At 39.1% G+C, this 121,896-nt stretch overlaps 3 protein-coding genes across 3 annotated transcripts; all 3 read right to left on the reverse strand.

Annotated features, from left to right (window-relative positions):
- Positions 1-10,656: 10,656 nt before the first annotated feature.
- On the reverse strand, positions 10,657-15,422 carry LOC134527462 (zinc finger BED domain-containing protein 4-like). Its single transcript, XM_063360157.1, has 2 exons — positions 13,428-15,422; positions 10,657-13,334 (listed from the first exon to the last, which is right to left on the reverse strand). Exon 1 carries the CDS (start codon positions 14,434-14,436, stop codon positions 13,486-13,488), a length of 951 nt encoding a protein of 316 aa, XP_063216227.1. The 5' UTR covers positions 14,437-15,422; the 3' UTR covers positions 10,657-13,334; positions 13,428-13,485.
- A 6,187-nt stretch (positions 15,423-21,609) lies between these two features.
- Positions 21,610-110,668, reverse strand: LOC134527461 (folylpolyglutamate synthase, mitochondrial). Its single transcript, XM_063360156.1, has 7 exons — positions 110,489-110,668; positions 61,756-61,883; positions 58,095-58,341; positions 50,962-51,098; positions 50,708-50,891; positions 50,482-50,626; positions 21,610-25,775 (listed from the first exon to the last, which is right to left on the reverse strand). Exons 1-7 carry the CDS (start codon positions 110,612-110,614, stop codon positions 25,180-25,182), a joined length of 1,563 nt encoding a protein of 520 aa, XP_063216226.1. The 5' UTR covers positions 110,615-110,668; the 3' UTR covers positions 21,610-25,179.
- LOC134527460 (uncharacterized) lies at positions 25,967-32,676 on the reverse strand. Its single transcript, XM_063360155.1, has 2 exons — positions 29,403-32,676; positions 25,967-29,075 (listed from the first exon to the last, which is right to left on the reverse strand). Exons 1-2 carry the CDS (start codon positions 29,761-29,763, stop codon positions 27,664-27,666), a joined length of 1,773 nt encoding a protein of 590 aa, XP_063216225.1. The 5' UTR covers positions 29,764-32,676; the 3' UTR covers positions 25,967-27,663.
- Positions 110,669-121,896: the final 11,228 nt, after the last annotated feature.

The following is a 121,896-nucleotide window of genomic DNA, read 5'->3' on the forward strand; positions in this document are numbered from 1 at the left end:
GAGTAAATTAAAAGTATTATTGCCTTTTTTGACTGAATATATTCTAAATGTTTGCCTTTAAGCATTACACTGAGTTAACATATAAGATACATGGTTGCAGACATTTAGTTGTAGGCAAGACAGCAATTCCTTCTTATTTATGTACTAATGGCTGCGGAAACGTACATGAAAAGTTTTCCAAGTGGAAAAAAAATATGTTAATAAAAAAACATTAAATGTTATTCAATGAGTTATTAGTTAGCCTACCCCTATGTAGATTGTTTACAACACTTTTTAACATTGTTTGTTAACAGCATATTTTTTGTAATTGCCTAGCATATTTCGACACAAATATTAATCTAGGTGTATGTAGGCTACCTATAGTCAACCTACGTATTATATATTGTATATAGATACCTCGAGTATACAGGGCATTTTATGACATTCCAGATAAATATAACGAATGATTCGTGCACTGTACATTGTACTTTGTTGAATTATTTTATAAGAGCCTATGTGACATGATGTAATCTTTAAACACTTCGCGAATGTAAAGTGAACGTCGGGTTGCTCTGTTATTTCTTCTGTTTCTTCTCTCTCTTCCGTTATCTTCTTCCTGGATTGAAAATTGACTAACTTCCTTGAAAGTAGGATCATTTTCGCCGTCTCTTTCTCTCACAACATTGTGAAGTACACAAATACACTTAATAATGTCAATAGCTGTTTCTACGTTCGTTTCGATTGCCTTACTTAACACTCTCCATTTGGCATACAATAAGCCAAACGCACACTCAACACATCTTCTCGCTCGAGACAGACGATAATTAAACATATTTTCAGCAGGGCCAAGATGAGTTCGGGGAAATGGGCGTAAAAGGTAGGGTTTTAGAGGGTACGCTTCATCTCCAATCAAAACCACAGGCAGTTTCACATTTGAGTTTGGAAGTTCTTCATCGGGAGGCATGTTGAATGTATTGCTTTCCAGGCGCTGGTACAATGCTGATCCTGAAAATGTACCCCCGTCGCTTTGATTTCCTCTTCCTCCTACTTCAATAGATATGAATCTGTAGTCTGCATCAGCTAATCCTTGCAGTACAATTGAAAAAAAATGTTTGTAGTTGTAATAAAGTGAACCACTATGTGGTGGACATTTCACCATACAATGCTTACCGTCAATTGCAGCTACACAATTAGGAAAATTCCAGCGGTTCCAAAAAGCTCTTTTGCTGGCATTCAATCGTTCTTGTGTGGGTACAGGCATGTGAATCGGAAACAACTGAAGCCAGATAGCTTTGCATGTGTCTATAACTATACATCTTACTGTTGAGGCTCCCATTCGAAATGAAAATCCGAGTGATCTGAAAGAAGCGCCGGTTGCTAAGAACCTGTAAGAAATCAACCATTTTAGACAATTTTGACATTTTACATTGTTACAGATTATGCTTATCATATGCACTGCCATTGAAAAATAAATTATCTCAACTATATGTTTTGGCTGCATGTAATGTAAATGTGAAAATTATTGCAACAGAAATATATTTATTCGTCTCATACTTTCTTTTTTTTTGGTTACAGCAGAAGAATTGCGTAAGAAATGGAAGAATTTGAAAGACCGATTCAGGAAGGAGCTGAGAAAAATAAGAGATAAGAAGTCAGGTGCTGATGGGGCTACCCAACAGGAAAGTGACTGGCCATTTTTTCCATTGTTGCACTTCTTACGGGATCAGATGACTCCAGCACAGATGAGCGGTAATTTGCAAGAAATGACAGCTTCTGAAATCCATGATACAGCAGGAAACAGTGATGATGAGGGAGGACAGGAGACACAAGTACGGTTTGCAAGTGAAAGAACAGTAGATCGACCGCAAACACCTCCAAACACGTTAGTTCGGACACCAGATACTCATGAGCTTGTTCGAAAAAGGAAAAGAGACAATTCACAGGACGTGGCCACGCAGAAGCTCTTACAAATAGAGGAGAAAAAACTGGAATTCCTACGAAAGGAAAACGAGCAAGAGAAAAATGATGACTACCATTTTTGTATGAGCATTATTCCACATATGAATAACTTCACCTCGCGACAAAAATTGCGTGTGCGTAACAGAATTCAAAGTGTGATTATTGAAGAGTTAGATAAAATAGAAGGCACACAGACTAATCAAGGTGGGCTAACAGGATACGTGTACGGGGAGGACGGTCACTATACACAATTACCAATTCACAACAACCAGTCATACCTCCCAGGACCTTCTCATATTTAAGTTGTTGAAGTTTTTAGCATGGTTGCAGTGTACAACAATTTTTTATTTGTTTTAAATATCAAGCAGTGTTTTTATATTTATAACTAATGACTATATTTAATATTTCTTTGTGAATTCCTGGTTATAATATGACAACGCAATTGTGGTATGTAGGTATCTATGTAATGGTATTTCACGTTTGATTTTCTTTTAAACGTAAGTAGTAAAACTTGATTTACTTTGTTAAGGCATATAATTTTTTTTTTGTCGTTCTGTCCCTACATAATGATTCATTTCTTGTCACTCCACATGAGTAACAACGTTAATTGTTTCAAATAACATTTATTTAACAAAGAAAAGCAAGAACTGTGCCATACGAATAATTTGAACCTATTGAAAATTTGTGAGATAACACTTAATAGTTAAAGTAAAAATAACGTCTTAATCACCTTATAGTTACCACCAATCTTTCTTCAGCACATATAGGTCTCCTCCAGTTTGTTTCTTGTTTCGTAATAGTGGAACCGACTTGATCAAGTATGTACATAAAAGTTTCCAGCGACATTCTCATGTACTGGAAAAATCTGTCCGGATGTCTTTTCACTACCGCGAAAAGGTGATGATATTCACCATTATAACATCTACTTTCACATATTTCATGTATCCACAATCGTCTCCTTTTTTGTGTTAATACATTGTACTTCAAAACAGTATTTTCAACGAGAAACATACGGCGACGCACCTTCGACAGCGACATTATGATACCAATGAATAGGTGTGTGATTGCACTCCGCTGTGGTCTGTTCTGTCTGGAACACTAGCGCTGCTTGCCGCTTCGCTGCGGAACGCTGTCTGTGTGTAGCGCCGTCGCTGCGCCCCGCCCCGCCCCGCGTCTTGCCGCGCCGCGCCGCTGTATGTGTGTTTCTACCCTAAGAAGCAGAAATCAAGCAACAGCTCTTGGGGCAAGATGTAGTCATACTAGCAGATGAAACTACTGACAAAAGTAACAATTGTGTTTTCAACAACTTATTTAAAATTTTGGACTCAGGTGCTGAACAAGATGTTATCCTAGGGACTTTGAGTGTCCTTGATGCAGTAAATGCTGTTTGTTCTCGGTTAGTGATTGACGTGTGCTCTAAGTATGAAGTTAAGGAGGAAAACATAATTTCATGTGTTACAGACAGTGCCAGGTACATGACAAAATCTGCTGGCACCCTTACAGGTGTACTTGGTTATCACATGTACCTCGTACAATGTTAGGCCCATAAAGTAAACATAGTCGGGCAGATCTGGCAAAACAACTTGGAGGAGCAGAACTTCTTTGTTTGCAAAGTAAAAATGGCTTTCCTTAACACCAGAAAGAGGAGGCATGCATACTTTGCATTTCAGACCTGCCAACTTGTAAAGTTGCTTATCAGTAAGATTTTAAAAATTTCCGAAAAGTGCGTAAATAAGTCGCGGAATTTCATGTCAGTTATACACACCAGTTGTTCACCATAAATAAGCGGGAAACATGTGTTATACACATATTTACACACAAACATCACATATCATGCAAATAAATTCTATTCTCCATAATTTAAACAAACAAGATGAAAAACAATTTTCAAAACTTAATTTTCTTATGCTGAACATAAAATTCACTTTTTCTTTTAAAAATTCTTGAAAACCAACGTACTTACCAATCTTTTGGATTATGTTTGTTATTTTTTCCCCTGAATTTTGCCACACTCAAGTTAAAATTATGCCACTGCAAACACTTGTACAACCTTAACAAAATATGTCACCATGAGGGGATAAAGTTTGGAACAAGAATCTGTGCTACCATCTGTAGAAAGGCAAAAAGGCCCATATTGCAAACAATCAACATTATTATAAACTGCATCTAAAGCCATTTCATTAACAATGGTAGTTGTCTTAGTTCTACCACAGCTATAGTGCTTAGCCACATAACACTTAGGAAACATTTTTTTAAGCAGTGGGCCAACATGATCTGCAACACTGAAGGATATGTTGTGTTCCACTAAAAAACCAGTGAACAAACAGCCTGAATAACCTCATTTTCAACACTATTTGTGCCAAAGTAAGTGTTATATCTTTTTATTTTCCTGTTGGTATTTGAAATTACTTACATGTTTCGCACACTTGATATGGATAGTGATATAATTTTTGCCCCCATGAGAAATATTAATATCACAGCGACAGACGGAACAAAACGCATGCTTCTCACCTTTCTCATACTTCAGGATACATGAAAATTGTGTAGAGTATGCCGATCTAAGCACTTGAACGTATTGTTTATTTTTATCACACATTTTATACATTTTGTAGGCACATTAGTACTATATTTATGCAACGAAAAAGAAAAATAATTGACGTCTTGACTAAAACAACATTATTTCTTTCTTGCTTCACTACGCAACAAAATGTATGTGAAACTCAAATACACTCCCAAACATAACTGTATCGTAAATATTTTGCTTTCACTGAACCACTATTTGTTATCAAACACAACACTACACGCGTGGAGCATAACCTGCAATCTCGTACACGACGGGCCCATCTACAACAGTCTGAACCTGTGGCCTCTGGGCGGTCCATGTCATTATCCCATAGATAAAGGTTACTTTCTTAATGAAATGAATGACGTCACATTGTCGTACATACGACTGTCCAGTCTACAATTACGATGTCTGATGTCTGAATCTAACGTTTTCTAAAGTATTCACCACAGCGCAGTACTGTGGAAGCGCGGCAAAAATTGTCGCCGGGTCAGTGCAAATATATAGTATTCTGTATTGTAAACTACAGTACAGAATATATAGTATTCTGTATTGTAAACTACAGTACATGTACCACAAAATGCGGTTAAAACAATCTTGCAGCACGTTAAAATCGGTACTTCCTTTCTTCTTGCCATAAAAACCATTACAAAACTGTGGTATTGTACGTGACATTTACGGCACTGTTCTAACAAAAATACGGTACAAAAACTGTACATATGGTATTTACCGATGCAAGTACACTATTTTATGGCACGAGATTGAAAATGCTAGCCCGTGAGTCAATGTAGAATTTCAGGCCAGCAGAAACGTAATACGTAAAATTAATGCCGCTCCCCGTAAAAACGTAAGAATTGCAATTACCCGTACAAATTACGGCAGAATCGTACAAGTTGGCAGGTCTGGCATTTATTCTCCAGAAACGTGGAGAAAACAAGGCTCTGAATACGTTGTTCCCAATGCCAGTGGTTACACAATGGAACATGTGGTTTGAGTCTGTTTCATACCTCGCACTCCATCTGGATGACATTGTGGAATTCTTTGAGTAGCTGAGTTAAGATAACGCAGGTGTTAAACATATCAAGGGACTCCAGAAGGAAGAATTACAATGTTTTCAGAACACTCTGACATTTGCAGCTCAGCACTATAACATATTTGTAGAGCTCATTAATTTTCTTGAAGGAACAAAGTATCCTACTGCTCATCAGCTGTGCACCAAACTGAGTAAACTGCAAACAGCTCTTGACTTCTTGGCTAAGGGAATATTTCCTGAAAATGTTGAAGCCATTTTCGCAGATGTGAAAACTGTTCAACTCTGCAGCCCTTTTCTTCCTTCCACTGGTTTGCTGCCTCTGTGTCTGCATCTTTATCCTCCCACACACAATCTTCCATGATATACCATGTCGTTCCCTGAAGCGGTGCAACCACTTTGAACTGGCTTTGAAGTATTGATGTCCATAAGCAGTGCAAACTGTTTTGCTTTTGCTTTAATTGGGCCAGTTACTGGAAAACTTTTTTTATCGTACTTCTTTCAACCATTTGTTCAAAGCATCTTCCAGACCTTGGTGATCTCCAAGTACGAAGCTTTTTGCAGTCACAACAAAATACGTACGTAGATTCTTCATAGATTTTTTCAATTTTTGCCCGGTCTTTAACAATTGTACTTATGGTTGTAGCCGCAATGCCATATGTCTTCGCAATTGCGACCTGCTTTTTACCTTTGTCCAGTTCTCTGAACATTTTCACTTTTTCTTTAAGCGTGAAATGCTTTCGTTTATTTTTAACTCCAGAATCATTCATTTTTGTAGCACAAATACAATGAGGTGTCTAAAAAACATAACGTGAAAATAAATTCAAAACAATAAACGATCACGGCACGGGCTTCAAACAATACATTCATGTCGCATATTAAGTACGTTAACCTTTGGTAGTGCACACAAATCTTTGTTTTGAGGTTTTTCAGGTTAGAAAATACGTTGCTGTGGTATGATTGATTTCTATTTGTTTGTTCTATAAATTTATCATTTAGTTGGAAATTTATTTACTAGTTTAAGTAAATTTTGGAGTAGCAATGTCATGCTAGTATTGGAATTTATTCGTTATAGTGAATGTTATGATATTTTAAACTGAAACAATTTTGCATTGAAAATATATGATTTTCAATGGGGATTAAAAAAGATATATATGTTAAATTGAAAAAAATACGCTATAGTGAGGTATGTTGTACCGATATTCTACTGTATGTGACATGCTTTTTGCACTCTAAGCATAATGTAAGGTTATTTTATAGTGAATATTATTAAAAATGAGAAAATGAATACCAATATTTGCGAATAGTTGTATTTATTTAGTTGTAAATAAAAATATAAAAAACAGTTTTGATATATATAGTTTATTAGTGATGTCAAAGTCAATTCTGTAAGTGTTGACTATCAAGAATTGAAGGAGAGCCATTTTTTATATAAAAAAAGATGAGGAATTATTAAACTCTTGATTTTTAGAAACTATAGAGTTCTATACCTCACAACCTTAAATTGTAACATAAAAAAGTGTAGCTGTGAATTATAATTCTTGATTTTAAAAAACCAGCTGATACTGCATTGGAATGCAAAATATTTTTTTATCAACTAACACTGAATAATGTTTGTACATTAAATAAAATGTGTTCATAAATATACTATTCATTCATGCTGACCAAATTTAATAAATATTTATCACTATAATTGTAAAAACTCTTTTCAATACAAATTGTTTAAAGTCCTCAATGACCATGACAGTTTGTACTGTGTATCCAACATAAACATAGCAAAGCTGTCAATTAAATCACAAATTTATAACAAAGTATACTTTTTACACATAATCAACATTATTTGTGGTACAAATAATGTACAAAGCTTACACACATTCTGCAAAAAACATACACCCCCACACACAGATGTTCCTGCACTCAAACTTGACAAAAGGCATGACTGCAGTTAAAATACTCCAATACAAAATACCCTGTTCTATTGCATAATTGTCGCACCAATATTTTAGGGCATAAAAATTTGGATAAAAAAAACTCTCGCGTAAACGTTGCATGATGTTTTTGGTCCCGCTATTAGAATCCGAGTACTTTGTGCAGGTATTTTTTTCGTATAAAAACGAAGTATTTTAAAATAGAAATCCAATTTTTATTTTGATATTAGCACTTACTTAAATAATTAACGGAAATACGAGGTTGTCTGATGTGTAAATTTTATTTTAAAGATGTTTTTAAATGTTATAACCAGTGATGCACCGATAAGGCTTTACCGATTACCGAAACGATACCGATAACCAACATAAACATCGGCCGATACCGATACAAACCGATTATTTTATCACATTTTCATTTTCCAACAGCCAAATTAAACAAATAATAATATATCAAGCAATACTAAGAATTAAAATATCTTCACAGGCTTATATTATTTATTTTTATTCTTAAAAGTAAATATATCATGTGAAACACGCAGTTGACATTTAGTAGTCATAATTCAACACTGGCAAATTTGAATTTAAAAAAACAAGCTTTCTTAAGGCGATTGGTGCATGGAAAATATTACGACAAAACTAATTTAACTGTACATATTTATTTTTTATGCTTCTTTTTAAGACATAATATACCTAGGATATTTTTAATAAACTTTTTTTTACTGAGTTATGTCATTTTAAATGCATTTATTTTTATTCCAAGCCAGAATTATTTAGAAAACACATAATTATGTTAAACTTAAGTATAGTTCAAGAAACGAGTGTACGAATAGGTTTCTGCACATATAAAAGTAAGAAGAAAAAATTTTCATCATCAAAATTACAGTTTAATATTGACAATTTCCATTGATCACTGCTGGACTACTTCAGGAGCGATTTAAAGAATAAATTTAAATGAAAATGAAAACATAATTGGCAGAACACTATTGAGTTATGTATATATTTTCATATCCTTTTGTTTTTGATACGATCCGACTCAAAACATGCCCTCTGGAGTGACAGTTCTAGTGCTGCGTGTAAACTCTCGCCGCCGGGAAGAATGTCCCCGCGACATGGCGCTGAGGGCGGCGCTTGTCGCAACCAGGTAGTCCGGCGGAGCTCCGGCCGGCGGGCTGCAGCCTGCGGGTGGGGAGGGGGAAGAATGGGGTGTAGAGGGATGACGAGAGGAGACCGAAGAAACGGTCTGTCAAGGTCGCGCTCATGGAGCTAATATACAGTAATACATCTGGAGAGGGCAAGGGAAGACCAGCAGAGGATGCGAGGTGAAGCCGGGTATCGGCTTCTTACGCTGGAAGAAAATGAAAAAGAACCAAACTCGCCTCGCGCGGCCGAAGAATCCTCCAAACTAAACTCGCAACAGCTCCGAAACTATCAAAACAATCAAACTGAAAATTTTACTGGAGTATCTATAAACATTTTTCCCCACATCGCTTTAATATTTTTTTTGAAACATGAATGCTTTCATTTTTAAAAATTAAATACTTATTTACTGCCAACATTTTTTGTGATTACACAGAGTAAATTACAATATCGAGGAAAAATTTTTGTTTGCAATTGTAAGTGGGGGACACTAGCGTATGAAATAAGGAAGAAGCCTCAAATTTTATTTATATACCCCTTTTGACGCATTCAACCCCATACTTTTATTTTTACAGAGAGTTGAAGTGGGAATAATGTTTCAGTGGGTAACACTACCGACATGTCTTCGGAACGCACTTCTTTTTGTTATTATACATCTCAAAATTTATAATTTCATACACAACGTTTATAAAAACGAATTCTTACTTACCTCATTTAATCTATTACAAACCTCTTGTAATATACGTGTATTAGTAGAAGAACCAACGTAACATGCAAACCTTAGGTAAACACTGGTAGAGAATTGTTTGGAATAACTGTAATGCAATGCATATACTGACAATGTAAGAAACTTCCAATTTTATTAATTGTTTGCATAAGAATTAATAATTTGAAAAAAATCATAGAATAGGCCTTTATAGACTGAAAACCTTTCCCGTAGTTTCAAGTCGCGTACATAAAAGTTTTTTAATATATATAATAAATTACCAAATATTGTTGAATATATTTAACATTTTTATACATGTTACAACACACATATAATAACAAACCTATATAGTATATAAAAAGACAAACGCCAAATTTTAGCATTTTGTATTTCTTTTCTCTGTGTGAATAAAATAACAGTTCTTAACGTAGTTGCTAATACTGTACTATATTTCTAAAAAAAAATTACGAAAACCCCTGACATCGTCACCATAACAATGATAAATTTGCAAAATAATTAAGGCACATTTTTTAATGCTACGAAGCACACTCTTAAGAGAAATGTTTTAAACTTATGTTGGGATGTAACTAATATCTTAAAAGCATTCTGAAACCGTTACTTTGAGGGAAACCTTAATATACTGAACATCATACCATCCTTTAATCGAGTACGATTTTCGCTTCTTAAGACCCATTTGTCTTCAAAATGCACTGTACTGTGTAAGTAATAAATCAGTCTTAAAATCAGTTAATTATTTTGTCTTCCTATTTCGTATTCTAATTGAGATAAATATCAGATAAGCATGTGTTACTTGTATCACGACATCAAGGTATTATTTATCAGTAATTAATATTTCATTTTATTTTTTTGTTAACTAATGTGCATAGGGCAGTGCACTAGACATCACTACCTGTGTGTAGTGTTGCGTTACACTTTTTAACGCATTAGAGTTTACATAAAATGATAAATTCAAAATTTTGTTTAAAAGTATAAATATCAGCGATCAATTTAATTAATGTCCAGTATAACTCAGTCAGTAAAACATTCGGAAATATGTATAGGACCTGTTAACCTAAATATTTGTTAACAGTTAAACTGAACTAAGATGTGTTAGAGTGGTTTTTTCTCTGTCCGTATATTAGAGGTATGGAACATCAATAAATATAGTTTAAAAACTAAAGAAACATGCTTTTAAAGATTATCAAACTAAAAAGTTAAAAATAATTTTAAAATTTAATTTATGACAATAGTATATAAGCAATACTAGTATAAATGAGAAAAAAAGCTTGAGGCGCTTTGTGCCATATTTTTTGTATATTAAGCGCCCCATGCTTTTTTCTCATTTATACTAGTATTGCTTATATACTATTGTCATAAATTAAATTTTAAAATTATTTTTAACTTTTTAGTTTGATAATCTTTAAAAGCATGTTTCTTTAGTTTTTTAAACTATATTTATTTTTAACTTTTTAGTTTGATATTCTTTAAAAGCATGTTTTTTTTAGTTTTTTAAACTATATTTATGTATAATTATCATAGGGAAATGAGTTACAGACACTACCTATTACCATCTGAAATAACTATTTGGAGTTGCAACGTCACAAAGAAATGGTAAAGTCTCTCCGAATCATTTACAGTTAGATGTATGGATATAATCTTAGAATTTACCAGAAAAAAACAAAACATTTTTTTTTCCGGCGTGGCCGGGAGTAGAACTCACGATCGCTGAATCTGAAAGCTGGAAGTCCCGCGCCTTAGACCACTCGGCTAACGAACGTGATGAAATTGGTGGGACATTTTACAGTGATGAGCCACTCACTCTTAGTCGAAAGAGTTACAGACGGACAGACAAACAAACATACAGGTGAAGCTAATATAAAGCATGTAATAAAATACACATCTGTCGCCCATTTACTTTAAATACAGAATTATAAACTACATATTGTGAAAACATTCTGCAGCAGTTTTTGCTGAACGGAAAAACACGGATGAGAAGACAGACGAAATGTGTTTGGTAAGTGATTTTTCGTCAAATGAAATGGAACAGGACAGTGCTTATCAGAATGAAATTACAGAACTACTTTTGTGCAAGGAAATGTATTTTACAAAGACATTTCAAGAGAAATCACCTTTAAATGAAATAGATCTTGTTGACATGGAAGAAATAGACTTAGATTTAGAGGCCAGGCCCCTTTCAAGTGACGAAATTTCTCTTGAAGGGCTGAAATATGTTTCTGGCTATATAGCTCACCGTTTCAGAAATAAATATCCTGACCTTGGCACTACGGATTTCAATTCGGAGGACGATAGCTGGATACATGTACAATCAAAGGGTAACTTAAAATGTCCCACTAATGAATTTTTTGAATTAATAAAGATCGCTGAAATGTGTTTTGATAATATTCATGGCAAAAATTTGTGCAAAAAAGAGCGGATTTTTGAATCACTGACTAAAATTATTTGCGGAACTACTGAAAATAAATATCCAGAAGAAGTTATATGGTACTGTTTTGTCAGGACAAGAACGTATATGCGTATCAAGTATTTGAACATGAAATATTCTAACGAACAAGACCAAAAACGCAAAGAAAGAAATAAGATGAGGAAAACTACCCTCTAAGATTTTTCAGTGTGATAGTGTCCACTTTCCTTCACCATAATATGTATGTTCATAATTTATTTACGATGTTTTTTAATTACTATATTTAAGAAAAGCATTTATTGTGAATATCGCAGCAATCATGTAGGGCTTAAGGTATTTATTGTATTCCAAATATTGAGTATGTCATTTTTATTGCCTTTATTAAAAATAATATATATATTAACAATGTAACAAAATTGCGATATTTTTGTATTGCTATTGCAATTTCGTTTCTTGTAAACATTATTGTAGACTTTTTCATATTGAAATTAAATTTGCTATAGGGTTGTTTGTATTTTAATTTTACAGTTATAAGATTTTTTATATGTTGTTTACTGTTTACAAACATTTGAAAAATATTTCCTTAACCATATTTCATTTCCATGGCAATAGTCTTGTTAGCTTTTCGGGTAACTCTTCTACATGGATGATAAGATGGTGCAACATCTAAAACATATCACACCACCTTTACATAACTATAAAACTAAGAGGTGTTTTCTTTACATAATATTAAAGCACAATGTTTCCTTGTGGCGTAGGTGATTTAGAATTTCCATTTATCTAGAAAAATGGGCTTTCAGAATGTTTTTTAACACACAGTGTTTGGGAAGGTTTTTGAAGAAAAAAATTGACTACACGTTTTATTTTTTTGCAGCTGAATTCGGGCACTTGCATGAAATATAATTAATCCGTAGGAAGCGCAATGGTTTAAAGTATTGATGTTGAAGATTTGAAAAGATTTATTGAAATAGTGTGAGAGAATGAACGAGTTGAGTGAGAAGAGTGCGGGAGTGGCCACATGACGTCTGCGCAGTTGCGGACAAAAAATAATCCATTCCGCCTCCCCATGGCGAAGGATGAGTGAAAGAGAAAACCTTCCCCTCCTCCGGGCACGATAGAACCTTATTGGCTGTGTGTTAGAGGAAGAGCGAGATACAACCTTCGAGGTTTTGTTAGTTCCCGCTAGATGGCAGGCCGCAGAGCGACCACCAGCGACACCCTTCCCGTATGAAGGCCATCTCGCCACTGACGAGCTGGAACTAAGCTCCTGACCTCCCTACATAGTAACGGTCACCCACATAGGCATCTAGACACTTTAGTGGTCATATGATACAAAATTCATTGTTTTTGGGCCTGTGAGCGTTTTTTACCGTGCACCAATCACCTTAAGTTCTCAGGCAACATCATGTTGCGCTTCTCTTGGAGAATGTTTCCTGCTGATGAAAACAATCTCTCTGAGCACACAGATCCAAGGGGTATTATAAGATTTTTCAGTGCTGCCTTCTTCAGATGTGGGTAATTTACATCTTTTAACCAGAATTCAATCGGGTCTGTCCCTAGGTCGAATGTTGGCTGCTTCATGTAACTGTCCAGTTCTTAAATTACATTACCTGTAAATAATAAAATTACAAAATGACAAATATTTGGTTTAGCAATTAAATAATAAGATTTGTTGACTGTAGCACAGTGTATGTGGTACTTACCCCTAGTTGAAGCTGTTGTAGCAGCTATAGACTTATCAACCATTTTCTGGAACATCTGCTACACAGAAGGACCAGGTGAAGCAATGGCACATCTAGAAGTGCCAGTTGACTCAGAAGTCTGATCACATTTTTGCAGTGTCATGCTATCATTCAAACTATTTTTCACTGTTTCAATGCTGTCAGGATTTTGGAATGGATGGTGTTTATAACGAGGATCAAGCATCGTAGCTACTAGGAAAATCTCAGTCTTTTCCAATTCACCAAGACGTGAGCCGAGTGAATGTTTCAAATCGGTTGCAAAAGATTTAGTGGCACCTTTAACGGCTTTAACCTCCATTATCTTCATTTCCAGCATGTGATTTAGGCTGTTGACTAGTGGTATAGCATCTGCTACAGATGCTTTTTCACTGCTGACTGTCTTGGTCACATCTTCAAAGTATGTAAGAAGATCTACTAATTGCTCGGCAAGCAACCAATTTTCAGCTGTAATCTGACACCTAAACTTCGAGCAATTTTGGAGAGCAACCGTGATGGAAAGACGCTGTTCTACAAGACGTCGTAACATATGAAGAGTAGAGTCCCATCGTGTCGCAATATCTTGAATAAGTACGTGCTGAGGTTCGTTTACCTTTTTCTGTGCATCGACAAGAATTTTTTTGGCCGCTGTTGAATGACTGAAATGCCCTACAATGCTCCTGAATGCCGCAAGCAGTTCACGAACTGGACGTTGATTCAGCAGCCCATCTTTGAGTACAAGCTGAACACTGTGAGCTAAGCATGGAATATTAGGCAGTTTGAGGTGATCTCTTATGGCACATTTCATATTAGATGCATTATCAGTAACAACTGCACATACTTTATTGCCTATCTCCCAGTCTTCAAATATGTGCAAGAGATTGTCTGCAATGTTTACTGCAGTGTACAAATCACCATCAAAAGGTAAAACTTCAAGGCAGAAATGTACCTTCTGAGACAGCTCTGCTCCATGGGCTGACACTAATGAAATCATTCATCTGAGACGAAGCCTCACTTGTTCACAAATCTGTTGTGACAGCAACATTGTCAAGATTAGAAAGTCTCTCTCTAACTTTATTTTTCACTTTCTCATACATTTTTGGAATTACTGTATCTGCCATGTGTTTCCTTGAAGGAATGTTGTATCTCGGAACTGCTTTAGACATGAGACGCCTAAAACCATCATTATTCACAATGTCATATGGTTGTATGTCTACACATATCATTTCAGCAATCAATGTGGTAAATTCCTGAGCTCGTGGATCATTGGAATTGTACAGTAATTTCTTTTCGACTACATCTTGCAGTGTTGGTTGAAGTAGACTTACTTTAACTTTCTTCTGAGAAGGGCCAGCAACCGAATGTTCCCTCTCAGTAGAACACGCCTGTGGCTTGTACTTTCTGCAAATGCAAATTGCTGGGGATGCCGTGTCTTAACATGATGCAACATGTTGGTGGTTGTGTAGCTTGATCGGCAAGAACCACCACGTGATATTACAGCACCACAATATAAACATATTGCTTTACTATCGTCTTCTTGGCTTGTAGTAAAATGTTTCCACACTTCACTTCTCTTTTCCCGCGTCGCCATTGTTTAAAACAGTCTCGTTTTCAGAAATACGCTTTCGCAATAATAAACATTTACGTTTAAAAACACAACACCTTCGGAATACTTCCATAGATTATATGATGTCAACAAAGACGCCAATAACAGGAAAGTTAGCCAACACTGAAGTTCGCAAAAATTTGGTGCTAAAGCAATCGCTCTCTCCTTTCGGACGTTTTCATTATTTCTCACTATGATCGCTAGCGCTGCTAAACCTGATCGTAATCGTAACCACTTTAATGCTGTCTTATTCTAAAGTTGGCAGTACAACTTTTATCTGTATGCTGGTATCTATGGTTATTAGTTGCGTGTTTACAAAATAAATAGCGGCGGGAATGAATACTAAATTAAAATAGTGAGTGTGCGCCTAATTTTTTTATTTAAAATCTGGCGTAAGATATGCGGCGAAATATGTCTACAAAATTTGACGAGAAAATAAAGGATGCGTAAAATACAACTTACATCGGTATCGGTATTTAAATAATAGGTGATAACGATTAATCGGTAAAATGTAATTATCGGCGATTATCGTTAATCAGTATCGGAATCGGTGCATCACTAGTTATAACCTTTACCTGTTTGTCTGCATCGCCACAGTGTACCGCTTATAAAAATGTAGCCAGAGCTAGTTGGCATCATTCACGATTGGTTATGTTGCTTACCATAAAGAGCGTGCACACGTAGTCGAATATCGATATCTACTGCACACGCCGAGAAAACCTTGCTCCAGAGCACATTGAACAGCTGGTGTTTCTCCATGAAAGACTTTTACAAAAACGTTGATTATGATCATTCCTATAGTAAAATGTTGCTGTCTTTTTTTTCCTTTTTTTTAAATATTGAGTTATGTTCAGGCCTTATATATACAGTATAACTATTCTTAAAAAAAAGTTGATATTTATTGTACGGCTACAAAAATTTCCTGGAACAGTGGAAATCCTTAATATACCCTGCAGCTAGGTGACTGGTAAGAATGTTGACAAATACTTTTGCACTTATGATATGGTATTGAATAAAATTTTGCTTGGTGTCGGTGATAGATTAAACGTGCCTTTATACTTTTTTTTTGTCAACAAGTAAATTTTAATGATACTCTGCATTTTCAAAAGAAACAAAATTATTAAAGACCATGAAAATATTTGCAGCAATGAGAATCCTCACACCTGAGATTTGTATAGGGCCTTGATATTTGCTGGTCTTTAAACATGACAGTTATATATAAATAATGGATATTTATGGATTTTACTACTCGACTCGAATTTAACTCGAACTCGAAACATTTCTTGAATACTCGCTCGAACTCGACTCGACCTAAAAATTCTATACTCGCATGACTCTAGCCACTCAAACCTCAATACAAAAATAATACAAACCTGAAGGGACCATAGTTTTGTCACTTTGTAATAACAAGGTTTCTATTAACCAAACTATTACACAATTTTATTATAAATTTTATACTATAACATCTAAATGAAATTAATATAATGTTAAACATATTTTTCTTATTTATTACATGCATAAAAAACCTAAAACAACATAATATTTTCCAAGAAAACTTGAATAAAATTTCATACAACACCAAATGTACTTTTCTTTAGGGATTGAAAAAAATAAAATATAAAAATATATATATAGCCTATTTTTTTTACTAAACTATACTATACTTACTAAAATAGTTTAAGACAAAGTAATAAAGCAATTTTTAGAAACAGTTAACCAACATTTTGAAAGAAAATGTAATTTCCAAGCCTTTCCTTTTTCCCCTTCCCCAACTAACACGGAACCAAAAAAAATGGCATCAGTATTACTTTGGTTGATAATTCACATTTATTTTTTTCCCTCTATGGGATTTTTGTATTAACTATTCTTTACTACGTGTAATTATTTACCTTGGAACAAAAACACTTTGTATTACATAATAACATTATCTTTGTATTAAACAAACTACTTAGCACTATAAATGATATTAATCTGTAGGGATAACTTTTTATTAATGAAATTGTACTGCATAGTTAAATTTTCTGACCTGCAAAGCTTGGGCAGTGATTAATTAAATCTTAGAATGAGTAAACCAACGACCTAGAGACCATTTTTGATTCCAATTGAACCATCGCTGGCAGCCATGTTGTTGATGCAGTTTGACAGTTTGGTGGGCAAAACAATGTTTTAATAGCCATTGTTGCCAGCATAAAAGAGGCTGCCCTAAGCAGATTACACTTGTATTAATGTCACTTGTAGAAAGTTGATGAAAAATGAAGAGATGATGTTTTGAAGTGATTGATGATTTGGGTCATGTAACACTTTTGTCCAGGGTCAGTTAAAAACTTCAAGAAAAGGCCAATTTCTTATGTGGCATATACTTACACAAACAGAGGATCACGAAGCAACTGACTTCTTGAATAATTTTGCAATTAGAGCTGTATGCACAGAATTATACAGTTCAACTGCAAATTATCGAAATAAAGTGTAACTTTTTAGGAGATCTTGTTAAATTATTTTTCAGATGTTTGTTTACGTTAAGAATCTACTGACGTATTGCAGCTCTTTACGAAAGACAAAATCGGTATGCCAACAGTAATCAAAACAACAATGGTCAATGATTGATTTCAGATTTATATTCGTAGTTTAGCTTTATTTCGATACTTGTATGTGTGTTGAAAATTAGGGATCCGTATTATGAATGATGTGACAAGTGCTAATGTTGGATGGTCATGAGGTTTTTACTCATGTAAATGTGCATTAAACTTTATTTTGCTATCTATAACTGTAAGTTGTAACTCTCCACCACTTTGCCTGGTATCTATTTATTGTGATGAACTTTGTTTGAACTTAATTTTATAAATTTTGGTTTTTGTGTTTTTAACGAACACAACAGAGGTTACGCCTACTCAGCATCCAAGAACAATGGCTATCTACATGCATAGATACAGATTACGTCTGAATCCATGTACCATGACAGTTTTCCATTAATTTTTTTTCTGTAATCAACAAAACTTCTAAAAAAACTGTGGTTCAGTTAATGGCCTTCTTTATGCATTAGCAAACTACATATAAATTTTCATCACAAAGACAACATGAAAGATTGAACACTTTATTATTGTTATTGTTCCATTCGGTAGACATCTGCGAATTGTGATTTTTCAGTTCGAATCAAATTTCAAAACAATTCATGAGTTTTGAATTTTTTTCAAATCAAATTTGAGAATTTTTATTAAAATAACATAGATCATTAAAATTTTTTAACATACCACCTTTGAAAAACTTGTCACAAAATTCAGTTTAAATCAAGTAACTAAAATTAAAGTGAGACTATATTGAAGAAGCACAACCAAATTCTCAAAAATTAAAAAAAAATTAAAAAAAATTATATGTCTGTAGCACTAAAATAAAATCATACTAATTGCTGTATTTTGTAAATTTACAGACTGGCAATCATTAGTGAGTTTGAACATTTGACAGTTTTAGTTGGTTATTTTATAAAGTGAAACATGGCTACGCACATTATTTACAGTAAAACTTATCTCCACTTTTCATGGGGTCAAAGTAAAAAAGTTTAAAAAGCAGGAAAGTGTAAATAAAGGGAAGACCATAAAAAGTATCACAGCTTACCATATTTAGCATGTTGACTTTCAAGAATAAAAATATTAATAAAAATATCACAGCATAAGGAAGTTGTTCAAAAGAAAAATAACAAATTTACAGTTTTTATCGCTTAAGCATTGCACATTTTATTCTAAAATCAAGTTTGAAAATTAGGGGTGAGACCGTGGGTGCTACTATAATGGAAAAAAAAAAAAAAAAAACTATTCATGGAAAGTACGTTTATTTAAAAAGTAGACTTTGCGAAAGCACGCCAAATTATTTAAATTAATGAGTGATGCAATAAAACCATTTTTTTCAACGTAAAAAAAAAAAAAGAAACCCATAACAAGAACGTGATTTGTAACTACAGTAGAACCTCGTTAATTTGTGATGGTCGGGACCGAGATAATCACGGATTGCCGAATTTCCGAATTTTACAGACTAGCGATTAAAAGGCCGGAAGGTCTTGTCAAGCTTCTCAGACACGGGCGTGCAGCTGGGTTAAGGCAAAGGTTATGTGACGTAACATCTCCCGAGGCTTACTGCGCCTTGGCAGCAGATGGATAAAATATAGTAATCTCCCCATTATTCGTGTTAATTGGGACCCGCCGACGCCCGGATAATTGAAATCATGTAATAATAAAAAATAAACCCGGATAATCCGTTCACGGTAAGGGCCGTCTTCGAATTAGTGTCTCTGCTTAAAAAAATACGGCACTGCCTAGCTATTAGTTCACTGTCATTTACAACAGCCGAAGAGTGAAAGATAAGATCGTGCTGACCTTGCACACATAAATTTTGGGTATGCCCCCCCCACCGCGTCAGCCGAATGCCAGCCAGACACGTCACTCGCTAGGCGCATGCCGTGCATTGGCGGGTGAAAAGTAAACAACATTCAAACAAAGGGAGACGGGAAGCAGAAGTCAGGACACCCCTCTCAAGTTTAAAGAGTGACAAATGTGGCAGCTGAAAGGGGGGCGACACAAAGGGTCGGTACAAACAGCATTGCAGTGTTTGGCGGCTGCGATGGCTTGCAGTGTTTGCCGGCCGCCGGCCCGCGTGACGTTATTTTTTAAGCGCTGACAATTTTTACTTCTCTTTTTTTTCCTGCACTTTTAAATCGTCCCAGATTATCCGATTCCCGAATTAGCGCGTCACGGATTAACGAGGTTCTACTGTATACGCATAACGATTGTGTGGGTAAACTCGGTTCCTGACAGAGCACGCGTGTGCATGCAATTTGCGAGCTATCGAAATAAATCTTTGACTACGTGCGCGCCCTCTATATGGGAATACAGGAATCAACACAACCAAACTGGCGCTGCTATTGTTTTTATAAGCGGTATAAAGCGACTCCCGAGACATTAAAGATGAAGTTTTTAACTTTTAAAAACATCTTTAAAACACGATTTAAAGTTAGTAAGCAGTTTTATCAGAACGAACTGCGTAAACTGCGTAAAGCAATAGGCGCGTTGTGAACAACGGGAATTTATTGCATTACATCACCTGAGGTTAAAACGGGACAGAAATAAAATGGTTCAATTAACGGGAAAACGTAAATAACAGTAACGTAAATAAGGGGTTTCGCTGTATAATTTTTGTAAGTGGAAGATGTAATCATTCATTTACATTTATTTAAACATGGGGGAGGGGGGGGGATGTCTTATATTAGTGTATCCGGGCCAGATTTTTCAAGTCGAATTATTGTAAAATGAATATTTGATTCGAATTGACAAATCGAATATCAAAAAGTTCGAACTCGAATTCGGAAATTTCGAATATTCGCAGAACCCCACCATTCTGTTACCAACATCAAATGATCAAACAAAAAAATATGCAAAAACAGGAAATTAATTTAATTGTAACTTCAAACAGCGGTGACAGTTAAAACTCCATGATTAACTATGAGAGTCAAAACAAATACAGAAAAAGTTATATTCAAATGTTTTGAATACTTATTTTAAAATTTTACAAATGACAGGAACGTTCATAAAAAAATATGGTAGGTATAGGCATTCCTCCTAATGTACTGTTTCATTTTGAAATGGTGATGTGTTTATTTCCTAAACTTTTTAAACATGCATGGCGGTAACATTAATATGAATAAAATGATAGATTAGAAACAACAACATTAAAAATCTGGTGAAAAAATGAATCAATTTTTACCACTAGAAACTAAACAGATGTGCTGGTAAATATTCACAATTTTTAGTTTTGATATTCCACCTACGAATGCAAATAGTATATTAATTACTATTTGCAACTATTCATGTTTACAAATATTCTCCTACCTATTACCCAACCAGAAATTAAAAAAAGAAACTAACAAGAATCTCAGTGTTTCCTATTGTATGACAGATATAATATAAGTGTATTTTATTGGATCCTCTTAGTTTTTGTTGTAAACACAAGGGCTTTATTGAATTTCAATGGTTTCTGTTGGGAGAAATTGGCCAACAAAAAAACCTCAGTTTCTGTTGTCAAAAGCATACTGTTTTCATTGATTTTATTAGATTCTATTGGGTTTTGATGTTTTCTGTTGAGAAACAGTATATTAGTTTGTTGTGTTTTTGTGTTTTTCATTGTTTGTGATGGGTATGGTTTATTTTTGTTGTAAAAACATCTGTTGGTTGAGTGTAAAGAATTCAATAGAAAACCACAGAAACAAAAAAAATTGCCCTATTACAGAAGCGGCCAATTCCTGGATTAAGTACAACAGAAAATCTTGTTTATTACCATCATGTTGTTTTATGTTGTATTTTCAATTTTTTAGTAGGGTAGCTATCGAGAAGTTTTACTTAAAAAAGTATCTTTAAAGATTCTCAAAATAATTTTTCAGGAAATTACTTACTGCATACATATCAAGCTTGCTATCAAAATCAGTATAAAATCCTGTTCGTGTCCTTTAAAATTCCTGTAATATGTGGAATCTAAATTGCATTAGGTTTCACAATAATTCCAAATTAAAATGATCCCTAATTAACTAAGAATTTTTTTTATTTTAATAGTGTAAAAATGAAATACATCAGCACCAAAGAAATGCCCCGAATCGTTTGGGGGAAACAGAATACTAATTAATGTTTTTTAATTATTTGTTTTCTAACCATGAGTGTAGGTTTGTTCACAACTATTTTAATTAAAATATTGCACCCATACAAATATTTTTACTATATTAATTATACCTCTAAATCATTTAAAAACAGGTATATAAAAGTTTTAAATAGTAACATTATGAGATAAAACATCCTAACATCAAATACAAAGATGTAAAAAATTAACAAACCACATTGTTTACATCATAGGCCCAAGAGCTACTATTCCTAACTAAGAAGGTACTAACATTTTGAGTTACAAAATAATTATGTTATTAATAAAAAAATATACATTTTATGTTGTCTGATAAGTAGGCCTGTGCGAATATATATATATATATATATATATATATATATATATATATATATATATATATATATATATATATATATGTGTATGTATAAAGTTTAAATCAAATTATTCTCTCATTCGAATAGTAATAATAAGAATTAGAATCCCACAAAATTTTTTTTCACATCATGTAACAAATATATAGACACAGAAAAAGTAAATGTGTAGTGTAGTGCCTTCTGGGAAATTAAGACAAATGTACTTAAGTGAAAGGTTTGGTTAGGTTAAGTCAGCTACAATAATTATATGCTAAATATTTGTTAAAATATTTAAATCATTATTATAATATTTTAATTTTGCAGCTGACTTAACCTAATCTAACCTAATAAACCAACCAACTATTCATTTCAGTTCAGTTCCTATTCGCCTTATTTTCCAGAACTTGCTAAACTTAAAACTGCATGTTGATTCAGAAAATTTACACGAACCTCATAATGAAAAGAGAATCTTTTAATTTAAATTCTGTATTCCCAAATCTGTGATTAAATCAGTTCATATTTACATATTTAAACCCTAGTTATTCACTTTTTGTTGTTAACGACAGGTAGGCAAACTGTATTTTAGTTCAGCAACATTATAGATGCAATTTCTGTTAATTTCACCTGGAATTTTAAACAATTATTTATATTTTTTATTTTGTTTTTAAGCTGCAACCTCTATTTCATCATAGATACATACAGCATGTAAGATGCTACTGTGTCACATGGTGTTAGATCAATTGTGACTATCGATTTATACACCATTGAAACTATGGCATTCACTTCTTTTAATGACCGCAGCAATGAAGACTCTGTGTTTTGTGTTGTCGTCATAGTTTTTGATGTTTATTTATTTATTATTTCCCACTGCTGGTATGTGTGATGAAACAAATACAAATAATAGTTTGTTTTCAAGTTTGAAATGTCACAAATACAGTGAAACCTCTTTAATACAAACCTGAAGGGACCTAAAATTTTGCAGTTTGTATTAACGAGGTTTGTATTAACAGGTGCATATGCTCACATTAATAATAATCGACAAAATCAAGTATTGATTTTTTCTCGAAAATTAGTCAAATAGAGAATTAAAGAGGCTTGAAAAATTCATTGATTTTTTTCTGTATTTTTTTAGTTGCATAAATGTCCTTTACTGCATTGCAAAGTTTGTCGAAGGATGACAAGACATCAGTGTCTACATCACTAGCAGCCAGAACATTTTCCAAGACAATTAATGCTGAAGTGGACTTCACTCTAAGAATTTTTAAAAAATATTTCAACCTCAAAATTAGCGTCAGAAATATATCAGTTACTTGTCATTAAAGTTAAATCAGTTGAAAAATAAATAAAAATGGAAGTATTTTACTTAATTCAATTTACACTTGCAGAAAAAAACATACGCACAATAAATCTACATGGAAATTAAAGTCTTTTTCAATATCCTGAAGTCTGAAATATGTTTACTCATGTCATCAAATGTTGAGCTGTACTGAAGAAGCCGATTTTGCCAATATTTAGTTGAATCGGCATTTCTGCCGACTTCCGATACGCTTGTTAATTTTCGGCCGATATTACTGAAAAACGAGAGAGACTGCCATAACCTAAAAATCCACGATTACCCTTTTCGCTTTTCGTAGTAGTACTGCATTCTTTCAGATCGCATTATTTCTTCGCAACATGTGCCAACCGTACATATCAAAGTTTAACATCCTTTTATTTTTTTCAACAATGTTCTTTATTTTTAATATGTCATAAATAAATACATTACCGTCACGGTAAATATACATCTCGGTTGTTACGGTAACTGTAGTGCAAATGTGGTAGCTATCGTGCTTCTGTAGTAATTATGGTATCGACAAAGAATCTTTAGTTCTTTTTATGGTAATTATCTTAGGATAACAATTGGGTTTGTACTGTAGTTATGGTACATCATCCAATTTCTTCGTAAGTTGTTGTTCATTTGTCTTTTCTTCATATTTACGTGCTCCATTACTTGGCTGCAGATTCAAGTTGATTTTTACTACTGTATACTATCGTTACTGTTTTTATGACGGTTTCTTTCTAAGAAATGGTTATTTCTGCAAAATCTTTATGGTTAAACGATCATCTATTATAATTTATAGTGACGGGACCACATATTTTGTACGATCAATGCGGACAAAACGATAATTCGAACATCGGTACAAGCGGACTTTTTTAACCTTAGTTGTATGGCAATTTTGCCGGGACCGTAGAAAGTATATGATAAACACGGACAATCGATACATGCGAGTTCGATAGATAGAGGTTTGACTGTAGACCATTTACCGTACAAATTATTTGCCGTTAACAGAATTATAGTGAAGCTGCGTGCACGTGATTAAAGTGTGCGATTCTTGTTCTAAAATTTCATTCGGTTTATCCGATAATAAAACAATAGTACACTACGTGAGCGGACGTGAGGTTACTTCGTAATACATAATAACGAATATTTCGTATTAACCGTATTGATTGACATTAAATATGCTATCCCAGTCTGAAGGGGAATTAAAAGTGTTCGAATAAACGCGAACTTTGAAATAACCGGTATTTTATTAACGAGGTTTCACTGTATATAGTGTTTTGAATCGTTCACTCAATTTTTCCGCTATGGTTTAGCAAAACAGTAGTGAAAAATATTTTGATTACTTGTTGCATGATTGAAACGTTTAATATTCATATTTTTTATTATAAATTCACGTTAAAACATAAAAAAAGGGTATAAAGCGACTTAACCTCAACAGCGAACATTGGTATGAGGTATGTCAAATATGTGTATGCAAACAAATATTCTTTATTTCAAAGTGTTAGTATTTGAGGTATACAAATAATAAGTTATTCCGTATTTTAAAATTTTAATATACCCACAGGCCTAACTAATCAGATAACCCTGCTGATTATTAAATGCACGCCTGTCATCTGGCATCAGCACTGCACTACACCCTTACTTTCCTGACTGAACGTAGCTTACACAGTGAGACAGTGGTTGTGGTTATAGCTCTGCACCCTGACGTTTCTGGATGCAACTTCTCAGGCATTATCAACAACATACACTGTAACTTCATCACTCATCATTTGAACTTGTCAGTGTTCCAGGGATGGGTGCGAGAAATCAGCTAGAGGCCAGCTCGGGGTCGACCACGCTCAGCACGGCTCCCACCAGGCGCAGGGAGCCGGTGACCAGCACCTGTGTCGTCTCCTGCTCACGCCGGATCTCCGACAGTGCCGCCAGCACGCAGCCATACTGACGCACCTCCCCTCCCCCGCACAGTCGTCGCCACGCCTCCTGGTGCAGCCGGCAGCGCGCCAGCATCTGCTCCCGGGACACCAAGCAGTCCGCCTGGTCGGAGCTCAGGTCCACCTGCTCCGTCACGCAGTTGGGACACAGGAGGACGCACGAGAATGCACAAGGCAGCAGGGGAGCCAGCAGGTCCGCCACGCTCCGGTCGCCGGTCGAGTTGAAGAGCAGGACCCTGCGCGCGGAGGGGGAGGCCGAGCGCAGGAACCAGGCGGCGCACAGCGCCATGCTCTCGGCCGTGTGGGCCCCGTCCAGGAAGTAGCGCACCCGCCCCCGGTCCAGCACCTGGGTGCGGCCGGGCCAGCGACAGTCTCTCAAGCCCCGCGCCGTGGCCTGCGCGACGGGGAAGCCTGCAGCCGCAGCCACCGGCCACTCGCCCGACCAGCTCCCGGACTGCCGCGCCCCGCCTCCTGAGCACACACCACCTTCATTGCAACAAAATAAACTAATTATAATAATGCATTTCCTTTTTAATACGCTTTCATTAGCTTCACTTGTGACTATGTAACCAAATTTCGGAAATCGTATCGATTTTAAACTTTCCAAGTGTATGTAATCCGACAATACAATACAATACAATAATTTCATGACTATGACCTGAAGAAAGGAATGGGAGGGGAAAGGGGGGGGGTTAGGTCATATGGGCAAAAAACCACTACTTTCGAGCTATGGGCAATAACCATGCTTTTTGTGTATCATTGAGGCCGGAGAATGGTGGAAAATTTGCTCGGGGGTAGACGCGCCCCCTCCCCCCCCCCCCTCCTTCCGAAGGTCAACACCCAAGAATTTGGAAATTTCAAAAATTGTTTCTCTTTTGATTTAAAGTGTTTCCAATCTAAGAGGCCAGGGCATGGTGTAAAACTTGTCTAAGGCTTGACTGAGCTCCCCCCCCCTCCCCAATCCCTAGTATTTGCCCCTGAATTTTTTTTAAAGGGAGGAAAATTGAAGTAGGTTTTATTTTGACGTGCTCCTGATGTCTTTGGGCATTTTCAGACCCTTCAGGTGAGGCTCGGGGGGAAAGGAGGGGGGTCAATTGCCCCTGAAATTTTCAGTACACTGAAAATTGTTTTTGTGGTGCATTTTGAGGAGTATTACAAAGTCAGACGTCAGTGGGGCACCCCCCTCCCTCGCCCAGTGAGATGGGTCCTGGCCCTTTTCAACTAAATATTCATTTTCTCAAAAATAGTGTTTACTGGATCACTCTTTATGTTAACATATGCTTTCATTTGCTGGACCACACCACAAGGTTTTGCGCTACTGTGTTGTGTTAACCAATGCTATGTCCACCATGTGCATGTGGAGCAGGGCCGCATCTAAGGGTGGGGGTGGGGGGGGGGGGGGCAAAAGGGGCATTTGCCCCGGGCCTCACATTCTAGGGGGCCTCAAATGTTATTAAAAAAATATATCATTATTTAAAGTGAATTCCCATTTTATATCTGGCTTCATAATAACTTGTCTTTAAATTTAGATACCTATTTATTTAGTTCTGTAAAGCATGATTCCACAATAAAACCACACCATGCTGTAACTTGTATGGTTTTATTTATAACTACTGAGTAAGTCACCGACATCTGACGCCGGTCGCCGATAACTACTGTGGTGCGGACAAAGCGAGCGAATTCATTACATATCACAACAGCGATTGTGGCGCTACGGGTGCTATTGTTCGATTCGAGAGGTTGATTAATGTGATGTGTGATTCGTTTTAGTTCCAACAGATGTCATGTAATTAATTTACACATAAAACTTCTTAATGTAAGATTGACGAACAACAATCAATGTCCCTGTTTTAATCTATTTGTGCAACTAAATATGTTTTTATTGAGATTTTAAGGCTATTAATATTGTTTTTGCAGTAATGATTTTATTTCTTTTAATGATTTTGTTGGTTTATGAATAGGGACTGGAAAATGTCGTCGTTTTGAAAGTGCAAAAAGCGGTGGTTTGAATTCTTAAAAGCGGTGTTTTCATTTCGGTGTTTTCACCAATGTGATTATTTTGTGGATTCCCAAAATTAACAGTCAAAATTAATATGAACATTATATATTGATACTGAGATACTTGTAAAAACATTCTTAAAGCCTTTACAATGAGGAAATTATTATTTACTTATCGTAATATCTGTACATAATTTTAGCTTCTATATTTGTTAGTAATGCTCTTATCAAAAAAATTCACAGTTTCCTGCTTGTTACAGATCATAAAACACAATACATAATATTTACAGCTGCAAAGTTGAATACATATGTAACACTAAACACATAGACATGGCATACAACTAACACACTAAAACAGTGTTCAACCTTCAAAATAGATTTCACTGAGAATAGCTACATTTTCAGCATTAAGGCGCTGTCGTTGGTCACTTAGAACAGAACTGTACTTAGAAAAAAATCGTTCGCAGTCTGCATTTGCACATGGCAACCATACACTTTTCAAAGCACCCTTAGAAAATTCTGGATGATTTACAGAAAGAGACAATAATATTGCAATCAAATCCAGTGATGCATCACTTTTGTCTCCTAACTGTTTCTTCACCAAGAACTGAAGCTCTTTATAGCCTTGAAGCAATTGACTTTCATCGCAGTCCTTGAACAATGCCATTTTCTTCAATTTTTTACCAAGATCTTTTGTTACTTCCGTAATTAAAATCTGTGCAGGGTCAAAAACACTCAGTTCAGAATAAAGATGACTTGCAGGATCACTTGAAATTAAAGCTAGCAGCTTAGTGTATCCATGTGATGCAGCTTTTACTAAGGCAGATTTAACCTGAGCTTTTGAAACATCTCTTCCACACGACTGCAGTGCTAAACTTGTTTCTTCGCCAAAATTTCCTGCTTCAGCAAGCTGCAAAACTTGCTCAACTTTGCGTAGGTTACCACACAAAATGTTGCTACAAGGATATGACGACCCTTCCAACAACTTCGTCAAGTCAACAATTCCCTTTGCTGTTTCTTTGATGAAGGCAGCCTGCACCTTAACATTAAGGACCTGTTCCTGTGACAAACTTGCCAAATACTGAACTCCAACATTGCTAACTGATGCTATGTCGTCACTCTTCATGAACTCAACAATAGCTTCTATGTAGTCGGATACATAGGCTACAGACTCGTACCACGAAGACCATCTCGTGAGGACTGGCATTGGGAACAGTGGAACCCTTCCAGCTTCATATTTATCATCCAGAAATTGCCGGAACAGATGCTTTCTCTTTCGAGTGTTCAGGAACGCACTCTTGATTTTGGAAGTGGCATTTTGAAGTTCAGGAAGGTGCTTTCCCAGAACATTCAAAATCAGATTGAGTTTGTGCGCCCAACACTGAATCACTACAACATTGTCCGACATCAAGTTGGTAAGTGTGTCAAAACACTTCCCCATGTATCGGGCTGAGTCTGATACTAAGGCCAGGACACTGTCATAGCTAATGTTATATTTGTTCAAAGAATCAAGAATGGCTCTTGAACAACTTTTTGCATCAGCTGTTTCAAGAATGTGGACATCACCTACTACGATTTCAACTTGGTGACTGGCTTCTATAATCTTGAAGATTATAACGAAAACACACCGACCTTGTTTGTCTGTTGTTTCATCGCAGCATACCGCAAGGTGCTTTCCTTTGACCTTCTCCTTGATGTTTTCTTCCCTTTCCATATTTAATCTGGGAAGGTGCTTTTCTCGCAGTGTCTTTACACAAGGCAATGCGCCAGATCCTGAAAAAAAAAATTTCCACAAAATTAAGACCACCATTTAGCATATTTACTGGCATAACGATGTACTTCAAGTTAACTGTTGTTGTATATTGGGTCAATTGCAATTTACAATACTGGACATTTGTAGTTCAGGAAAACGTTTTATTTCCTAGGTTAGTACTACACTCGTTCAGGTATTGAAAACAAAATCAAAAGTTTGTTAGGTTAGGTCAGCTACTTTTAAAAAAAAGTTAATTGTAGTGGGGATGATTGGTTAGTTCAAGTACATTAAAAACGGTCCGGTATTGCAAACTACAATAGACCTGTTATATCTGAATTTTTACTTACCTTCAATAAATTCATTCATGAAGTTCACCATGTGTTCATTGTTAAGTTTCTCAAGTGGTATGTTAGCCTTTACAAATGTTTCTGTGACACGTTTCCCAAGATAATCTGCCGATTTTTTGTCTTTGACAACTTTATTAAAGCATGATGCAACTGATGTTTGTAGTTTTGTAGTCTCTTCTTTTGTTGCTGCTAATGACGCCACGTGTTTTGCCGACTTTAAATGTTTTTCAATCGTGTCTTTTCGATCCCACGAAACTTTCGTGTTGCAAAACTTACACATAACCGTGCTATTATCTGTACAGTAAAACCCCTCCTTCTTATACTGAAATGCTCGATCCCTTGCACTTAATTTATTCCGCATTTTTACTCACTCACTAGTCACTATCCAATTAATAATCTTGTTAACTTGCCGATTTGCCCGTCGGAGTAGAAGCCAAAGTGAACATGACGACAGCAGCAGTTGCACACCAGTGAAAACTATTCTCTTTCAAGTTAATTTTTTTCTTCTTCCGTGGATCCCAAGGAATTAAAAATAAAAGTGTTTATATCTCCCGCAGTCTCCATGTAAATAATTTTATCTTTTTTTACCGTCACTTTTTGCCCGATGTATTAAGTAATTTTATTATGTTCTCCGTAATTACGTCCCGAAGTCCCACTCAATGGCGTGTTAATTTTAATCATGAATTTAAGTTACTGGCTAGGAGCGTTATCCGTAGGCCATAGCAACAAAAAAAAATGGCTGCGATGACTGGCGAAAGGAATGGTTTACACCGGCGGACTTTTATTTAATTAAAATGAATCAACGTCACGTTAAGTGTTTCATATTAAAGCGGATGTTAGTTAATAAATAGAAAATCGTAAATTACTTAGCAATGATTAACATCGCAAATTATTATAATACATAATAATAATTAATTATAAGTTTTACCCTTCGTGTTTTTTTTTTGGTTAGGACATTTATTTCCTTACATTTTTTTATTCAAACGAACATATTGTTTGTGAATTGCGTCGATGCGTGTGACTGCGACTTATTTTTATGATTATGATACTAAATTTATAATAAATAAACCTTTTCGCGCATAGTTTGTTAAAATTCGTAGAAATTTCGTTTTTTCGCAACAAATGGTATTTTTCGCGTTTTGCACTTAATTTCGCGCGAATTCGTGAAAATTTCGCGATCGCGAAATTTTCTAGTCCCTATTTATGAATCATACGAACTTGTTTATGATGTTCATGTTGGTAGTTGTGTTCAACAATAGAGAAGTCCATCAGGCGGGAATAATGTACACAGACCTTGATACTACACCAGAGTTTTAGTTTGATAATAATTGCTAATTGGTTGTGTTTTATAATAATGTCACAAAATGAGTGTACGTAAATTTGATAGTGGTGCTTCCAAACGTAAAGCAAAAAGAAGAGAACAAGAAGAAATAAACAAACTTCCAAAACTTACAACCTTCTTCACAAAGAACCATGAACCTCCTCAAACACTAGAACCATGTGATTGTGATGGTAAGTTGCCTTGGACTTTACCACTTTCAAGCTCTGATAAAGTTAAAGAAAACACAGAAGTAACTAAAATAGATAATTGTAAACACATAACACACCTCCAGAAATTCCCATAACTTCTAGAAACTGTGCTAGGACTGAAAGAAGTGTAGAGTTTGATAGTGCAGTGTTAATAGAAGAAATCCAGCAAGATCCTGCGGCATGGCCTGGCAATATCACTGACGAAATGATTACTGTATTTACTCGCATATAGGTCGCGGCAATTGTACCAGATTTGATGGGGAAAAAATGAAGTGCGACCTATATGTGAAGAAAAAAAATTTAAAAATTTTTGAGAATTTTTTTTTGCAATATTTTGCTTTAAAATGCGAAAAAGAAGTTTATATAGGTATAGGCAAATTTATTTACAATGTACACATACAGCGAAACCCCTTATTTACGTTACCGTTATTTACGTTTTCCCGTTATTTGCACTATATTCTTCAGGTCCCGTTTAGTTCCCATTTAGTCCAATACAATACTTTCACGCAAATTACGACTCAAAAATCGATTCCATCCCGCTATTTACGTCACGTAACAACCATAAACAACCAGAAAATACCGTAAGAGTAGATAAGATTAGCTAGTAGGTCTAAAAACATCGTGAAAAACGTAACGTTTATAGTCGGCAATGAACATTTTAAATCGCAAAATATACATATTTTATAACATGAAAAGTTGCTTTTATTTCTTAACATATAATAATTTAAGCCTAGGCGTGTAAAATTCCGAGTAATTATAGCAGGAGACAATCTAGGCACGAGGGAAAAACGTAAACTCACGAATGTATAAACAAACGTGGCTGCTTGTAAGTTCTGATACTGTATTTATGTCACAACTTAGCCGAAATACTGGTACGAGACAAACTTCACAAGATAAAATGAGCGGATTCTTGGTAACTGTTTTATACGTATTTTATAATTTCGGAAGTATTGTACAGTTGACACATATTTTTTAAAATAACAATTTATTTCTGGGGATCGTAATTAATTAATTATTGGTATCAAGACATCAAGATGGACGTAAACTTGAACGTGTCACTGCAGCGAGAAAACTGGTGCGTATACCAATAAACTGGTATTAGAACTGGTCAAAACTGGTACACGGGAGGTGGAGCTTATATTTTTTTCCGCTAAGCTCGCATCTATTGGCTGGCTGCTGATGCAAGGTCACGAGTCTGGGCGGAGCGTTGAGTGAGTTATACTGCGCATGCGCAGCTCAGTGAACAAAGAGAGCCAGCAGGCGCGCCATAACAGCAGCTGATCGAGTACAATGACCTTTCTCCACGCACGGCGCGGTAATGAATTACCGGTGCGACCTATATGGGGGGAATCTTAAATACCAAATTCAAGACCTCAAATTATGGGTGCGACCTATCTGCGATGGCGACCTATATGCGAGTAAATACGGTAGTTATTGTGTTGATAAGGGGCCGGACTTTTTTTAGTAATAATAATGGAGACTACACAGCTTCTGCTAGGCAAAATCCAAAATGCACTCGTAAACTAACAACATCTGCATTTGTGGGAGTTCTTGAAAATTGAGAGCGACAGGAGAGAAAATGGTTATTGTACTCTAAATGTACGGGAAATGTGTTTTGCTTTGCGTGCAAACTTTTCAGTAATTTTAAACTATCAAAATTTGTAAATGGTTTTCTCTTTTCTCTAATTGGATGAAAACAGAAGAAAAATTGAGGGAGCATGAAAACAGTATTGAACATAAAGCATGTTCTTTAAAATGGGTTTCCAGAAAAAATAAGAAAATGTAAATTTCATCACATTTAGATGCACAAGTGACTACTGAGACAAATTACTGGAAGAATGTTCTTGTTAGAGTAGTGGCAGTTGTAAAATTTTTGTGCAGTCGTGGTCTTCCTTTTTGTGGTGATAATCAGATACTTCGACCACCTCGTAATGGTAATTCCCTAGGAATTTTGCAACTCCTTGCTCAGTTTGATCCTTTTTTACAGGACCATTTAAGGATACATGGGAACAAAGGAAAAGGTCATGTATCGTATCTTTTTTCTGATATATGTGAAGAATTCATTGAGCTAATGGGCAACGAAGTTCGGAAACACATGCTAAATGAGATTAGACAGGCAAAATATTATTCACTGATAGTTGATTCTACACCTGATGTTTCCCATACAGATCAGTTATCTTTTGTATTTAGATACTGCCTTAACGGTAACATTTTGGAAAGGTTTTTGTGTTTCATTCCAATTTACAGCCACACAGGAAGAAATTTAAGTGAAGTTGTAACCTGTACTCTAAAAGCGCTGTGCTGTATGTTCCATGTGCAGCACATTCAGTAAACTTAGTAGGAAAAAACAGTGTTGGTGAATGTATTCATGCAACAAAACTGTTTCTGTTTTTAGAAAAGCTGTACCTACTCATTTTTCACTGCTTCCACTCACAGGTGGTCAGTTCTTGAAGGAGTTATTTCGGAAAGCACAGGAAATAGCGGAAAGCCAAAAATCACTGTCAAGAGCTTGTCGGAAACAAGGCAGTCATGCCGAGAAGATGCATTGAAAACTCTCGTCATTCATTGTGATGAGATTTTCTGTGCATTTAATGATATGTTCAACGACAAAAATGAAACGCAAGTCACAAGGAAGGAAGCAACTCCCTCATGAAGAAAATGCAATATTTAGAATTTGCTTTTATGGCCATATTTTGGTACGACATTATGGAAATATTCGGTGCAGTAACCAAGCATCTACAGAAGCCTGGACTCGATGTCTTAACTGGTCATCAACTAATGAATTCTTTGAAAGATTTTGTTTCCGATATGCGAAATAATTTTTATAAAATTGAAGTTAAAGCAACAAAACTAAGCAACCATGTGTTACAAACTTTTGTAGATACTAGATCTTCTAAAAATAAAAAGTTTTTGGATGGAAAAGACGAACTTTCAACTGTTGTAACATCCCGCGATAATTTCAGAATTTCCACATTTCTATGCATTTCTGATAAGCTCCGCATGGAACTGGAGAAGAGAGCTGCTTCCTACAAAGATATTGCCTCAACATTTGGGTTTCTTTGTAACTTAACTACAGCAAGTGAAGATGAACTCAAATCTAATGCTACTGAGTTGGTCAGAAAATACAGAAAGGATCTGCAGCCTGTTATTACAAATGAATTATTACACTTATCATCATTTCTCAGAGAGCAACAAGTTAAAGACAGTATTACATCATTCACTCCACAAAAGGTTTTGCAGCACTTATATAACAGTGATATAATTAATGTATTTCCAAATGTAGCAATAGCACTGCGCTTGTATTTGACACTACCAATCACAAACTGTGAAAGTGAAAGATCATTTTCAAAACTGTCAGTTCTGAAGAATCAATTCCGATCTACCATGTCACAAGAGAGATTAAACTCGTTAGCGGTGATTTCTACAGAATATGATCTTGTGAACCGCATTTCATTTGATGGACTCATTAACTTGTTTGCTGCTAAAAAGGCAAGGAAGAAGTTTATTGCAAAGTGAGTTAATAAATATGTAATTTTGATTGGTTGGGATCTGCAACTCATAAGATTGTGTAAATATTTGAGAACGATTTAAGACTTTCGTAAATGAAGCAGAGAAATATTGGGGGTGGGTGTTGGCTATGAAATATTACCCCATTTCAAATAGAAAATTTGTTGTTATACATTATTTTGTTTTCCCTGCATAAATATGTTTCATATACAGGCGTATACAGGCTGCATTTCATTATGGTACTTCTTGTCCTTTTTTATGTTAGTTATTACATACATACATGTCAATGCAAATATGAGTTTTTCATATCTGAAAATTATTACTACAATAAAAAAGGGGGGGGGGGGGGGGGGGCCTCCGAATATCGTTGCCCCAGGCCTCGGATTCTCATAAAACGGCCCTGATGTGGAGTACTGTGAGCATCAAAGATAATGTGTGCCGACCCTCGACAGAGCTCTCATCCTTTTGTTGTACAACCAATGACAATACAATAATTCCATGAGCACGAGCAATAACCATGCTTTTTGTGTAACCATGAGGCCAGAGCAAGTCAACCGCTCCTCTCGGGGGGAGGGGTCAGTGCCACAACAATTTAAAAAATTTAAAAAAATCGATTTTCTTTGGTTTGTAGTGTTTCCGAGCCATTGGAGGACCTCAAACTTCCACCCCCCCCCCCCCCCCCCCCCCCCCAACAAGGGGAAAGTCATTTGCCTCCGAATTTTTTTTAAATTTGGGAAAATTGAAGTACGTTCATTTTGACATACTTCCATGGCCTTCGGGCACCATTCGAATCTCAGGGGAAGGGGAGGTTAATTGCCCCCAAAAATTACAGGTCTTTATAAATTGCTTTTGTGGTGCATTTTGAGGAATTTATAAAAACATTGAATTCAATATGAACTAAAATGTAAAAAATGATAAAAATAATATTTCATTCAACAACGATAGAATGAAAGAGATGTCTATACAACATAAATTTTTTAATAAGCTAAAATGAAGAATCAAGTAATAAAACAATTAATTTTAATGAAAACAAAGTCATTTTCATAATGACTCTATCCTAACCAATAGTCATTAGTGATAGATGATAACTGATATCAAGCACCTTACACTTTTTAATTTTACTAAAATAGCTATTTTATTTATTAATTTTTTGGTATTATAAGCTTATTAAAAACATTATGTTCATTATGTTCTACAGACTTGTTCATTCTATTGCTGTTGAACATAGTACAATTATTTATTTATATTACAATGTCCTCCAAGTGAGCATTCGGCACCAACCCTCGTGAGAAAGGCCAGTAGCTTTCAGGGCAAGTTAACCTCGCGCCTACATGCTGCACTAGTGGCTAGTCGTGTGGGTAGTGGTTTAAGTGCCAATGTGCATTTAGTAAACAACGGGGTCTGGGATAAATATTGATAGATTAAATAATTGTTCTTGTTAAAAAAACTTAGGAAAGTTTATTCTTCTTTAATCTTAATAGACATTGAAACAGAGACTTTTTTTTTAAATATAAATAATTTTTTACCTAACAAATGATGCCAGTATCAACTTAAAAAGCCCAGGGTATTATGTCCACAATGTGGACCATGTTTTGACACTATCTTTATTTTAAGATGTTTATTCTCAAAATGAAATTCGAACACGAGCTGTGTGTGTGTATAAATGTTTGTATATGTCTATACAGTCAACTCCTGTCTATCCGTGTAAATTAAGAAGGCAGAGGGTTCAGCTAATTCAAAACATTGGTTAACACAAAATGTTAAAGGAAAATATATACTACCGTATTTACCCACTGAATGGTCACCCCTGAGTATAGGTCGGACAATTCATCTGTCCAAAGTTACGAGTTCTTTGTGTACCGGGTCTCAGCTTATTGACCCTGTCCTCCCCAACTTTTATAAGTATTTTTTAGAGGAATAAATATTGTGTTTTTAGTTTTCCAGATCGATCAGCTGATTAGGTTAAGTTCTAGGTCAGGGTGCCCTTTTATTTTACTGTTATTAATATATAATAATAATGATGGGAAAATCGGCAGGTGTTAGCTCCCTTGTTGGGAGGCTGTAACATTACTAGGGTTTTCATGCCAGCCAATGAGAAAAGACTTTATAATTGTGTGTATGCTTTATAGAAACACCTAGATATAAGTGCAATGTATTTTATCTGATACTGTGTCATTGTACAAGGAAGCTGTGTTGTGATTGGCTGATGGAGCCAGGTAGCTGTTTCCCCCTTCTATCCCCTTCAGCCCTTACATGGTTGGGCGTAGTTGTATTGCATCTTTAGTCTCAGGTTGAATATTGACCAGTTAAGGTGCATTGTTCAGTGTCTTAGAGCCATAATTCAAATGTCATGAAGTGACAATTTAGCATCTAGAGGTCTGCGGTGTGCCATATTTTTTTCAACCTTTTTTTCACACTTGGCAATTAGAATATTTTGACCGGAGATGTTGGCGTAGGCCCACGATGCTGTTACAATGTTTTGTGTACAGTCGTCCCAAGGACTGTTTTTCTTGGCAGTACTACGGACACGAAGTGTGCCCGGGGCTTAAACACAAAATATGATATTTCTGTAAGAACTTTTAAAGTTTGTTTTGAACTCCTAACCTTAACTTTGCATTACCAGTAGGAAAATGATAATGCTGTTACTTGTGGAACTATGTGTAAATTATGTAATGGAATTATTTTGGAAAAAATCACCTGTTTCAAATGATTAATATGAAGATTTTGAGCCGTTAATTTCTACTGAGTACAGTATAAGCTTTATGTATAGCCTTTACAAACCTCTATAATGTGTCAAAAATTGGCATCGTTACTAAACAAACAGCGTTATTTTGAAGGCAGGTGTAAATAGATTTTTATATAAAAAAAATTGAATTTTTTTTTCAATATGGCATACCTTTTCAATTAAGTTATGGATTTGAGAGGTTATTCTAAATAGAAAGAGACATAAAAAAATTATTTTCAAAACTGTACAAAAATGTTATCATAAAAAAAAAAAGAAAATACAGTACACTCCCTATTTAACGCGGTTGTCGGGGGACATAACTTTTACCCGCGTTGTTGCATAACCGCGATGTTTCGATGTGACCAAGGTCAAAAGGCATAAAACACCGCCTGTGTTCTAATAGGTCGGCAAGCACGCACAGTATAGACGGCCCGCCTTTGTGCGGACTTTGCATCCGCAGTTTTCACTAAACGCGGGTGAAAAAATAAAAATAATAAATTGTAAATATAAATATTAAATGTTGAATTTTATTTTTTATTTTTCCGCATGCCGCGCACAGTTTGTCGCACGGCCTACGAGCGCGCCACACGCCGCCATACACACGTGCGGCACACAAGCTGCTGCCAGTCTCGTGGTGTCAGCCACAGTATCTGCTTCGTCTGAGCGTCCGTAACAAAGTAAGTGCAGTGTGTGCGGTTACACACGATTTTGTGGTCAAAGTCTTCTAAATAGAAAGGCCATAGTAATACTTCAAACCGAATATGAATCGCAAAGTACCGAGTTTGATTGACAAAATAAAAATTCTAGATTTACGTACTTACAAATAGCGTGTCTTTTGCAGAAGTATGCAGCAGATACGTGAAAAACTATTCTAGCATTCGTACAATATAAAATAAAGAATCGTCTATCGTGTAAAGTGGTTAAACTTTGTTATCCATGCTTACAGTAAATTATAAATGGTCACATGTGGGATACAAAAATTGCGCCAAAATAATTTTAGCGCAATCAGTGGCGCCGTATTAAAAAGTCTGTTAAACGTTGTCTTTACTTATTCCATCAAACGCTTTGTCGAGTTGCTGAGTGTGTGTGGCTCGGATCGGCAAGTGTTATATTCCCCAGCCTCTGGTTAAAGGTCGGGAGGCCGCTACACATAAACATATCCGGGGCTTGTTTACTACCTCACGGCAAAAGTGGTACAGTATGGTTCACGTAAGTATTGGACCACTGGGAATTCCTCGGCAAAGATTAAAATTACGCTAGCTGATTTACTTTATTATTTAATGTTAAAACATTATACCAAAGTAAAAAGATGAACGTGTATAATACAACGAATAATATTACGTCTGTAGGTTCAAGTTGTAACAAAACATTTATATGTCTCCGCTTGTCAACACACGTGACCACGAGAAGTGTGCAGACGGAAATGAGTGAACTACTCAAGGTCACCAGACTTCCCCCCTTTCGGCTTAATCGCCCCTCTCATCACTGGCGCTTATATTCCACTCCTCCCGTCTACCGCTCTACCCGGGTGTCTTGGTCGCATATTCTCGGCTCGCCTCTCCCCTCCCAGCGCTTGCCGTCAACCAAACCTATCCAAAATCAATCCCCAGCCGAGTCACGCTGGATAATGTCGCTGGACGGTAGGCTTTATCGGGTCCCCTGTCCGATGCTTTATTTGTGGGTTAAAAAAAATGTTAAGAACTAATGTTTCAGAAAATAACACTGGTCTGGATTGGATCATAATTTGAAAACACTACAAGATAGAGGAATAATGTACGGAGATATCTTGTTTAGAATTTCACTGCGGACATTTTCTACGCCTAGGCTTTTTTCTGCCCGATGCTTAGTTTGTGAGTTACAACGCAAAATTATCCTAATCGGCTGTCAATCATTTATTCCATTATTATTACAGTAGAAACTCGTTAATCCGTGACGCGCTAATTCGGGAATCGGATAATCCGGGACGATTTAAAAGTGCAGAAAAAAAAGAGAAGTAAAAATTGTCAGCGCTTAAAATTAACGTCACGCGGGCCGGCGGCCGGCAAACACTGCAAGCCTTCGCATGGGCCGCCAAACTCTGCAACGCTGTTTGTACCGACCCTTTGTGTCGTCCCCCTTTCAGCTGTCACATTTGTCACTCTTTAAACTTGAGGGGGATGTCTTGACTTCTGCTTCCCGTCTCCCTTTGTTTGTTTCCACCCGCCAACGCACGGCAGGCGCCTGGCGAGTGACGTGTCTGGCTGGCATTCGGCTGGACGAAGTGGGAAGATTGAGAGGGAGGGGGGGGGGGGGGGGGGGCTACCCAAAATTAATGTGTGCAAGTTCAGCACGATCTTATCTTTCTCTCTTCGGCTGTTGTAAATGACCGTGAACTAATGGCTAGGCAGTGCCGTATTTTTTTAAGCCGAGACTAATTCGAAGACGGTCTTTACCGTGAACGGATTATCCGGGTTTATTACTTTTTTTTTTTACAGGATTTTAATTAGCCGGGCATCGGCGGGTCCCAATTAACACGAATAATGAGAGTTTACTATTTTTTATCCATCTGCTGCCATGGCGCAGTAAGCCTCGGTAGATGTTACGTCATATGACCTTGGCCTTAACCCAGCTGCACGCCGGTATCTGAGAAGCTTGACAAGACCTTCCGGGCTTTAATCGCTAGTCCGTGAAATTCAGTAATCCGTGATTATCTCGGTCCCGACCATCACGAATTAACGAGGTTCTACTGTGTTATTATTATTATTAATTTCTGATTGGGGGACATGGTTTGACCCGCGATATACCCGATTCCGCGATCTATCGGGGCGCGGTATACCGGGAGTTTACTGTAATTAAGGAAAAAAATGGCCTGTTTCAAAGGGTCAATATGAAGATTATGACCTGTTATTTTCTTCTGAATGTAACCTTTATATACCTCTATAATTTATCCAAATTTAATTCAAATCAGTTAAGCGTTTTTGAGAAAAAAATTATTTTCTGATTTTTTTTTTATTTATTCAAAAACCAAAATAGATTGTGATCTAAAACTAGCAAAATCAACAAATCTTATTAGTACCAACATACCCTGAAAAGATGACACAATATCTTTCTGGGGCCTATTCACTATACTTATCATCCTATGTCCTTTACATAAAATGATTCTTGCCTCAATTGCGTATTTTCCAGCCAGTAAGCCATTCGCTTAGTACAGTAAAACCTTTTTGTTGCGACCCCATTTATTGCGACCACCTCTCTATTGCAACCCGATTTCGAGGAACCGTGAAAAAATTGCAGAAAATCCGAAGAAAATCGGACAGAAAATAAGTTTCTTGTGGTGAGTAGCGTGTTACTGCGTTTCTCTTGCCGAGTACTGTACTGCCGTAGGCAGCGCATATCTAAAAATAGATACCACTTCCTGTCGACCGCTGTCAGCGCTTGACAACCCCCATTCCACATCCCTTTGCCGGCAGGGTGCAAATAAAGGTAGTTGTGGCAACGTGTTTACGTTTAGCTTTTTGCGAGTGTCTAGTGTGGTAAGCAGTTAAGGCAAAGCTACCTGCTGGATTTCTCTTGATTTTGATTACTATCAGTTGACAATGTTTGCTTAGTTTTTAAGTCCAATTTGGTATATTTTCTGGCTTGAATTTGTGAACTATTGTTGATGACTTATGCAGGTTTTTAAATTTTTTTCCCCAATTTTGTGCATTATGACTTAATAAATAAAATACCATTAAAATATTAATTACTATTAATAGAATGCAGGAAAAACACTCCGGCCGCAGCGTGTGAACATGGTAGTCGGCCGCTCGCTCTCCCTTGCTCACCCTCTCCCCATACCATCGCTGCGGCCGATCTCAGATGCTGCTTATACTTGTTAACAATCATGTTATCTGCTTCATTTTAACAAGAGTAAAAAATTATTAAAACTGTCAGCAAATTGATAAAAGCTTTGTGTGTCCGCAAACCAGGGCACAACACCGGCCCGCCAGTTGTTTTCATTCAAAACGTGGCTAAAGAACTTGCATGGATCAGGCTGAAAACATCTGGCAATACGTGTAGGTTATAAGGAATCTTGTTATGAATTGAGATGTTATGTTTTTCGAGTAGATATACACAGCGACCGACTGGATGCACGCCCGCCTCGACTTGTTTTAACTACCGCAGCGATGTTTATTTTGACAGCTCAAGCAATTATCTTTTCCCGCGGGTTGATAGAAAAAGGTCGCTTCACCCAGCATAAAAAAAAGGCTACGCCACTTATTCCCCACACAGGAAACACACTGGCTGCCGTCTGTCTCCCCCGCATTTATCTTTCTTCTAACATTCCACGTCTCGCCTCTCGCGCGAGCAATAACGAAGCGACCACGCTTTGGGCCGTTTTATGCTTTGTTTGGTGACAGCAGCTTGATTTTATTCGGTATATTCTTTTTTGTTGGACCCTTGGTATTAAAATATATTTATATTTAAGTTTGAAAGCTTGTAAATTCCTTGCCAGAGATGACTGAACTCGAACTTGGTGTGAAAAGTGACATATTTTGACATACTTTTTTTGGGCATGTTTGGTGGGGAGGGAGGGGTTCCGAAAATATTTACAACAATCTTACCCCTCCCTCACCGCTTTAGTACCCCATTCATAATAGCCCAATTTTACGGGAGAAAAGAGGGTGAAATGAGCATTTTCTCACTGAAGGTTTTTCAAAGGAGAGGGAAGTTGGGGTGTTATAAGGGAGGACACTATATGGTTTGTGTGAGCTAGCCTTGAAGAATGTTACAGAGGGGAGGGCGTCATAAAGCCGCTGCCGTCAGCCAGCCGGGCGAGCTTCGTGTGCGCCCACTCACGTTGCAGAACTTACCGCTGCCATATTTTTAAAGGAAATGTCCAATCATTTTTTTGTTATTCTTACATGAACATTATTGGAAGTATTAAAGCCGACACAAAAATACGCAGTGTGTTAAAATTAACAGATTTTAATAATCTTTCATTTAGTTTTTTTTTTAATTTTTTTCTGATTTTCACATTTTGGTCAAAAGGTCCAATTTTTTGACGGTTCCTGAGAATGTTTTCGTAAAATCACTGCTTCGTTAAATCCGGGGTTCGTGACATCCGGGTTCTAGTGTATTTAACTACGGCAAGCAGAAAATGTACATGTAAACTAACCAGTAAAAATAAACTGTCTTATGATATATTTTCTTTAGAGGTGGTCTGTAGGGCGACGGACTTCTTGTCATGAAGGTTGAAGTGGGTTTAAAGCAAAGCCGTCTAGCATTGTGAGTGACAGCATCCTGACATCATACGGCTGGTTTCTTAGCGAGTAGCGGTTTGGAAAGGGGGGGGGGGGGGGGGGGGGGGGGTTGAAATCAACTGAAAAATTCTGAAAACATCTATTACGACCATATTCCTGGGAACCGTGAGGGGTCGTTTCAGAGAGGTTTGACTGTAGTAATACCCTGAAAACGCAGTCAAATATTTTAAGGTTTGATCACAACCGCAATCACCTACATTATATATCCGTAACGCTTAACTAACCAAAGATTGTATTTGCGGGAAAAACAGTAAACTCATTATAATATAACAACTTTATTTCATAAATACAACATTCATGACTTTTCTCTTCACTTGTTAAAATAATATCTTTCACTTCCAACACTGACTTTAACATGATGCCATGTTAAAAGGCTGGCCAACCATGTTATTCACAATTTTTTTTTATATACTACTGCTAATTTCACATTACATACTTTTACATTTATGTAAATTTTTTTGCTTAAAGAAGTTAGTTAAAAAATTGGATTTACGAGAATATAAAGTAGGCCTGTACGAATATTCTAATTTTCAAATATGTGTACGAATAATAAACTATTTGTATTTGATTCGACCTCAAATATTAACACTTTACAATAGCGAATATTTGTTTCCTTACGAATATTGGACATAGCATACCTCGTGAGTTTATCTTATACCAATGTTCACTGTTGAAGTTAAGACTTTTCTGCAATATAAATACCCTTTTTTGATGTTTTAATGGAGCTTTATAATCCGAAACATGAACAATAAGCGACTTTATAAACACGCAACAAGTATTCAAAGTTTTCATACTGTCTCTGGAAAAATCACGGGAACTATTCAAAACATGGCACATTTGTCATTTCGAACTTGAAAACCAAATATTATTTGTATTAATTTTGTCACATGCACCAGAAGTGGGGAAAAATAAAAATGTCAACAACTATACACTACAACACCAAAAACACAGACACACTTTTGAGATGGGCATAAAAAGAAGTAGTCATCATAGGTTCAATGCCATATAAATCAATAGTCACAATTGATCCAACACCATGTGATAGAGTAGCAGCATACTTGCTGTATACATCTATTACAAAATAGACATTGCAACTCAAAAATATATTTAACAAAAGTAAATAATGGTTTAAGATTTCAGATAAAATTAATTAGTAAATTAGTTAATAATATTGCTGAACTAATATACACTTTACCTGGCAGCCGTTAACAACGTAAAAATTGTGAATACCTAGGGTTTTAATATGTAAATATGAGCTTTTCAATCACTGATTTGGGAATACACCATAAAAAAAATTAATGTTTTTCATAAAATAGATAGCAATTTAGCAATGGATTTCAAGGTGTTTTGTAGTTTGCAAAAATTTTCTGGATCAATATGCGGAGTAGCAGGTTGTGGAAAATAAGGCGAATAGGAACTCAAATGAAAGGTTGGTTGGTTAAGTTAGGTAAGTCAGGTTAGCTGCATATTTAAAAAAAAATGTATTATTTAATCATTTTAATATCTTAACAAACAATTTTCCTTATAATTATTGAAGCTGACTTACCAAACAATTCACTTAATTATTATTTGTCTAATTTTACAGAAGTTGTTACAAGACATAAAAAAAAATTTTTTTAGTATAATTTTAATTCTCACTCTTAGTGTTCTAATTCCATATTCATATTCGCAAATAATATGGTATTCATATTCAATTCGAACTAAAAAACTGATATTCATACAGGCCTAATATAGTCAAATGAATGCCAAAAATTTTTTTTTTTGCATAACATGTTTATTTCTGTGTGTAAACACATTTTTGTACAATATGCATTTTCTATAACAACAATAGCTTGCGTTATTATTATGAAATCTATTGTGAATTTAAATCAGGATAAACAGATTCATGATCAGTTAGTGTTTAAATCTCAATGTAAGCGTTCACAGATGTAAATCAATTGAAACACAACAATCAGGACTGTTAAAAATCATGGCAGAAGAGAGGAATTTCACAAGAAAACATAATCATAGATTTTGAGTTTTAATTATGCATTTTGCAATACTTGCAAGTTTCAAATGTAAATTTTCAGAAAATGTACGTATACATATTTAGATTTCTTAAGAGTTATTCTTTAGGTTAAACTTCTGGTTGAATTTCCATAATTTCATTTAGAAAGAAAGTAAGATAAGGAATCAGAACCGGAACTGAACCTACTCAGACCTTAGAGAGGAGGGATGAAAGAGAAGAAGGGCTGTGAGGACCTTCACGGATGGCGTGCACAGCAGGAACAGGTACAGATCCTACATCGTCAGGACAGACACTATGAGAGGGACAAGGACACCCAGGTGATGAGAGAGGCTGAATCGGCAGTTGAATGTTGTTTCTACACCAGAACCACCACACTAAAAAATCACTTTATAAAAATTGGACAGACAAGGGCTGCAGCATTAATAGCTGCTGATGTGGCATGCGGTGTTGCCAAGTCATGCGTGCACGGCTTTGAAATGCAGAAGATAGTAATATGGTGCTTCTCCTTTATCTATCGTAAATACCGTGTTTTATCGCATGATCGTCGCAAATTTGATACTAAAATCGAGTTTGAAAAGTAAGGGTGCGACTATTATGCGAAAAAAGAATTTTTTATAAGGTAAAATTATTTGAAAAAACAAAACCTATGCATGGAAAGTACTTTTATTTATAAAGTAGAGTATACAAATGCAAGCCAAACAATTTAAATTAATAAGTCATGCAATAAAACATTTTGTTCAACTTTAAATAGAAAAACCAAAACTGTAACGCGAACGTGAGTTGGAACACGTAACTATCGTCGTAGTACACATGAAGAGAAAGCACAGGCTATCCATTGTAGTTAACTCGGCACTCGACAGAGAGCACACGTTGCATGCAATCAGCAAGATATCAATATTTGACATGTGCGCTCTATACAGGAATCAACATAACCAAACATGAATGATGGCAACTAGCGCTGGCTACATTTTTATACGCGGTACACAGCGGCGACGAAGATGAAAAGATAAAATTTATAATGTTTGAAAACATCTTTAAAAGAAAATTTACGTATCAGACAACTTTGTATTTCTGTTAATTATGTAAATGAGTAAGAGGTAACATCGAAATGAATATTAAATTTCAACTTAAAAGGAGAATCCCGTTATAGCGAGCACGGTAATAGCGAGAACACGGCTATAACGAGGTCTTTTTGAGGAATTTACGGCGTGATCGCGTGAAGCGCGCCTTGGTTATTTGTTTGCTTTATCTCCACCCCTCTCGCTCGCCACTAGACATCTTGCCGTTGACATCTGTCACATTCTTCAGCCTTGCAGTCGCCACCTAAGTGCTTGGCTTTAAAAATAGAATCCCATCCTTTCTTTCTTTTATCAAACTTCCGTTAGCTATCTGTGCCTGCGACTTCACCACAGCATCACTGGCTGGCTTCAAGGCCAAGGTATGCTCGAGTCGAATAAACCAAGCCTTTGAATATACATATACTTGTACACATTTCTTATTATTTAGAAAATAGACAAAATCTATTTTTTCCGCTATTAAACATAACATTGTGCACTTTTTTTTGAATATAAATGCTTTTAATTAATTTGTTGGGACATTTTCATTAAAGAATAATAACATTGTTTATAACTATGTTAGGCCAAAAAAGTCAGAGCCGTCTTTATACTAGGCATGTGCGAGAAAGACTTTTTTGAATTCGAGACGAGATTGAGAAAAAATTTAAAAATTCTCGAGAATCGAGTCGAGATCGAGAAATCTGTACTTTAGTTAACAGGATAATATGATCCAAACAAGTAAAACTCAATAATCTGACAAACATACATAATTATTCAATAATTTTATCAAGTATCCACAATTGCAATTGCAATTACAACTTTACCTTTACACTCAAGTTTATTTGCCTACTGTCGTATGTAAACATACGTTATTGACTCCATAGTCTATACAGTTTCCTTGAGCCATGGACGGTACTTGATCATGAAAGTCTGAACATTCGCCACTATCGATATGTCACTATCGATACGGACCGCAATTTAAACATCATGTTGCTTGTTATATAATGCTGGCCGTGTGTATAACCTAAGGCCATAAAACAAAATGCAATCGCGGAAGAATTCTGCAGTCATGTATATATTTTTATTTTTTACCGTACCGTTTTACGTTGATACTTGATATTGATACCGAAAATGATTTATTTTTAACTTTAATGTTGGTTTTATTAACGGAAAATAATCATTTTCTTCTGTAATTTAATGTGATAACCACAGCACAATTCATGTTTTACGTTTACCGTTTCATGTAGTGACTTGTGAACGGAAGTTGTTCGTTTTTAACTTTTTAATAATTTATCGTGTATACTAGCGTAACAAGTATATTTTATTTTATTCGATCTACGTTACGTTGAAGATATGTTAATTATTTCAACACGCAACACAAAATGCTGCCTCAATATATTATATTACCTAACCTATTTCTTGTTTACAAAATTCTCGAAAATTCCGAGCCAAAAAAATTATCTTGAGACGAGATCGAGAAAATTTCTGTCTCGACTCGTTCTCGATGATGCCGAGACTCGCACATCACTACTTTATACTTGTTGCTAATTGATCTCGTTAATAATACACAAATATTTATAAACTTGTTTGGAATTATTTCAGTCGTGACACGTTGACAAACACTTCATGTTATTTATTTTACTATCTGACAAATAGTAGACACTACCTTATTTATTTCCGAATAGCTAGGGCAGTTTCCTTGTAACTTTTGTTTCGGTCTCAGTTTTTGGGATATCTGTCCGGGAAGGGGGTGGTGATGGTTTGAGTTTAATCCGAAATTTATTTTCTAAGAAAGTTTACAGGTTTCTTTAAATGAAAAAATTAAAATTTTCCAGCGACAATTTCGTTTGAGGCGTATGTGCGTTGCCGCACTCCTGCATTTTTGTAAGGAATTAAATCGTCGCGCTATACTAGCGCTGCCTGTTAGCTACATCCTGAACCAACATGGCCGCCAGCAGACAGCCCGCGTTGACAATAGATAGCAGGACAACGCTGCGTCGGCCGCGGGCCAAGTCGAGTAATCGATTGCGGGATGAGATGCTATACTTACGTGGCAAGGTAGGGTATTCTGGTTATTTTGACGCAATCATTGATCGCATCTGTACTTATTGGGTATCGTTTTAAAGAGAATTCACACATCTGCTCACAGAAATTAAGATTTCATTGATATAAACTGTTATTTTGTAATTATACAGGTTTAAACACAATTTTTATGCTATTTTCGGTTAATTTTTATTTTTTGGGGGGTCAAATCTGGCCAATTCGGTTATAGAGAGGACACGGTTATAGCGAGGATAAAACCCGGAACCATGACACCTCGCTATAACGGGACTCTAGTGTACAGTGAAAGTCCGTTGTAGCGAATACGGTCTATAATGTAAAGTCCGCTATAACGATAATAGCCATTGGCACCGTCAGATTTGCATATGCTGCGTAGGATAAAAATTTCGGATATAACAAATGCAGCGTGGGCTCATTTTCGCTATAGCGATAGATTACACACCTGTAATTTTGCTCTAAAACAATGAGAAAACATCTACAATTTCCTTAATAAACGAGAAACAGCTTCGCACAATTCCACACGTCCGGCAAATGAAACAACGCGCATGATGTGGCCGTCTTGGCAACACCGCACAAGGTGGGGCCCCACAGCGAGCATAGCTTGCCTCACGGCGACGAAAGCAAGTGTCGTTAACCCACTGCGACAGGGCCCTGCTGCGAGCATTACTTATTTAGAATCACGCCGACTGTAGCCCGTAAATGAGCATAACTCGTCTCACACTTGCATCGTAAGCGTTGCATACGGTGTAGTTTCAGTGTACAGCACTACAAGCATTGTTGTTTATGTCTAGTTATACGAGACACGGAACTAGTCGAGCTCGTCTCTTCTAATTAAAACGAAGCGGCGTCTGAATTTGATGACAATGACGACGAACGAAGTGACGTATCTGTTCCGTCAAAAACGTCAATGATGGAGGCACTTGACACAATCAGTCGTTTTTATCAGCATACAAATGCTTCGACGAAAGATTTGATGAACTTCCAGGAGGTCCAGTCGTTTATTTTGTACGAAAGTCTAGTGAAATCAAGGCAAACAAAAATTGATTCGTTTTTTAAAAAGTGATTTTTAATTTTGTGTTATTTTCCAAGGGTCTATACGAGTGATTATTTTTGTGTTACTGACCAATTGTCGGAAAAATTATTTTATATAATTTGTATGGTTGTCCAACGTAAATAGAAATTTTTTAACATTTTTTTTTGTATTTGACATTTTTCATAGGTGTCAACGTGAGTAATAATGTGACAAATTTTAAAATAAATTACACTACACCTTTGAGTTTACATATTGTTAGTAAGTATTGAAAACTCCGCAAATATGCACCCGATATCATCAGCTTAGCGCACATGTCTCCAGAAAACCAGCTGCGGTCTAAGCGACAGAAAGCGGCCGGCATGACCTTGCGTGACCCCGCCCGCCCGTCTCCATGTAAACAAACAGCTGTGCGCTTATCCACGATGTGCGTGACGGCCTTATCACGGTCACGCGTTCTCATATTTCGCAGTCGGCAAGTGCTGATTTAGCTTAAAAATGTTATTTTAGTAAGTTTTATGTATTTTTCCTTTACTTTTGTTGTGAATTTCCATAGTAAAAACAAGTGAGAAAATAATATATTTTAAAAATGCTACAAAAATAAGATTTTTTTTAAATTTTGGCTATAACAAAAATTCGCTATAACATAAACTTTTGGCGCCGTTATAAATTTACGTTATAACTGACTTTTACTGTACATTGTTTTATACGGGAAAACTACCAACACAAAGCGCTCGGAATCTAAAAACATCATGCGACGTTTATGTGAGAAATGTTTTTTCTCCAAATTTTGATGTCCTAAAATAATGGTGCGACGATCATGCGATAAAACACGGTACTCACAAGAATTTGATTCATTGGCATTGCTTAAATGTTTTTCTTATCAGGTTTGTGACCTAAGACTACAAGGTTTTTGTACTTTAGTGAATACACATTTAAAAAAATTATTTTGTAATAGGTGCTGTGGTTAACCAGCCCACAGATAATTGGGAGTTGACTAAATATACATGTGCGTGAATAGATGTACAATTTTAAACATAAAAAAATTGGTTGTCTGTAAAGTCGGTTTACGGAAGATAGTTTAACGTGACAAAGTCATAACAAAACATTGATGAAATAATTGCATAATTTATGAATAAAATTGAATCATTTTTATTGAATTATCACTATTTTGTATGGATACAAAGAAGGAGTGAAATGAAATCTACAATTTAATTGATAAATTTACTTTTATTTGCACTCATTAATTCAAATATGTTTATTACTTTAACGAAGAGATTATTTTCACTATAACTTTTATACATGTTTGCTATTTAACTTCTTCCAATCTGTGTTATTCTGTTAAGGATAGGACGATGATAGGAAAAGTAGGAAACGAATGGGAGTGTTTCAAGTTTAATGTGCCTCGAAAAAGTCAAATCTATGGTTGTTCCAATCGAGTGGAAGAGGGATAGATGCGGCGCAAGCGTACAAACAGCGTAACGGGACACATCGTAATGGGACAATGTGCGTTACGGGACACTTTTTTGTGTGTGAAGCCGGCGTTCATCGATTTATTAGACGTTGTCTCTTCAAAAAATTTTAATGGTGCAGTGTCTTGACTGAAATAGTATCCAACAAACACATTATAATGGTTTCAAAACATATTAATTTGAATAACATACACTACTAGGAGAAAAATGGATTTGATTAGTATTGTTATTTTTCTGGAACAATTTAGGGTGCTAATTCAAAGGGTGGGTGTATGATTGTTTTTATATGTCTGAAAGAATTTTACTATAAATATAATTTAAAACTGTTGTTTGCATGTTATTTTCCTGTGCAGTCATGTCAAAATTTTTAAAAGCTCCGAGCACAGCCCTCCGCTGAAGTGGGACTTACTTGCGGACCGAGAGGAAAGCCAAGCACCGGTAAGCTGCAAGGCTAACGAGGCGTTGAGCAACTGGCCAGGGGAGTCCACGCCCAACTCTGGCGAGAGAAGGCCCCAGTCGTAGCTCTCTAGAGGGGGAGCCACCAGCAACGGGCACTGCACTGCCAAAATAACGCACACGTACATGAGGCCAGCCAGTCAGGCCACCAGCACGGAAGTTCTTACCACCACACTTGCCTGTCTCTCAACGGCTCTCTCTCGTAGCACGCGCAGCGCAGCTTCGGGCTGTCGGCCGGCAGTGAAGGCCACGGCTCCCGGCTTCATCACGCCTGCCTTCTGCCAGGCGATCTGCTCTATGGTGTCGCCCAGGATCTTCACGTGGTCGATACCCAGGGACGTGATGCCGACCGCTGCAACAGACCTGCCCGCACGCATAGCCCCACGTCACACCCCACCAAGGAGCACACCCAACACAAACGTGCGATACCCACCTCAGCACGTTGGTGCAGTCGTACTCTCCGCCGATGCCCACCTCGACCACGGCCACATCCACTCGCTCTGCCAGGAACACGCTGAACGCCATCACGGTGAGGAACTTGAAGTAGGCGGGCATGTCGTCACTGCTCTCCTGTGGTGACCCCCAACATCATTACTAGTCAGCCTCGAGCCTTCGCTTGTTCCTGTTCAACATCCTCTTTTATCAGGAAATATCCCATTTCCATAGCCATTTGAACTGCACAGGCAGCTTTGATGAGAAACTAGCAAACATCCTTTTTGTAGAAGTGTGAGAAGATGTAATGTTGCAGACCATATTCACCCTTGTTATATCTGTTCACAGTTAAAGTAAAATACAAAATTGTTAATTTGTTTTGGTAATCAATAAAAGCATAAATTTATATTGTATTTTTTTTACTGCTTGGACTCAAGAGTTTTCAGGATTCAGTTATTTGAATTATGTAGTTAGGTACTCCTACTGTATAATTTAGGCTTTGTTAGATTTCAATTTTCCAAAAAAATCCTTAAACTAATAAGTGTTTAAGTTTGTGGACTAGGTTACCATCTTTATAACTGTAATTTTGAGGATCTTATTTTCTAAATTTCCTTTCATTTTGTAACAATGCAATACCTACACCCTATATACGTACGATTTTACAAAAACATGTTTTTCAATTATATTTTAATATTTAGTTGTTTTCTGATATTTCATGCAAATACTGATTGGAATTTACTCACAACCATGGGGAAACATAAGTATGTAAATACCATATTTACCCGTGTAAGCGTAACACATTTTATGAAGATTTTTAGTTTAAAAAAATTTGGGCTACCCTTATGAGAGTTTTTCACTTTTTGTAAAAAAAAAAAATAATTTAATATTGCAGTGTATTGTTGAGTTTGTGCATTAATAACTCTCCTTTCAATTAAAATTTTTAATTAAATTATCTGAGCAGTGCGTGAAAAGCACCAAGAATGGTGCCACTGAGCTATGTATACCCACTGGCGCCAGTAAAGCCTTTATCACATTAGGATAGTTTACCAGCCACTGCTTGCTATAGCTGTAAGCAGCAACAGCAAGAAGCGGTTGCAAACGATTCGATTGTGATGAGCATGGTGTAGAAAATGTCTTCTATAGGACCACTATGAGTGTTTCCAATATGTCCCGAAAGATTTTTTTTCTTCAGATGTATCAGAGAAATATTTAATCCCACTGAATTTAATTTATCCATCATATTCTTGAAAACCAAGATCTCATCATCCTTTTTAATGTATTCACTGGACGAAGTGTCCCATAAGCACTCACACCTCCTATATAAATTTAAAAATTTATACCTTGATCTACATACTACTTTATCTCAGTCATCACAAAATAAAAAATAAATAAAAAAATGTACGTTTCGGTATGCAACAACAAAACCAAAAAAAATATACTGCCAGCATCGCTGCACCAGCCACTTGGTGTGTATTTGGGATGCGTATTTGTTATTAAATCATGTTATAAAAACGAAATAATATTATTCCCCTACCATGCTGCTATCTACGGTGACGGACGCGAACCGAATGAAACACGATATCTTTCCACTATCGCGGGAACCAGGCACGGCGATTGTAGTAATAATAGGTTATGTTACAATTGACTAAAGAATTATGGTGATTCATATAATTTATGATAGATATTTGATTACAGTTTATTTATATGAAAATATGTTCATAATTATATTTAAACTTTATAGCTAAACACCAGTTTTTAAAATAAATTACAAGTCATCTAGACGTGAACTGTTTCGTCGACTGTTTATAAAGTGAAGTGAAAAGTTAATGTGGTGTTCATTGCTTATTACAACAACAATTTCGGCAATAAAGGTTAATTATTCTTGCATTTGAAAAATCTGATTACTAGTATAATTTCAAGTATTTATTCTTTTATTATTAAAAAAAAGTAGCATCTGTCGGCGAGTGCAGTAATAATTGGTTATGTTAGATATTTGATTATAGTTTATTTATATGAAAACTTGTTCATAATTATATTTAAATTTTATAGCTAAACGCCAGTTTTTAAAATGAATTAAAAGTCATCTACACGTGAACTGTTTCGTTGACTGTTTATAAAGTGAAGTGAAAAAATGTGGTTTTCATTGCTTACTACAACAAGGATTTCGGCAATAAAGGTTAATTATTCTTGGATTTTAAAAATCTGATTACTAGTATAATTTCAAGTATTATTTCTTTTATTATTAAAATAAAAATGATTCAATTTTATTCATAAAAGTATGCAATCATTTCATCAATGTTTTGTTATGATGTCATGTTAAACTATCGTCTGTAAACCGACTTTACAGACAACCAATTTTTTATAGATGAGATAATAATTGAGAAAAGGAAGGATGCAGATTTAATCTCAAATGAAATATCTCTTTTCCACACGAATAAATAAAATGTAGATTCTTTCAATAAAAAAATTACTAATTTTTTTTCTGGTACATTTAAAACAAACTTGCGCAAAGTACAATTAAATTTGATTTTAAATCATTCTGAAACTTGAAGCTTGCCAATAATTAGGTAGTTAATGCAGCTTAACTAATTGTCCATATGGAGTCTGAGGAGGTATTTGGCATGTGAAAGTGACAGCATGGTATACAAACTGAATCTAGCTCAATGCTAATTTGTTGAGCCACAATCACACACAGCTACACTCCAATCAAGAAATATTCATGCCTCTTAGTTAGACTCAACATTTTTACACACTTGTGGGCTCGTAACTATTATACAGTGTGTGATTTAGTTAATCAAATAATAATTTGTGACAAATAATTACCCATGTCAAACTAAAGCGTAAAAAGCATTTACAAGCAAAAAATTTAGTTACACAGCTAAAACAAACCCATATGAAACTGTTTAACAATACTGTTTTAAACACGCAATCAAAATAATACTATATACATGAAAGAACATATTATCTTGCGAATATGGTCCCTAACACAGTGCCCAACAATAAGTTAAAATCCCGTTGTGTTGCCCTCTGCCCAAATACTCCCTTACTAGATTCCAGCAAGTCGGGTGCTGTCAGGCGCAGGTGGGTCCCTACTGCCGCGATTTACTTATCCCTGTAGCAATGTGTGGTTTAACCTGAGCTGCACGTCACCACATGGAGCTCGCTCACTGCTGTTCCAGCAATCACCAAACTGTACCAACGGCCCTGGAGTGGGGCTAACCCCATATGCAATTATGTGAGTGAGCAAGATGGCAAGAGCACAAGTGTGCAAGTGAGCAAGATAGCAAGAGTGCAAGGGTGTAAGAGTGCAAGTATGCAAGTGTACTACGACATTTCTACCTTTCCCTGCCGTATCCTCGACCGGTTCCCCCACCACGTACCTAATTATTCCCCTTCTCTCCTGGCTCCACCACCACGTACTTAATTATTCCCCTCGTCTCAAGGTTCCCCCCCCACATTACTAGCTGTTTCCCCTCACGCGATCAGAATTTCAGTACTTGTCAGTGATGTGTTAACATCTAACCTCAGTATCAAGCAAATTCATGTGTTCTCATGATGCACAAAAACTTATAAAAATAAATCAAGAAATTTAACTATATTTCATGAAATGAATCACAGTAGTTTCCACCCGTTGCTAGAATGCCCTGCCGGTGCAGCTACGTTGACTATATAATCATTTGATTTGCAGAGCTAAATGTTAAACTATATAATGAAACAGCTCCAATAAAAGCAAAAATGACTTGAAAAAATACTAAACACTGGCTTTGGAGATGATTTCAGACACAAAATTTTATTAAAATACTGCCCAACTTGTTAAAATTCATTAAACAGTTAATACTATAAAGCTTACCTTTGTCTCTATGAACACTGGTTCCCGCCATCTGCCACAGATGGCAGTACCGTGGTTACACGTTTCTGTTCCATTCACGAAAATACTCCTACCAAATGCAGTATACCAATAGCTAAGATGTTACACATCAGAAATCTAGGGATTTTGGAGAATATATAATTCATGGTCTATATTAAGGAACCAACCCAGCATTTACATGTAGTAATTTCAAAACAAGACAAAAAAAAAAGGATGTCTGATTTGAAATTTGAATACTCTACTATATTGTTATCTAACAGACTTAACAGTTAAATAATTAGAGTAAAAAAATTTAACCACTATTCCACTGAGCACTGACCACAAGCCACTGCCCTTGTGCGCTTGTAGAGGCGTGTAAGTGATAAGTAAAGGAAGGGGTAGTAAGTGGTCAGAACAGTACCGCGAGACAGGGCTAGCCCCGAATAACATGAGTACCAAATGTGTTACATACAAATGCCTCAATGCTGAACCTGTGACATTTCCCCTTAAACAGGAATTATCATCACCTGCATTTTTCATTTTTAGGTTATACATCTTTAGGCGCGTTGAGGGTGAATTTTTAGTATGCACCAGAAATACAATGAAATAAGTGCGCTTTACACAACAAAAATTTAACAGGTTGAAAGTCCAATGTGATGCAAGCAGAAATTGCAATTGCCACGAGCCGAAGTCATCAAGATGATTGATCCACATGTAGCAACACGCACCCATACATAGATTAATTATTGTGAACATCAGGGATGTACTAACTGCATTGGTGTGCCAAAGAAGCTTTATAGTAGTACAACTATCCTGGAATACATTTTGTAAACTTGAATACTTGTAACTAGACCAAATAGCAACTTTAAAAATACCTATATAATTGATTAGCCAGAACAATTGTGTTGGGACAAACAAGGTGTCAAACATATTTAACATTTTGTTGGTTCTCTATGGCATTATGAACACGGCATTATCTTTTAAGTATTTTTCAAACTAAAAGTACTGACCTATCGATACATTAAAACTAAATTAACTTGAAACATTTACAACACATATTATAACACTAAGTACCAGTTTGAATATTTGATTTTGCTCATACAACAAAAATAAGTCCGTAATAATTCCTACAAACAAACCCTAACCTTAATGAGCTGATTCAATATTTCAGATTTAACGGTAAAAATTTCACCACAAAATTATTTTATTTTTCATGGTGTCAAATATATTATGAAGGCTAACAATTTGTTGTGTCTCTACAGTATGATGAATGCTGCGCTATCTCTATATTTCAATATTAGCTAAGGGTTATAATGCCATGATTCTAATGTATTTTTCAGTTGTCATTATTTCTTTTTATAACTATATTTTCTATCATAAACTATTAAAAACAATTGTACCATTAGAAAGTTTTATTTTTTTAATACCTATGCATGGTGTAAATTCTATGTTCACAAAAGCAATTTCTCGAAAGTCCGACATCTTTTTGAGATTTCTGAGACTTTCACAGATGGCAGCATCATGGTGACACATTTCCGTTCCATTCACAAAATTACTCCTGCCAAATGCCATACACAGAGAGCTAAGATGTTTACACATTCTTCTTTTCTTTTTATTAGTAGGAGGGATCGTAAAGAAGTGTTGGGGGGGGGGGGGGGGGAGCGGGTGCAAAAATGCCACCTCACTCCCTCCCAGCATAATAAAGTAGCACAAAGCAGGGCCAATGGTTAACTCTAGTGACATATTTCTTACACACAAATAATCAGCGGCAGGGTACAAAGACTTTTCACCTGTACATATTGAATTTTACTGAAGACAGATTATGATTCTAGGACGGTGAAAATGTTGGTTTTAATGTCCAAAATTATAAGTGCTACCCATTCGCAGGGAAAAAACCTCTGCAAATACAGTAAAATAAGGCAATAAATAAATAAATGATATGATTTTTATTAGGTAATGTTTTAAATTACTTCTGATGATTTACTTATTTTAGGTGGGAATGCCATTGAAAGTCATTTGTAAGACTACCCAGTTTCAGCTGGTAGGTTAGGTTTTGATGTGTTTTCACATTATCTTTATATTTTATTTGCTGTAATAGTTCAATTATCAATGCTTGGGTACTGAGATTGTTCTAGAGCATTTGGATTAGGTAAAAATAATAAAAGCACGAGAAAGGTGAATTATTGACATTTGCATGGAAATTATCAGTCTGTGCGAGAGACAGAAAAGGTAAAAAACTGCAGGGTGTAAAAGTTGTAGGACTCTGGGAGATTTTCTGTAGTGCAACGAGGTTTGTTATTGGTGGTATTTTCAAAGCTTTTATAAGATTAGTTGTTAGGTTAAGTCACATGGGCAAATTCTTTCTTGGTGAAAGAAGAGGTCGAACACATTAGTCGCCTTGTTTAGGTCTGGACCAGGGTGGTATTTCAACCTTTTTCAGCAAACTATAAAAAATACAATTTTTTTTAACACTGTTTTTTGGCCTCGAATGACCAAGTATTTTACTGGCACCAATTTACCCCCCAGGGTATGTCTCTGGTTGTATCCAGTTAAGTGACTGTGGGATATTTTCAGTGGAAAATTTTTTCCTTCAAATATTATTTCTTCTGCTTTTGATGTGAGTCTAATTTTATTTTGGTTGGAGCAAGAAAAAAAAATATTTGTGGTGAATCTGTGAAGAATTTTTTGGTAGTGTATTGGAGTGTATTTCAGCAAATGTATTTTTTTGTGAAAAATAAATTTAAAAAATTTTTAGTACTTTTATTTACAGGGAAATTCATCCTAAATTAAAGTGAAGGAACTATCCTTAAAATGCAGAAATTTTTCAACTGCTTGCAGTGTTCATTTGGAAGGGACTTTAGTACTGTATTTATGTTAGGTAGCTTCTAGCAGTGCTGACCTCACTCCTTACAATGTGTCACCAATCCAGCCCCTCGCTAGACTGAATAACAAGCATTTCTGGCTGGTTTAAGTAACATATTACAAGACTAGCAGTTCACAATACTTCATGAGTCACCGGCAGAGCGCACTGCTAGTCTGGATGGTAAGCTACGAGTATTCATAGTAGTTTTATTTCTAACATGTCACAAGCGGGCACAAGACACCGGTAATATAGGATCCTCCTAGTCTGGGCGGCAAGATACTTGCACACCTGGTAGTTAAATTACTAACATGTCACAAATGAGCACGAGGCACCATTAAAGCACCTTACTTAGGGTTTGTTAATATGTTTGCCTATATGCGAATACAGTGAATACAGTACACGAAGAGTCTGGAATGAGTCTCACCTTAGCCTCGTCCAGAGCCTTGTACACCTTCCAGAAGTGGCGTGCAAAGAGATGCCGAGCAAGAGGTTTGCCATTGATCCGGATTCGCTCTCGCACGGCCACCAGGTGTGGGGAGGAAAAGAAGCCGGTCTTGAAGCCGTGCTCACGCAGAATGGATTCGCAGAAGGCACACGTCGAGCCCTTGCCTTTGGTACCTGCCACGTGGATCACGCTCAGCTTGTCCAACTGCAGCAACTCTATCCCGCACCTGCAATGCACGATGCACTGTAAAACTGCATGTCGGCACCTGGCAACTGGCATGCATGTGTGTCTAGTCTCCTTTACCCACCAGCAACCAGCACAGATGCTCAAGCCATGGAACCTCAAGATTTTAGTGGTCTCTGACCCACTTGGGTATTAACTCAATGGATGTGATTTTTAAGTGTGTTTCTGTGTTGTGATCGCCCACAATCCTTGCAACAGAAGCAAGATGCCTTAGTGATTACTGCCATAGGGTCTAGCACATGCTGTACAAAAAAAAGTGAAAAAAGACACATCACGATTATCATATGAATTAGTGTAGCAGGACAATGTACAATATGTGAGATCTATTCAATATCAGATAAGTAGGTAATATATTCAATATCAGATAAGTAGGTAATACATTTATCTATCTTGTGACATGCCTACCAACACTAAGAAAATCTTAACAGATAGCACAGCACATTAATACTTCTATAAAATAATGTAACATAATTAAACCTGTTAATAATACCACTGAGCAAGATCATGGGCTTTTATACTTTGCCAACTTGGACTGCACACTGTCACCTCTTCAACATCTTGCTATGCCTTGTTCTCATCTCTTTGTGTAGCTCCCTCCTCTGGCTAGGGTCTTGCGTGTGAGTGAAACCACCGTCATAAGAGCCTGTGCAAGACTCCTCTGCCTTATTTGCTGGTACTAGTGACAGTAGTATATTGACCCACAGGAGTTGTCTTGGTGACAAAAATGTAAATAGCAGTTTAGTTTTGCTTGTCCTGGAGGTAGGCAATGATGCACATGGTTCTTCTTAGTTTGGTTACTCTTATACCCTTTTTCAAATTTCCATTCACGCTCTGACCTGTTATATTCTTTCTATTCTCAGTATAGCTTAAGATTTACATTTCATATTGTGAGTTAAGTTTCTCTTTATGCCACCAATGCTTGTGGGAGAGCTTGCAGCTTGTTTTTCAAATGTTTTTACTCAGTTAAGGTTTAACTTATTTGTAATGCTTTGCAACCTGCTTTCAAATAGTAAATATTTAATGATACTGATATCTGGCAATGCTCAAGCTGATTTTTACAAGTATTATTATGCTTACTTGGCCCCTCTACGGCATCCCCACAATGCCCTTTAATAAAATAATTGAAATAAATGCTTGGTTTGATTTCAAATTTTGCTATCTGTCCCACTAACTTATGTTGGATAGCCTCACTATCAGTCTCATACAGACTAACTAAATTCAAACTTTAAATATAGGTAAATTTATTGTTCAATCTATTACAGAACAGAAATTATTTTGAAATTAAGTCTCTCGGCTGACCAATGGAGCTGCCATCTGTTGTTCCCTGTCGAGAGTTTTGCTGATGTAGGCAATGGTGGATATACAATGTCAGTGTTATCGACATGCTCTGTTCCATGCACTGTCTCTATGTCTTTAATTACAATGAGCATGTTTACTAATTTTTGTGTGTGATGCACTCATTACAGAAAAACTTGCGTTTACCACTTGCATAGCTCATTAAGTAAAGTGGAAGATATGTCAACATTTTGCACTATTTGCTTGACATTGATATGATTTGATTTGTCAATAACATCTCAATTAACAGTTGTACAATATTTTAACACTAATTAATGACATTGCTACAGATTAGTTAAATTTCAAATAAAAATAGCAACAAAATTAATGCAACTGGAAAATAATGTCAGTTTAGAATAAAAAAATATAACATCTTGAATAAAAAATCTTGTGAGCATGTAATTTTTTCTCACCCAGTGTAACCAATACTTGTTGAGCTAGTAACAGCAAATTCAAACACACATGACTTTTTCCATTCAAGAGTAGCTAATAAACCACTAAAATTGACTGAAGCTTATCACACTTGTGAGTATGTTATCACACCCCAATTTTGTGAGTTGATGTATGCGTGTGTGTGTTTTATAACAGCGTAAAGTATGAAGTGATAAGAATTTTGTAATAGTATGTTGCGATCTAAGCTGGCAAAGGTATTATGGAATTAATTTGTCAATTTAATTGCTGTGTTGATTACACAACACTACAAACAGGGCCTGATAAAACTTCATCAAGACTTTATGGCTCATATTGCTCCAAATTATGTCCCAAATGAAGGTAATATTTTGATCCCTCAATATCCTGAGGAATTAAATAGACATCCAACGGACATATTTGACTCCCTAATTTCCTTGACAGAACTAACAAAATGTCTGCAAGATTGTGGAAACACTGCACCAGATCCAGACTTGGTCTCATAAAAAAAATCTTCGGGACATTGGTCCCTGATTTATAACAGTGGTACCATTCCTAGTTGTTGGAAAGAATTCCAAATTATACCCATTTGCAAACCCAAAAATCGGCTAATGATCCTACCTACACCTTACCATCATATTGCTTGAAGATCATGCTTGGCCAAACTATTTTAAAAAAATTATTAAAGCTCACCTCAAATGGTGGTTGGAAAGTAACCAGAACAAATTGATTTTCAACCGGGATTAGGCACTTTTGATGCAACTGCCAAACTTTATTCTCACATACAAGAAGCATAGAAATGTAAAGGGATCTTTGTTTATAGACTTAGTGTCTGCATTTGATAATGAATATCTTCCACTTTTATACAATAAAATGCATGCCCTTGGTATCCCTAGCAGAATCATAGCTAAAATTCATTCATTATTTTCAGCTAGATTACACAAACCTAGGATAGTGGGAGGTAACAGGCTTACTAGACTCATCTTTAAAGGCTAAATGCAAGGTAGCCCACTGACCTCAAGACAAATGTGAATTAAGATAAACTTTTTCAGATATGGCATAAGTATTTTTAACTCACACGTATCTTACACAAGCAATTTGAAAACATTGTAATTTGAATTGTGCACCACACTTAGAACATTACACCACCTAAGTAAAACATTAGTTTACGTATCATCACATGTTCCAATGCTGAAGATATTAAGTGGGCTTAAGATGTTAATTAAAAAAGTTAAATCTAAATTTCTTTTTGTTTTTGACCATATGAGCCACCCAAAATTGTTTTGTGATGCATAGATGCAAAATTCCCATTACAACTTGACTATAGGAAAAAAAAACTATTGCTGTTTTTTAATAAAATTTTTCTGGTCCATGGAACAATAATTAGAGCTGTAAAGTTAACATTATTTTCTACATTACACTTTTTTATGCTGTGTAACCGAAATGCATTCTTTGGAGCAGCAATTATATTTTATACATCAGTAGGATGATTGGCACTTGTTTCAGTTTAACAGTCTTGAGTATTGTTCCGACAGCGTAGAGTGTAGCTTGCTGTTGCCTGGGTGAACCGAGCTACACATGTAAGGTATGAGCACCAGATCTAGAGGAAGCAATGAACTTCATCTTGGACGCCACAGACTTGATCAGAACACACCTGGATAAGAACTTGGCAGTGTCATGTATGTTCCTTGCCTGCGCCTCGTGTGTGCGCCGACCCTGCTTGGCCAGTTGCTGCAGCACGGCTGTGTTTGTTTGCAGCGAGTTGAGCGCTCGCACTGCCTCCTGCACAAGAGACCCAAATACAGCCTTACACGGCTGTGCGGCCAACACTAACTACAATAATACAAATTCATAACAGCACATATGAGTCTCTTCATACATCGTTTACTTGAAAAATAGTTGGTAATCATGCAATTCTGATAATACACTATCACCAGCAAATAAACAGGTACACATTCTGGCCTATTTGGAAAGGAAAGGTGATTGCTGCACCTGACAGCCTTAGGGTTAGGAGCCACGTACCCAACCCACAGGTTTTGGGTTGGATTTTTTCAATAAAACTCTGTTGAAAAAAAAATATTACCCACTTGGGTTTTTTCAATATTAATATGAACTAAATCACAAAAATTAACATGTTTTTGTTTTAACATAACACATACCTACTAAGTATGTATATACATTACAGATGTACAAAAAGTACACAAACAGGGTGATTTCTGCTTATTGTATGTAACACCTTAGAAAATCATATGAATAATAGATCAATTATATTTCATGTCTAAAAACTAGAAGTGTAGACAAATTAAAAGAAGGTTTTCATTTTGGAAAATAAAACCCAAGTTCTCTAAAAAAAATACTGGGTTTTATTGAAAACACCCACATGGGCCAGGTTTTAAAAAAAAAGTCCCAGTTTTACCAACCTTATGATGTGCAGTTTCTGGGTGTAAACAGTGCACTGGCAGTGGTTCATTAGCAGATAAAACTGTTGAAAGCCTTCACGGTGGGGTCACCCACACCATGTTGATTTTTTTTTATTATCTGATCATTGCTATTAGTTAAAGGCTATTTCTGTAAATATAACAATACACCTCTTTTGCATGTGGAGTCCAGTACAAATTTTATTCAAAAGATATTTACTAGATGATATGTAATGGGTTAAAAAAAGTTATGCAAGTGTTTGTAATTGTTATCAATTGTGCAACTTTTTTAAGCAATTATATGACTTTAGTAAATATCTCTTCAAAATATTTGTAATAGAACAACAATAACAAGAGAGAGTTACGTTTCAAACTGACTCAGCAAGACAGTTCGAAAATAAAAGTTAGGTCATTGATTTCTAGGTTCAGTTGAAGACTGAAAATAAAAGAATGTCTTAAAACTTATTTTTTATTTATATTCTTTACAAAACTAAAAATGATTCCCAAAATTGAAATACACACAGTTCAAGCTTCTTCACACATTAACACAGATGGTTGGCTCATCGCTTGGTGTTACAAATATACCATTCGTTGCTAGCAAAACATTTAAGTCCTGCAGTCACAATATAACTCACTGCCACAAGAACAAAACATTTCTCGGGACGAAAGCTTAGGCACGCTAAGGCTGCAACAAGAGGCCTTGATGCCGACACCAGTGGTCAAGAAATTTCAAAATCTTCAACAAATAAAAGGTTACTTGGTGGCTGAGCTTGTATCACTTTAAGCATTCTGAAAAATATTTTGAGAGCCACCGACCGCACACAACCGGTCCTGGCTACTGCTAAACGATGACTGACGAAATGACGCAACTGCCTATAGCCACGCAGGGAAGAGGCAGCCATGTAACCTCCCCGACCAATCACAACACACCTCTCAGAAAGATAGAAATTACAACATATTACACTACCAAAAAACTTTCAGAAGTCCTTTCATAGAATTACATTTTTTCCTCTTTAATGTAGCTCTCCAGAAAAGTAATAAACACTGTGGGAAATGCATGTGCACAACTTTCCCACCATAAGACCACATACATGCCAGAAAATCTCAGCAGCTAAAACAATGTCTGGAAAATTTGCGTTGCGGTGTCGCACCCCTGACGTTTCCTTTCTTTTCCCAAAACAATACAAAATGTTCTAGAAACATAATGAAAGCTTCTAAATGAACACAAACATAAAATGAAGGTATAAAACAATACTGAAAGTAAATAAAATACTGAAATATACACTTAAACAAACACTGAGGGATAGAAGACAGTGGGTTAAGGGGAAGTGATGTCAGGAGTGCCCAGAAAATGTGTCTGGGGCCCCTGATGTTCACAATAACAATGGACGATATCAGAGAGGAACGGAGGCCAGGATGAGAGTACACGTGGATGATTGCGTAGTGAATAAGGAGGTGGGGTAAGGGGTGACATGAGCAGACTGGAACGATGCTGATGTTGAAAAGACCAAGGTAGGTTACATTCATATCGAAGAGGAAGGTCACGAGAAGTCTAGCTGGAAGGGGCAGGCAATAAAGGAGGCCGACGATTATAAGTACATGGGGATGACCCTGCAACATAACCTGGGATGAGCCCGGGCGGTAAGGGAATGAGAGCGCTGGGGCTGCTTCACAGGGAGGAGGGCAAGGTTGGGAAAAAAACCAGGTTGTTTTTAAAAACCAATCAACCTGGTTTTTTTTTGTTTAAACCAGGGTTTTTTAATACATAAGTTATTTTGGTTCTCATACCGCTTTCTGCCAATCGCTTTGAACAAGAAAAGTTAAACCATCAAAGAACTGAAGTCAAGCAATCTGACTGGGACTGAACCACAGAAAGAGTATTTTGGTAAATATATTACGTTGCGGCTTTTCCGCAAAGTAAAAATAAAATTACGAAAATACTATTTTAAAACACTAGAGCCATTCCTGTATTTACCCTAAAAACAATGTTAATAAATTCCTACTAGTTTCTGAGAAATCGCAGTTATAAACTCATATTTCAATACCTGCGCATTGCCGCTGCCGCCGCCATTTATTGTTTACCCACACATGTTTATATGTTTCTTTTGGAGAACTTTAGTCAACTGTATTGTTTTGTAATAAAAGTAGTTAATATGATGGTGTATTGCTGTTGTGGGGAAATAATGTTTATATTTTCTGTTTCGTGGTAGTTTTTTCAAATATCATTGAGTTTTTTTTTTAAATTTCATTTCATTTTTTTTTAATTATGTAGCAACAAACGATTCATAGATTACATTAGCAATGTAAAAAAAAAAATACTTTAAAATATTGTGGATTGTTGGTTGGGTTAGTATAGCGACATTAATAAAAATCGTTAAATTAATGTGAATGGTTGGTTAGGCCAGGATAACTACATCTTAAATTAGTAATTCCTAAGCAACCATAATAAATATTTATAGTATTTTTAATGTAGCTATACTAGCACAACCAACCGTCCACAATGTTTGAAAATATTTTTAATGTAATTTATTTGAAGTTCTTCAGAACAAACACACACCGACACGGGTAAACAATTAATGGCAGCAGCAGCGGCAATGCAGAGATATTGAAATGTGAGCTAAAAACTGGGATTTCTCAGAAACTAGTACAAATTTATTATTGTTTTCAGTATAAATACAGAATCGTCTCTAGTGTTGGAAAAGTAATTATATTTAAATTTATAATTTTATTTTTTGTTTATTTTCATAATTTTATTTTTAGTTTGCGGAAAAGCCATGACATAATAATTTTTCACACAGGAGGAGGATTCTGCATAGAATCTGGCAAAATTGGATATTTATTTTTAAATATTAAATGTATTTATTCCCTCTTTTTTTACACTTTTGACTACAATTTACTAATTAATTTAATTTTAGAGGAGTATTTAGCTGGGTATAACTTACAATTTATTCAGATAATTTAAATGATAAGATCTTGATTAGTATATAATTATTTGTTCCTGTATCACAAGAAACATTAATGAGCAAACTATTGTAGTGGAAATAGACCTTTCATTAAAATTTATTACGATATTCTATTCAAAATACATTTTTTTTAAAAATATCATTTGTTTTTGTTTTTATTTTCAAAAAAACTACTTGATTTAAACCATGGTTTAAACCATTGTGGTTTAAATCGGCCAACCCTGGAGGAGGGTAAGGGAGAATAATGAAGTATGCAGCTGTGATCTGGGACCCCCACCTAGCGACTGCGGTAAGGGAGATGGAGACGGTGCAGTGTAGAGCAGCAAGATGGGTGATGGGTATGTGGTGAAGGGAAGGGCAAGAGGGGGAAAAGCATGGTCCGACAGAAATGATTAAGGAGCTTGGTGGGAAGCATTACAAGGGAAAAATTGGTCAGACTGTATAAGGTATATAGGGAGAGGCGGCAGAGGGCAGCTGGTGGTTATAGAGGATGGAGAGATCACGGGTGAAAGATCCAGAGGGAATGGAGAAGAATGGAAAGAGGTAGGAATGCTTTCCTTGTGAGGACAGGGAGGGATTGGAATGGGCTGGAGGAAGGAATGCTCTGGGTGAGAGATGCAAGGGATCTGAGGAGATAACTAAAAGGGGAAGGGGGAGAAATGAGTGAAAGGGGAGGACTCCTTCCATTGTGAGCATAACATATCAATCAACAAACAAGGTGAAAATCAATAAAATTATAGTTAAAAGGGATTTTTAAGTTAAAATAATTAATATCAGGATGGAACTATTACACAATATTAACAGTTAAATACAAATACAAAATTGTTTTTCATGACCTTGAACTTGTATAATCAGCTGATTCATCTGAACAACTAAAAACATAATATTTATTTCTCTCAAAACATAAAAGTTGGGGTGAGTAGGGTACTGGAATACTACAGAGGTTTAGTGTTATATTTACAAAAAAATACCTTAGTTAATAGTAATGACAAAATGAAAAAAAAATCTAAATGGCATGGGATACCTCACCTAAAAGTTTGTATTTCAAAATAAACAAGGTCAAATGCACAGATCCGAGAAGTGATAAAAACAAGTGAGCTGTTATAGCTACTGTGGAAGGTAGTTAAATTATAACCTTTCTGATACCATAATTAAACATTGGTTTACTCTAACTTTTTTTAAAGAAAAAAAAAATTGATACTAAAAACATAAATTTTATTTCCGTTACAAAATATTTATCAGAAATATGCATGCTAAATTAAAGAAAAAATGTTAACAAATATTCAACAGAAAAAATTTCCAGCATTTTTGCTTTCAACCCAAATTTAATCTTTGTTTAACTACAAGCATTTTTAAAATTGTTAAAATATTATTAAATAGAAAGACTTCATTTGCAGCAACTTTCCAACAACCAACAAATAAACTGGGAAATTGGTTTTCTATATGCCATATTACACTACATAAAGCTAGAAAATTATATTTGGATTAACTGCAAAGGTTTTTGTGAAAATTATTACAACATTAATAAAATACAAGCAGTAAGACTATTTAAGAAATTCCCCCACTTTTCATGTTTTCCAGACTTGAAATGATAACTTTCTCTGACCATTCATTGTTTGTACTTTCTCTGGGACCAATCTTCACACTAGGCCACTCAAAACACACCACTAGAAACTCACCACTCCGTGGTTACATGAAACCACACGGAGCTATTCACACTGAGTGGCGCGTGCGCTTTGGTGGCACATTTACCCCAGCAATGGTTCGGTTGCAATTTCCCGCCCGTTTCGACTGAGGGCGCCACCGGTCAGTGAACTTTGGCACATGGCTGAGCGTACTAAGACGCGTTTCATTGAAACCACTTCCTGCCATATAGCTGTTTCTGCGAGTGATGGCGGAGTCAAATTTCAACGTCGAAAGGTTTATTTTAAAAGTGCAGGACAAAACTGCAATCTGGGACATGACTGCAAAGGAATATTCAGACAGATAATTAAATAAAAAGTGTTGGTTAAGAAATTGTTATGTTATTCCTTAATGTATAATTGATTTGACACTGTAAATATCTGCTCTTGTGATACAACAATCTGCTTGATAAAAACTGGGGTTGAATTTTTTGTTACCTTCATGACAAAAACTAATCTTTCTTCAAGGTCATGAACAACTAATACTTTAAGATTTTACCTAAATAACTTTGCATGAATTGAAGTCTATAGCTGGCAGTTGAGGTTGTGCAGGTTATGGGGTAGAGAAGAATAGTTAATTTTTCTTTGATTTTCCCCCAGTGACTCACAATATAAACCAACTCCATTACCAAAAGTAAATGTGCAAACATACAAACTTGATTCCAGCAAAAGGTCAACTGGATAATCAAATTATAATCAAATAACTCTGTAAGTACTGCAACTCAAGTTCCCCTCTTTGCTACTGAAATACTGGGCAAGACTAATTGCTTCTCCGGATCTTTGCTTACGGCATTGAAACAAAAGTCTTGAAACTCAGTAACGTAAAGTGTTTCTTCAAAACTGTAGCTTTTTCTTATACAGCTTTTCTTGTATACAACAAGCCTTTATGATGTCCTCTGTCAAAAAGCTAAACACATTCATAGGCTGGTGAAAAATTCTCCACTTGTTGCTAAGCATGCCGAAGGAACATTCTATAAACCTGCGTGCTCTGCAAAGTTGGTAGTTGTACACTTTTTCCCTCACTGTCAATCCTTTTCTGGGAAAAGGGCACATCACGTTACCTGACAGACCAAAGGCTTCATCAGCCACTATTACCTCTGGCAGCGGTGTACAATTAGTGTCACTTTCACTTATAGATTTGGCTTCTGGTAACTTTAACTGGTTTTATGTAGAGCTCCATTCTTGAAAACTGTTGAATCACTTTCCTTACTATATGCTCCAATATCAACAACAGTGAAGAGATCATTCGCATCACACATGGCTAACAAAACAACTGAGTGGTAGTTTTTATAATTAAAATACATAGCACCACTGTTACAAGGTTTAACAAATGAAACTTGCTTCCCATCTAAGACTCCTACACAGTTTGGGTGGGTTTTTTTTCTGCAAAAAAAATCCTCTGTGATACATTTCCATTGCTCAGTACCCGGTGGTGGCAGGCACTAATTTTTCATAGTTTGTCATATTGGTTGACACACTTGTATTGCTATATTGCTTACTGTTCATAATCCAAGCTGGAAACAGATGTACAAATCAGTGACAGTACATCCACTTTATAATAAAAATATAATAACCAGACTAATTTTTAAAAATCCCTTTCGATACAGCCTATGATTATAGGTAGATTTTGAAGTATCTATTTCTTTTGGATATATTTTGGAAACCTCTATAAAATTCTGGAACATTTTAAAAACTTAATTTACATCACATATTTATGTTCTGCAATATTACAAAAATTAGATTAAACATTTTTTCATTTTCCATGCAGCAAAAATATAAAGAATGTTTTTAACTCTATGCATCCAGCATTGAATAGCTTATAACAAATTACATAATTATTATGGCAACTAAGATAATTACAGTAAAACCCTGTCAAGACAATTTTCAAGGGACTGAATGCTAAAAACTTATTAGCAGAGAAAACTTATTAAACGGGAAAAACATAGGCCTAGTTCATTTTCAGTTTCTACATAAAAAACAAATTTTACTAAAATGAAATACTGCATTAACTCAAAAATTACACTTACGTATTATTATCAACAGCGTGCTGGAAATTCTATACACGTTCAGTAAACTTAATTATTTAAACTGAATTGAATTCAGTAACCACAATAAAAAAAATTATCAAAACAAAACTAGCAAAAAAAAAAAAGTAAATAACATTTACTGTTTTGAAAAATACTGGGACATTGTTAATTGTTTTAACACTTTTTCAAACTGACGCATCACAAAATTGTCCAATTCCCACAAGCTCCTGGAACAGTTTGTGTATATACCCAACTACATTTTTTTACACTTTGATGAAACACCAGTAGCCAAAAGTTGGTCCTGCTTCATCATGATTTAGCAGCCTGAGGGTTTTTTTTTTTTTTTTGCCATACTGACTCTTGGTATTAAAGGATTTGCATCAACTTACAATATTATTTTCAGTTTTTATTCAAAAGACAATGCCATCCATTTAATGGGTTCTCCACTACTTGTAGATGCTATTATGCACTGTTTTTCACAATACTAAATGTTTATTATGCTTGATAACCTTGAAATCACCCCTAAAAAGATCACAAACTTATATTCCTTATTAGTGGATTGACAACTGAGCACCATACAAAGTGCGCGTACTGCTTGCAAAAAATAAAAGAAAACACGTTGAGGGCTGCGCGCACGTTCCCGGTGATTTTAAGATGTTAAGTATGGGCGCCACCACGTGGAAGGGCACGTGGACCCGGCGGAGTCTCTCGCTCAGGGCGTGACGTAGCCCAAGTGGGGACGAGTTACCAGCCCTTTCTACCCTACCTATCCAGACCTGGCCCGCTCTAGGCGTCGGGCACGCCACACTCCTAGGCTAAGTCACTCACCACGTGGTTAAATAAAAATACTCAATTTATATTCATTCCCAGATTTAATTTCACTAACACGTTATCTCCACGTCCGTTACACGTTTCACGGTAGAAAAAGCCTGAGGCACGAATCGACTTAGGTGAAGGCAGGGTCCACACACGTGGCCATGCTACAAAATTTACTTATTACACGATTGCTGAAAACTCGACTGAGACAATTAATTAATTAAACAGCCCGCTGACCGAGAGCTGCCCCGAGGATGACGAACGAAAGCGATTTAAAAAGAATTAGCGATACAGAAATTACTTGGTCAGTGATGAACAAAGGTTGAGGTCCCCGGGGTGCTGGCGCGTCTGCTCTCGGTCAGTGATGAAGATGGACTGGGCTGAGCTCATCGCTCGCAGGTGGCAACATGGCGCCCTTCGCGCCAACACAATTACCGTTACTATATCCTACGATTCCGTGCCCCGGCGAAAGTTAAGCAAATTACAGATCAACATTAAAAAATATATAAAAATTACTGATAGTTTAAAGTTTGTTAATAGTTACTTATTTAATGATAATTTATATAAAAACATTCCTACCCTCGTCCAAGTCCGTGCCTGTTCGGGTCCGCCCGGGCAACGTCTGTGGTTATTTCAAGTAACATATTTAAATTAAAGAAACACAAATAGATTGCACAGCACTGGGGCAAAGGCGAATGAAAACAAACAAAAAGGTTTACAATTAATATTAAATGTAGCAATTTTAGGGGTTGCCGCACTGCTTCTAAGCGCCCTCTTGTGGTAGTTCGTGGCGCGCAATTCAAACACACGACTACGTACATGTCGGTACAAATGCCAGGGAAGGGAAGGGGAATGTTGAGGAAACGGAGACTGACTAGGCTCATGGGGCGTAGCCCCGGCTGACGTCAATTGCCCCCCCCTCGAATAGCCGGTCATGGCGACGTTTCCGCTAGGTCGCTTGTGGGCGTGGTCGCCCCCTTGTCAACAGCAGCTGGGCTTCCTCGCGATCCCTCGGGGTCGTAGCATGTATCGCGGTGCCGGGACCGGGACCTGTGACGCAAGGTCTCCCCTCTCTTCCCGCGGTGCTTCGTCTTCCTGCGGCTCGGATATTGTCACCCGGAACGTGGAGTCTGACAACGAGTAATGCAGAGGCCACAATGGCTCGTCCGGTGAGCCCGGCCTACTCTCTACTTCCTCCGGCCACCTTATAAGTGGTTGGGACGTCGACTGGCTCTCCGTCACTCCTGGCGTCTCCCTGGGAAATCCCCTGAAAGGTGAGACGCCGCTCCCAGAGTCTTCGAACAGCCGCCTCGGCCGGACATCTGTGCCTGCGAGGGGTGTCGCCTGTCCCGCCTCCAGGTCCGGGAAGCCCCTGAACCCGCCCCCGTCCGTTGGGGTGGACGTGACCAGCTGTGCGGCCGCCCTCCCGTCTGTCTCGTCCGCCGTCTCCGCCTCTTCCTGTTCCGTCTCCGCCTCGTCCGCCACCTCCGTCTCTTCCTGCCCCGTCTCCGCCTCGTCCGCCGCCTCCGTCTCTTCCTGCCCCGTCTCTGCTCCGTCACGTCTCGTTTCCGTCTCTTCCTGCCCCGTCTCCGTCTCTTCCGCTGCCTCCGTCTCTTCCTGCCGCGTCCCTGCTCCGTCACGTCTCGTTTCCGTCTCCTCCTGCCCCGTCTCCGTCTCTTCCGCCGCCTCCGTCTCTTCCTGTGCCAAGTGCACATCGTCCCGGTGATATTTCGCGGCCTGGCCTGAGGGTAACTTTATCACGACCGCCGTGGGCCCCGCCTTGACCACCGCCACAGGGCCAAACCACTTTGGCGCCAGGCCGGCGCAGAAGTTGCGTCGGCCGGAGGAGAGTGGGTGGAGCCTCGCGTAAACCAGCTGGCCTGGTTTCAGTTCAGGGGGCGGGCGGGTCGTCTCGGGTGTGCGTTGCGCTTGGTAAGCTACCTGGTTACGTCGCTCCCTATCGTGCGTCTCGGCCAACCGCCTCAGGCGTCCTTCGGGGCTCTCTACGTCCGGGTCCGTTTGTTGTTGCCGCACGTGGTACTCCCCGGGGAGGGTGAGGTTCCGACCCTGGACCATGGTGGCTGGTGTTTCGCCAGTTGCCGCGTTCACCCGTCGCCGGATGCAGTACAGAATGTCCGGGATGTGCGTGTCCCATTGGGCGTGGTCGTCCGCGAGCCTCAACCGCAGTTGAACCTTCACCTCTTGGTTGCGTCGTTCCGTGGGGTTCGCGCGGGGGTGGTACACGGGGGTGGTGTGTAGGATTACTCGCCATTTTCTCCCCAGCTGCGCCCACCGGCGCCCGACAAATTGGGTGGCATTGTCCGACAACAGGACCCGGGGGTACCCCCACCTAGGAAAAAACTCCGTTTCCAGACTGCGTGCAATGGTGCCCGCGCGGATGTTTGCAAGGGGGTAGGCCTCCACCCAACGCGTGTAGCAGTCTGTCACCACCAACAAAAATCTTTTCCCTCGGGGTGTGCGGGGATATGGTCCCATTAGGTCTAGGGCGACTGTATGGAATGGCTCTGTGGGCTGCCTGGGTACCTGCTGGGCTGTCCCGTCGGTGCGGCGCGCCTTGTGCCTCTGGCAATGTTTACATCTCCTCACGCAATCCCGTACAAACTTGTTTACCCCTGGCCAGTAGAACTGTTCCCGAAGATCGTGTTGCGTCTGGTCTGCGCCGGGGTGTCCGGCTAGCCTGTTCACGTGATACATGTCAAACACCTCCCGGCGGGTGGCGGCCGGCGCGAACGTCCGCCATTGGCCATCTGTCCCCTTAGGCCGCGCCTGCAGTGTCCCGTCCAATACACGGTAGCCTTCACACTCTCCGCTCCCGCAACGGCGCACAATCTCCTGTGTGTCTGTGTCCGTGAGTTGGGCCGCTCGCACGTAGGCGTCTAAGTCATCAAGCTCCGCGCCTGGCGGTAATGTCGGTGTGACGTCAAGGTTTAGGGCACACAATGCGGCTTGGGTTGTCGGGGTGCGCGGGGTCCTGGGTACGCGCCCGCTGGACGGTGGCAAAAGCTCCTCCCACTCAGCGTCGTCACAGGCTGTGACGGTGACGTCCGGATTTCGCGACAACTCGTCCGCTAGTTCGTTCTGTTTTCCCGGTACATGCTCGACTTCGAAATCTAAGGCCTGTAGAAGCATGGCCCAACGCGTCAGCTTCGAACGTCGCCCCTGCATCGTGGCCAGCCATTTGAGACATTGGCTGTCAGTTCTCAGCACGAACTTCTGCCCCTCCAGGTGCGGGCGGTAACGTCTGAGGGCCCAAACTACGCCTAAACACTCCCGCTCGTTCACACTATACCGCTGCTCGACGTCGCCGAACTTGGCGCTTGCATATTCAATCACCCGAGGCTCGCCGTTGTCGCCGAGTTGTAACAGGATGGCCCCGATGCCCTTCTCGCTCGCGTCTGTTTGTACGATTAGGGGTCTGTCTGGGTCCAGCCGCGCGAGTAAGTGGCACTGTTGGAATCTGCGTTTTAATTCGTCAAAAGCGTTTTGAGCTTCCGCGGTCCACCTGAACGGACGTTTGGGTGACAGCTGTTCGGTCATCGGCGCCGCTACTACCGAGAACTCTGGAACGAAGGCTCGCAGCCAGTTAGCTAGCCCCAGGAACTTTTGCAGTTGCTTGCGCGTGCGTGGGGGCTCTTTGTTGATAATTACATTCAGTTGTTTTTCCGTGGGTCGGTTTCCGTCCGCGTTAACCACTAAGCCCAGGAAATCTAGTTCTGTGGTCCCCAGGTGGCATTTTTCGCGATTGCATGTAAGGCCATGGCTCGCCAGGCGCTCCGGGACTAAGGCTAAGTGATGCGCATGTTCTTCCCACGTCTGAGACCAAACAATTATGTCGTCCAGATACGCGGCCGCAAACTTGCCCGAGTAGTTGTCTAAGACCCGTGTCATCATCCCTTGGAAGGTAGCGGGGGCGTCCTGTAGGCCGAATGGCATCGCGCAAAACTGAAATCTCCGCCCGTCCGGGGCTGTGAACGCCGTCTTGTGTCGGTCCGCCGGACGAATCGGCACCTGCCAATACCCAGATTTTAGGTCGAGGGAAGAAAATATCTTCGCGTTACCCAGGCCTGAAAGCGTGTCGGCTATGTTCAGCAGGGGGGGTGGGGCATTAATTGTCACTCTATTGATAGGTTTGAAATTGACGCAGAAGCGTAGTTTCCCGTCTTTTTTTTCTGCCAACACGACCTGGAAATTATACGGACTTTCGCTAGGCTCAATTATCCCGTCCTGTAACATGTCCTGAACCTGGTCTAGGATGGTCTGTTTACCAACGTGGCCGTAGCTACCGGGTGGGATAAACATTGGCTCGTGAGGATGGGTCGGGATGGCATGCTCAGCTATGGTGGTACGTTTTAGCGGGTCCGCGGACGCAAACACATTACACTGGTGGTCGAGGACCTGCTGAATGGTAGCACGGAACTCGGGGGGAACCCCGTGTTGGAACTCGTCGAGACTGACCTGGTTTACTGCTGGCGGAGTAGGCTTACCCAGCCCGTGGATGGTCCGCCGCCCCTGGGTGCCGACATGGACGCAGCCGGCCCGGATGTCGATGGCTGCGTGCTGCTCGTAGAGCCAGGGTAGCCCCAGAATGACGTCATCACGTAACTGCTCCACCACCAGCGCCGTCGTGACGGACCGTTGGTCCCGCACGTCCACCTCCAGCGTCGCGACGCCCTGGGTGTAGCAGGCGTCCCCCGTGGTAGCCAGCTGGAGTTGGCCCGGGTGGTGCTCGAAGTTGTCACGGCCAATCACGCGTGCCGCCACACAGTTGTGGCTGGCGGCGGTGTCAACAAGTGCGTGGACTGCGCGCCCGTTGACAACCACCGGGATGCGCAACAGGTCGGCCTCCGCCGCTCCCACGTGACCCAGGAGGGGCCCCGCCGCCGTTGGTCTGCTGTTGCTAAGTGAGGCGGGGGAGGTGAGCTGTCTTAGCGCGCCGCCCCCTGCCGTCCGTTTCCCGACGGCTGCTGCGCCGCGAAGTCAGGCCGGAACTTGTTCCTCACCGGGCAGTTCTCGTGCCAATGGAACGTGCCTGGTGGGCACGTGTGACACTGAGGTGGTGGGCTGCCGCCGGTAGTCCGTCTCCGCCATGTCAGCTGTGCGTGGCCGCTCGGCCCGGGTTCGTCGCGCCTAGCTTGTTCTCGGGCGGGCGCCGTGTAGGGCACCAGCGCCTTGGCGTCGACGGGCGTCGTGTCTTCCTGCTTGGTGCTCGGGGGGGCGTGAATCCTGGTCGGCCTGACAGCTCGTAGGTCCTGCTCTAAGACGCGCGCCTGTCGGACGAACTTCTCTGCCGGACGCCGCGTCATCGGGCGTAAATACGGGCGAAATTCCGGGCGCATCAGCTCAACTACCCGCTCCAGCACTCCGGCAGGTTCTTCTCCGGGAAACAGCCGCTTGTACAGACGTATTTTTTTCATGATAAACGCCTCCGCCGCCTCCGTCGCGCCTTGCTCGAGACAATACAGCTCCGTCCGCACTCTCATCTCCGCCTTCACGTCCGCGAATCTGGCCTCGAACAATCTCGCAAACTCGGTCCACGGCATGTCATACTCCTGGACGATCTGCCACCACGTCTTGGCGTCGCCTTTGAGCGCGTTGCTCACCCTGTTCGCCCACTCGCACTCCGGCACGTGTGTAAAAATCTCCGCGGATCGTCGCTGGTTCTGCCCGCAAATTCCGGTAGTTCTACGTGTCCTATGAGAGGTACCCTGCCCCGTGGTGTGTCGGCGGCGTCCCTCACCGGGCTGCGGCCTGACGGGCCCGCTCGTCTCACGTGGTGGCACCACTGGCACGTGTACCACCCGTCTTGAAAGGAGATTATCTCGGACTTCGCGAAACACGCCGTGTGCTTGAACGCGCGACAGTTCCGGCACCAGCCTCCCTCCCGCGTCTTGCCCTCACACTCCGCACCCGTGCACTTCCCGTGTCCCGCCTCAAATTGATCCGCCCGTTCTGCCTGCTCGTGGTTCGGCTGCACTTCATACTGTCCTACGCACAGGCTCTGTGGGCTGCCTGGGTACCTGCTGGGCTGTCCCGTCGGTGCGGCGCGCCTTGTGCCTCTGGCAATGTTTACATCTCCTCACGCAATCCCGTACAAACTTGTTTACCCCTGGCCAGTAGAACTGTTCCCGAAGATCGTGTTGCGTCTGGTCTGCGCCGGGGTGTCCGGCTAGCCTGTTCACGTGATACATGTCAAACACCTCCCGGCGGGTGGCGGCCGGCGCGAACGTCCGCCATTGGCCATCTGTCCCCTTAGGCCGCGCCTGCAGTGTCCCGTCCAATACACGGTAGCCTTCACACTCTCCGCTCCCGCAACGGCGCACAATCTCCTGTGTGTCTGTGTCCGTGAGTTGGGCCGCTCGCACGTAGGCGTCTAAGTCATCAAGCTCCGCGCCTGGCGGTAATGTCGGTGTGACGTCAAGGTTTAGGGCACACAATGCGGCTTGGGTTGTCGGGGTGCGCGGGGTCCTGGGTACGCGCCCGCTGGACGGTGGCAAAAGCTCCTCCCACTCAGCGTCGTCACAGGCTGTGACGGTGACGTCCGGATTTCGCGACAACTCGTCCGCTAGTTCGTTCTGTTTTCCCGGTACATGCTCGACTTCGAAATCTAAGGCCTGTAGAAGCATGGCCCAACGCGTCAGCTTCGAACGTCGCCCCTGCATCGTGGCCAGCCATTTGAGACATTGGCTGTCAGTTCTCAGCACGAACTTCTGCCCCTCCAGGTGCGGGCGGTAACGTCTGAGGGCCCAAACTACGCCTAAACACTCCCGCTCGTTCACACTATACCGCTGCTCGACGTCGCCGAACTTGGCGCTTGCATATTCAATCACCCGAGGCTCGCCGTTGTCGCCGAGTTGTAACAGGATGGCCCCGATGCCCTTCTCGCTCGCGTCTGTTTGTACGATTAGGGGTCTGTCTGGGTCCAGCCGCGCGAGTAAGTGGCACTGTTGGAATCTGCGTTTTAATTCGTCAAAAGCGTTTTGAGCTTCCGCGGTCCACCTGAACGGACGTTTGGGTGACAGCTGTTCGGTCATCGGCGCCGCTACTACCGAGAACTCTGGAACGAAGGCTCGCAGCCAGTTAGCTAGCCCCAGGAACTTTTGCAGTTGCTTGCGCGTGCGTGGGGGCTCTTTGTTGATAATTACATTCAGTTGTTTTTCCGTGGGTCGGTTTCCGTCCGCGTTAACCACTAAGCCCAGGAAATCTAGTTCTGTGGTCCCCAGGTGGCATTTTTCGCGATTGCATGTAAGGCCATGGCTCGCCAGGCGCTCCGGGACTAAGGCTAAGTGATGCGCATGTTCTTCCCACGTCTGAGACCAAACAATTATGTCGTCCAGATACGCGGCCGCAAACTTGCCCGAGTAGTTGTCTAAGACCCGTGTCATCATCCCTTGGAAGGTAGCGGGGGCGTCCTGTAGGCCGAATGGCATCGCGCAAAACTGAAATCTCCGCCCGTCCGCACGTGTCCGTCCACGAAGAAACCGCCGTCCCGCTCACCTGGCGCGGTCGCGCGCACATAACACAATATAAGCTATTCGTTTTAAAGAACTCACTTGCCTTAATCGCGCCCGGGTTTTTGTCAAGTCCGTGATTGTCCGACATGGTCGTGTGGTGGTGAGGCCGGTCGATTGCCTCTCTTCCCTTCGCTACGCGACGCGACGCGGATGGCGGTACACACACACATGCACTGCGCCCGGCTGCTGCTGTCGCGAGGAATGCGGCCACCTGGCTGCTCGCAGCGAATTCCTGGAAGCGCGCGCCCGGCTGGTCACGTGGCCGGCGCGCCAGAGTCCCGCTATGCGCTCCGCGCGAACAATAGTTCCAGCGCGAACTTTAGTCCCGCGCGCTCCGCGTAACAACCGCCTATCTCACACGCTCGTACAGGTCTGGTTTTCGCGGAAGATGTAACTCGCCCCACGCTCTTGGGCGCCAATTGAGGGCTGCGCGCACGTTCCCGGTGATTTTAAGATGTTAAGTATGGGCGCCACCACGTGGAAGGGCACGTGGACCCGGCGGAGTCTCTCGCTCAGGGCGTGACGTAGCCCAAGTGGGGACGAGTTACCAGCCCTTTCTACCCTACCTATCCAGACCTGGCCCGCTCTAGGCGTCGGGCACGCCACACTCCTAGGCTAAGTCACTCACCACGTGGTTAAATAAAAATACTCAATTTATATTCATTCCCCGAGGCACGAATCGACTTAGGTGAAGGCAGGGTCCACACACGTGGCCATGCTACAAAATTTACTTATTACACGATTGCTGAAAACTCGACTGAGACAATTAATTAATTAAACAGCCCGCTGACCGAGAGCTGCCCCGAGGATGACGAACGAAAGCGATTTAAAAAGAATTAGCGATACAGAAATTACTTGGTCAGTGATGAACAAAGGTTGAGGTCCCCGGGGTGCTGGCGCGTCTGCTCTCGGTCAGTGATGAAGATGGACTGGGCTGAGCTCATCGCTCGCAGGTGGCAACATGGCGCCCTTCGCGCCAACACAATTACCGTTACTATATCCTACGATTCCGTGCCCCGGCGAAAGTTAAGCAAATTACAGATCAACATTAAAAAATATATAAAAATTACTGATAGTTTAAAGTTTGTTAATAGTTACTTATTTAATGATAATTTATATAAAAACATTCCTACCCTCGTCCAAGTCCGTGCCTGTTCGGGTCCGCCCGGGAAACGTCTGTGGTTATTTCAAGTAACATATTTAAATTAAAGAAACACAAATAGATTGCACAGCACTGGGGCAAAGGCGAATGAAAACAAACAAAAAGGTTTACAATTAATATTAAATGTAGCAATTTTAGGGGTTGCCGCACTGCTTCTAAGCGCCCTCTTGTGGTAGTTCGTGGCGCGCAATTCAAACACACGACTACGTACATGGCGGTACAAATGCCAGGGAAGGGAAGGGGAATGTTGAGGAAACGGAGACTGACTAGGCTCATGGGGCGTAGCCCCGGCTGACGTCAACGTCAACAAATATTGGCTGGTAATCTGGTTTGCTGTGTATTCGTCACGTGGTATAACTCGAATAGGGAAAATGGAACAGCCTCTCAGTCTATACAAATGCAAGCAGATGAATGGTCGACAAAATTCACTTGTGATGGTATGCCGCATGTGATACAGGTTACAAGGGACTTGTGCATTTATCATTCGTCAGATGTTATGCCACGAATGGAGTTAATGGTGTGCAGATTAAACAGCCTTTTAGTCTTAACGAATGCAAGCATTTGATTTGTCGAAAAATTCACTTGTAACAGAGAGTGGCGTATGGCACAGGTTTCTACGGTCATTTGCAGTACAAATTAAAATCGTTATTGTTTGGAAAAATGTTAATTTTTAAAAAATAACAATTGAGTTTAAAAGTTTAAAGATAATTTTTTTTGTCACAAACGCTGAATGTTTAATGCAGGAAGCATATATATTAATACAAATGTTATGAATGGGAAAAATTAACATAGGGATATATGGAAGTGATCAAGGGAATAATTTTGTGAACTTAAGTGGGAAAACTTATTATGCAAGAATGTTTTAAGCGAGTTTTATTGTATTCAATTTTTTTGACCTTCAAACACTATTTTTCATCCCTTGCATTAATAATGTGGTTGCATAAAAAAAATTTGCACCAAGGTTTAAGATAGTAATAAGATGGTTTAAAATAAAGTTGTATGGATTTGATACTAATAAAATTATTGAATTTTTTTTTAGTTTCAACCTCTATTTTTATGGTTATAACTAATTTCATCAAAAATTGTTTCAGCCAGGATTTATACATCAAATTATAACGGATTTGATAGTATACTTTCAAACCTTGTTATTTCCGCCCCTTGCAGTAATGGTTGGTTATATAAAAATTTATTTTAACAAAAGTTTTAGACAATATTTAGAAAGTTAAACAAAAATAAGAATGGATTTGATAGCATACATAGTAATTAATTTTTATTTATTTTTTAATTCCAACTCCAAGTTTTTAAAACCCCTTGCAGTAATTGTTTGTATTATCAAAAATTGTTTCACACAAAACTTTTAGAAAAAAATTATAAGTTTTACAAACAATTTTAATGGATTTGATGGTGTGCTTACTAAGGGAGTTTTGGATTTATTTTCGTATTTTAACCCTTTTTTATTCACTCTTTGCAATGGTTGGTTGTATCAGAAATTGTTTCAGATAAATGTTTAGGTAATATTTATAGGGTTTGCAAACACTCAGAATGAATTTGATAGTGTGCCTACTAATGGAGTTATGAATTTTTTTGTCATTCAAACCCTGTTTATTCCGCCCCTTGCAGTAATTGTAGATCGTATCAAAAAATAATTTCTGACAAAAGTTGTAGATAATAATTCATGGTTTTGCAAAAAAATTAGAACAAATCTGATAGTACATGGTACAGAAATTATGAATTAATTTTTAATTCTACCCTTCATTTTTTAACCTCCTGTAGCAATGGCCCATCTTATCAAAAATTGTTTCAGATAAAAGTTTTACATAAAAATATAAGATTTACAAACAATATGAATGGATTTGGTGGTGTGATTACTAAGGTAGTTTTGAATTAATTTTTGTAGTTTATCTCCTCTTTATCCACCCTTAGCAGAAATGGTTGGTTGTATCAAAAATTTTTTCAGACAAAAGTGTTAGATAATTCATATAAGGTTTATAAGCAATCCAAACAGATTTAATATTTTAATTGTTAAGGGAGTTATTAAATTTTTTTGTCCTACAACCCGTTATTTTCCACCCCTTGCAGAAATAGTTGGTCGTATAAAAAATTATTTCAGAAAAAAGTTGTAGATAATAACTTATGGTTTTACAATAAATTAGAATGGATTAAATAGTGTACATGGTACAGAATTTATGATTTTTTTTTAAATTCTACCCCTGTTTTACTAACCCGTTTCTGCAATGGTTCGTTTGATCAAATATTGTTTTAGATAAATGTTTCAGATAAAAATTATACCATTTACAAATAATTTTAACGGATTTGAAAGTGTGCTTACTAAGTGAGTAATTATTTTTTTTGTCCTCCAACCCTTGTTTTCTCCACCCCCAGTAGTTATAGTTGGTCGTATCAAAAATGTATTTACACAAAAGATTTTGGAATTACCCCTAGAAGTTAAAATACATTCAAATGGATGTGATATTCATCATATTATGAGAGTTATAGCAATTTTTCTGTTTTTCAAAAAACCTTCCCCATTTCTACCCCTTTGGTCAGATATTGTCCATTAACAAATTCAATCAAGATTTTCCAATTTATGTATCAGTTTGGAAGTGATTTGTGAAGAATTACGGCAGTCGTGTTCCTAAAAATGTAATATATATATGAACTTTTGAGCTGACAATGGTTTTGAGGTCTATGGACCATAAAACGAAAAACCTATATAAAAATTATCCGGAAGTCTCACCATGGTAACGCCTACCATACGTATTATTTCTTTGAAATCTATCAAAAAAACAGGTGTGTGTACTTATGTACATGCATTATAAGATATACTTCTTTTTGATTTAAGACATTAAACTACTTATTATGAAATTGTTTGCAAAAAAAATAATTAAATAGTAATATAAACATGTGTATAAAATCAATTATTTAATTTCATTAAATAATTCAAATAAATTAAAATTAATATTGAAAATCAATAAATATGCTGAATAATCATTCTATTTATTAATTTTGTTATTTATAAAATAATAAAATAATTTATAATGAAAATAAACTATACATACGAGAACATAACCTCACTAATATAAGTACACTTGAAAAAGTTTAAAAACATAATTTCTATCACTAATATTCACAATTAATGTTTTAAATTATATGGCCCAGTATTCAATAGCAATCAATAAATTTCTTAACGTGACTCTCACATAGTTTTATAATTCTCTACTGGAGCAGCTACGTTGACTATTGAATCATTATCTACATATATAAAAATGAATGTTTGTTTGTTTGTCCTTTTATGTGTTCCTCAACCATTCATCCAATTACGAAAAATTTGGTGAGTTGTGCGCATGCCTGCATAGGTTTCTGAATTAGTACAACCATTTTAAAAGAGGTTGGCGTATGAATTGTTTCAACAAATGTGTGTATTTCAAATAATTTAGCGGCAGTTCGTGTGTTTTCGATGTATGAGTGTGCACGCGTTGCAGAATTGTTTTGAATCAGATTCAAATTCAATTCAGATTCTTGTGATATAAACACAAGATGGCATGCAAATTGTTTCAACAAATGTGTTTATTTCATATAGTTTAGCTGCAGTTTGTGTGTATTTGGTGTATGAGTGCACACGTATGACATAACTGAATTGAATTAAATATAAAAGTGATAAGGAGTGATAGAGACAGCAAGATAGAGATATATAAATATAGGTAGAGAGATAGTGAGAGATAAAGAGATACAAAGATAAAGTGAGATAGATCTAATTGCATAGATAATGAGATAGAGAGACAGACAAAGAGATGTATCGGGATATCCAGGACATATATAGGTATATAAAGATATAGAGATAAAGAGAGTTACAGAGGTATAGATATATATGTAGATACAGATAGATGTATAGAGAATGAGAGAGAGATAGATGCTTTGAATATGTGTACCTACTTCAAACAAATTACAAAAAAATTGTATGAGGTAATCAGTACATGCTGGGCATTAGCTAGTAATAATATATAATGAAATGCCTTCGATAAAAATGGAAAAGACTTGAAAAAATACTAAACCCCTGCTTTGACCTGATTTTTTACAAGGAATTTTTTATTAAAATACTGCCCACCTTGTAAAAATTAATTACAAAGTTAATACGATACAGTTTTTGCACACGTTAGATGACCATGAATCATTCAGTATTAAAGGATAGTTAAACTATGATAAAGTTTTAATTTTTATTGCCTATGCGAATTCATGGAAATTCATTACCTAACAAACAAAATTAATTTAATATTATCTAAGTAAAATTAGATGATTTAGGCCTACCTAGTATGAAATAAACCAATGGACTGATGGCCTGAGCTATGTATATAATAATATTATAGCAATACGATAAACAAATAAAATTTATTCATATACTTATATTTGCTTTAAGCACAATTTGTATAATCCAGTAATTTATATTTTAAAAAAGTAAAAAAAAAAAAAAGTCCACAGCGGAGTTTTGAACCATGTTCCTTTAGCTTATTAATCACGCACTATAACCTCTATGCTAGGAAGCCTGACAGAAAATTGAAAAAAGAATACGTATTATAATACAAGATGTCAATAAAAGAATGTCCCAATTCCAATTTTAAATAATTTAGACTGTTTACAACAAATCACACATCAAATTGACGGTAAACTAACCAGTTTTTCTTTCACATGTCCAATATGTGCACCTTTAGTTACACGGAACACATCCAACCTAGAGTGGTATTCATATTTATGTCTTAAACAATTACTTTGTCAAGAAATTCTTATATGTATTCTTGTTTAAATATTTGGGCGTCATAGACGTTGCTTAAGATCATCTCAAGTGAATGCAAACAAGACAGTCTTGATGAAGACCATCTTATGATAGTACCATATTTCTTATTTCGGAGAGGGCATCTCCTGTATCATAGTCTTTGTTTGAGAAGACCATCACATAACAGTCGCTGAGACCTTGCTTAAGAACACAAATAAGACCATCTTTGCCAAGAACACTGCAGACATGTCTCATACAATTGCTTGTTCAGAACGCAATGTAGAAAATGGCTGATTCTTTTGAACCTCGTATTTTTAAACTTATATAAATCCTGTATGAAGTGCTGGAGCAATTTGATATGTGTTTTAAATGAGTTTAGTGTTTGTTTGTGACCGGTGGATATAGGTATTTTCCAGTGCTAAATAGGCATGTTTATTTACATATTGATCACAGAACGAGTACAATGGACATGGAAGACAATGAGTTTAATGATGGTTGATAACGTACATATAACCATCAGAAAAATTAAATCTACATTTGTGATGCCCAGAATCAATTAAAAATAATAAAAAAAAAAACTGTGCCATTACACTCTTGATAATACATAATCTCCCTCACAAAATCCTCAGCGCTTCAATAGTTTACACCTATCCCTCACTTAGCACGTCTTCAGATTGCGCGAATTCATTTAGCGCGATGTGAATTTTACTGCCCTAGTCTTGAATAATAGCACATCTGAAAATTTCAGTTAGCACGAAATCTCGGCAGGCAAAAAAAAAAAAAAAAAACGTTGAGCACGACGCCACAAAGTCTGTTTCAACTTCTGTAAACAACAGATGTGCCGTGGGATACAGTTAGCCAAATAGGGGGGGGGGGGGGGGGAGGAGGAGAGATGTGCGCGCAGGTCTGTCTACACTATCGGCTGCTGTACAAACATCAGCTATGGAAAGTTAAATTGCGGCTATGGATTGTAATGGACCAAATGTTTTTACGTCTGCGCGTATGCCGCCATACCGTACCGTTGTTGCCTGGCTACGAACCGGACCGTGAACTCAGTCTAGCCAGTGGCAGGGAATTCACTCAGACAACAGCAACGTCTGCCTATTCAGCTGCCGGTAACTTTACATGCCTGATCACTCAATGCATCGTATTCAGGTATATGAGACAAAACTAGAAGTATCACGGCGTGCAGATTGTCATGAAGACCATGCTTATGTTGGTCGCACTTTAATTTTAAGCTGTGCGCCCAATCGTACAAAATAAGGGCTCTTACCAAAAGTTTATGTCTGATGCTGTTGATTGTACTAGCAGGAATATATTTGACATTAGATACCGGAACAGAAATGAACAGGTGATTCACGTGGAAAAGGTTGTTAAATGAATGTTGCAATGATAAAAATAATCAATGGCCTGAAAGGATTGGCGTGAACCTGGTGGTGATACGTGAATAATCACTTTAATTTTTGAAAAATTAAAATGAAATTATCTTGACAGTAATATCGGTTTCACTGTCAGTAAAGAATGGTTAGGAAAGATAGGCGATGTGAGATGAAGGTCACGCCCGGGCGGGCAAGTCAGCCAGCCGACTGACGATAACTATCTCCCGTTACGTTGTGTCGTATATGTCATGCAAAGTGCGATGGAAGGCATATAAAGATAAATCATGTGACATATTTATAGTTGAGTGTATTCAATGCATTTATATTACGTAAAATAAATTTTCCTACACAATTTTGGAACACATTAAATAAATTAGCCTTGCTATTTATGGAAACTAATGCTTCAGAATACGTGATTTCAAATAACACGAGCATTTATAGGAACGAATTAGTCGTGCTAAGTGTTGGATAGATGTTTAATAGAGTGTTGGATAGAGTTTAATTTCGGACAAAGAAGTTAAGGTAAAACTGTAGCTGTGGTTCAAATATTCTCACAAAACTTTTTTTTTACAAGTTATTGAATACAAATATAGCTTTAAGAAAATTATATTAACAAATTTTTGTTCATCTAATCATTATAATATATTTAAATATATAGCTAAGTCTATTGATATAGTTATTTCATAGTCTGCAGGCTTTGTGACATACATCTTTTTCTTATAATAATAAGATTAAATTTTAGGATCACAAGAAACTTGAACAAGAAAAATTAACCTATTATATAAGGAAATGAAGGTCTAATATTATTGATGAATAAACGAACACTTTATAGGATCTTAACTACGCATATGATAGTCTAAATGAAAATATGAGATGGTGTTCTTTCACTTAAGATTTACGTTTATTATAGGAACTTATAAATTCTTAAAAAATGCTTGTTTCTTTATTGCACTTGGTAAAATATTTGTCAGCTACAATTTCTCAAAGTAGGATTATAAGTTAATAATCAATTAACATATTTAAAAAATGTTAATCGGAAGCAATTTGAACTCTTACAATGTAATTAGCACCATTATTATTACTGTGAATTAGCTCTAGGTGCTGTCTTATTAGTGAAATATCATGAATATATCATAATAAACTACATTAAAGGAAAACCCAATTCCCTCGTATCCTTTTAATTTTATGTAACGAGAGTTTTAAATTCAATCTCGTTAAGCCTAAATCTAGTATTTTTTTTAATACTAAGACAACATAGTTATTTTTTTTTACAAGTGATGTGCAGAAAGTAAAATATCAATAATTAATAATAGGTTACATACTTTAAGAATAAATGTCTCAAATTTTTTTAACATTGCATATTTTATTCAATGGACAGTAATATGTTTACGAACTCCTTAAACAAACAAATATTGCATCTGTATGACGTTACATTTCATTAAAGCAATACCAAATCATTCTCATAATATATTAATTTTTTAATATGACCAATTATAACTGTAAGGGGTAGAAAAATCAGGGGTTAAAGAACAAATAAATTCATAATTTCCTTCACTATTAAATCTTGTTACAATTTATTGTAAATCTTCAATTACAATGTAAAACTTTCTTCTGAAACAATTTTTGATAAGGTGAACCATTACTCCAAGGATTAGAAAAAAACAGGAATTGGAATAGAAAAAAATGTAACTTCCATATCCTGTACACTATCAAATCCATTCTTATTTATTTTTAACTTTTTTAATATTATGTTGAACTTTTGTTGAAAATAAATTTTGATACGAGCAACCATTACCGCAAGGGGTGCAAAAGTACTCAAACACTATCCAAAAAATTTGCCTGAACAATTTTTATTGAGATAAAATATTACTGCTGGAGTTTAAAAAATTTAAAATTCCTTCCTACGTAGCCTACACTATCAGGTTCGTTCAAACTTATTGTTAAACTTCTAAACATAAATATTTCTTACTCAATGTTAAAATTTCTTTTGCTTTGTGGTTAAATATGATATTTTTATTAAACTAATATTTACGGTGCCTTATCCTGAAGCTGAAGCTGAGTGACATTTCCACAAAAAAATTAGACAAAGAGCAGTTATTCAATTTTTCATTATCTGAAATATTTTTTGATCATTTTGTAAAGGCAAGTTGTACTTAAACAAGTAGGCATTCAGTATTAACAATTCTGGAAAAGCTAGTTAAGGGTAGTTATACTTGAAAAATGGTAAAACCAAGTTATTAGTTGATTGATTACTTTTAGGTTATCAACATAAATAACATGATAAAATAGGTTAACTGTTTCTTACTTCATATTAGCAAAAAATATTTGTAAAAATGTAGCAGAGCTATTTTAACAAACAGTTTAACCTATTTTATTGTATTATTTTGAAAATAGGATATTATTATAATTGTTTAGATACATTGTGTCTTAACATTCAACTTGCACAAGACAAAAGTATAGCAAATTCTAACTTAACTGGTATAGGCCGATGTTGAGAAAATAATTGGTGTACTGCAAACGGGATTTAAGCAACGGATGGAAATCAAAATGGTTAAAGAAAGCAATGGTGACCACCTGTTTTTGTTGTCTCTTTTGAATACAATGAAAATTTCCCCGAGAGCTCACACTGAGAATGGCAAAAATGCAAGTAATTGACAGCACCTGCAAGGAAGACATGTCTGTGCACAGCCAGCATAATCCACCAGCTTAGAGACAGAATCAGAAACAATACTCCCCTTACATCAGCCGAGTGTCAAGTCACCTCACCGGGTGATGTGTCAGTAAACTCACACGAGTCAAGCTGTGGCTCAGAAATGAGTGGAATAGGCAATCTATTGTAGCAAATGACTAATAATCATTAACTTTATTCTGTCTTTCAATTTATGTAATTTTTCTGAATTATACATTCTGAAAATATAACAAAACATTGCAGTAAGTGTTACAGCTAATGGTAATAAGAAATTTAATATACAAAATGTATTTTTTTCTAGCCTCATAATCAAAATAAACTTTTCTACTGGCTGTGTGGTCTCTCTTAGTTGCACGTCAACACCAGACCGTTGTTTCTTTCAGAACTGTAACAGCTCACACAAATGTTTCAATACTCAAATGGGCAAAAATATACAATTTGTCTGGGTTCTAGATCAGTGTAAAGAATGTAAAATAACCCTTTTGAAGATACGTCGCAAAGGATCGGATAAACCCAATATCTTCCATTTTTACAGCATTTCTTTCGCTGTATAAACAACATAAACAATGCACTTGCTTCCTCCAAATTTATTTTTACACTGGCAATTAGGAATGAGACAGAGTGGCACGTTTGCAGTGGCCCAGTGTGAAGGAAGCCTAAGAGATTGATTTTATTTGGCAAAATAGTGGTCATCTTTGACTTCCTATATGACAACATTTATTTGGAAGATGTGCACTTATAGAAGTAATTGATATATTTATAAGCAATCCTCACTTATAAACTTCCCATACAAGAGAAATAGAAATGTACAATGCACATGTATTTAATAAGTTAGACAGTGTTTTATGCATTTTTTGAGAAAACAATTGTGTTTCACATGCCCTTGGGATGTGGGCTATCATTTATTTAAAGGAGCTTGTATGCAAAATAATTTTACATGTCGCTCATGAAAAGTCGAATCACCCCCAAGACACCATTGAAAATGGTAATCTGCACAAATCACGCTAAAAGTTAGAGATAGGTTTAACAATTCAAATTTTATTGGTGATAATCTGATGTCATAAGATAACTATGTTTTCAGGATGTCACTTTATTTCTAACATTTCTGCATAAAGAAAAAATAATAAAACTTTTCATTTTTCCAGCTAGAAGATACTGAAAATGGACATTTCCCACTGATATCCACAAACTAAGCTGGACTAACAATAGCTTATTGCCTCCATCCATCCGCCAATCATGTACCCTACAGCCAATCTTTACGTAAAAGTGTTAAAAGTTTAAATGTTGCTTGTTACTTAAAATCTATTCTACACTCACAAAGAACTATGTTTTTTACACTAAATAATTCATAAAATCCAAACTTGTACAACAGTGTATCTAGTACAGATTTTTCTCTCTGTCACAACTGCTGAACAGCATATGTTTGCTCGGCACTGTACATTGGTTAATACAATGAAAGGCGTTCAATCCAGCTTGTTCTGGATGACAGTCATCTTGCCCAGTGATGTATCCAGGGAGGTGCAACACTAGACGGTAGTTTTTAATAACGAGCAAGAGAAGTGTTATGTGAAAAGACAGTTTTATTTTCAAACTAAATTGGAGAGAAACATAAACATTGAACATGTTCTCTGGTTCATACACCTAGTCTGATAGTACAGTTGTACTCATAGACTGACTATCTGCAAACACAAAAAAAATACGTAAATACACACCTGCAGATATAAGATTTAACACAAATTATTTATAAGGCCTTTACTTTAAAAATTACTCATAAAGACATTTTCTGAAAACAAAATTAAGGCCTTTGTTTTAAATATTACTTTTACAAGACATACTCTGAAAAGGTAGTTAAGGCTGTACAATATTAAGGTATAGTTCACCTGAACTTTAATTGAAACTGAACTTTACTAAATACATCAGTTGTCATAAATTTATACACAGCAAACAATATTTAAAAATCTCACAAAATTACTTCATTATAAACAATTTATAAAATTAGAATCTCCATTTCTCACATCCTACAATAATTATTTATAGTTCTAATATCTGCAAAATGTGATCTCAAAATTATTTACATGATTACTAAAAAAATTATTAACAGTTTATATGTGTTTTTTTCTTTGGTATAACTGCCCTAGGTTATACCAGCTTGCAACAGTGTGTTTAAATTAAAAGTCACTCGCCTTTTATTACGGCGTCACAGTCATGGGGCTGTGCAGATAAGTCCTCACAGTGAGTGAAGCACTCGCTGGCTCTCTGTACTCGTACAGCGATGTCCTCGCTGCCTGGACCCCGCTCGTCTCTGCAGCACACCCGGGCGCCTGCCTCCAGATTCTCGTGCTGCACCTTGGCTAACGACTCGCTCGACGATCTTGGGGACGGTGAGTAGAACTCGCAGCTACACAGTCTCCAACTAGTCCATGTGAATTACCTCGAACATGATGCGCATGTTCCATATAGCAGTGAACACAACTCTTTGCTTAGCGACTCTGTTCGCACATCACTCATCTTTGTAAATATTGTGGTTAAGAGTATACTTAAATATTTTAGCTGCCCGCACCTTATGCCTGCCGATCTTCTTTAAACAACTGCCATCCATTTCAATGTTGTATATCACTTAAATGAAACGTTACACTTTTCTAACAGTTCTGTAGCAACAAACTGCAATACTCTTCATTTGCTCACAAACTTTGTCACTGTTTCCTTGGCTTACTTGCTAACAAGTTCTAGTCGTACTGCACATGTCCATCGTAAACGTAACACATACAATTCCACATTTGCGTTACTCATTACCTCTTCGCTTTCGGCGAACTTGTTTCAGGTTCTGCACTAATCCTCGGCAGAGATGGGCTAAGTCCTTGTTGTATCTTACCAAATGACAATGGCTAAATCCAGCTAAGTCTTCGACGCCCCTTCGTCGGGCAGCGTGAAGTAGAGAGGCAGCGATCGGGCGGCAGGCGATGCGATGTGAAGGCAGCTTGTGCTAGGGCAGTAGCCGCACACTATTCTCCTCTGATTATGCTTCTCCTTCTTAGCCAGCTGGGGTCCCCCATTTATACCAGCAAGCCTTGTAACGAATATTTCTTTCTAGAATGTCCCATACTGAAGTCACCACCTGGTCACGTCAGGACCAACGTCTGAAAATGGTGATGGGTCTGTGCGATGACGGTAGAAGTTGGCGGGTGGCCCGCCACCAGGTGACAATGTCACCGGGTAGCCTGCCACCAGATGGCAATCAAGGCAGCTAGCCTGCCTCCAGGCAGCAATACTCGGCGCACATCTTAGTTGTTTACACAATAATTTATAGTACGTTACACACGTAACAGCCATGCTGAATTAGCAACTTTGTGGATTACTGAAAGTATATTTTTTACACAAATACCAAGTGTAAAAATGTAAAATGTTACCCACTAGATATCAGGAAAAACTGTATTAAAACTAACAGTAACAATAAACTCTGTGCGAACTACCAATTCCTGTAGCTCAGTGATGTGACCTGGCAGCCTAGGCCAGGAGACGACAGACTTTCAAGTGAGATGAGCCAAATATTAAGTAAACAGATTCTCCAACATATTCTCTGCAACACGTATTTTCTCTGCATCTACATGGAATTTTGAGATAATATAAAAAAGAGATAAAATAAAAATATTTTATTCACAAATTCAACATAAAGTCTTAAAAATAAAGGTTACTTAGAGAGAAAAACACGTAAATTAAAAAAAAAAAAAGGTAGTTATTAGTAGAGCTCTTCTGATAAAACAAGAAAACCTAAATTATTTTAGTTAACTAATTATTAAAATAAGAAACACCTAGGCTTCGTAAAATTTATTACTTAGTTGGAACGGTGATCTTTCATCGCTTTCGAAAGCTTAGCCGTGTCTGGCATGATTGTAAGTTGTCGTCAGTTAATTTACTTCATAATTTATTTTTTATTTGAATCTTTGAAGAGAATAGTTGTCCACATGAATAGATAGAGCCAAGGATTGTTAGAATAGCAAATGCTAGTTCTTTTATTGTGTCTTAAGTTCCAGGAAGACTATTCCACATATCAAATATAATTTTCTCTATTTTTGGCGCGATTGTGCGGTTTGATTTTGTTCTGCATTTTTTTTTCGTGTTGTGGCAGCGCAGTGAGTTATACAACCATAAAATCCTATGAAATGAGCCACATGCAGCTCGCAAGCCGTGGTCTGCCGACTCCTGGCCTAGCTCAACAGCCGAGAGCCACCTGAAATTAGTTCTGAATTTGAGTGGCTCTACTGGGGCTGGATCGCAGAATGAGCCAAACCATAGAATATCTGGTTGAAGACCTTTCACTACAATTTCAACAATTGTGATGAAAATTATTCAACTTCATTACTTAACAAGTTTTACAACATAATATGAAACTACTTTAAAATATCAAGCAAATAAGGAAAAACAGTTAAATGTGGTCTTTAGTTTTACTTGTTTCTATTACCCAATACAAATACAGCTCCGATATTACAATTGTTATTTATAGTTAGTTAGGAAGGTTCCTTGAAATTGTTATTTATAGTTAGGAAGGTTTCTAGATCTAGGATAGGTAAAAATTATTTCAGTGAAAAGAAAAAAATAATTACTGGAAAGAAATTAGTGATGTTCTGGTGAACTGTTTTCTGCTGATGTTATACCGGGGGCTCGTCATTTTGCCTAAAATCGTTTTGCCTAATCGTGTTTCACCACCTTCGTTTTGCCTAAAATTTGTTTTGCCTAAAGTCTATTTGCCTAAAGTTGTTTGGCCTATAGTCATTTTGCCTAAAGTTAGTTTGCCTAGTAGTATTGCCTAAAACCATTTTGCCTAAAGTCATTTTGCCTAAAATCGTTGTGCCTAGTCATTTTGCCTAAAATTATAATCACATGCTTAAGTTCCCCTAAAATTGTTTTGCCTAAAGTTGTTTTGTCTAAAGTTTCAGCACTTCCCTTTCTTTAACAGTTAACTTGCCGAGCAGTCGTTTTGCCTAAAGTCATTTTGCCTAAAAGTATTTTAGTATATTCTTGCTACATATAGTGTGTGTAAATACATTCCAGCCACTTGTAACTATTCATGGATTCTGGAACTACTACCGAAGCATTGTGAGAGGTTCGAAATTCTGCCACAAGAGTGGATTGATACCTTGATACTTCAGTATCGCCTGCATCTTTCAAGGAGGAAGGGTAGTTCGTTTTCGAGACAATAGGTAGCGTGTCACTCATCAAGTATTGCATGCATCTTTCAAGGAAGGTGGGTAGCTCGTTTCCGAGACAAACAGATAGAGTGTCACTCACCATTACTATATATCGTCTTTTAAGGTGGCTCCCTTCTTAAATATTTGAGCGCAGTTGTCCCATCTACGCAATGCATTCAATGCTGCGGAACGCACCACGCCTATACTAATTACTCGCAAACAAGATCTGTAAGAGTAGGGTATTATTACGCGATAAAAGACAAATGATAAATCTACTAATTTCATGTTGTAAATTTTGAATGCGAATTAAGTAAACTGAGTAACCAGGCTCTGAATATGCGCTTTTGCGCCATTTTCACAATTTTTTTCTATGTAAATATATTTATACGGAAAATGTAAAACATGACAATTTTCACCTTTCGCGGAAAAAAATTGTATTACCAAAACATTTATTTACGGAGACACGCGTATACGCTTAACTAGGGAAGACCCTTACGTATAAAGTATTACTGTTTTTAAAGGAATATTATACACTCCTGCGCTATTATTTATAACTTAGGGTACATACTACGACAGTTTAATTATACTAAAACTGTTAAATTTTTGGAGTCCTAGAAAGCATATTTCGTGGTTTAATGTTTCCAGAGCAAAAATTTAAATTGAATTTACTGTATGACTTATTTATATATCATTTCTATAGCTGAGTAATATGAAATTAATACTTTGAAATCAAAGGAAAGAAAGCGATAGGTTTAGTGAACGAAACTGTAAATTGTTAAATAAAACATGTTGTTCGGCAACTTAACATTTCATGGAATTATTATTATTATTATTATTATTTTATATCCACAATGAGATGTTTGTGGTAATGTTGTTGCCTTTGTATCGCTGTGACGCCTTTACGTTCAACTTCCCCTTCTCAATATACTGCAAGCCTGTAACATTTTGGTTTAGTAATTTTTATGAACATAATCTGAAGACAAGTTTATAAATACCACAAATGTATACAATAAAGTTTACTTCTGTTATGTATGTTTGCTATAATCAATAAATTTTTATTGTGTTAGCAACTTGACTTCACCGCATTGTCCCAGAACAGTTTTCAGAGATGTGAAGCTACATTGTGTAGTAAAAGAAAGTAGTTTTGAAATGGTAATGTATAAATTTATATTAAGAGAATAGATGTGGTTAACCACTTTTAATTATTGTAGTTAGCTTTGCTTAAGCCAGCCTGCCTGAAGAGAATCTACTATTATTTTTTAAGAGAATTTAATTTCGGTTAGTATCGGATTTATAATTGAGAATATTTTCAATTTAATGAGAGGAGGTTGTATTTGTTTTACTATGATATTGACGATCCTACCAAGTCACAAAAGCTCTGATAGTGATGAGAAGGATTAATTGTATCAACCTAGCCCCGGAGCAATATTATAGTCGACTACAGTAAGTCCTCGGTTTATGTCGGGGTTACGTTCCTGAAAACCATGACGTAAATAGAAACGACGCAAAATGAGCCATGTTTCATGCCACCGGCCGGCCGGAAGCGCTGGCATACAGACGTGACAACGGGCAATTTTATCAGCAAATGACAACCGACAGCGTGGGAAACAAGTCCAACTAGGACTTCTCAGCTTTATAGAATGGTTATTTAACCAGCTGCTTTATTACCTTTATTGATTGAAATATAAAAACAGATATATAGTACATACTGTACGTAAGAGCAGGAAGCGTCCCTCATGATGTATGATAAGATAAGGCGGTGAATGTGTAGCTTACGCTACATAGCATAAATTAACTGCCGAAGGAAACAAAGAATTATAAACGAATTATATACGGTATTTTGGTTAAAATAAAGATTTACGGTCATTGTAAACGACGTTATTGTGAATCGGCGACAACTTAAATTGAAACATGAGTACTCAAACATTAGCGACGTTAATCCGAAACGACGTAAATCGGTACGACGTAAATAGAGGACTTACTGTATTTTGATTTAAAAACCTTAGATGTTTATATTACTTGTATAATTATGCCACCGAGATTTTTAATTCTGATAATTGCTATAATACCTGTAAACCTGGTGACGCGATCAAAACTGTGCTATGTTAAAATTTGCAAAGATCGAACATTTTAATTGAAATATTATAAAAAAAACCTGAATTTGCTGGCCTACAATTCGTAGTATAATGGAATTGTGTAACATTTGTTGGTTTGTGAAATATATCTTGCCATTATAGCAGAATTGTGTAAGCATTCAGTCATCTGCGTAAGAACCTGCAATGATCCAGTTCTCAGTTTCCAGTCCAGTTTTCTCACATTCTCAGTTCAGTTCCCAATTCTCACAGGTACAACTATTTCACACTATAATATCAACACTTGGAAGAATTCAAGTGGCTTCAATACTCTGTATCTGAAGTTCCAGGAAGTAACATATCCTGGTCAGCATTTCATGCATCAACTGGAAACCAACAAATCTGTAAATCTTCTGTAGGATTGCTTCCACTACTTCATGACAACTCAAAAACAGTAGCAATGATTATTCATGACATGGGCATTATTCAACAGATTACAAATTTTCTACATCCAGGTCAGGGTGTTGTAATTCCTATGGATCAGCCATTATTTGCTCTTGCTAAGACTAATTAGTGGACATGGCCCAACAAATACGGAGACGATATATTTTTCATTATGTTTGGTTCACTACATATCGAACAAGATATTCTAAAAGTTTTTGGAAAGTAGATGGGAGTAGGTGGACTCAAATGTTGACTAGTGCTGGAGTAGCGAAACATGGAACTGCACAATCGTTCATAAAGGTGTCAAACATTGCTAAAACAAGATTGGCACATCAGAAAAGTGCTGCTGCATTATATCAACTTATGAATTATGCATACAAGAAACAAAATAATTTAAGCAGTGAAAACAAATGTGAGAGAAAAACATTTAGCGCATGGAAAAGTAAAAAAGTACCTCCACGCCTATGGAATACTGTGCTAAAGATAGAACTTTTAATGTTAATATTTGTGAGATCACACCCTTCAGCAAACTTCACAGCTTATGTCGACTCTTTGAAAGGGTTAACACCATGGTTTTTTGCAATGGATCATTATAATTATGCTCGATAGTTACCAGTCTACTTGAAAGTCTCCTTTTTCAGCCTAAAAATCACCCTGATGTTGACAGTGCATTCAAGAATGGTTTATTTGTTGTGCAAAAATCTGGAAATGTGTTTTCTGGAATTGGGCTGGCCAAGCCCATGAACAAAATAATGCAGTAATGGTGCAGTTGGATTACTAACAGAGTCTGCAGCCTTAAGATGATGGATGTTGGCTGGTCCTGAAATTACGCAGTTAATTACAAAATTTGAGGAATTTAATGCCACATACTGCCATCACCCGGGGTCTTGAACTCGATACCCGGGGTGAGCCTAGTAGTTGCTGGTGTTTCTGTTGAGGTGTTTGTTCTCCGGGAGGGCGCCAGGCTAGTCTTAAGCGTCTAGCCGTTGTTGTGGTGGGTCGTCGGCCCCAGCGTGCACTACTAAGCTCCTAGGCTATATGGTGGCTGAACACAATGAACACACGCACGTTTTTGAACGGATGGGAAACGCGGGGAACGGCACGTCCGTCCTAGTTGATGACCCATTGTCGACTGCCGTTGACCGCGGCCGGCCTAGGAGGGGGGGCGGCAGCGTCAGACTGCATAGGCTAGGCTAGGGGTGTGGTATCACAGCGGGGTAAGGTACTGGCGGGGTGGAGACCGGGCTTCACTGTCACAGGCGGTACAACGTCAAACGCCCCCCCCCCTGGAGAAGCCCGGTCTTTCCCTGCGAACGGTACCCCGCAGCATGGTTGCACCCCTAGCATTGGCAGCAGGTCCAGGCTGGAGGCACTTGGAGTGGCAGCAGCTGGTAGGGCCCGCGCTCTGCTCACAGGTCATCCCGCTGTGTGAACACGGGGGCTTCTTCAGCATACCGGGCGCCCCGGATTGTTCCCAGGTGATAGTCTGCGAGGTATCTCGGTGGCCGTCTGACCCGTTGGGGCCGTCCGGTCAGGTTGTCAGGTTGGCGGAGGTCAGTTTGGGTAGCTGACGTGGTCTCTTCACTTTCTGGAATCCCGGGTGCTGCCAGACCACTCGAGTTCTGGTTGGTTCGGTCCTCCTCTGCTTCCATTGCGGGTGGTGACAGCGCGTGGTCGCTGCTCCTATCAGGTGTGGTGTCTGCGCCTGTGAACAGCCTTGTTCTCATTTTTCGATGCATTTGTCGCTGTGGGGTCATTGGCTCATTGAGGCCATTATCATCCAGGTGACACGGGTGCTGGGATGGCCGGCGGGGCTGTTCGTTAGCCTCGTCGTTCGGCTCGATCACATGGACAGTGAAGTGGGCATCCTCCAGGGATGCCAGGTGGCCCCAGGCACCCCGGGTCAGTGACACAGGTGCATCGGGTTCAGTCTCGTACGGTTCGGTCACGACCGGTGGTGTACTTGGTGCCTCGTCTGCATCGAATGTCGTTTCATCCGCCGAGACATCAGTGATAATTACTCGTGGTAATCGTTTGCGTCTGAACCGTCGGCGTGAGACTTGCCCACCGTTCTGGTCCTCGTCCCCCTCACCCTCAGGGGTGGTTGGATCGTCCAGTTCTCTCCTGGGTGCTGGGTGTTCTGGTGGAGTCGGTGTTACAGGCAATTCTGGGAGCCTGTCTCCCGGGAGTTTGGCAAGGCGCAGGTCATCACGATGAATCTTCTTCACCCGCCGTCCACCTAGGCGCACGAGGTATGTGGTCTGGCCCAGGCGTCTCTGTACTGTGTAGGGGCCTCCCCAGCGGGGGGCCAATCCTGCGCAGTAATTACGTGGTGTGGCCGACAGGGGATGGACACGCACAAACACTTGGTCTCCTGCTTGTACGGTGGGTGGCATGTGGTTCGTCGTTGGTGTTATTTCCATCGCGTAGACTTTTTGCCGTTGGCGTGCTTCTTCGTGTGTGGCTGTGCGGCGGCGGTCTCGCTCTTCCGGTCCTTCTGTCGGGTGTGGTACTCCATGCGTGGCCCATTCACCGGGCAGGGGTAGATTGTGTCCCTGAACCATCTCGGCGGGTGTTCTACCAGTTGCCGCATTCACCCGACGGCGCGTGCAGAACAGGGCATCTGAAATGTGCCTGTCCCACTGCGCATGGTCTGAGCTGAGGCGTGTGCCTTCAGCTCCTGGTTGCGGCGTTCGGTGGGGTTTGCCCGCGGGTGGTATGCAGGTGTGGTGTGGTGCTGTATTTGATGGTCGTCGCACCAGGTCCTCCACTGTCGGCCCAAGAACTGGCTGCCATTGTCGGAGAGGGCTGACTGTGGGTAGCCCCAGCGCGGCAAGAACTCTTGTGCCAGGATCTTGGTGATGGTGGCAGCTCGCACATTTCGACAGGGATAGGCCTCCGTCCACCGGGTGAACAGGTCAGTTACTACAAGCAAGAACCTGTTCCCCCTCGGTGTTCGTGGATATGGGCCCATCACATCCAGTGCTATTGTCTGGAAGGCTGTGGTGGGTTCCCGTGGCCGCTGCTGCTCCTCCCCATCTCGCCGTCTTGCCTTCCGTGATTGACAGACTTGACATTCGCGCACGTACTCGCGTATATCGCTGGCGACTCCGGGCCAGTGGTAATATTGGCAAACAGCCCGCTTCGTCTGATCGGTGCCGGGATGGCCGGCTAGGTCGTGGTCATGGTAGAACCGTAGTACAGCTTCCCGGGCTTCAGGTGGTACGTACGTCTTCCAGTCCACTTGGTGTCCAGGTGTACGGCACCACACTGTCCCGTCTCGTACACACCAGGTGTCATGTTCCCCCATCGTCGCCTGTTGGCGCCGTCGATTGGCCTCTGGTGACGTCCCTTGGGCTTCCAAAACTCGGCGGTGGACGTCGGCTGCTGTACTCGGTGGTACGTTGTCTTCCTGGGCATCGGCTGTAATCCGCGTGCATGTTGCATCTGGTTGGGCTTGCCTGTTTTGGTGGCTGGGTGGCAGCATATACTCCCAGTCTTCATGGTCGGCTAGCTCGCTGTTCTCGTCTGGCTCGCGAGACAGAAGGTCGGGCAGCTGGTTGTCTGTTCCAGGGACATGTTCGACTTCAAAGTCAAAAGATTGCAGGAACAATGCCCACCGGATCAGCTTGCCCTTCCTTCCCTGCATGGTGTGCAGCCAGGTCAGGCACCTGTTGTCGGTGCGGAGCGTGAATGGTTTTCCTTCCAGGTGCAGGCGGGTACTTCTTCACGGCCCACACGACAGCCAGGCACTCCTGCTCGTTACTGTGGTAACGACACTCTGCCGAGCCGAACTTCGCACTCGCATAGTCGATGACTTGTCGGTCTCCATTTTGGTCCAGATGGAACAGCACAGCTCCCACTCCTAGGGCACTGGCATTGGTTTGCAGGTACAGGCGGCGCTCTGGGTCCACCCGTGCCAATGTGTGGCAGCTCGTGAATGCGGCCTTGATGTGGTCAAAGGCATTTTGTGCGATCGCATCCCACCTGTAGCGCAACTGTGGTGATAAAAGGTCTGTGAGTGGAACAATGATACTTGAAAAGTTGGGTATATAGCTCCTTAACCAGTTAACGAGTCCCACGAAACGTTGTAGCTGTTTGCGGGTCTTCGGCACCTCAGCCTCCGCGATTTTCTGCAGGTGGACTGGTTGTGGGCTGTTGCCTGCCGCATCCACCAAGTGCCCTAAGAACTCGACTTCCAGTGCTCCGATATGACACTTGGCTGGGGCTGCTGTTAGGTGATGTGTCGCGAGCCGCTCTAGGACGAGGGCAAGGTGGCGGATGTGGTCCTCCCATGTCTCTGAAAACACAATGACATCATCGAGGTAGGCTATGGCAATCTGTCCCACATACCCCTCTAGCACCCGCGTCATCATCTCCTGGAAGGTGGCTGGTGCGCACTTTAAGCCGAATGGCATGGCCCTGAATTGGAAGCGCCGCCCATCTGGTGTTGTAAAAGCAGTTTTACCTCGGTCCCCAGGCCGTATGGGCACCTGCCAATAGCCAGCCTTAAGGTCAAGCGTGCTGAACACTTTGGCTTGTCCTAAGCCTGCGATGGCGGCCTCGACACTGATCTGGGGCGGAGGTGAGCTGATGGTGATGGCATTCAGGGGCCGGAAGTCCACACAAAAACGCAGCGAGCCGTCCTTTTTCGGGGCCAACACCACACATGAATTATAATGGCTATTGGAGGGCTCGATGACGCCATCCCGTAACATTTCTGATACCTGCTCTCTGATGGCGCTCTGCTCTCGGAAGCCATATCCCCTGGGTGGTTCATGAATGGGTTGATCATGCATGGTTGGGATCCGATGCTCTGCCACTGTGGTGCGTTGCAGGGGGTTGGCAAGTGCAAACACATCCTGCCTCTCTTGCAGCACCTTTTCCACAGCTGCCTGATACTGCGGGGGTACATCGTGACGCAGTTGCGCCAGTGTAAGCGGTTCGCCAGGTGGTTCGGGTGCGAGCCCCGTGGCATACACTGTGTATCGCTCCCGGGTTCCCACGTGGACTCGTGCAGCCTTCAGCTCCACCACAGCATCATGCTCTGCCAGCCAGGGCTGTCCTAATACGAGGTCTTCATGCAGGTCCTCCACAACAAGGGCAAGAACTGTGGTCGACATTTCCCGAAGGTTTACCTGGAGTTCGGCTTGGCCCACTGTCATCCCTGGCCGTGTAGTGGTAGCGAGGCGCAGCTCGGCACAGTAGGGTTGGAGTGCTCCCGGGGGTACCAGGCTTGAGGCGACAAACACATGGCTCGCACCTGTGTCGACCAGTGTCGCCGTCGGCTGGCCATTCACCTCCACCGGGATGCGCAGCAGGTGGTCGTGTGGCCGGAACAGTTGGCCCAGCGTTGGTGTGGTACCTGGCATCATCCTGATAGGTGGTGGTGCAGGTGGCATTGAGGGCATTGGTCCTGTGGCCAGTGATGCCGTTGGTAAGGATGGTGCCAGTAGCACTGCTGGTGGTGTGGCTGGTGGCGCCAAGAGTGAGGTTGCAGCAGGTGATGCCCTGGCTGAGGTCATGGCAGGTGGTGCCGAGGAGGGAGTTGCAGCAGGTGATGCCCTGGCTGAGGTCATGGCAGGTGGTGCCGAGGAGGGAGTTGCGGCAGGTGGTGCCGAGGAGGGAGTTGCGGCAGGTGGTGCCGAGGAGGGAGTTTCGGCAGGTGGTGCCGAGGAGGGAGTTGCGGCAGGTGGTGCCGAGGAGGGAGTTGCGGCAGGTGGTGCCGAGGAGGGAGTTGCGGCAGGTGGTGCCGAGGAGGGAGTTGCGGCAGGTGGTGCCGAGGAGGGAGTTGCGACAGGTGGTGCCGAGGAGGGAGTTGCGGCAGGTGGTGCCGAGGAGGGAGTTGCGGCAGGTGGTGCCGAGGAGGGAGTTGCGGCAGGTGGTGCCGAGGAGGGAGTTGCGGCAGGTGGTGCCGAGGAGGGAGTTGCGGCAGGTGGTGCCGAGGAGGGAGTTGCGGCAGGTGGTGCCGAGGAGGGAGTTGCGGCAGGTGGTGCCGAGGAGGGAGTTGCGGCAGGTGGTGCCGAGGAGGGAGTTGCGGCAGGTGGTGCCGAGGAGGGAGTTGCGGCAGGTGGTGCCGAGGAGGGAGTTGCGGCAGGTGGTGCCGAGGAGGGAGTTGCGGCAGGTGGTGCCGAGAAGGTTGTGGCAGATGGCGCCATTCTCGCGGGGGGTGGGCCCCTCAGTCCCGCACCCCCGGTGGTCCATTTCCCGACTGCGGCACTGTCTGCTGCTGGCGTAGTGGTGGGGGAAGTGGGCATTCACTGTGCCAGTGATATGCCCCAGTGGCGCTACCCCATTGGCACTGAGGTGGCCGCTCATGGTTGCGTTGCGATTGGTTGTCCCGGCGGCCTGGCTGCGTGGTGATCTGGCGTGACGCCAGTGCATCCTCGATGGCCCGCTGCCGCCTGGGTGATGATTGAGGCTCACTCGGCCTGGCTTGGTGGTTGGTCACTGGTGCGCCCGGTAACGCTAGGCTGTGGTACCCCCGGTCTGTCATTGATGGGTTTCGGCGCCACACTATCTGGAGGTTTCTGTCAATGGCCACTGCCTGTTGCACATAGTCTTCTACCGAGGTATGTCGGTAACAGCGGAGGAAGGGCTGAAGCTCATCACGCAGCAGGGTGGTGACAGTCGGCAGTGCTGCCATTGATTCTGTGTTCGGCATGATCCGCCGAAACAGCTGCAGTTTGTGGGCGACAAACTGCTCCACTGGTTCCCCGTCTCGCTGCTGTCTCCCGTAGAATTGGGAGGTACACTGTACTACCGCCTCTCCTGTGTCAAAACGCTGCATGAACTTGGTGGTGAACTCCGGCCACAGCATTCCGAACTGGCCCCAGAGGCTCCACCAGTGACATGCCACGCCCCGCAGCTGCTCACTCGCACGTTCTGCCCATTCGTCAGATGGTATTCCCGCCCTCGCTAGGCACACCTCGCATTGCCGTAGAAACTCGCCCGGGTTCTCCTGCGGCAGTCCACTGAACTCCGGTAGTGTTGCTCTACCCGTGTTCGTCACCATTCGCGGTGCCCCCCATGTGGCGCTCAGGTCGGTCAGTGATGTGTGTTCCCGTGCCTGCCTTGGTTTCTGCTCGCGCTGTGCGCAGTTTGCACACTCTGTTGTTTCTAATTTATCTGATGGGTTTCCCGTGGCGGTGTGCGTGATTGGTGCTGTGGTCACTAGGGCAGGCGGTGCAGTTGGTGGTAGCCCCGCTTCGTCCTTCCCTGGCCACACAGGATTCCATTGCATTTCCCATGTGGACTTTACTGTTTCCCGCTTGATCGGGAATTTTAAGGTGTCGGGTGCGCATCGGCATGTGTTATGCCACGGTAGTGTCCCTGTTAATAGGTCCATGCCCTTAGGTAGGTAGCAGTTTGCACAGACTGTGGTTGAAATGTGTGGTAACATTTTACCGGTGAGCAATTGTGTTGTTGATGTCACTGGTAGGTGTCAGTTGATTTGGTGTAGCTAATATAATTTAGAAGGATTCGGTCGCGTAACAATTTTTACCAATATAAAAGAAATTCACACACAATGTCCGGTGCTGTTTGGTGTAGTCGGGGTGCGGAATCGTGCGCGCGCACTGGAGGGAGGGGTGGCGCGGTAGGCCGCTGCCCGGACGACCGCACAAAGAGTAGAGCGATAACTTCGGCTGGTGGGAGAAGCAGGGTGGGCCGTAACGGAGTTCTCGCGGTGCGGGGGGGAGGGGTGTGGGCCGCTGCCCGGACGGTCGCACAAAGAGAAGAGCGTTAGCTCCGGCTGGTGGAAGGGGGAGGTCGGTCTCGCTCCTTTGGAATGTCCAGAAGTGAAAGGGAGGGGAGCCCTTTGTCCGCTGTCCTGGTCGCGCCTGTCTGTCTAACCCCAATTCCTTCACACTCACGAGATGGCCGTTTCACGCGCACTGGTTTCCTTGGTGTTGGCGGATCGCGGAAAAACACTGGAATTACTAATTTTTGTCACACGCATGGGCGCCAAATGCCATCACCCGGGGTCTTGAACTCGATACCCGGGGTGAGCCTAGTAGTTGCTGGTGTTTCTGTTGAGGTGTTTGTTCTCCGGGAGGGCGCCAGGCTAGTCTTAAGCGTCTAGCCGTTGTTGTGGTGGGTCGTCGGCCCCAGCGTGCACTACTAAGCTCCTAGGCTATATGGTGGCTGAACACAATGAACACACGCACGTTTTTGAACGGATGGGAAACGCGGGGAACGGCACGTCCGTCCTAGTTGATGACCCGTTGTCGACTGCCGTTGACCGCGGCCGGCCTAGGAGGGGGGGCGGCAGCGTCAGCCTGCATAGGCTAGGCTAGGGGTGCGGTATCACAGCGGGGTAAGGTACTGGCGGGGTGGAGACCGGGCTTCACTGTCACAGGCGGTACGACGTCAATACAAATATGCACCGCACCATTAACAAACTCCAGGATTCCAAAACATGTTCGCAAGGAATGTTATTGCATTAAAAAACAAAATACAGGAACTTGGAAATCCTTTTGTAGATAAATCATAGGATTTACTCTCTTTAGAAACTGGCATTGGTGTTGTGGCAGCATATTTTCATGAGAGGATGAGACAAAGAGACAAAGAGACCAAGAGACATGTCAATTGTAGCAGGGCCTTATTAAAGTATAGACAAAAATTCCAATACTTCATGTATCTGACTGAAATTTCAGAACAGCAGCTATTTTCCGCGATATTCTTTTGGTTTAAAATAATAAATTATTCGCCCAGACAATTTGCGCAAAATTAATTTCTTCCGTTTAATTTTTATAGGATTCAAGGGTTCAAGTTGTTTCCGTTGTCTCATAAGAATAATGCCCCCTCTACACTTAGCACGAACGTTCGCGAACGTACGCGAGCGCCAAGTGTGGAGGGGTGGTTGGCATGTGATGGCTTGTGTTTGTGTTAAGTTCGTGGGCGCTCGCCTCGGTGTCTTTTTATTTTTATTTTGGAACAAGTCAAAGGAAGTAGGGCCAACACCCGTAATGTGTGCATCTACACTTGGCCTGCAAGCAGTAACCCAAGAACATGTATCGAAGTTATCTTGGTGTTTATATTTTCTTGGTAAACAACACAGAGTAAACTATAGCTGCCTGCAGTGTACCATAACTACATCAATACTCTTTATAGCAGACACTTTCAGTTCGTTCGTAACTAATTCATCTAGTTTGCTTCGGCATTGGGAATCGCGTTTGCAGGCCAAGTGAGGATGCATGGTTCATTGGCATCTGAAAAAATTTGTCTTTGTTAGCATTCGTGTTGGAATTTGAGTTAGCCTGCCAAGTGTAGAGGTAGCATAACATATGCCCATGTACTTCTGCCCCCTCCTTTTTTTCCACCACTTTTTCGACACTCCTTTTAGGCCAGCGGCTGTCTTAAGCACCTGGGTAGATAAAAAAACAGGAAAATCATAAAAAGTGTAAATAAATTAAATGAGCTTAAATCTAGCACAGAATTTTATTTCTTAATAATATATGTGGAATATTGCTCGTCTGTCTCTACTATAACCACATTGCTCTTCGGCAATCTCAATTACCAAGACCTGTAATCCCATTTCCTACCTCGTCCATTCCTCTCTGTACTATGGTGATGACATTCATGCTATTCACCGTAGCAATATATAGACATGGAAAATTTGTGCTTACAGATACACCAGTTATGTAATGGGTAGAGACTGGAAAATTTTGCGAGTCGGCTAGACTTTATCTTACTATGTTCAATGAATGCTCTGCAAGTTTTAAGCTGTTGTTGCTCAATTGCATTTCCGTTTTTACACAAGTACTCAAAATGTGATTTTATCTAATTGTCTGTTGTGGTATTTGGCATTTGTTCCTATGTCTGCACAGCGTGCGAAAGAACTGAGATACGTCACTACATTTACAAACTCAACATGATTGTACATGCGATGAGAGTATATATTGCACTAAAATTAATATATATTTCGCGTACCTAATTATAGGCTGTTATTATTAGTTAATTACTCATATTCACAGAAATGAGCTATATAGCTGGCCTTCTCAGGTATATCAATTGTAAAATATGTAATATACAATCAATGTACAAGTAATTTTAATCATTGGTAGTATTTTATATAAGGCAAGATAGAACCATGAAGAATCCTATCGTTTATTGAACTTATAAAACATGTATTTTTCAATGCGTATTCAGCCTACCAGATTTTTACGAAAAAGACTCTAGTAAGCTGTGCCAGAAATTAGGAATTTCCACAAGTTTTTTAAATTTGTTATTATAATTTTTAATTATTTTTGGATATTTTATTTTTCTTTATAATTAGTTATAAAAGGATGATTTACACTTGGTTAGGCTGGTGTACTCTACGTAGTTAAACTTTGTGCCAGTGGACCGAGGCATCTTTTCTCAAGGATCTATTTGATATTTTGCTAGTCTAATGAAGTCGTTAGCAACCCGGTTGAAATTTCTCCTGCCTGCAGTCACGTCCCGGGTTTGTAATATTAATTCCCTGCATGACTAAAATCGCATAGAGCAGCTTCTGGCCTGCAAGCTCTATTTCTTAGAGGCCTGCTGAGACTAGCTAGTCTCGGCACGAACGAGTCTCCCGTGTACCTCCGTTCCCAGCCATCTCTGCGCTTTTCTGTCCACCCTCCCCTCTCTCTCCACCCCCCTGGTTCGCAGAATTTAACCCAAGATCATTGCCCTGTGGTGAACCCCGCCAAGGCGGTGGCCTACTCCAAGGACATTCTCCCTTGTCCTACAGGACCACCCACGACATCTAGCGGCAGAAACTGTAACGTCTTCTCTTGGCGCCAGCTCGTGGAGCTGACGCCGCGACACCTGTGGCCGAGCTTGCTAACTCCCCCCTTTATGTCCCCTTTAGGCCACCAGAGTGCACCACCAGCTACGCCATAAGGCCCTATGCTTCCTCCTCGCGGCCTGTAATAGTCGATTGTTTGTTGCTTTCTGTGCCCGCCGGTAGAGAGAGCGGCAGTCGCCCTTTGGCGCAAACAACTGAAGTCGTGGCTACGACCACTTCGGGCAACTCCGGATATGTTCGGTCCAGAACCGAACCTTCCCCCTCTTTTTCCTTAGAGCCTACCGCGCGTTTTAATTAGGAGCCTTGTTCGCCATCGCCACACTCAGCACTCTGACTTCGGCTACTTACCGCGTCATCTCGGCGACCTCTGTGTTAAGAGGCTATTCGCGGCAACGGTGAAATTGTGCGAATAAGATATGTAGTCAGCTGCCTTAAGGGATGTGATCTCAGCTAAATTTCGGAAGTAGCCAGTTAGTAGAACATTTAGTACAAGTAATGTCTTAGTTAAAATTTTATTAATTTTTTTTATTTCACTTATCGATGATTTCTGTCGCGTCATCCGCGCTATTCTAGGTCCGCGCCATTTGGATGTCGGCGCGAGACATCTCCTGAGCCCTGGAGCTACACCCTGTTTGGTGAGTTATTTAGATCTTTTTCCTCCCCGAATTCCCGTTTGTTGGCCTTCGTGCCGACTGTGTTTGACTGTCTGGAAGCAGGTCTAATTCGTTTGGAATTTGGCTTGTGTTTCAGACAGGGTCCAACAGTTGGGTGCCAAAATTACACCCATCATGTTGTGTACAGCTGCATTTCCCCCTAAGAAGAGCTCCCTCCCGGCCAGATGTTCAACTGGAAGCCCCGGGTGATATTTCACATCTAACCTCCCCCTAGCGGCAACGAAACTAATTATTAAAAGCATACCAGCAAGCAGTGACTTTAAGAACTTAATCGACGAGAATATGTAAAATCAATGAGACGATTATCTATGTAATCAGCGAAAGAATCTAATAAGGTGGAATATTTCAATTTTTGTTCTGTGACAATGTTTAATTAATATAATATAAATTTTTTTGAATAATTTCGGGCCGGCTCTCCTTTTTTTTACTTGCTAAGACCTTTTATTGTGATATAGAAACAATGCCAAAACAAAACCTATTCAAATAAACCAGGGAAACCTATAGACCAAGCTACTTATGTAGTGTTTATTTATTTATCATATACCTTAATCTATTTTAACGATCCACTAGCTTCCAAGTTGCTTGTGTGCAGGGAGTATGAAATTGTCTTGTTCACCGCCTCGTGCCCCCTCTGGTAAATAACTTTATTTTTCTTAATATTTTACAACCCAGCAGTTTCCAAGTTTTTTTTTATTAAGTTAAAATAATCTAATATTGAGGCACAAGGGGCATTTCAAGGCTACGTACGATTAGAAAATAACGAAATTTCCAACTGGGCATGTATAATTATGAATATAAAAATTTACCAAAAAACAGAACACATACCATAGAAAATCCAGTGTATAATATCATTTAAAAAATTATTATTTTCAGAATACGTATTTCTAAGCACTATAGCAAAATGAAATTAACAAAGGCTGTTATATTTCGCTAAAAAAATACATTTCTTATTCATGATTGATGGAATTACAATTTTGACTGTGTAAAAAGTCTGAAAGCGAATCACGAAAGTTCGGTGCAAAAGTTACCGATTTCTGATTGGGCCAGAGAAAAAATTAAATTTTCGTGAGCGACAGCAACCATTGGCTAGAGAGACACTGCTGATATGTGCGTATAGAATTGAAATATATTAAGCTCAAACTGTTTTAGAAAAAAATCACGGGATACATAAACAAGTTGACTACACCACAAACATACTATATACCTTAACACACATAAAAATCACTTATCTCAGTCTCGTAACATATTTAAATTATGGCATGCAGTATGATCGTAGTAACAAATCCCATGTGGTATCGCAAAGTAAAATAATGAGGCCAGCAGACCTGCTCTCTCTCTCTCTCTCTCTCTCTCTCTCTCTCTCTCTCTCTCTCTCTCTCTCTCTCTCTATATATATATATATATATATATATATATATATATATATATATATATATAACGAGGTGACCTGGTCAGCCTGTAAACTGATTCTTTCCCGCCGTTGGCATTATTAACAGTTTCGTTGAGTGTATGTAGATGTAGCACAATGGGAGACGTGTTGTAACGTTGCTGGAATAAAAGGAGTACGTCGAATTTGTGATTTTTAGTCGAGTGACCACGTGTCCCTGCTCCTGAACCATGAAGCGTGTGGGACGCCTTAAGAGCCCACTGGAGCGATATTGCGTGCTAAGGGAACCGGGTCTAGCCCTACACGGGTCACGTCACGCCCTGAAGGGAGTCTCCGCCGGGTCCACGTGCCCACATCACGTGGTGGCGCCCACTCCGACATTTATTTGTTCGTTCCCTTACCTCCCTAGTAACGACAATATATTAAACACATAAAATAATAAAGAGTATGCCTTAGCTATATTTTGTGACTTGACAAAAGCCTTTGACTGTGTTAACCATGACATTTATTTAAATAAATTGCAGTTATACGGTATAGAAAATAATTTATTGTTGTTGATTAAATCATATCTATTGGATCGTAAACAGAAAGTAGGTACTAATATATGATCCACAAACTGGTAGAGAAGTGGTGTCAAGTTCAGGCGATATCAAACAAGGAGTACCTCAGAGATCTATTCTTGGTCCGTTACTTTTTTTGTTATATATAAATGACTTACCAGCATATCTGGATGATGGTACTTCATCAGTTTTGTTTGCAGATGATACGAGTATTCTTATTAATGCAAAATCCCAAACTCAACTCGAATTAAAGGCAAATAAAGTATTTAGCACTTTAATAGATTGGTTTAGAATTAATAAACTGGTCCTTAATTATGATAAAACTAATTTTGTTATGTTCTATGTAAAGAATAAAGAAATTCCAAAAATACAAATTAGACATCTAAATATAAATATTCGACAGGTTCCTACAGTTAAGTTTTTAGGGTTAGAAATTGATGATAAGTTAAATTGGAAAAATCATACTGTCATCTGTAAAAAAATTAGTGCTTCTTGTTACCTACTCACTAAGATGTCTTTCACAGTTTGTTTCTAAGGATACATTAAAATCAATTTATTATGCTTACATTCATTCTATTATGTCCTATGGAATAGTACTTTGGGGTGATTCAGTTGAATCTAAGAAAGTATTTATTCTTCAGAAAGAGCCTTAAGAATTTTGTGTAATAAAAGACCCAGAGACTCTTTTAAGTTTATTTGAGAATGAAAGAATTTTCTCTCTGACTAATCAATACATTTACAATGCCTTATCATACCTAATTGATAACATAGGGTTCTTTATAAAGAATCATGAAGTGCACAAATATAATACAAGATACCATATATAATGATAACATTCATTTACCTTCTGTATCATTATCCGTTGTTCAGAAAGGTCCCTTTGTGTCTCTGGCAAAAAATTATAACTCTTTACCTAACCAATTTAAAGTATTAAGCTTCCAAGATAAAAGGAAATTTAAGGTTAATGTAAAGAAATATTTACATAAGAATTGTTTTATAATATCAATGAATATTTTAACTCATGTAGTTCTTTTAAAAATCATTTATAATTTATATAGGCAGAGGTGCCCCCCCCCCCCCCCCCCTGAAATTTGTTATGCCATTTTCTCAATGATTTACTCAATTATTTTCTAATATTATACTTTTTAGTATTATATTTTATCACATTTTGCATTAATTAAAACTGATTTTCTAATAATAATAATTTTAGTCATATCAGGTAATATTTCCATCCTGAACCGACCGATGCCAAATTGCTTTTGTTGAGGAAAGTGCGGGGTTGCCAATTTGATTTACAAGATCCCTTTCAATTATCAAAGCACCAGAAACGTATTTTCACATTAGAAGCTATAATTATGTAAATAATATATACATTTATCTCGTCTTTAAACCACTCCCCCCCCCCCCCCTGAAATTTTAATGACGCCGTCTGCGTCGTTACCCCCCCTTATGGGCACCCCTGATATAGGTAGTTGTTAATTAATATGGTGTGGTATGTTGTCTTTTTTGTATCATGTTTGTATTGTGATTAAAATTTGTTAATATGTCGTATTTGTTTTTATCAATTTGTAATCTTTGTTATAATTTATATGCAATTATTGACGTTCTCTATACCCCAATTGTATTTACATACATGTATACAGAGAGATGTAATTAAATAAATAAAAATGAATATATGCACCCAACATAAACTAAGTCAAATCTAGATCTCAACCATTATTTCTAACCACAGCATTACTCAAGGCTGCATTTTATCGGATAATATTATGGATTTACAGAATGCATCATTTCCACGAATAATAATTATATTCGATTTGATAAGCAAGTTTAGTACTCAAGCCGGATGCTTTACCTCATATTCCAAATCATTTTCGCTCTCGCATTTTAACGTTCCATTGTGAAGACTTGCCATTATACTCCCTTGTCTACGCAAAAGCTGAATCATTTCCCGTACGCATAACCGCCTGTTTAAAACCATTACTATCCGGCGCAGCAAATACGATGACCTTGATAAGCGATTAGCATTACTAACCACGTGTTCGCTGTCTGGCTCAAAGAGTATTGAAGTAAACAGAGATTACACTCAAAGACATGGAGGTTAGAAGTTAGGGAGTAGTTGTTTGGCGTGGATTCTGAAGTCATTTCGCTTTTTGGGACACGCCACTAATGCAACCAAAACAAACGGAGAATACAAGTTGGAAATTGTGTTTAAAATGAAATAAAACAATGTCGCCTTGTGCTTATGGTTGTACAAATAGGCTAGCGAAAAAGCAGACTGGAATCACATTTCACATGTTATCTGCATGAAACCATAATATATTTTCCATTGATTTTTGATGTCCAAATTATATAATTTACGTGATGTCTTGTTATTAGTTAATAAATTATAGTTTTTACTTCAGTAAGTCTTGTTTAGTAGTTGATTTCGCATAATTTAACCCGATTTTAAATTTGCAACACATTTCTTAATACATGTATTACCAGCTTGCTTGTACCAAAGCCCAATGTACCAATTTTATCGTCAACGATTATAAGACTAACTTAAAAAATATGGCGAGGAAATGGATGAGAAGTGATTTAATCTGTAAAACATTTCATTTTAAAGTTTAATGCCGCATGGTTTAGTATCATTTTGTTCTAAAATTGCCTCTGCGTAACTTTTCGTAATTAAAGTAATAAAGTGCTTAAAGTAATAAAGTACCCGTAATCAATTTCGAAAACTTTTCTTTCGAAGTATAATCTAATATTGATAGTGTTTGATTAGACTAGGTTAGTTACATTAAAAGTACTTTAAAACACTGGATTGTTGGTTAGGTTAGTAAGGCTACATTAAAAATGCTGAAAATATTTTTAGTGTTTTTCAGGAATTACCTACCAATTTAAGATGTAGCTATCATGACCTAACCAACCGTTCAATTATTTCACAGTATTTCTAATGTAGCTAACATTAACCTATTTAACCATCCACCCTATTTCAAGTATTTTGAATGTAGCTAAAAAATTCTCTAATTTCTTAGTCACTTAAGTATATTATACTATACTGCTGCTAAACTTCTTCGGTGTGTTCTTACTGCTGGTGCCAGTACCATTAATAGTACTCGTTTATTTATATATAGACCCTTTTGTTGTGTGTGTGTTGTCGGGACGATATACACTGGCTGTCATCTATTTTTCAAAATATATATATAGACATATATATATGTGTCAATAGTACTGTTATGCTCTTGTACTCTGACCCTTAGAAACATGCAAAAAAAAAATGTTATTTATCATAAAACACACACTCTTGGACACAGGTAGCTAGGTAACATATATCAACACATAGGGATAGAATTCAGGTTTTTATTAATAATAAAAATTGCTATTCATCAGGGACAACTAACATATGTGTAGAGATAAAAATCAATATTAATATAATTAGATAAAAAAAATCACAGAAAAACAATCCTAACGATACTGAACATGACTCGTGGATATGCGCTTATGTAAATTAAAACATCAGGAAAATACGTAGCACACATGAATCGTTCAGAAAAGTTCGTTAGTGTATGTTCAGAAAATAAATCAAATGATGTTTTTACGGACGCATTCTTACATACCAGAAAATGTTTGAAATCATAGCACAATTAATAATTAGTATGATTACTATTTATGTTTATTTTTGGGTTCGTATTTGCCTTGGCTTAACTCAGTTTATATGGTAGAGACACGAAACTTGTACTCCCATTTCACCTCTGGGTATCACAAAATAAAATAATAATTTAAATCTTGGAACTAATAATTCATGACGTAGTTCAGGATAATTGACACTTTTTACGTGAAAACAAATCAGTTTGTCGTCAAATCGGAGTTATTTACGACGAAATTACATACAGCTGGGTATGTCTATGGGCGATACAAAATGCAATATCTTTACTTACAGATTTTCACTCCTAATAACATATCCGTCAGAATATGCCCTTATAATCTTACACATTATTTATTTATACGTCGTTTAAGCTCATCCTGAGTGTCGGATGGCATAATCTAGCTAGCTATATTTCAAATTTAAAATAGGCCTCGCGCCTTTGCGTCGGCATCAGACGCCTTCATACAACCAACCTCTTAATTAATACGTTCTAGACGCCTCACATCTAAAACACGGCCTCTCATTGGCCGAAACCAAAATCGGTTAGCGTAATTTACAATATAAATACCGTAAATAACACTTATTAATACAATTGAAAACACAAAAATGCGGTAAATTTAAAACGAAAATTTCCAACAATGAAAATTTCTTTAAGTAATACCCCGAATAAAATCATCGTTTATTCGTTAAGTTCATTAGTCCTTAGAGGGGTATACTCAATTGGCTGTCCATATAAGTCCATTTCAGGTCATAGAGCATAGCTCTCGTAGATATACATAATTAATAAAAATATATTTAAATAACTTTTGCGGGCGAACAATATACAAATTAAATAATAAAATTTCATAATAATAATAATAACAATCAAAATAATAAGACTTTATAAATAATAGTATCATTAAAATAAGTCATAACTTTCTGTGCATTATGAAAATAGTAACAGCACAATATAAAAGAATATATTTCGTGCACATTTTTATCCTACAGTATGTTCAAATGAAGTTGCTAATGTGAATGGCGAACTTCTGTGAACTTCGAAATTATCTGGACCACGGAAAGGACTGGTGTGAACTGGTTGCCATGCTACATGGTTAATTCCTAAGCAAATGTTGAAAACACTCAAGAGTATCTTTTATGTTGCTATAGGTTACTAATGTAAACAATCATATGCAATATTTTAAAATAATTTTAATGTAGCTAACCTAACCTAAACGACCATTATCACAATATCACAAATTTGTAAAACTTAAACTCAACATGCATTAATGCGTGCTTGCCGTCGTCCGGGGTCTCGGGCTCGAGTCCCGGTGCGGCTCCTAGCGGGAATGGCTGTTGTCGATGTAGTGTTTCCGGGTGGGCGCCAGACTAGCTATGTTTCTAGTCGATAGGTGGGTCGTGGGGTCGATTGCCCTGCGTGGCCCACTAGGACCGTCGGCGGTGTTGTGTGGGATATGTGGAATTCCCTACTTGGCGGTGGTTGGGAGTCGTATGGTTAATTGATTAGGCGCTGAAGTAGTGCAACAAATGACGTGCGTCGTTTATTCGTGTGACTGTGGGTTTGGTGTAATACCGTTGATTACACACCACGTCGTACAGAGGGTGACGTCACACAATACAGAAGTTACACAATTACACAAAGTTAGTCTGAAAAGTTACGTAATAAGGCGTGGCACAAGTTTACAAAAATGTTACGTGATGGTGCGTTGCACAAGTTTACTGAATGTTACGTGGTGGCGCGTCGCACAAGTTTACTAAAAAATGTTCCAGGTTCAAGGCGTCGCACAAAATTACTAAATGTTACATATTAGCGTGGCACTAGGCAGCTCTGAGCCTGGTTACCGAAAAGAGGGGTAAGGGCGATTGGAGGCGGCCAATCCCGTATATCAATGTCTCGAGGCAGTGTTCGCGTCCACTGTAGTGGAGCACGGACCGCAGCTAAATTCGTCCAAGTTCCCTTATGGGGTGGTGTCAGCGCCGGGGCGATTGGTTTTAGTTCAAGTTCTGTGGTTCGGGAGGCGGCCCGTGCCATATACTGAAACTACCCAGCAGACCAAGTGTGGTGCAGGGGGTTTTAAAATTTATGCAGCCGGATTAAGTCCTGGACCGAAAATTGGACCGGGTACGCAAGGAGAGATTAGTAAAAAGAGGTTTCGAGGAAGTGACTATAATTACCAGAAGTGAGTTCAATGCAGCAATAGATGATGTCTCTCCGTGGGACGTGCATCCGCCCCGGTCCACGAGTCGCGCTGTACTGGCGTGATGTCATGGCGTCCGGACGAGGCTCGGTGTCCCTCGCGCCAGGGTTGACCTCATTACGTTATTTTCTAATGTGACATGTTAATAAGAGATTTTAAGGGCGCTAAATTCCTACATTATTATTAAGGCTAAATTAACATTACTCATCCCTTCTACAATTTAGAGTTAGTATGTTTACGAATTATGTCCTTTAAATTGTACGTCACACCAGAGACTGTTCGTCTCTCGCCGGACTGCTCCGGTGGGGGGTAATAACGAAACACAAGGGGTTAATAATTATGTCACATGGTTTAATTAACTAATCTAGGCAGAAGGCCGCCAGGGGGACACTCACACATGTAACGACACCTTTACACACGTGAGTGCCCGGGCACTCTTACGTCGCACTTTCGTTAATCAACTTTTAATTTATGCGTAATATTGTTTTATATTCTGTGTGTGTTTTAGCAACGTGTTCGGCTGTAATGTCGGTCTGTTTATTATGGGGCCGGGTTCTACCTTGGTTGCTGGTGGCTCGCCTGACTCGGGTGGGCCATGGCTAGGGGCGCGTTCGGTTAGCGGGGTTGGATTTTAGAGGTTGCAGGTCGGGCTTTAGGGCGGCCTTCGGTCGGACGACGTCAGCCATAAAATGGTCTGTTGTGAATGTTAGGTTTGTCCATATGCATGACATGTCCCCATTGAATAATCATATTGTTTATTTAACAAAAGCAGTTTCTGATAAGTATGTTAGCATAAGGTTCAATTATTTTGCTAAGAATATAATAGAATCTAGTGATTCTGTTCAAAAAATGTTTACGAAAAAATTTTTGTTTAAGGGTCAATGAGAATTTTTGCAGTCAAACTTCTAGTAGCTATGTATGTATTCTTCCTTTTGAGCTTCAAGAGATATTGTTATTCCATTCAATAATAACTGTTTTACATATTACAAATCAGAAACATAAGTATTTTTTGTATTTATATGCAGTCTTAGTAAGTATTGATTGGTTATTGCTACATACTTAGTATTTATGTGTGTCATCAAGTAAGGGAAACCAAGAAAAAGCTTGACAAAAATAATTAGATTTCCTAGAAAAAATTTCTATGAACTAATGAATGAATATGAATATTAGGGAAATTGGCCCCTATGAGAACAAAAAACACAAAAATATAATTTTCGAGATAAATATATCTTCACTATCCTGTATGGTAGCATTTTCTAATCCTCACTGATATCAAAGAAGCTTAAGGCACTGACGCCGACCGCCAATGCTCCTCTATGTCGCATAGACCGCTATGCCTCATCAACGTCTCGCAAAGGCGTGTGCACCGAACGCGCTCGTGTGCGCAACAAAGTGTAGTTCGTGCAACGAGACGAACGCCAGGCAACGAGTGCTACGTCGGCGGAAGGATCCAGCTAGGTGTGGTATATCCCTCCGCCGAACTACAAAAATGCAATTATGTATATTTTTCCACAGGTTTTTATTAGACATTATTTTCATCATTTAATATTTCAGTCCTTTCAAAATTATGTTTCACTGTGCGCCTTGTCCCGAACCTGGCCGGTTCAGTTTCTCGCGAAAATCACACGTTTCCATGGGAGGGCTGGAGGGGTGAGGGGGTCGCGCGCGGCGAGAGAGTGAGTGTCCTTCAGGAGCTAAGATAGGCCGGCAGCCTTCACGCAATTGGAACCATCAACTCTTGCTTTCACCGACATGTAGTTTCAATAGTCATAATCTTTTCTTAATCTTTTACGTACAGTTCCGTTGTCGGCCTCAATTTACCATGAGGTATTTTACTTAAATAAATCAGTGCTCCAAGATGAGTGTTCAGCATATTACGTAAGTACTGTAGGGAGTCTATGAGACGTTACGTCGGCGCTTAACGCAACAACTTAGTTTACCGGCTAATTAGTTTCAGCCCGCACGGGGCAGCCAGTAGGCGACACGTGCCACCAAACTTATTAACGAGTCAGTCTCTGGGACACGTCTAAGAGCCACGTAGAGTCACCGGAGTTTCGGGCCTACTTGTCATTAGCCCAGTGTAACATGTAATATGTAGTAGTGAAGTGTTTTTGTCGTCAAGGTATAATCCGTCATGTTAGAGTTTATTTTGTAACCGCCGCACGGTATCGTGCCACCCAACTTACTAACGAGTCAGTTTCTGGGACACATCTAAGAGTCACGTAGAGTCGCCAGAGATACGGGCCTACGTGTCATTAGCCCAGCATATACGTATTGTGTAATAGTGAAGTGTTTTATTTGTCAAGGTATAATTTGTCATGTTAGAGTTTATTTTGTAACCGCCGCATCGTGTGCAAGAGTACGTCCTTTACGCGCAGTAAAATCGTGAACCGCCACTGAGGAAGTGGGCTGAGCGTTTGACTATTCGATTCGGGACAACTGTTACGGCCAGAACGGGCAGCACTATGTATTGGGCTGTGACGCAATAAATTCGTCAAGTATCCACCAGTAACTTTGTGTTCTTCTTCAGGCGTCCCGAGTGGCCATAACAGCTCGGGGGGCACTACTGCGTTAACCCCTACCTCTAGACACAAGGCCGAACCCTCCCCGAGATCTCGAACCCAAACAAAAATCACGTAAATATCATAGGAGGTAGCGGGGACGGCGTCAGCACACAGTCAGGGTAAAATTGTTGGATGAAAAATAATTAAAACGTAGACAGTATAAATATATAATACTTGGAATCACTACTGTAACCAGTACGACTGTTTACAGTTATATTATTATTTTGATTATCATTGTAACATTAATTGTATTTTTCATAAGCCGATCTTATGTATTTAATTATTTTATTGTAAAGAGGACAACCAAAGTTAACCTATATAACACATCTTATTGCCAGAGACAACACACTTTTTAACTTTAGGGTCTTCTAAGCATTATTCTTTGAAAACTTTATTCATTTGACTTAGTTCAGCACTCTTACACGCTTATATCCAAGTTTTATTTCACTATGCAATTAATTTGGTTTGCTGATTTTTTTCCATAGCTCCTTTGTTGCTAGGGACTGAAAATAAATAGTTAGAAGGAAGAAGAAAGGAGAGACGCCATCGCCATCTTGCAGCGGAAAGATGTTTCTCGGGCTGGGGAGAACCAAAGCCTTGGTTGCCGCCCGAGGAATTGAAGATTCGCGTCATCCGCGGTCGTGTGCTATCTAGAATTCTCCACACTATTATTTGTGAGAATAATTCTGGACTGAATAAGTCTCAGATAGGGAGTATCGGCGACATCTAGTGCCAACTTCCGCGTCGGTCCCGTTCGTCCCCGTAGTGGTTCCGGACGACTGATGTCAGCGCCAGCTACGATCGGCCACGACTTTTGGTGAGACCGATCTAAATTAAAACAGACTTTTTAGGACGAGAGGGAAGTCGATTCTTCAGCAAGACCCCCGGCTACATCAGATCTTCTGTAGTTCGCCAAGTACAGCTTCCAGCATCCAGTGTTTCAGCGTCGCAGCAGACCACCTGGAGGTCTTAGGAAGAGAGCCTCAAGTCTCTGACAGATTATAGCTAGACCTGGCATGGTACTCGATGTGTTCCTGTGACGTCATTTACATCTACTTACTGACACCTAGGTCTGAACAAAATGATAACATACACAGTAAAATATTTTGGTTGTTCCTCTCGCTGAATTGCATGTTAACAGTAACTTCACGTCAATATTTAAGAAACCATTAAAATCGTATGTTTTCCAGATATTACTTTTTATTTACAGTAAACGTCATTTACGTATAAAACAGACCTGGTAATAGGTAATGCAAATTTCCATTAGTCACACAACACTACCTAATTTATTTTTAATAATTACTCTCTTGACAGTAATACAATGCAGTGACGTGCTAGCTGGATTAGCAGTCTGGGTAATCAATACAGCAGCAGCATTCCTGAGATCTACTGCGGAGAGAATAGGTGCCAAAACCCCGCAAGAACAATAATAATTTACAGTTGACCATACAGAGAACAATCAGAGTGGCGATCCAACTTTGGGGCCTCGATGAGGGTCTACGCACACTGGACGAGCTACCTAAAGTGCATTTGTGTAGTTTGCTGTAGCGTAGCATATCAGTACGTCGGAAGCACAACAAGATGGCCGACGAAGGTTTGTATTTCCTGAGACATAAAAAGACCAGCTCTGACAAGGAGGAAACGGCCGGCGAGGGCCAGAAAGAAATGCTAGGCGTTGTTGAAAACGAAAACAAAGAGTACACACCCGCACTAAGCACTGAGGCAGGTCAGGAAATTAGCTTTGCTCCCGAACCCGCGCACATAGAGGAAAGTAACGCTTCCGAACCAGTTGTACATGCAGCTAAAGAAAACACGAGCAATGTTTCCATGGAGGATTTTATGCAAGCCTTGAATGTGGTTACCAGGCAAATTAATACTGCGTTAGAATCCCAGCGTATGGAAGTAACAGAACAAAACAGGTTACAGTCGGAAAGACTAACTAACGAAATGGCTAGGCAACTTAATACTGCGTTAGAATCTCAGCGTATGGAAGTTACAGATTTGTTACGTACCGAAGCGGCGGAACAGTCTAAAAATTTGTCTGAAGAGCTAGCGCGACAACACCTTGAATTGGTTGACAAATTTGAAGCTAAAATTGGTGACGTAACCAGACAACTAGCTACACAAATTCGCGACATGCAGGAGGAAGTGCATAACATTCGTGAAACAGTAATGAATAGATTTGAGGAAATTGATGCGCAATTAACCGAGCTACAACAACACGTAATTAACACAGAAACTACGTGCATAGAGGTTGCGAAACATACTGCGGAGGAGCAGGTCAACAATTACGTTCAGATTAGCTAAACACAATTCACGAACATAAATACCGCGCTACAACAACATGAAGCGAATAGTGCAGACGATTTCCGGACCGTGAACAGAAAATTAATCCAGCTCGATAACTGCATGCAGCGTTTGTCATTGGCTGGAGCGGCAGTGCATACACCGATAAACGTTGAAACAACGAGCGCGTCTACAGTGGAAACGATGACGTCAGCGCAGCGAGACATGTCCGCGCCGTTTCACCAGGCTACGCCTACTTCCAGTTCGCAACACGTGATTGCTAACACTGCAACCGGACAACCTGTAATAGTAGTAGATACATCATCTTTAAATCACCCTGCTAGGTATTGGTCAGATGAAATGTCTGTATTTTCCTCAAAATCAACGGAAAATCCATGTAAATTTATAAAATTATTTGAAGAGTACGCAGAGAGATTTAAGCTTTCGAACGCAGAAAAATTGAGGTGTTTGAACAACTGTTTGAAAAGTACCGCGTATTATTGGTGGGAAGTTCACCAAACTTCTGTATCGTCATTTGGACAGTTTAAAGCAGCTTTCCTACAACAACACTGGAGCTTAAAAATTCAGGGGAATTTACGCGCTCAGTTACACGGCGAAAAATACGATCCGAAAAAAAAAAATGCTTGAGGCCCATTTAAGCGACATGTTCGAGCGTACACGTTATCTAGATGTTGTCATGAGCGACGATGAATTCGTGGCAATGATTCTAGGCCAACTTCCGATGCGTTATCAATTACATTTGACAGGGAGAAGCTTTGATGGCATAGCAGATTTCAGGGAACAGCTACTCGCATACGACAGGCTCGACCGTCAGAATAGAAATAGCCAGTGAGAGGAATCGGAAAAATCGCCGGTAAACAGACAACCACCATTGTATCAGCCCTGGAATCAGCGGCGTAATGACAATTATGTGGACAACAACCAACGCAAACAGCCGCACGTGAACAGACTAATTTGGAGCAAGAATAAGCCGGCTCATAGACGAAACACTTGGTATTCAGGCCGTAACAACAAAGATTATTACCATGGAGGTTCGAAGTCACGCGAGATTGAACACCCAAAACACAACCGCTCGTGGCGTAACAGCGAGGAACACGGAGAATACAGACGCGGAGGAATTATTTATGATTCAACACCTAGGCGAGAAGGTAGGGGCGAACAGTCTAGAACCCCGCCTACCTCACCGAGACGGCCTCCCAGGTCGCCGCGCTATAATGACGACAGACATTCGCCCAAATATTCGAGTAAAAACTACGACAACTCGAAACATTATTATGAAAATCTAGGAGAGGCGAAGTCATCCGGTAGTCCGCGGAACCGACAGCCACGCAAAACAAACTCCCCTAGCAAGTTATCGGTTAACCAACTGAGAAGAGAAGCCACCGGTAATGAAGCTATTCAATTTTCACAAAACACATTCCAAAATCAACCTTCATCTTCATCACAGTACGCAGGGTATTTTGCGAGACAAGAACCCATCAACCCTATCACCTACTATGCAAATCCACAAGGCATATAACCGATACTGGCTAAGTCTGCATCCAATACCGTGACTTTTAGCACCGGTAATAGCCAGGAAAATAGAAAGTTAAGCTAGAAGAGGTCGGTGATGGTACGCCCCGAGCACCCATCGTGAATACCCCATGAGATTATTACTGCGGAACGATCAGAGGCGTTACCGATCACCATATTACCCGACCATGATTAAGACTCGAAAGAACAAGAAGCGATAAGCGAAAATATGAGGGAACAAATAGAGAAGTTTGTTAGAGCTCGTCTACATCTAGCTGCAGAACGTCGAAGTAAGCTACAGAAGCCGAAACGAATAACGAAGTTAAATATAGGAGACCTAGTGCTTAAACGAACTAATCCTGTTAGTGACATGTGGAAACAGGTGACGAAGAAGTTGTGTTTATTATACGAAGGACCATTTCAAGTTTGTGAACGAATAAATGAGAACTGTTACACTCTCAAGGAAACTGACAGTGACAAGGGCATCGGAAGATTTAATTTAACACAGCTAAAGTTTTTATTAGCAACCTAAGGCCTATATACGCTAATCTATGACGCATATGTAATAGTTGATGTTTGGTCAAGTCATCAGTGACATTCGACATGAAGCAGATTTATTGTTTGGCTTTAATTAATGTTGTTTATCCCAACAGTAAGGGAGCACTATGTTGCATCGCTAAAACAAGCACGCATGTTTGAGGCTAATTTAGTGTCCACTGTGTCAGAGTACCAGTGAGGACATTTCAGTGCGTAGAGCACTTATCGACGATTCCTCTTGTCCACTGAGCATGTAGGCCAGTGCGGACATTTGTCGCTGATATGCGATTTTCGTCGTCGATGTTTGTCACACCTATAGGTGGTGTGAATTTTTATTAGCCAGTGCGTAAGATTTGAGCCATGCCACATAATTATTTGATCATTGAAATTATTGAAGAATTTGATATCTGCTGTATGTCTACGTCATGGAAGATTTGAAGATCATGAAGATAGTTCGTTAAGATCAAGCAGCGTTCGTCGAGAAGCGTCATCCAAGAGAGAAGAGCCAGCTGTTGAT

Source organism: Bacillus rossius, chromosome 1 (assembly GCF_032445375.1).
Source record: "Bacillus rossius redtenbacheri isolate Brsri chromosome 1, Brsri_v3, whole genome shotgun sequence".
In the NCBI taxonomy this organism is placed as follows: Eukaryota; Metazoa; Arthropoda; class Insecta; order Phasmatodea; family Bacillidae; genus Bacillus; species Bacillus rossius.

Excerpts from the sequence above, each read along its gene's own strand:
- LOC134527462 (XM_063360157.1), bottom strand. The coding sequence starts at position 14,436 with ATGATTTCATTAGTGTCAGCCCATGGAGCAGAGCTGTCTCAGAAGGTA.
- LOC134527460 (XM_063360155.1), bottom strand. The coding sequence starts at position 29,763 with ATGCGGAATAAATTAAGTGCAAGGGATCGAGCATTTCAGTATAAGAAG. Across the intron at positions 29,076-29,402 it reads CATGAATGAATTTATTGAAG|GATCTGGCGCATTGCCTTGT; the intron begins GTAAGTAAAAAT and ends TTTTTTTTTCAG.
- LOC134527461 (XM_063360156.1), bottom strand. The coding sequence starts at position 110,614 with ATGGTTTTAAACAGGCGGTTATGCGTACGGGAAATGATTCAGCTTTTG. Across the intron at positions 50,892-50,961 it reads GACTGCACCAACGTGCTGAG|GTCTGTTGCAGCGGTCGGCA; the intron begins GTGGGTATCGCA and ends GCGTGCGGGCAG. Across the intron at positions 50,627-50,707 it reads AGAGAGCCGTTGAGAGACAG|TGCCCGTTGCTGGTGGCTCC; the intron begins GCAAGTGTGGTG and ends TTGGCAGTGCAG.